This window comes from Bombina bombina, chromosome 1 (genome assembly GCF_027579735.1).
Source record: "Bombina bombina isolate aBomBom1 chromosome 1, aBomBom1.pri, whole genome shotgun sequence".
In the NCBI taxonomy this organism is placed as follows: domain Eukaryota; kingdom Metazoa; phylum Chordata; class Amphibia; order Anura; family Bombinatoridae; genus Bombina; species Bombina bombina.
In genome coordinates this window covers 164,210,180-164,354,358 of record NC_069499.1, presented here as the reverse complement: position 1 = coordinate 164,354,358, position 144,179 = coordinate 164,210,180, and the positions used below count along the sequence as shown (strand labels likewise).

At 39.9% G+C, this 144,179-nt stretch overlaps 1 protein-coding gene across 2 annotated transcripts; it reads right to left on the bottom strand.

Moving 5' to 3' along the window:
- Nucleotides 1–76,035: 76,035 nt before the first annotated feature.
- Nucleotides 76,036–104,187, bottom strand: MED6 (mediator complex subunit 6). Of its 2 annotated transcripts, XM_053697695.1 has the most exons (8): nt 104,130–104,187; nt 101,349–101,508; nt 97,459–97,550; nt 85,487–85,569; nt 83,941–84,049; nt 80,645–80,760; nt 80,481–80,508; nt 76,036–76,926 (listed from the first exon to the last, which is right to left on the bottom strand). In XM_053697695.1, the coding sequence occupies exons 1-8, from the start codon at nt 104,149–104,151 to the stop codon at nt 76,796–76,798; spliced, it is 741 nt and encodes a 246-aa protein (XP_053553670.1). In that variant the 5' UTR covers nt 104,152–104,187; the 3' UTR covers nt 76,036–76,795. The 2 variants fall into 2 exon arrangements, with proteins under 2 accessions (XP_053553670.1, XP_053553671.1); XM_053697696.1 differs by lacking the exon at nt 80,645–80,760.
- Nucleotides 104,188–144,179: the final 39,992 nt, after the last annotated feature.

Below are 144,179 nucleotides of genomic sequence, written 5' to 3'. Positions count from 1 at the left end.
GTGGATTCTGTGGCATTTGGGTGCTTCATTGACTTTCTATCACCTAGCCTTCTAGAACTGGTGAGTTTTATAGGTGTGACTACTTGGTAAGTGGGAGGTTCAGGCTGTTTCAGAGCATTCCATATTCATCTGGGCTATAAAGGGTTTAATAAAATATATAATTTTAAGTTATTCAATTCTAGCAATACTGTTTTGAAGGTTTTTTCATACTTGTAAATATAATGTTTAAAGTATAATTTATTTATTTTTTTATCTAATTTGCCTAATTATATGGTTATTCGAGTTCTGTTTTGGATTTTATACCATACCATTTGAAAAGGAAATAGGCCAGACTGCTATCTCTGTTCTTGAAAAATAATGTCAATGTAAACATTTCAAGACAACAGAATACCTAAGTAATAGTATTAAAGGGATACTAAACCCCATTTTTTTGTTTAATAATTCAGATGGAGCATGCAATTTTAAGCAACCTTCTAATTTACTCCTATTATCATTTTTTCTTCATTCTCATGCTATCCTTATTTAACAAAGCAGGAATATTAAGCTTATGAGCTGCCCCATTTTAGGTTCAGGATCCTGAATAGCACTTGCTTATTGGTGGCTGACATTTAGCCACTAATAAGTAAGCGTAACCCAGGTTCTGAACCAAATATGGGCCAGCTCCTAAGCTTTAGATTCCTGCTTCTTAAATAAAGATAGCAAGAGAATGAAGAAAAATTGATAATAGGAGTAAATTAGAAAGTTGCTTAAAATTGCATGCTCTATCTGAATCATTAAAGAAAAAAATTGGGGTTTAGTATCCCTTTAACTAATTTTATAAACACATTCATCAGCTTTTCATATATTTATATGGACAGTAAAGTCAGAGTTAAACTTTCATGATTTTACTTCTATTATCTAATTTGATTCATTCTCTTGGTATCCTTTGTTGAAAATTATACCTAGGTATGCTCAGCAGTGTTAATTTTGACGGCAAATTTCAATTTAGTCTTAGATTTAGTCTTTTGACTAAAATGCCATTTGAGTTTTAGTCGTATTTTAGTCATCTGAATTGTTTTAGTTTTAGTCTAGTTTTAGTCGACTGAATTTCCAGTAGATTTTAGTCGACTAAATCCCAGTAGATTTTAGTCAACTAAAATCTAAGGGGTTTAGTTAAAGTGTAATGCGTTATTTAAGCATTTCTCTATCATTTGCAAACTGATTACATACTCCAGGAGTAAACATAACACCTGTTAATATTTATGGTATTAAGGTTTAAACATGCAATATAGACACGGATTTAGCCGTTGTGATATGTAACATCTTTATTAAACTTACAATTAAATAAAACCAAGTTTCATAAACAAACAGAAGTGCAACTTTAAAATATAAAAAAAACAAAACTGTAAACTGTATTGGCTAAATTGAACATATTACCCAATATAAAACCTTTAACAGTTCTCTGTTAATAATTAAAACAAGTATCAAGTAACTCAACACAACAAAAAGTTTCTGCAGATAGCACAGGCACAGCATAACTTAAACCCATACTTGTGGGTTATGCTTATTTCTATAGGAAGAATCAATTGATTGTTCACAGATTCGAAAAAGTTTTGGCAATGATATTAGCACTGCTCTAGAACTTCCAAACTCATTATATACTCCTGGAGTAAAGGTTTATTAACCTGTTTTTATTTATGGTATTAAGGTTTGAACATGCAATACAAATTTAACAGATTTAACTGTTGTGGTATATAACATGTCTATTTATCTTAAAATTTAATAAAATTAAGTTTTGTAAATTTTACAAAAGAGCAGTAATTGCATATGGATTGATTATAACACATTGCATAAAATGTTTTTGTCAGCAAATTTTAATTTAGTTTTAGTCATAGTCTTTTGACTAAAATGTCATTTTGATTTAGTTTTAGTCATAGTCTTTTGACTAAAATGCCATTTTAGTTTTAGTCATATTTTAGTCATCAGAATTTCTTTAGTTTTATAGTCATTTTAGTCTAGTTTTAGTCGACGAAATTAACACTGATGCTCAGGACTAGCAGTGCACTATTGAGAACTAGCTGCTGATTCATGGCTGCACATATTTGCCTCTTGTCATTGGCTCAACCAATGTGTTCGGCGTGCTCCCAGTAATGCATTGCTGCTCCTTCAACAAAGTATACCAAAAGAATGAAGCAAATTTGATAATAGAAGTAAACTGGAAAGTTGTTTAAAAATGTATGTTCTATCTGAATCATAAAAGAAAATTGGGCTACATATACCATACAGTAAAGTTGTATTACATTCTTTTTTAAAGCACAGTTGGCACTGCTTCATGACGGAAGACAGTTGTATAAACAGCTAGCCCATATCATTACCTAAAGAATGTATATTGTTTTTACAGTAACTGATCTTTAAAAAAAAATAAAAAAAATCTGCCTGCATATGAACAATAAAGTCCCCTTTAGCTTGTTAGTGCACATCATGCATAGTCCTCAGTGCTACCATAAGAATGTTACCAATAAAAATGCTTCTGCCCACATACCCCTCAAGTAATGCCACAATAAAAGCGTAAGAACTAGATTACGAGTGGAGCATTACTCGACCTTGTATTTTTGCGCTCGTCGGTTACCGCACTTATTACAAATTCAAAGTAAAAAGTATTCACTAGCGCACTAACCCAGCGCGTGCAAAAATCCGAAGTCATAATATCGCAACGGCTTTAATGTATCCCCCCATAGACTTCAATGAAGCGCTATAAGCAAAAAAGAAAAAAACTAACGCCCAACAAATCGTGCAAACCCAATCAGGTTTTCTCAAGTCGCTAACCTGACATGAAATATTAATATTTCACATTCCAATGTTCATCACATAGAAGAATATGTTCTATTTATTCATAAATAAATATTTATATATCTATTTAAAAATACTTAGAACTTGTTCCCTTAGGTGAATGGAAAATATTTACAGTAAGTACTCAGTTAAACACTTTATTTAAAATGAATATTGCATAAATATGCTTTTTCATGTTTTCAGTTACATGACTGCAGATAGCTGCAATGCACTTATATATGTCTTTATATGTATACATATGTATTTATGTGTTTATATGTGTATATATGTCTGTAAATACATAAACACATACTGTATGTACACACATATAAATAAAATGTTTAATAAAATAAATATACCTATCTTTCAATCCATCTATCCCTATCCCTCTGTCCCTATCCCTCTATCTCTCTGTCCCTATTTCTCTGTCCCTATCCCTTTATCTCTGCCCCTCTCCCTCTGTCCCTCTATCCCTGTCCCTATCCTTCTGTCCCTATCTCTGTCCCTCTGTCCCTATCCCTCTGTCCCTACCCCTCTGTCCCTATCCCTCTGTCCCTACCCCTCTGTCCCTACCCCTCTGTCCCTACCCTCTGTCCCCATCCCTCTTCCTCTATCCCTCTGTCCCTATTCCTCTTTCCCTATCCCTCTACCCCTGTCCCTCTGTTCCTATCCCTATCCCTCTATCCCTGTCCCTCTGTCCCTATCCCTCTGTCCCTATCCCTATGTCAATATCCCTTACCTATTCCTCTGTCTCTGTCCCTCTATCCCTATCCCTCTGTCCCTGTCCCTCTACCCCTATCCTTCTATCCCTATCCTTCTGTCCCTGTCAACCGACATTTGAGCCCCAGCACTCAACAATAGGTTCCAAGTCACTCAGACACAACCCCACGCTGTGTACGCTACCATACAATCACATATGTTATGTGGATATAATACAACACTCTCGTAAGAAATATAAGCATGATAGAATAATAATAAAAGCGGACTTACACGAGATGCAGCTTCTGTCAGTTACGCCGCTCCCTTCTTCACCGCCGCTGTTCCCAGAGTGTTGCACGGGTACTTCCGGTTTAAAGTCCAGGTTAGCGTTTACCGAGTATTCAACAACTTGCTGTTAGAGAGCCCTTTGGACTGGTCATATAGATAACTTGTAGAAAAAAAGAAGAATGTCCAGACCGGCTCCTCCTTCACCAATATCGCTCTTTATTGAAAAAACCAAAGAGATAAAATACAGCACACAACATATCGACTATGTCGAAGCGCCTACAGGCAAAGATAAAAATACAGATAATGACAGGTACCCCCTCACATCTGACGCGTTTCGGTGGTTACCGTAGTCATAGATATTGTGTGTGGTGCCTGTCTAGCTTTTTATTTGCTACTCTTACTCTGATTGTCCAGTTACTACACACCCATGTAAATCCTATTGGCTATTTCCTACATTGCCATTGGCTCTTAGTGTGGGCTTTGTCCATCACATGTCCTCTCCACCGCCAGCTCATAGGCTTGTTTTCTATTTACTTTGCTATGTACCCGCCGGGTTTATTTATTGTTTTCCTTCAATTCACTTATACTGTTTTACTATAACCGACGTGTTCTATATCTTCCTGTTCTTATACGAACTCATGTAAGATGTTTCGCCTGCACAAAAGTTATTATTTGTTTATGCCAATATTTAGCTACTTCACCTGCAATCTGCTCATAAAGAAATTAACTCAGAGGTTAACTGAACCTTGACAGTGTGCTTAACAACATATTGCATTATATTATATTACATTTCTCAAAACTATACATATTCAAGGATTATTTCTTAGAATTGCCTCACCAATGTGTTCCCTATTTTTATTCACTATCACTACATTTAAAGTCTATTGATCACTATGACTGAAATAAAATTATTTAATTTATCTTTCATTAGAGATTTGACTACGGTTTACATAAGATAGCGATTTTCTATTTATATATTTATCACTCAGCCTGTGTTATTGCCAGAAGGTAATTTCATTATGCCAGTTATAATGTGGCATAAATGTAGGTGGAATTTGATCTTCAAGTTTAATAAGATTATAAAATTTATGTTCTCTATTACAATCTTGAATCTCCTCTCTTTCTCTATATTCTTTAAATATATAGGTCTACTAGTTAGCTGGAAGATATACTTGTATGACTAAATGTTCCCTTCTCAAATATGTGCATGTTATTCTATATACATCTAATTGATACTATACATATGTACTAGTATGAACTAATATGATGATATTGAAATAATAGTTATTTTAACCATTATCTTAAAGGATTTCTCTTTGTGGATTTGAGATATAACTAAACTAGTATGTCGCCTCTGTTATGAATCTCTATCCTATGGTTTTTTGTTTTTTTTTAAATATTTTTATTTATTTTTCCCAGTGGTTAATAAGATCCCATTTGGAGTTAAATCCTGCTGGTACTCTAGTACCTAGTTTAAATATCCAATACGCTTCTCTTTTTTAGAGAAGCTTCTCTCTGTTCCCTCCTCTTCTGTCCCTGTCCCTCTTGTCTCTATCCCTATGTCCCTCTCCCTTTCCTATCCCTTTGTCCCTATCGCTCTGTCCCTATCCCTGTCTCTATCCTTCTGTCTATTTTCCTCTGTCCCTATCCCTCTGTCCGTATCCCTCTATTCCTGTCCCTATTCCCATATGTCCCTATCCCTCCGTCCCTGTCCCTCTGTCCCTGTCCCTCGCTCCCTGATCCCCCTTCAAACAGCTCTCTAACCCCCCCTCTAACTATTGCCACCATCTTAGGTACTGGCAGCTGTCTGCCAGTACCTATAACCCCCTTTATTTTTCATAACAATTTTCTGTAGTGCAGTGGTCCCACCACCTCCCCCCTCCCGTGATCACCATTTAGTCATCCCCCGCACCCCCAAACTCCTTTTCTGTAGTGTAGCTGCCCCATCCCTCTCTGTTCATTGAATTTTTGTAGCATAGGGCCCTCCCACTCCTACCCCCTCCGCTGCTGAGCCACCCACCCGCCTCCTGCCCACACCTCCCGCCGGCACCAGCAGAAGATCGTTACACAGTGTCACCGCCATCTACCCTCATATGGAGGCAGAGCACTGATCACGCTCCGGCTCCATATGCGGCAGATGCCTGAAGCTTCAGGAGCTCCAGCTCTCGGCTATAACATAACAGCTGAGAGTGCTGGAGCTTCCTGAAGGTGTCTCACGCTGCAGGGAGTTGGCTGCGTGTGCAACCTACGACAGCGACGAACGCATTACAAACGCGATTATAGTATAGATATGTATATGTGTATGTATGTATCTCTTTTACAGCTTTTTTTTTTTCTAACACCTGACAGCTCTTATATCTTTGAGCTCTTATAACTTTTTATAGCAATTTTATTTTAAAATAATTTTTATTAGATGGTGTTATTATGAGTGTAATTGTACTTTTAAATGTAACTTTAATGTGTTTTGTGCAACTTTTTAGTTGAGCGTAACAGTTAACCAGAGCACTAACGTTAAATTTAATTGCGCTCGAGCGAACATGTTTACTTTAATAGGCGCGCTACTTCCAACGTGCAAAAACACCCGCAATTAACCCCTTTTTTGCTCACCCACAACAGTTAGCGCGCCACTAGTAATATAGCCCTAAGTTGGCTTGCACAAGAGCCAAGAATTAAATGGATCCCACAACACTTAAATCATCCATACTAAATTTTAGAGATATTTTCAGCAAGATGTTTTTTATTGATTGATAAACAAGTTTGAAACTATTTTGGTAACCATATGAATCCATCATTTTGCCGGGGAATCTAGATTTAGGAGCTCAGTCCAGCAGTTGCACTTTACTTCCTGCATGCGTTTGCATTATAATAGCAATATAACTGCTGTGATCAATGCAACAAAGAGTTTCCAGCCACTATGTTGAGGCAGGTATATTAATGAAAACAAATTTCTGAATCCGAAGTCAGAAGCAGAAATCTGGGGTATGTGAGTGCATGAATGTCATGGCTGACAGTCATAAGTAAGGGTTAGGGATTAGGTAAGGGTTAATAAGAGTTTGTACCCTAGTGGCCAGTAATCAAACAAGTTGTCAGATTTGTGTGTAAAAAAAGTAAAGCAGATGCTCATGTATTAAGAAAAAAAAAAAAGTTTAATTGTCGACCAATAGAGCAGTGGGGACCTGCTTATCAACCTGTGACTAATCAGTCCTTAAAGGGACATGAAACCCACATTTTTTCTTTCATGATTTAGTGAGAGCAAGCAATTTTAAACAACTTTCTAATTTACTTCTATTATCTAATTTGCTTTATTCTCTTGATATTCTTTGCTGAGTAGCATATCTAGATATGCTCAATAGCTGCCGATTGGTAGAAGCACATAGATGCCTCGTGTGATTGGCTAACCCATTTGCATTTCTATTTCTTCAACAAAGATTATCTAAAGAATGACGCAAATTAGATAATAGAAGTAACTTGGAAAGTTATTTAAAATTGTATTCTCTACCTGAATCATGAAAGACATTTTTGGGGTTTAGTGTCCCTTTAAGGGCCAATCATACACAGATATACTCTTCCTGGTAGCTTTAACCTGTATATTGTTTGCTTGAAAATAATTTGAACATATTTAAGTAGTGCTTTTTCATATGCATGATAGAACTTTTTAGAGTGTGGAATGGTATTAAAGAACAATGATAGAAAAACCTTCCTAAATGACTTATTTTACTTACATTTTCTTTAAGAAAATAGTTTCTATAGTAGTAGGTCAGATAGTGGTAAGATGCCAATGGTGTTCGGACAAAAGATCACAGGAGGGCAAGAAAGCAGATTTTTGTAGAAACTGTATCTGGCACAGGAACTGGTGTAGACCAGATTCACAGTGATACTGGAACTCATCTTTGAAGGGCAGCAGACCCACAACTGGCTAGAAGGCTTACCCACATCTGGGTTATGCAGAACCATCACTGGTGTACTGGACCAATACTGAAATAAGTGTAGGCAGGATCTTAAGATGGAAGCCTGTGGCAGGATCTCAGGCTGGTGGCCTGTGGCAGGATATCAGGCTGCAGGCCTGTGGTGCAATTTACGTATGGGAGTCTGTGGCAGGAAAATGGGCTGCAGGTCTGTGGCAAGAACACGGGCTAGAGGTCTGTGGCAAGAACACGGGCTAGAGGTCTGTGGCAGTAACACAGTCTAGAAGTCTGGCAGCAACATGGGCTGGAGGTCTGTGGCAGGAACAAAGGCTGAAGGTCTGTGGCAGGAACAAAGGCTGGAGGTCTGTGGCAGGAACAAAGGCTGGAGGTCTGTGGCAGGAACAAAGACTGGAGGTTTGTGGCAGAAACACAGGCTGAAGTTCTGTTGCAGAAACAAAGTTTGGAGGTTTTGTGGCAGGAAAAAAGGCTGGAGGTATGAGGCAGGAACACAGGCTGGAGTTCTGTTGCAGGAACAAAGTTTGGAGGTTTGTGGCAGGAACAAAGGCTGGAAGTCTGTGGCAGGAACAAAGGCTGGATTAACTAAAGAACTCTACATTTTTAAACACCCGCAAAGAGGTGTAATGTCCCGATTGGAGGATGCAAACACTGAAGCTCCCGAGCAGAACACGACTTCTCAGCGAATCAGAAGTGTCAGTCATAAAGTGGCGGACAGGGTCAGACAGGGAATAAAAAGCAGAAATAAAAAGAGAGAAGCGCTCAACCTGGGAATGAACAATAGCATAATAGCTTCTTCTATGGCTAGTTACCAGCCTCTTTTTGCTCAACATGTGCCTTTGACAGAGAAGAATTTTCCTGTAGCATATTAGTCCGATCCTAACTTAACAGTGCAGTCCAGAGCCGAAATACCAGGCAATTCCTCTCTGAACGAGAAAAATGGCAAAACCCCAGACAAACGTTTCAGCCTAGTGTAGGCCTCATCAGTGAATAAAAACCAGACCTGGAAAAATTGAAGACCAGACCTATATTCTGTTGAGTCCGTAGAATGCGGATTAGTCAATATTATTATTATCGGTTATTTGTAGAGCTCCAACAGATTCCACAGCACTATAAACATAGGCGGTATACAATGTAACATTTATAGGGATAAATGGGTAGAAGGCTCTGCCGAGAGTCCTCAAAATAGCAATATTTAATAAGTGTGGGTGCACTTAATGTGAAAGAGGTGAATTATGGTTAAACAAACATATAGCTACAGTGGTTTTAAAAAGTCTACACACCCCTGTTAAAATGTCAGGTTTCTGTGATGTAAAAAAATGAGACAAAGATAAATCATTTCAGAACTTTTTCCACCTTTATTGTGACCTATAAACTGTACAACTCAATTGAAAAACAAACTGAAATCTTTTAGGTAGAGGGAAGAAAAAAATATAAAAATAAAATAATATGTTTGCATATGTTTGCATAAGTTTGCACACCCTTAAACTAATACTTTGTTGCAGCACCTTTTGATTTTATTACAGCACTCAGTCTTTTTGGGTATGAGTCTATCAGCATGGCACATTTTGACTTGGCAAGATTTGCCCACTCTTCTTTGCAAAAACACTCAAAATCTGTCAGATTGCGAGGGCATCTCTTGTGCATAGCCCTCTTCAGATCACCCCACAGATTTTCAATCAGATTCAGGTCTGGGCTCTGGCTGGGACATTTCAAAACTTTAATCTTCTTCTGATGAAGCCATTCCTTTGTTGATTTGGATGTATGCTTTGGGTCGTTGTCATGCTGAAAGATGACGTTCCTCTTAATGTTCAGCTTTCTAGCAGAAGCCTGAAGGTTTTGTGCCAATATTGACTGGTATTTGGAACTGTTCATAATTCCCTCTAGCTTAACTAAGGCCCCAGTTCCACCTGAAAAAAAACAGCCCCAAAGCATGATGTTGCCACCACCATGCTTCACTGTGGGTATGGTGTTCATTTGGTGATGTGCAGTGTTGTTTTTGCGCCAAACATATCTTTTGGAATTATGGCCAAAAAGTTCAACTTTGGTTTCATCAGACCATAACACCTTTTCCCACATGCTTTTGGGAGACTTCAGATGTGTTTTTGCAAAATGTAGCCTAGCTTGGATGTTTTTCTTCATAACAAAAGGCTTTTGTCTTGCCACTCTACCCCATAGCCCAGACATATGAAGAATACGTGAGATTGTTGTCACATGTACCACACAGCCAGTACTTGCCAGATATTCCTGCAGCTCCTTTAATGTTGCTGTAGGCCTCTTGGTAGCCTCCCAGACCAGTTTTCTTCTCGTCTTTTCATCAATTTTGGAGGGACGTCCAGTTCTTGGTAATGTCTCTGTTGTGCCATATTTTCTCCACTTGATGATGACTGTCGTCACTGTGTTCCATGGTACCCTTCTCTTGACTGATACCTTTTAACAATGAGATCCCTCTGATGCTTTGGAAGCTCTCTGTGGACCATGGCTTTTGCTGTGGGATGCGACTAAGAAAATTTCAGGAAAGATCAACTAGAGCAGCTGAACTTTATTTGGGGTTAATCAGAGGCACTTTAAATGATGGCAGGTGTATGCTGACTCCTATTTAACATGATTTTGAATGTGATTGCTTAATTCTGAACTCAGCTACATCCCCAGTTGTGCACACTTATGCAACCACATTATTTTAGTTTTTTTTTGTTTTCTTCCCTCCACCTAAAAGATTTCAGTTTGTTTTTCAATTGAGTTGTACAGTTTATAGGTCACATTAAAGGTGGAAAAAGTTTTACATCACAGAAACCTGACATTTTAACAGGGGTGTGTAGACTTTTTATATCCACTGTAGGTTTTGTTAATGTTCAGAACTTTGAGAATTGTCTTCTGAAGGGGTTAAAAACATAATTTATGTAAGAACTTACCTGATAAATTCATTTCTTTCATATTAGCAAGAGTCCATGAGCTAGTGACGTATGGGATATACATTCCTACCAGGAGGGGCAAAGTTTCCCAAACCTCAAAATGCCTATAAATACACCCCTCACCACACCCACAAATCAGTTTAACGTATAGCCAAGAAGTGGGGTGATAAGAAAAAAGTGCGAAAGCATAAAAAATAAGGAATTGGAATAATTGTGCTTTATACAAAAAAATCATAACCACCACAAAAAAGGGTGGGCCTCATGGACTCTTGCTAATATGAAAGAAATGAATTTATCAGGTAAGTTCTTACATAAATGATGTTTTCTTTCATGTAATTAGCAAGAGTCCATGAGCTAGTGACGTATGGGATAATGATTACCCAAGATGTGGATCTTCCACGCAAGAGTCACTAGAGAGGGAGGGATAAAATAAAGACAGCCAATTCCGCTGAAAAAAAATCCACACCCAAAATAAAGTTTAAATCTTATAATGAAAAAAAATGAAATTATAAGCAGAAGAATCAAACTGAAACAGCTGCCTGAAGTACTTTTCTACCAAAAACTGCTTCAGAAGAAGAAAACGCATCAAAATGGTAGAATTTAGTAAAAGTATGCAAAGAAGACCAAGTGGCTGCTTTGCAAATCTGATCAACTGAAGCTTCATTCCTATACGCCCAGGAAGTAGAAACTGACCTAGTAGAATGAGCTGTAATCCTTTGAGGCGGAGTTTTACCCGACTCGACATAGGCATGATGAAACAAAGATTTTAACCAAGATGCCAAAGAAATGGCAGAAGCCTTCTGACCTTTCCTAGAACCGGAAAAGATAACAAATAGACTAGAAGTCTTTCGGAAATCCTTAGTAGCTTCAACATAATATTTCAAAGCTCTAACTACATCCAAAGAATGCAACGACTTTTCCTTAGAATTCTTAGGATTAGGACACAATGAAGGAACCACAATTTCTCTACTAATGTTGTTAGAATTCACAACCTTAGGTAAAAATTTAAAAGAAGTTCGCAACACCGCCTTATCCTGATGAAAAATCAGAAAAGGAGACTCACAAGAAAGAGCAGATAATTCAAAAACTCTTCTAGCAGAAGAGATGGCCAAAAGATACAAAACTTTCCAAGAAAGTAATTTAATGTCCAGCGAATGCATAGGTTCAAACGGAGGAGCTTGAAGAGCCCCCAGAACCAAATTCAAACTCCAAGGAGGAGAAATTGACTTAATAACAGGTTTTATACGAGCCAAAGCTTGTACAAAACAATGAATATCAGGAAGACTAGCAATCTTTCTGTGAAAAAGAACAGAAAGAGCAGAGATTTGACCTTTCAAGGAACTTGCAGACAAACCTTATCCAAACCATGCTGAAGAAACTGTAAAATTCTAGGAATTCTAAAAGAATGCCAAGAAAAAATGATGAGAAAAACACCAAGAAATGTAAATCTTCCAGACTCGATAATATATCTTCCTAGATACAGTTTTACGAGCCTGTAACATAGTATTAATCACAGAGTCAAAGAAACCTCTATGACTGAGAATCAAGCGTTCAATCTCCATACCTTCAAATTTAAGGATTTGAGAAACCTGATGGAAAAAAGGACCTTGCGATAGAAGGTCTGGTCTTAACGGAAGAGTCCACGGTTGGCAAGTGGCCATCCGGACAAGATCCGCATACCAAAACCTGAGAGGCCATGCTGGAACCACCAGCAGAATAAATGAACGCTCCTTTAGAATTGTTACGGTTACCCTTAGTCTCGCTGAGAGATGGACCGCTTAGTAGCCTGGATTCCTATTGCTGAAGAGGGGAGAAACTGCTTTCCATAGTATTCTATATGAGTCTCGCAAATGTAGAATAATCCCCCTTAGCTGTAGTACAGCTAGGATACCCTTCTGCCCACAAAAACGAGTCAACGCTGCGATTGAGGGACAACCAAGAACTGAGGACTGGGATGCCCAGCCTGCTTTTTATTTAGGTTACATGCACACAGGGCACTCCCAGGGGGGGAAGCATAAAATCCCCCATCACACATTTAGACAAAGCCCTTGGACAGGCCACCGCAGATAACAAGTACACACAAGAAAACAATTGAGTCCTTCTTATCACCTAGCAGTGAATGCTTATCACAAACTTAATTACAGTACACAATATGCTAGGAAACCTGCCTCAGAAAATAGTTTTCTCAAAACTGAACAGAGTTAACCCTTTATGAAATGATACTTGTTACAGTTTTCTTGGAGCCCTTCTTAGGCGCTGGCTTGGCTGGTTCAGGCATTGCTGCTGGGAAATAAGTTTCTTCACAACAAAATAACTAATGCTTCTGTAACAAGAATCTTGGAAAAATAACTAGAGGCGGAAAGATATAAGCAGGATGATACTTCCAAGGAAGTGACAATGCATCCACTGCTTCCGCCTGAGGATCCCTGGATCTGGACAGATACCTGGGAAGCTTCTTGTTTAGATGAGAAGCCATCAGATCTATTTCTGGAAGTCCCCATATTTGAACAATCTGAAGAAATACCTCTGGGTAAAGAAACCATTCGCCCGGATGTAGCGTTTGGCGACTGAGATAATCCGCTTCCCAATTGTCTATACCTGGGATATGAACCGCAGAAATTAGACAGGAGCTGGATTCCGCCCATACAAGTATTCGAGAGACTTCTTTCATAGTCAGAGGACTGTGAGTTCCTCCTTGATGATTGACATATGCCACGGTTGTGACATTGTCCGTCTGGAAACAAATGAACGACTCTCTCTTTAGAAGAGGCCACGACTGAAGAGCTCTGAAAATTGCACGGAGTTCCAAAATGTTGATTGGTAATCTCACCTCCTGAGATTCCCAAACCCCTTGTGCTGTCAGAAACCCCCATACAGCTCCCCAACCTGTCAGACTTGCATCTGTTGAGATCACAGTCTAGGTTGTAAGAACAAAAGAAGCCCCCTGAACTAAACGATGGTGGTCTGTCCACCACGTCAGAGAGTGTCGAACAATCGGTTTTAAAGATATTAATTGAGATATCTTTGTATAATCCCTGCACCACTGGTTCAGCATACAGAGCTGAAGAGGTCGCATGTGAAAACGAGCAAAGGGGATCGCGTCCAATGCAGCAGTCATAAGACCTAGAATTTCCATGCATAAGGCTACCGAAGGGAAAGATTGAGACTGAAGGTTTCGACAAGCTGAAACCAATTTCAGACGCCTCTTGTCCGTCAGAGACAGAATCAAGGCCACTGAATCTACCTGGAAACCTAAAAAGGTTACCCTTGTCTGAGGAATCAAACAAACTTTTTGGTAAATTGATCCTCCAACCATGTTCTTTAAGAAACAACACTTATAAAAGACTGGAAAGGTTCTTTCTAGTGAAAATGAGCAAAGGGAATTGAATCCAATGCTGTGGCCATAAGACCTAAAACTTCTATGCATATATAGCAACTGAAGGAAATAATAGAGACTAAAGGAACCGATAGACGGAACCCAATAAAATTATCCCTTGTCTGATAGAGACAAGGACAGTGACACAAACTATCTGGAAACCTAAAAAAGGTGACCCTTGTGTGAGGAATCAAGAGCTTTTGAAAAAAAGATCCTCTAACTATGTCCTGAAAAGCAAGTAAATCATATGAGATTCCGCATCCTCAGAAAATAATCTGAATGAAAACAGAAAAATGAAAATATGCATTTATTGTATCTAATGAAAACAAATAATGCTATCAATGACCATAAAAAGGCAAAATAGTTTGAATAAAACTCCAAAACCCGGTTCCTCAAAAGGAACTGGAAGAAATACCCCAGAAGATTCCAGGTCTGAGCAGCGCTTGAACCCCATGGGTGCCCAGCCATGCTTCAACAGTACCCAAAATATATAGGCCAGAAACACAGTTAAAGAAAGTGTTAGCCTTACTGGAATAAAATCAAAGAAATTTGGACAAAATAAATTTCAAAGAAGCCTTAACCTTCCCCTTACCAGCCAAGCTGGAATACGGCACGTACATCGCAATATTAGGGAGCTGATTTCGAACTCCAATTATAGACATGTTACTTGGGAAAGAACTCAGGAATTTGTTCCTTAATAAGAACAACCAAACCAGTATAAGCTTAAAGTTTTAGTCTTAGAACTCAATCTTGAAGCCCAGAGTAACAGTTAAGAATTGAATCCAATTATAAAACAAATAATTGATTATCTTAGAACAAAAGAAATATGGATTTTTTTATTTTTTTTTAAAAAAAATCACAAAATTCTTCTAGCTAAAAAAGCTAAAGACATAGATTAACCCTCATTTGCGAAAATATTCAATAAAATGAAGACACAAATGAAATTATTAGCATGATAGTCCAGTTTAAAGGACCAGCCAATACAGTGGACTTGCATAATCAATAAATGCAAAACAACAAGACAAATGCAACAGCACCTAGTCTAGTAAATGTTGTCCCTTTAACAATGCTAAAATAAATCATAATCTGATACTTGATCTTAAAGTAAACAGAGAAAATGAAGCAATTGCAATATCCAAATAAATCACAGGACCAAGAAAAGTACCTGAAACTAAATCATTTTCCATAAATAAGATACAACTATCTAAAGGAAAATAAATACTATTTTGCTATAGAAACAATAGCATAATTAGTAGAATTAGAGATAGCCCCAATAAATTGGAGAACCCTCCAAATTGAGTTTAACTGCTGGCAAAGAATATAGTTTAAAACCTTTGAAGAGGAAATAAAATAAAATTCTCAGCCTATTCCATTCCCTAGTATGGGGAATTGGAATGAAAAACCTCTGAAAACACAGAAGAAATAAATAGGCAGAAATAATGTCAGCTAGTCTTAAAGAACTAGTTACCTTAATATCCAAAATAATCAACACCTTTTCAACAAAGAACAAATGTACTTTAATAATAGAAAAATAATAAAAAAGTAGATTTGTTAGTGTCAATATCTGATGAAGAAGATTTCTGAAAGAGAAAAAAACATCATCAGAGAAGGATAAATCAGTATGTTGTTGGTCATTTGAAACTTCAATAATTAAAAAAGAAGTGAAAAAAGACCTAAAAATTTTATTAGAAGGCACGAAGTCAGACAAAGCCTTTAAAATAGAATCAGAAAAATATTTCTTATAAATCTTCTAAATATTTCTTGTAAGAAAGGAAATATATAAAGCATAAATACTAATGGATTCCGCATAGTATAACATAATAACTTATTACAAACCATAGCTAAAGATAAACATTTATAACATTTAAAATAAATGAACTTAGCTTTGGTAGAACTGAAACTCAGTTAAGCGTTTTTCCAGAAGTGGCTTCTGATTCAGAGTCAATCTGAGACATCTTGCAATATGTAATAGAAAAAACAACATATAAAGCAAAATTGATCAAATTCCTTAAATGACAGTTTCAGGAATGGGAAAAAAATGCCAATGAACAAGCTTCTAGCAACCAGAAGCAATAAATAATGAGACTTAAATATTGTGGAGACAACAATGACGCTCAAATTTTTTAGCGCCAAAAAAGCCGCCCACATTATTTGGCGCCTAAATGGTTTTGGCGCCAAAAAAGGCGCCACATCCGGTAACGCCGACATTTTTTGGCGCAAAAACGTCAAAAAAATGATGCAACTTCCGGCGACACGTATGACGCCGGAAATGACAAGAAAATTTTTGCGCCAAGAAAGTCCGCGCCAAGAATGACGCAATAAAATGAAGCATTTTCAGCCCCCACGAGCCTAACAGCCCACAGGAAAAAAAGTCAAACTTTAAGGTAAGAAAAAATTGAATTATTCATATGCATTATCCCAAATATGAAACTGACTGTCTGAAAATAAGGAACGTTGAACATCCTGAATCAAGGCAAATAAATGTTTAAACACATATATTTAGAACTTTATATAAAAGTACCCAACCATAGCTTAGAGTGTCACAGAAAATAAGACTTACTTACCCCAGGACACTCATCTACATGTAGTAGAAAGCCAAACCAGTACTGAAACGAGAATCAGTAGAGGTAATGGTATATATAAGAGTATATCGTCGATCTGAAAAGGGAGGTAAGAGATGAATCTCTACGACCGATAACAGAGAACCTATGAAGTAGACCCCGTAGAAGGAGATCATTGAATTCAAATAGGCAATACTCTCTTCACATCCCTCTGACATTCACTGCACACTGAGAGGAAAACCGGGCTCCAACCTGCTGCGGAGCGCATATCAACGTAGAATCTAGCACAAACTTACTTCACCACCTCCACAGGAGGCAAAGTTTGTAAAAACTGATTTGTGGGTGTGGTGAGGGGTGTATTTATAGGCATTTTGAGGTTTGGGAAACTTTGCCCCTCCTGGTAGGAATGTATATCCCATACGTCACTAGCTCATGGACTCTTGCTAATTACATGAAAGAAATGACTATTTTACTCTTCCCTGCATTAAAAAGCACTGTAAATACAGCACAATTTGTAGAGTTATAACATATTTTCACCACAAGCAGCTTATTTAGAGTAGGCTGCAACTAGCGCTCCTAACATTTATATCTTAAAATTATTTTGTTTAACGCCACAAATGCATTTGGTTTCAAACTGTTAAAATGAAAATTGTTTGGGGGGGGGTGGAGCGAGCTTCAGATGCGGCAGGACACGTCTCTATGAAGCTCCTCTCTTCAAATTAGCCTTTTAAGCTTTCTTTTTGAAATATATGTCATGGATATGATAATTTTTTATATATTCGGAAGCGTACAAAAACTATCTGTGCTCAACAAACTACAGGAGCGGATAAATTGACTTCAGCCTGACCCGGATCTGTTTTAAACTCTTGGAAGAGACCAGGCAAAGCTGATACTATTGCTAAGATGGTGGCCATATCTACATGGGATAAAACAGTGCTACATAAACTAGAACTATGTCTACTAAAAGTTGAACTGACCCTAATAGCTGAGATAACTTCTCTGTTTGTGGCGCCTGATCGAAGTGAGACTCCCCCAGTAATGCTAGACTCGGATCGCCGGACACCTAGCACTGTTGCGACAGCCCTTGAGAAGCAGCCAGCTGGTATGTCAGAATGAACCCACTTGTAGTAGAAGCCCCTGCCTATGCTGGAGTTCGCACACGCCAATGGGAACATCCCTCCTGGAGGGGTATACTCGGTTCATGGGAGACAAATAGAGAGAAGCTCATGATACTGTGGTACAGTTTCAACTCTCTCCAAGGGAAGTCACGGAGGAGAGACACAAATACCATAGGGCGAAGCTGACTCAACCTTCCAAGCCTGTGAGACCACAAAACCCATACAGCGTCAAGAGATGTTTGATACTTCCCCATGCTGACACCCTGTTGCCGAGAGGAGAGTGTGTGTATTTGGGAGAGCAGCGGAAGATGGGTGCTAACATAAGGAAGATTGCACATATATCGCAGGACTGTGTGCGGTTGGAGACTTTACTACCACTAAACCTACAGCTTTCTCATGATCAGGCGCTCCAGTGTTGGCTAGTCACGAACGATTATACATGGTGGATGCAGTGACATGTACTCTTGGTTCATTAGTATGGTTGAGTTAAATACACCACCCACCCAGTTTAGCATGCCAATACCTTTATAAATGTGCAATGCAGTACCTAATGCATATTTCCTTACTTATGTTGATTTGTTTTTACATGTATGCTTGTTTTCTCTGTGGTTTGTGTAGACGTGCTATTCGTGGTGCCTGTTGTCCACATGTTCTCCTTGGAAGTTTGAATGTATAAGTTTATGTTGACCTTTCATATATAGGCCTGCAGCAGGAGGTTTTATTCCCTTACATTATCTAATTTGCTCTCATCAGTTTTCAATATGATCACGCAGTTAGACCTTTATTCAGGCCAGTAAATCGCACTGGCCGCAATGACAATACCCAGATATAGTTCAAGTATAACTTGACACACTTCTGTCCTGCTATGGATCCCTATACACATTGCGATTGTATATACTTCATTAGGGTCAATAACACTACACAATTCCCTAATATTATACTGGAGATACTAACATAGAAGGGTAAGATTAGAAAGCATGGCTATAAACATGACCTTAAGTCTGATACAATTAAAAAGGCATCATACAGTATGTGTTAGTAGAGTCATCACAATACAGGTTATATACTAGTTAGGTCCTCCTAGCTCTTAATCAACACTGGACACATGGAGGCCCATATCAGTAGGCTGTCTGCGGCCGGGGCAGTCATATCTGTTAAATTATACAGTTGAAGTGGGGTTTTTCAGCCTCATATTAGTAGAGGATTATTAAGATCCTTTGGTTCTACTTTCTAGAAGCTTTCTCTGCATGCTAGGAGTGCCTTATGATGTATAACTATTATAGACTGAATACTGATGAGTGATTTGTGTCCTTTTTTATTCGCTGTCCCCATAATGTATAATATACTCCCCTTCAAGATATTGAACTACTGAAAAACCAGCAATAGACCTCTCAAATCTACTGTTAGTTAGATTAACTCTTATATATTTACACAGACTCCTCTGCTACATGAAAATAGTTAGGGATTTTTATACGCAATATATCACAAATTCTCGTTGGGGTCCATATTGTATATACCCTTATATGCCACTACATGGTTTGTGTCAAAACATTGCCTATCCAATCTAATTTACTAGTATACAGTACCCCTAGTGAAGCATTGTGTGAGTTCAGAGGATCCCAAATCTATATAACATACTAGTTATGAGCTAAATACTATAAGCAATAGATCTCCCCCCATCATACTTTACGAAAGTAAACTAAGGAAAATGTATCCTATCGACCTATCCCCCAATTATAATTATAGATTTCTTATGAAACTTCCTTAATATTCCCCTTCCCCCCTATATGTTCTCATATCATAGCTAAACTTTTCAGACGTTTCAGTCTCGTAGGCATATAGTTATGTATAGGAAAAACACACTGAGGTTCCCTAATTGACACCCATGAGTGGTCTCATATGGTACATAATTACCTTCCATTTAATTAATTAATTTATATTGCTAGGAGGTCCAAGAAATGATCTCAGATGATGTATGAAGGGTATATAGTTTTGACGGCAGGAGTTATGTAATGTATAATATTGACATTTATCATATTACCATGTATTGTTTCTTTAATTTGTTTTGTTCTTTTACACTGATTGAGTTCTGAGACAAATACTGGCCTAGATTTGGAGTTCGGCTGTAAAAGGGCTGCTAACGCTCCGCAGGCTTTTTTCTGGCCGCACCATAAATTTAACTCTGGTATCGAGAGTTTAATCAAATGCTGCGTTAGGCTCCAAAAAAGGAGCGTAGAGCATTTTTACCGCAAATGCAACTCTTGATACCAGAGTTGCTTACGGACGCGGCCGGCCTCAAAAACGTGCTCGTGCACGATTCCCCCATAGGAAACAATGGGGCTGTTTGAGCTGAAAAAAAACCTAACACCTGCAAAAAAGCAGCGTTCAGCTCCTAACGCAGCCCCATTGTTTCCTATGGGGAAACACTTCCTACGTCTGCACCTAACACTCTAACATGTACCCCGAGTCTAAACACCCCTAACCTTACACTTATTAACCCCTAATCTGCCGACCCCGCTATCGCTGACCCCTGCATATTTTTTTAAACCCCTAATCTGCCGCTCCGTAAACCGCCGCCACCTACGTTATCCCTATGTACCCCTAATCTGCTACCCCTAACACCGCCGACCCCTATATTATATTTATTAACCCCTAACCTGCCCCCCACAACGTCGCCGACACCTGCCTACACTTATTATCCCCTAATCTGCCGAGCGGACCTGAGCGCTACTATAATAAATGTATTAACCCCTAATCCGCCTCACTAACCCTATCATAAATAGTATTAACCCCTAATCTGCCCTCCCTAACATCGCCGACACCTAACTTCAATTATTAACCCCTAATCTGCCGACCGGAGCTCACCGCTATTCTAATAAATGTATTAACCCCTAAAGCTAAGTCTAACCCTAACACTAACACCCCCCTAAGTTAAATATAATTTAAATCTAACGAAATAAATTAACTCTTATTAAATAAATTATTCCTATTTAAAGCTAAATACTTACCTGTAAAATAAATCCTAATATAGCTACAATATAAATTATAATTATATTATAGCTATTTTAGGATTAATATTTATTTTACAGGCAACTTTGTAATTATTTTAACCAGGTACAATAGCTATTAAATAGTTAAGAACTATTTAATAGTTACCTAGTTAAAATAATAACAAATTTACCTGTAAAATAAATCCTAACCTAAGTTATAATTAAACCCAACACTACCCTATCAATAAAATAATTAAATAAACTACCTACAATTACCTACAATTAACCTAACACTACACTATCAATAAATTAATTGGGGTTGGGGTTGGAGGGTGACCGAGTGCTGTGGGCCACCAGGAGTCTTCCCTTCTGGATTTATTGGGTCAGAGGAGGAGGACTTCGGTTTTGTCTGTGTTCAGTTTGAGCCAGTTGTCATTCATCCAGGCGGTGACTCTGTCAGGCCTTCATGGACGTTCTTTTTGGCGGTGATGGGATCTCAGGTGAGTGAGATGATTACTGGGTGTCGTCAGCGTAGGAGACAATGTTGAGGTCATGGTGTCAGACGATGGCGGCAAGAAGGGCCATGTAGATGTTGAAGAGGGTGGGGCTCAGTGAAGAGCCTTGCGGTACACCGCAGTTGACTTGTGTGGGTTTGGAGGAGAAGGGCGGGAGTCTGACTTTCTGGGTCCTGCCCGTGAGGAAGGAGGTGATCCATTCCAGGGCTTTGCTGTGGATACCGGTGTCATCTAGGCAGTTGTGGAGGGTGTTGTGGTCGACAGTGTTGAAAGCTGCTGAGAGGTCTAGGAGGATGAGGGCGGCGGTTTCTCCTTGGTCGAGCATGGTGCGGATGTCATCTGTGGCGGCGAGGAGGGCGGTCTCGGTGCTGTGGTTGCTTCTGAAACCGGATTGGGAGTCAATAAGTTGCAAGTTGATGGACTTCTCTATGACTTTGGCTGGGAAGGGGAGTAGTGAGATGGGGCGGTAGTTATTCGGGTCCGTGGGGTCTGCAGAGGGTTTCATCAGCAGGGGTTTCAGTTCTGCATGCTTCCAGTTGCCGATTTTGATAGAGCAATTGATGGTGCGGCGGAGTTCAGGGGTGATGGTGTCACTTGCTTTGTTGAATATGTGCGCCGGAGTGGATGGATTTCAAGATTCTGAGGGTGTCCTCTGTGGTGAGGGGGCTCCAGATAGTCCATGTGTGGTGTGGGGGGGCAAATTTGGGAGGTGTGTCATTGGATGTAGGGGTATTGCAGAGGTCCTGGGAGGGTGGGATTTTGGTGGTGTTGCTGTTGGGTTTAGAGAATTCCTTGATGACTGACTCCTTGCTGTTGTGTGCGTTAAAGTTGATTCTGTCTTGGATGGCTATTTTTTTGGCGGTTTTTATGAGGTGGTGGTGGGTGGTGATTGCTTCCTTAAAGGCAGCTTTTTACAGAAGGGTCTTGCTGGATCTCCAGGTTCTTTTAAATCATCTGCAGTGGCGTTTGGAGTCCTGGAGGGCCGAGGTGAACCAGCTGGCCTTGACGTTTTTATGAGGGGGCGAGGGTGTTGGAGCAGTCTGTAATCCAGCGGTGGAGGTTGTGGGCGGCGGATTTGGCATCTGTGGAGGTAGGTGGGGAGGATTTGTTTAGGGTGCGGTGTAGTTGGTCTTGGGCGATGTTGTTCCAGTTTCTGCGGGGCAGGTGGTACTGTCGGAGGTGGGTGGTGGGTTTGTTGAAGGAGAAGTGTATGCAGTGGTGGTCAGTCCAGAGGAGTTTGGTGATGTGATTGACTGAGATGTGGTTGCCTGAGTAGAAGATCGGGTCGAGGGTGTGGCCGGCTGCGTGGGTTGGGTAGTTTACGAGTTGCTTCAGTCCGATGGTTCTGAGGTTTTCCAGGAGGGTAGAGGTGTTGTGATCGTTGGGGTTGTCAAGATGGACGTTTAGGTAACCGAGGAGGATGTAGTCCGTTGAGGCGAGGGCATGGGGTGCGATGTGGTCGTGATGGAGTCGCAGAAGGCGGGACGAGGATCGGGAGGTCTGTAGATGAGGGTGCCGCGGAGGGTGGTGTTGGAGTTCACCTGGATCTTGAAGTGTAGGTGTTCTAGGCCTGGTGAGTGGTCGTCTGAGCTAGTTGTAACTTGAAAGGTGTGTTTGTGGATGATGGCGATACCTCCTCCAGGTCAGTTGCTGTGTTTTTTGTGGTAGCCATCGGGTATTGCAGTGGCAATGTCCGGCGCTGATGCGGGGTTCAGCCAGGTCTTGGTGAGGAAGGCGACGTCTGGGGAGGTGGAGTCTAGCAGGTTCCAGATTTCAAGGGCGTGCTTGTGGATGGAGCGGGTGTTGAGGAGGATGCAGTTGAGGTAATTGCGGCTGTTTTTGGGTGGGTAAATTGGTTGGGTTGTGGTCCGAAGGGAGGGGAAGGAGCAGTTGCGGGAGGTGAAAGGTCCGAAGGTGTTGGTCGGGGATGCGTGGTGGCAGGCGGACGATCTGCCTGTGTTGAGCCCATGGAGGGTGCTGGCGTCGTAGTGGTGGCAGTTTCTGGAGCTAAGGTTCGTGGCGTTGGGTGTGGACGGAGCGTTGACGGGCTTGCCTTTGGCGCGCCTTCGGCACCATTAATTACAGCAGGAAAGGTGGGCGGGATGGTAAGCTGGATAGGGGGTAGGTGTTAAAAAAACCCAAAGCAAACACAAAACAGCAAAATACAGAACAAATACATAGGGAGAAGGGAGAGAGAACTTCAGTGGTGCTGGGAGCACCATTAATTACAGCAGGAAAGGTGGGCGGGATGGTTAGCTGGATAGGGGGTAGGTGTTAAAAAACCCCCAAAGAAAACACAATACAGCAAAATACAGCAAAAATACATAGGGAGAAGGGAGAGAGAACATTAGAATGCCCCTTTAAATGCAGAGATTTGCAGGCAAAGAAACAAGACATACATGTCAATATATTTACCACAAGATCATATTTAAATGTGCCTTTTGTCACAGCATAAATAATATAAAGTTGTTAGTTTAAAAATGAACAAAAAAAAGATGTTTAGAATCAGCATTAACAGCGCGGTGTAAAACGTGCTGAGAAGTTTGTCAGATTAAAGGGACAGTCGTCTACTCCAGATTTTTTATTGTTTAAAAAGATAGATAATCCCTTTATTACCCATTCCCCAGTTTTGCATAACCAACATAGTTATATTAATATACTTTTTACCTTTGTGATTACCTTGTATCTAAGCAGACTGCCCCCTTATATTAGTTATTTTGACAGACATGCATTTTAGCCAATCAGTGCTGACTCCTAAGTAACTCCACGTGCGTGAGCACAATGTAATCTATATGGCACACATGAACTAACACCCCCTAGCTGTGAAAAACTGTAAAAACACCCTGAGATAAGATGCGGCCTTCAAGGGCTTAGAAATTAGCATATGAGCCTACCTAGGTTTAGCATTCAACAAAGAATACCAAGAGAACAAAAGTAAATTGGAAAGTTGTTTAAAATAGCATGTCCTATCTGAATGATAAAAGTTTAATTTTGAATGAACTGTCCCTTTAATGAAAACATAATAGCTAAAATGAGGAGCAACAACATATGTAAATGCAGCATTCGTGCTATGAACTAGATCTGGAATTCAGCTATCAGCATCCAAATTTTAAAACTAGCACAACACTAAATGTTCTAACAAAGAAGAGTATTTTATAATTGCACTACTGTTTGCCTCTAACTGGTTTTACCCCACAAAGGTGTTAAACAAAAAGTTAAAGTCTGCTCATTAGTGACAATGTAGTCGTGCTCTTAAGCTTGACACAGATACAAAAAACCCTGCATACTGCTATGCATGTATGCTGTCCCCAATTGGCTCTCCAGCCGGTGTTCAGCTCAGGAATAGGAATGTATTGCTTCTCCAGAGCCAACTTTTACTATGTGTTTAATCCTTTTGTGGAGGCTTAACACAACTTTAGAAGCATGTAGTAGTGCAATAGCAAATACTCATTTTCCAGGGACTGCTCCTGCTTAGCCCAACCCAACACAGGACACGCCTGAATGGCTTGTTCCCGTAGAACTACGGTGGTCCACAGCCAACAAGTTCCCCTCACCTCCCTTTCCTGCAAAACCATCAGGAAAATGTTAGTAGGAATGGACACAGCCTAGGTTAGTGATGGCAAACACTTTTGGGCCCAAGTGCCCAAACTTCTAAAGCATGATAAATATAATTATTATTACCATTTATTTATATATTATGCAGGTTACATATTATACAGGTATAAACTTGCTTAGTATAATAAACAAAAGACATTAACAAACTGTAAGAGGTACAGAGCCCCATCTGTTAGTCACTGTTTACAAAAGATGATCAACAGGACAGTTGGATTTGTGAGCTTCCATTCTAAAGAAAATCAACTAACATCATTCTTCTTAAATGGAAAGAGTCCACAGCTGCATTCATTACTTTTGGGAATTAAGAACCTGGCCACCAGGAGGAGGCAAAGACACCCCAGCCAAAGGCTTAAATACTCCTCCCACTTCCCTCATCCCCCAGTCATTCTTTGCCTTTTGTCCCAGGAGGTTGTCAGGGAAGTGTCAGAATTTTTAATTTTTGTTTTTTGTCTCTAATGGAGGGTAGTACTCTTCGGCATGGGACAGGAGTTTTAAGTAGTCCTGTCAGTCTCCTAGTGAGGGCTATTTGTCACACTTGAAAGGCTGTGTTCCTGTTCCATGGCATATATTCTGGTAAGATTATTTCATTTTATTTTATCGTCAATGTACTGTAATGTGAATGTTTTTCCCGGGAGGCTACAACACCTCGCGGGTCTAACTAAATGACATATGGATCTCAGGGAGTCTCCATTAGTATCTTGGAATCGAGGGTTAATATCTCCTGAGGGGGGTTATTGAACAGGGGGGTTTATAATCATGTTTGTATGTGATTCAAACTGCTTATGTGTGATGTTTATGGGCTTGTGGTTGGAACTTTGAGGCCTTTGGAAGTGAAGCGGCCTTTTGGTTGGGCGAGCAATTTTTCGACTGTACGGTTCACCTTTTGTTCGGGTGTGGTTACGTTCTGTTCCCCATTCCTGATCGTGTGGCGAAGGGAATATTCTAGTCCGCAGGGGTCTGGTCATAGGAGGTGGTGAGTGCCCCAGCCATTGTGGGTGTCAGGTGCCGTTTTTTATTTTAATACTTTAGTCCATATTGATATTTCCTCTATCCAGTTATGGAGGATTCTGATGCTGAGACTGTGCTCATTTCAGATTCAGTTACAGAGGATTCTGATACCGAGACTATTTTGATTTCAGTTTCAAATTCTGTGTCCGGTGATGAATCTGGATTAGCCTCGTTGACACATGTCGACCAGTTTTGTTCCGTATGCCATATTAGAGTGCCCGGTTCCTCGGGCTCAGGGAATCAGGGGCCTGCTTAGCCATCCGCCTCGGGGGGCCCCCGTCCTCCAGGAGGCGATTTCCCTACCAATTCATACTTCTACACATGTGGGTCACCCAGTTTATGGTTCCTCCATGCGGGGTGGCATGTTCCCCCCAGAGGTTGCAGCACGTTTTCGCTTCCAGATAATGTTAGCGATGGTCCGTCTGCAGAGTCCAGACGTTTATTTGAGATTGTGCTCATGCCCTATTGTCCCGGGTCTTCCGCCTTGGCGTGGGCCTCTACAGTTCCCTGCGGGTGTAACTGTTCCGGAATGTTGTGCCTTTCGTTACAGTATTTCGCGCTTTAGCGTGTTGCTTATAGTGATGTCGCGAACAGTTCACAGGAGAACAGTTCCCGGCGATCATAGCTTGTTCGCGTTCGCCGCGGTGGACGAACATATGCGATGTTCGATCCGCCCCCTATTCGTCATCATTGAGTAAACTTTGACCCTGTATCTCACAGTCTGCAGACACATTTCAGCCAATCAGCAGCAGACACTCCCTCCCAGACCCTCCCAGCTCCTGGGCAGCAGCCATTTTAGATTAATTCTGATCCTGCATTCTTAGTGAGAGGAGGGATAGTGCTGCTGCTGCTGATTTTATAGGGAAATTGATAGCTAGGCTAGTGTATTCAGTGTCCACTACAGTCCTGAAGGACTCGTCTGATCTCTGCTGTAAGGACAGCACCCCAAAAAGCCCTTTTTAGGGCTACATCAGTGGGGTTTTTTTTGGTTTTTTTTCTTTGTAATCTAATAGCCGTTGCCTGCCTGGCACTGTCAGTCTGTGTGTCAGGCTCACAGCATATACTGTGCCTACTTGCTCAGTGCCACCAGTCATATCTGGTGTAACATTAGTGTAAATTTAAAACAAAAAAACTTTTACATCAGTCTGCTAGTGTAATCTAATTTCAGTTGCCAGGCCAGCCTGCCACTGCCAGCCAGCCTGTGTGTCAGGCTTACAGCATATACTGTGCCTACTTCCTCAGTGCCACCAGTCATATCTGGTGTAACATTAGTGTAAATAAAAAAAAAACAACTTTTACATCAGTCTGCTAGTGTAATCTAATTGTAGTTGCCTGCCTGCCAGCGTGTGTGCCAGGCCCACTTGCCAACTAGTGGCACCACTCATATTTGTTGTAACAGTAGTGTAAATATTTTTTAAAAAAAACTTTTTTCACTGTGAAACATCAGTCTGCTAGTGTAATCTAATTGCAATTGCCTGCCTGCCTGCCAGTGTGTGTGCCAGGCCCACTTGCCAAGTTAATGGCACCACTCATATTTGTTGTAACAGTAGTGCAAATATTTAAAAAAAAAAACTTTTTTGACTGTGAAACATCAGTCTGCTAGTGTAATCTAATTGCAGTTGCCTGCCTGCCAGCGTGTGTGCCAGGCCCACTTGCTAAGTGCCACCAATCATATTTGTTATAACAGTAGTGTAAATATTTAAAAAAAAAAACTTTTTTGACTGTGAAACATCAGTCTGCTAGTGTAATCTAATTGCAGTTGCCTGCCTGCCAGCGTGTGTGCCAGGCCCACTTGCTAAGTGCCACCAATCATATTTGTTATAACAGTAGTGTAAATATTTAAAAAAAAAACTTTTTTGACTGTGAAACATCAGTCTGCTAGTGTAATCTAATTGCAGTTGCCTGCCTGCCAGCGTGTGTGCCAGGCCCACTTGTCAAGTTAGTGGCACCACTCATATTTGTTGTAACAGTAGTGTAAATATTTAATAAAAAAACTTTTTTGACTGTGAAACATCAGTCTGCTATTATAATCTAATTGCAGTTGCCTGCCAGCGTGTGTGCCAGGCCCACTTGCCAAGTTAGTGGCACCACTCATATTTGTTGTAACAGTAGTGTAAATATTTAATAAAAAACTTTTTGACTGTGAAACATGTCTGCTATTATAATCTAATTGCAGTTGCCTGCCAGCCAGTGTGTGTGCCAGGCCCACTTGCCAAGTTAGTGGCATCACTCATATTTGTTGTAACAGTAGTGTAAATATTTTAAAAAAAAAACTTTTTTGACTGTGAAACATCAGTCTGCTAGTGTAATCTAATTGCAGTTGCCTGCCAGAGTGTGTGCCAGGCCCACTTGCCAACTAGTGCCACCATCATATTTGTTATAACAGTAGTGTAAATATTTAAAAAAAAACTTTTTTGACTGTGAAACATCAGTCTGCTAGTGTAATCTAATTGCAGTTGCCTGCCTGCCAGCGTGTGTGCCAGGCCCACTTGCCAACTAGTGCCATCAATCATATTTGTTATAACAGTAGTGTAAATATTTAAAAAAAAACTTTTTTGACTGTGAAACATCAGTCTGCTAGTGTAATCTAATTGCAGTTGCCTGCCTGCCTGCCTGCCAGCGTGTGTGCCAGGCCCACTTGCCAAGTTAGTGGCACCACTCATATTTGTTGTAACACTAGTGTAAATATTTAATAAAAAAAATGTTTTGACTGTGAAACATCAGTCTGCTAGTGTAATCTAATTGCAGTTGCCTGCCTGCCTGCGTGTGTGCCAGGCCCACTTGCCAAGTTAGTGGCACCACTCATATTTGTTGTAACAGAAGTGTAAATATTTAATAAAAAAACTTTTTTGACTGTGAAACATCAGTCTGCTAGTGTAATCTAATTGCAGTTGCCTGCCTGCCTGCCAGCGTGTGTGCCAGGCCCACTTGCCAACTAGTGCCACCAATCATATTTGTTATAACAGTAGTGTAAATATTTAATAAAAAACTTTTTTGACTGTGAAACATCAGTCTGCTAGTGTAATCTAATTGCAGTTGCCTGCCTGCCAGCGTGTGTGCCAGGCCCACTTGCCAAGTTAGTGGCACCACTCATATTTGTTGTAACAGTAGTGTAAATATTTTTTAAAAAAACTTTTTTGACTGTGAAACATCAGTCTGCTAGTGTAATCTAATTGCAGTTGCCTGCCTGCCAGCGTGTGTGCCAGCCCCACTTGCCAACTAGTGCCACCAATCATATTTGTTATAACAGTAGTGTAAATATTTTTTAAAAAAACTTTTTTGACTGTGAAACATCAGTCTGCTAGTGTAATCTAATTGCAGTTGCCTGCCTGCCAGCGTGTGTGCCAGGCCCACTTGCCAAGTTAGTGGCACCACTCATATTTGTTGTAACAGTAGTGTAAATATTTTAAAAAAAAACTTTTTTGACTGTGAAACATCAGTCTGCTAGTGTAATCTTATTGCAGTTGCCTGCCTGCCTGCCAGCATGTGTGCCAGGCCCACTTGCCAAGTTAGTGGCACCACTCATATTTGTTGTAACAGTAGTGTAAATATTTTTTTTAAAAAAATTTGACTGTGAAACATCAGTCTGCTAGTGTAATCTTATTGCAGTTGCCTGCCTGCCTGCCAGCATGTGTGCCAGGCCCACTTGCCAAGTTAGTGGCACCACTCATATTTGTTGTAACAGTATTGTAAATATTTTTTTAAAATTTTTTTGACTGTGAAACATCAGTCTGCTAGTGTAATCTTATTGCAGTTGCCTGCCTGCCTGCCAGCATGTGTGCCAGGCCCACTTGCCAAGTTAGTGGCACCACTCATATTTGTTGTAACAGTAGTGTAAATATTTTTTAAAAAATTTTTTTGACTGTGAAACATCAGTCTGCTAGTGTAATCTAATTGCAGTTGCCAGGCCAGCCTGCCACTGCCAGCCTGTGTGTCTGGCTCACAGCATATACTGTGCCTACTTCCTCAGTGCCACCACTCATATCTGGTGTAACATTAGTGTAAATTTAAAAAAAAAAAAACTTTTACATCAGTCTGCTAGTGTAATCTAATTTCAGTTGCCAGGCCAGCCTGCCACTGCCAGCCTGTGTGTCAGGCTCACAGCATATACTGTGCCTACTTCCTCAGTGCCACCACTCATATCTGGTGTAATATTAGTGTAAATATTTAAAAAAAAAAACTTTTACATCAGTCTGCTAGTGTAATCTAATTGCAGTTGCCTGCCTGCCAGCGTGTCTGCCAGGCCCACTTGCCAATTTAGTGGCACCACTCATATTTGTTGTAACAGTAGTGTAAATATTTTTAAAAAAACTTTTTTGACTGTGAAACATCAGTCTGCTAGTGTAATCTTATTGCAGTTGCCTGCCTACCAGCGTGTGTGCCAGGCCCACTTGCCAAGTTAGTGGCACCACTCATATTTGTTGTAACAGTAGTGTAAATATTTAATAAAAAAACTTTTTTGACTGTGAAACATCAGTCTGCTAGTGTAATCTAATTGCAGTTGCCTGCCTGCCTGCCAGCGTGTGTGCCAGGCCCACTTGCCAACTAGTGCCACCAATCATATTTGTTATAACAGTAGTGTAAATATTTAATAAAAAACTTTTTTGACTGTGAAACATCAGTCTGCTAGTGTAATCTAATTGCAGTTGCCTGCCTGCCAGCGTGTGTGCCAGGCCCACTTGCCAAGTTAGTGGCACCACTCATATTTGTTGTAACAGTAGTGTAAATATTTTTTAAAAAAACTTTTTTGACTGTGAAACATCAGTCTGCTAGTGTAATCTAATTGCAGTTGCCTGCCTGCCAGCGTGTGTGCCAGCCCCACTTGCCAACTAGTGCCACCAATCCTATTTGTTATAACAGTAGTGTAAATATTTTTTAAAAAAACTTTTTTGACTGTGAAACATCAGTCTGCTAGTGTAATCTAATTGCAGTTGCCTGCCTGCCAGCGTGTGTGCCAGGCCCACTTGCCAAGTTAGTGGCACCACTCATATTTGTTGTAACAGTAGTGTAAATATTTAAAAAAAAAACTTTTTTGACTGTGAAACATCAGTCTGCTAGTGTAATCTTATTGCAGTTGCCTGCCTGCCTGCCAGCATGTGTGCCAGGCCCACTTGCCAAGTTAGTGGCACCACTCATATTTGTTGTAACAGTAGTGTAAATATTTTTTTTAAAAAAATTTGACTGTGAAACATCAGTCTGCTAGTGTAATCTTATTGCAGTTGCCTGCCTGCCTGCCAGCATGTGTGCCAGGCCCACTTGCCAAGTTAGTGGCACCACTCATATTTGTTGTAACAGTATTGTAAATATTTTTTTAAAATTTTTTTGACTGTGAAACATCAGTCTGCTAGTGTAATCTTATTGCAGTTGCCTGCCTGCCTGCCAGCATGTGTGCCAGGCCCACTTGCCAAGTTAGTGGCACCACTCATATTTGTTGTAACAGTAGTGTAAATATTTTTTAAAAAAATTTTTTGACTGTGAAACATCAGTCTGCTAGTGTAATCTAATTGCAGTTGCCAGGCCAGCCTGCCACTGCCAGCCTGTGTGTCTGGCTCACAGCATATACTGTGCCTACTTCCTCAGTGCCACCACTCATATCTGGTGTAACATTAGTGTAAATTTAAAAAAAAAAAAACTTTTACATCAGTCTGCTAGTGTAATCTAATTTCAGTTGCCAGGCCAGCCTGCCACTGCCAGCCTGTGTGTCAGGCTCACAGCATATACTGTGCCTACTTCCTCAGTGCCACCACTCATATCTGGTGTAATATTAGTGTAAATATTTAAAAAAAAAAACTTTTACATCAGTCTGCTAGTGTAATCTAATTGCAGTTGCCTGCCTGCCAGCGTGTCTGCCAGGCCCACTTGCCAATTTAGTGGCACCACTCATATTTGTTGTAACAGTAGTGTAAATATTTTTAAAAAAACTTTTTTGACTGTGAAACATCAGTCTGCTAGTGTAATCTTATTGCAGTTGCCTGCCTACCAGCGTGTGTGCCAGGCCCACTTGCCAAGTTAGTGGCACCACTCATATTTGTTGTAACAGTAGTGTAAATATTTAAAAAAAAAACTTTTTTGACTGTGAAACATCAGTCTGCTTTTTTGTGTCAGGCTCACGGCGTATACTGTGCCCACTTGCCCAGTGCCACCACTCATATCTTGTTTAATAGTAGTGTAAGTGTAAATTTTAAAAAAATAAACTTTTTGGATTGTGAAACATCAGTCTGCTTTTTTGTGTCAGGCTCACAGCGTATACTGTGCTCACTTGCCCAGTGGCACCACTCATATTTTGTTTAATAGTAGTGTAAGTCTACATTTAAAAAAAAATGACAGGCAGAGGCAGGCCACCCCGCAGGTGCCGTTGTGGTCGTGGTGCTGTGATTCCCTTTGATCCTACAATAATGCACAGTGGTCAGAGGCCACGTACCATGAACGCGAAAAGTTCTGAGGAGGACCCAGTTGACTGGCTAACACAAGACACCCAATCCTCTACAGCTTCCGCTCGGAACCTTAACACAACATCCACCTCCAGCTTAGCTTAGGGCACCTCTCAAGTGACCAGTGCCACTCACCCGCCTGCCACCATCACCAACACTAGCACCACAGCCGCTTCACTTGATCTGTCAGAGGAGTTATTGACACATCAGTTGGAAGAAATGAGTAATGCGCAACCATCATTGACAGAGGATGTAGATAACAGTGATATGTCTCAGTCAGGCAGCATTACAGACATGGACGTACGGTGTGATGATGATGATGATGTTGTACCCGCTGCTGTTTCCTTTGTTGATTTGTCAGATACAAGTGAAGCGGTTGATGATGATGCGTCCGTGGATGTCACGTGGGTGCCCGCTAGAAGAGAAGAATGAGAGGGGGAAAGTTCAGATGGGGAGACAGAGAGGAGGAGGAGGAGGAGACGAGTTGGAAACAGGGGGAGGTCGTCGCAAGGAGATAGTGGCACAGTCAGACAGCATGCATCGGCACCCGGAGTCAGCCAGACAGCACGCCAATCAACGCATGCTGTTGCCACCACCAGAATGCCGTCATCGCAGAGCTCAGCAGTGTGGCATTTTTTGTGTGTGTCTGCCTCTGACAACAGCGATGCCATTTGCAACCTGTGCCAAAAGAAACTGAGTCGTGGGAAGTCCAACACCCACCTAGGTACAACTGCTTTGAGAAGGCACATGATCTCACATCACAAACGCCAATGGGATGAACACATGAGTAGAAGCAGTACACAAACTCAAAGCCGCCATCCTCCTCCTGGTCCAGCATCTTCAGCCACATCAACCACTGCTGTACTCTCAACCATCCGCCACTCAGTCTCTCTTCCGTAGCAGTTCCTGCTCATCTGCCCACAGTCAGGTGTCTGTCAAGGACATGTTTGAGCGTAAGAAGCCAATGTCCCAAAGTCACCCCCTTGCCCGGCGTCTGACAGCTGGCTTGTCTGAACTCTTAGCCCGCCAGCTTTTACCATACAAGCTGGTGGAGTCTGAGGCGCTCAAAAAATTTGTATCTATTGGGACACCGCAGTGGAAGGTACCTGGCCAAAATTTCTTTTCACAAAAGGCAATCCCCAACCTGTACTCGATTGTGCGAAAGGAAGTAATGGCATGTCTGGCACACAGTGTTGGGGCAAGGGTCCATCTGACCACTGATAGCTGGTCTGCAAAGCATGGTCAGGGCAGGTATATCACCTACACTGCGCATTGGGTAAACCTGCTGACGGCTGACAAGCATGGAATGCGTGGCTCTGCAGAGGAGTTGATGACACCGCCACGACTTGCAGACAGGCCTGCTGCTACCTCCTCTACTCCTCCTACTCCATCCTCTTCCATAACCTCTTCCTCGGCTGAGTCCTCTTCTGCTGCTGCGTCTTGCTCCACATCAACGGCACCCCCCCAGCTCCCCAGGTACTATTCAACATCCCGGATACGGCAGTGTCACGCCGTCTTGGGGTTGACTTGCCTGAAAGCAGAGAGTCACACCGCACCAGCACTCCTGTCCGCCCTGAACGCACAGGTGGATCAGTGGCTGACTCCGCACCAACTGGAGATTGGCAAAGTGGTTTCTGACAATGGAAGTAATTTGGTGGCGGCATTGAAATTGGGCAAGTTGACACATGTGCCGTGCATGGCACATGTGTGTAATCTGATTGTACAACGCTTTGTGCATAAGTACCCAGGCTTACAGGATGTCCTGAAGCAGGCCAGGAAGGTGTGTGGCCATTTCAGGCGTTCCTACACGGCCATGGCGCACTTGTCAGATATCCAGCGGCGAAACAACCTGCCAGTGAGGCGCTTGATTTGCGACAGCCCGACACGTTGGAATTCAACACTCCTAATGTTCGACCGCCTGCTCCAACAAGAAAAAGCTGTTAACGAGTATTTGTATGCCCGGGGTGCTAGGACAGCCTCTGGGGAGCTGGGGATTTTTTTGCCATGTTACTGGACGCTCATGCGCAATGCCTGTAGGCTCATGCGTCCTTTTGAGGAGGTGACAAACCTTGTCAGTCGCACCAAAGGCACCATCAGCGACATCATACCATTTGTTTTCTTCCTGGAGCGTGCCCTGCGAAGAGTGCTGGATCAGGCCGTAGATGAGCGTGAAGGGGAAGAGTTGTGGTCTCCATCACCACCAGAAACAGCCTTATCAGCATCGCTTGCTGGACCAGCGGCAACGCAGGAAGAGGATTGTGAGGAAGAGGAGTCAGAGGAGGAATGTGGCTTTGAGGAGGAGGAGGAAGACCAAGCACAACAGGCATCCCAGGGTGCTCGTTGTTGTCACCTATCTGGTACCCGTGGTGTTGTATGTGGCTGGGGGGAAGAAGATACCTTCAGTGAGATCAGTGAGGACGAGGAACGGGACATGACTAGCTCGGCATCCAACCTTGTGCAAATGGGGTCTTTCATGCTGTCGTGCCTGTTGAGGGACACTCGTATAAAAAAGCTGAAGGAGAACGAACTGTACTGGGTGTCTATGCTACTAGACCCCCGGTATAAGCATAAAGTGACTGAAATGTTACCGAATTCCCACAAGTCAGAAAGGATGGAGCAGTTCAAAAATAAATTAAAAAGTATGCTTTACACAGCGTATAAGGGTGATGTCACAGCACAACGGGAATCTAACAGGGGAAGAGATGAAAGTAATACTCCTCCTCCCACGACCACGCAGGCAAGGACAGGACGCTTTCCAGACGTGTTGTTGATGGTGGACATGCGGACCTTTTTAACTCCTATGCATCGCCACAGCCCTTCGGATCCAGCCTCAGAGAACGACTCAACCGACAGGTAGCAGACTACCTCACATTAACTGCGGATCTCAACACTCTGAGGAGCGATGAACCCCTTGACTACTGGGTGTGCAGGCTTGACCTGTGGCCTGAGCAATCCCAATTTGCAATCGAACTTCTGGCCTGTCCCGCTTCAAGTGTCCTGTCAGAAAGGACCTTCAGTGCAGCAGGAGGTATTGTCACTGAGAAGAGAAGTCGCCTAGGTCAAAAAAGTCTTGATTATCTCACCTTTATTAAAATGAATGAGGGATGGATCCCGAAGGGACTGACATTGATACATTCAAGTAAAAAAGGCCTGATGAGATGAGCTGCCTTGGGCTAAAAATGGTCCACACGCTGCTGTATTTTATCTTCGAATGCCGGATGACTTGCGTGACTTATCCGCCAACAACTAGGGTTGAAGCCGCAATGTTTTAGGGCACTTTCTAACTGTCAAACAAACATCAATTTTTCTGGCCGTTGCTACAGCAGCGGCTGCAACAATACCTAATTTTTCAGGCATGTGTACATGCCTACTTTTTCTGGCCTCTGGTGCTGCACTGTGGCTTCAAAACCCAAACCAAAAAAAAGGCACATAACAGGGATTAAACTGCTAAGAATAGTACTACTTAACACACCACTCATATCTGGTGGCACAGTAGATTGCACGCGCAGTGCCCCAAATTTGAAGTAGGAGGACCGACCAAGCATCTTTTTCCATCTCCCGGTTCCTAAAAATTATCTCTAGGTTCCTAAAAACGATGCCATACCTGTACTCGATTGTGCAAAAGGAAGTCATGGCATATGGGGTCTTTCATGCTGTCGTGCCTGTTGAGGGTCAGGGACCCTCGTATAAAAAGGCTGAAGGAGAACGACCTGTACTGGGTGTCCAAGCATCTTTTTCCATCTCCCGGTTCCTAACAATTATCTCCGGGTTCCTAAAATCGATGCCATACCTGTACTCGATTCTGCAAAAGGAAGTCATGGCATATGGGGTCTTTCATGCTGTCGTGCCTGTTGAGGGTCGGGGACCCTCGTATAAAAAGACTGAAGGAGAACGACCTGTACTGGGTGACCAAGCTTCTTTTTCCATCTCCCGGTTCCTAACAATTATCTCCGGGTTCCTAAAATTGATGCCATACCTGTACTCGATTCTGCAAAAGGAAGTTATGGCATATGGGGTCTTTCATGCTGTCGTGCCTGTTGAGGGTCGGGGACCCTCGTATAAAAAGGCTGAAGGAGAACGACCTGTACTAGGTGTCCAAGCATCTTTTTCCATCTCCCAGTTCCTAACAATTATCTCCGGGTTCCTAAAATCGATGCCATACCTGTACTCGATTCTGCAAAAGGAAGTCATGGCATATGGGGTCTTTCATGCTGTTGTGCCTGTTGAGGGTCGGGGACCCTCGTATAAAAAGGCTGAAGGAGAACGACCTGTACTGGGTGTCCAAGCATCTTTTTCGATCTCCCGGTTCCTAACAATTATCTCCGGGTTCCTAAAATCGATGCCATACCTGTACTCAATTCTGCAAAAGGAAGTCATGGCATATGGGGTCTTTCATGCTGTCGTGCCAGTTGAGGATCGGGGACCCTCGTATAAAAAGGCTGAAGGAGAACGACCTGTACTGGATGTCCAAGCATCTTTTTCCATCTCCCGGTTCCTAAAATCCATGCCATATACACGTCCACTGATAGGGGACACCGCAGTGGAAGGTACCCGGCCACAATTTCTTTGCACAAAAGGCAATCCCGGACCGCAACCTGTACTTGATTGTGCAAAAGGAAGTAACCTTACCATGGGTCCCAGACTGCACGTCTTTTAATTCTCTGTCTGAGAAATTATATATCTATCAAATCTATCTATTTATCTATCAAATCTATCTAACTATCAATCATATCTATCAAATGTATAATCCATCTATTGATCTATGTAATTTGTATCTATCAAATGTATATTGCATCTATTGATCTATGTAATTTGTATCTATCAAATGTATATTGCATCTATTGATCTATGTAATTTGTATCTATCAAATGTATATTGCATCTATTGATCTATGTAATTCGTATCTATCAAATGTATATTGCATCTATTGATCTATGTAATTCGTATCTATCAATGTATATTGCATCTATTGATCTATGTAATTCGTATCTATCAAATGTATATTGCATCTATTGATCTATGTAATTCGTATCTATCATATGTATATTGCATCTATTGATCTATGTAATTCGTATCTATCAAATGTATATTGCATCTATTGATCTATGTAATTCGTATCTATCAAATGTATATTGCATCTATTGATCTATGTAATTTGTATCTATCAAATGTATATTGCATCTATTGATCTATGTAATCTATGTATCTATCTATCTATCTATCAAATCTATCTATCTCGTGGCCGGACTGTTTTGTGACAGCCACTTGTGTTTCGGCCAAATTTGAAGTAGGAGGACCGACCAAGCATCTTTTTCCATCTCCCGGTTCCTAAAATCAATGCCATATACACCTCCCCCGATAGGTTGAGTAACAGGTATTAAACTGCTAAGAATAGTACTACTTAACACACCACTCATATCTCATGGCACAATAGATTGCATGCGAAGTGCCCCAAATTTGAAGCAGGAGGATTGATCAAGCATCTTTTTCCATCTCCTGGTTCCTAAAATCCATGCCATATACACGTCCCCTGGCGCCGCAACTGCCTCTGGGAACCTTACCATGGGTCCCAGACCGCACGTCTTGTAATTCTCTGTCTGGGAAATTATATATCTATCAAATCTATCTCTTTTTCTATCAAATCTATCTGTAATGTCTGAAAAAAAGACATATGTTAGAGTGGACCACAGCTACTGATAAAACAATATATATATATAAATGGTGTAGCTAAGTGTGTGGCAGGGTGTCACATTAATATTACCCTTTAGTAATATGTGATAACCTAGCACACACACAACTAGCAGTTAATATGTGAAGAAGGTAAGGAAAAATAAACAAAGCAACAGCAAGCACTATTGCTGAAGTATAAAGTTAAATTCGATTCAGCAGTGTAACTAGTTGCTTTAACCTCAGTTATGATATATTGTTAACGTTAAACCATAAAATTATATATGTTTGTGCACAAACCAAAGTGATAGTAAAGCTTAAGCAGTTTTGGGAAGCAATGGGTAATGGACACTAGTAAAGTAACATGAGCTCTTATAATTAGTGCACATAGAAGATTGCGGCAAAAGTACAGTGTGAGCAATATAAGCAAAGGAACCCCCTTAGTGTTGGTACCTGATAGAACTAAAGTTGGAGACTGAACTTCGGTATAACCGCAAGTAAGGTAAGTGCTGAGAGCGGTAAGATAGCAGCTGGATGTCGGCAGAAAGTGGCGTGTGACGTCACAGAGGCCGGAGTTCCGGTAGCGGAGCAGTTCACTTCACAGGGAAGCAGCTTGAATGAGACAGGGCTCAGGGAGCGGTTGCTGCACAGACTGCAGGTAGAGGGTGGAGCTCAGGACTGGTCCGGAATGAATCAATACCAAGCAATGAGTAAGTGAGGATTGTTGCTATTTATGGCAGTTGCTGAGGATTTAAAGGGCCAGTGAGATGTAACAATAGGTGAGAATGAGAAGCATGACACTATCTAACTGTCAATCGTATCTATCAAATGTATATTGCATCTATTGATCTATGTAATTCGTATCTATCAAATGTATATTGCATCTATTGATCTATGTAATTCGTATCTATCAAATGTATATTGCATCTATTGATCTATGTAATTCGTATCTATCAAATGTATATTGCATCTATTGATCTATGTAATCTATGTATCTATCTATCAAATCTATCTATCTATCTCGTGGCTGTGCAAATGGACTGTTTGCGGTTGTTTGCGGTGCGTTACACGGGGAGTTTGGTCTGTCACTGTGAAGCGGGCGTAACCCTTACACTACCTGATCGATACAACATCATACCTGATGTTTTAAAGCACGTTATTCCAAACAATTTAGGAATGTTAGGTGATTTATGCCCTTTATGGCTTAAAACCATTTTTGCCATGGATCCCCCTCCGGCATGCCACAGTCCAGGTGTTAGTCCCCTTGAAACAACTTTTCCATCACTATTGTGGCCAGAAAGAGTCCCTGTGGGTTTTAAAGTTCGCCTGCCTATTGAAGTCAATGGCGGTTCACCCGGTTCGCGAACAGTTGCGGAAGTTCGAGTCCACCGTTCGCGAACCGAAATTTTTAGGTTTGCGACATCACTAGTTGCTTAGACATCTTTTTCAGTTATTGAATGACCCTATCGTAAACAGATATGGGGAATTTGAGTCTAATTCGAATGGTGCACCTCATTAGACATGGGTTTTTTTCCTCCTGTTTGTCATTTGTTTGAAATCTTTCCCAGTTTTTTTGAACGATAGGGCTCCATTTGGCTGGTCCTGCAGGTAGGCCTGTGTCTTTTAAGTGTTAACCTTCGGGTTGCCTAATATTTTATTTTGTATCTGATGGGATGTCTTTTATTTGTGTCTGATCCCATCTGGGATCTATACTCTTTGTTACTTCTCCGGAAGTTGTTTAGACACGTTGGTCCTATGTTTAATATTGTCCGTTTTCTGTTTTTCCCCTATGTGGGAGAATTTATGCAGCTTGACTGGTTAGGACCCTGAGTACAGGTTGGTCCTGTCGGGTTCGTTCGGTTTTGTAGCTGTTCAGACACGTGGCGCTGTTGCTGCTGGACTGGTTCGGTTGTAGTGCTGAGTGCTCAAGTTATCATTGTTTTTTATGATCAACTAAGCATTCGAGAGGACCTGTGGGTTCGCGAGGCGGGAAAAGATTGTTTCAGTCCTTATAGCCTTCAGTCATAGATGACCGGGCAGGGGAGGGTTCCGCTGCGTCACTCTATCTGACATCTGATTTCATCAGGACCTAGAGTTTCCTCCTCCATGTGGGTGAGGGCTGGCATGCGTAGTGCCCCATTACCACTGGTTGAGTGGTTTGGCCTTCAGTTTTAGGCTTCTGGATGGTCCTATTGGGGCTTGATCGAACAGCTTGTAGGATATCTGTACAGCATGCAGAAGGTTTTCTATTTTGAAACCTGTTGCAATTTTGGCACCTTAAGGGCATGTCAGCTGTTTCTAGTGTATCTAGATACGACTCTTACTCTGGGCCGTGTAGGGTCTGTCTGAGTTATGAGACCTTTGGGTCTTCTTCCATTGTCTCTGGGTGGTTAGATCTCCTTTTGGGGATCTGTGTTCCGGACGTTGGTTGATCCCTGTAGGGACTTGCTTAGCTTGGGGTTCTCCGGAGCTGGGAAGGTTTAGCACCTTTCTCTCCCCTGTGTCCTCTGCCTGTGTGGAGGTAATGGGGAGACTAGCCCTGCTAGTAGGGTTTTGGGAATTCAAAGTATCCCTTCTGTTGTCCTGAGGCCTTGTAAAGTCCCTTCATTTGACTTCTAGCCTTGCTCCTTGGAGAGTTGGACTTTATCTAGGGGTAGTTCCTTCCTTTGGTTGGGGCTTTTGAGTTCTTTTCACTGTCTGGATTCTCTGGATATGCTCCATTCCCTTTGTCTGTTTTTTTGGCCATTCGGGGTTTTTAGTTCCAGGGTATAGTTGCCTGAACTATTAAGTACCCAGACCTATTTTTCTCCTGAGTCTTCCTCTTTCTGGGGTTTCACTCCTGTCCCAATTTTGGGTTGTTTTGGATCTCAGGGATGGTCGGTCAGGATGTTCCACGATGGTGGGAACTGAAGCTATGTCCTTGCTCCATCTAACAGACTGGGTCAGGGTTGGCCCGGTTTATTGGAGTATTTATTACTCCTTGTCACAGAGTAATCTATGTCATCTGGGGTTATCTGGGTGGCTTGGGCCTCAAGAATGTGGGTTTCTACCCGACTGCTGGCGCTGTATTCCAATTTCTGGTGCGCCTTAGGGTGCATTCCCCTGTTAGTTTGCCAGTGTATCCGTGGATTCTCTGCTCTGCAGGCAAATGGGTTGGCTGTGCCTCTGTTGGGCGAGCTACTTGTGAGGGGGTCCTCTCTAGGACATTTGCTGGATTTTTTCTTCCCGTTTAGCCGGTGGCTTCGGGCCTTGAAGATGGTTATTGCCCTTCCGGCCTCTCCCATTTTTCTTTAGGGGATATTCTCTTCTTAGGGAGACGGAGTCCTTACTTGAGGCTTCTCCTGGTCAGGAAGTGGAAGGTGGACTTGGTTCCACCTGGAACCTTGCTGGTTCCATGTCAGACTGTGGGGCCTGTTTGATAGAGTCTTAGGTCTATGGCCTTGTCTGGTTTCAGAGTAGGGTTGTACTTGTACTCTGAGGGGATGGCTCTGCCATCTTTATGCTCGTTCCTGTACCAGTTTCAGGATTTTTGTTCCCTTATATTGGTGGCCCAGCTAGGTCTGCAGGTCAGGATGCCCGAGTGGTTTATGGGTCACAGTATCCTTTGGGATGTGTGAGCTTGCTGAGTCTATTCTGATAGCTCAGTCTGCTGGGAGATGGTTTTTCCTTTCTACTTGCTCCTTTGACAGGAGAAGGTTTCCTCTTCCTTTGGGTTCTGAGGGTATTCTCTCCTTCTCAGGGCCCTCGATGGAGGATTTGTGTTCCCCTTTTTAGGGACCTGTGAGTAGGTCTGGCGGCTTAGGTTGCCTGGAGTGTGCCCTCTGTCGGGGGCTGTCTTGTGCGGTCTGTTTTTTGATGACTGCTTCTTCTTCTTCCTTGCAAGCTTGCTCTGTGTCGTCCTGTTTGGGACTCTGTGTTCTTGAACTTGGGGTTTTGCCTGTGTCTGTTACACGCTCTTTCACAGTCAAATACTTGTGTATTCTAGGGCAGGCACTGGGAGGTTTTTGCCTCTTTAGCTGTGTTCCTTGCTTGCAGGATGTGGGGGAGACGTCTTTTGGTGCCGTGCCCAGTTTTACCCTGGGTTTCGCCTGGTATAGGCATGGCCTCCTTCCCTGTTTGGGTCTCTGTGTGCTAGGCCCACTCTTGGAGGTGCTGTTTTTGTATTAAGGGGCCTTTTGGTTTCCTCTGTCCTCATTGCCTTGTTCCCTTTGGGGATTTTGGCTGCTTTACCCTTCATTTGGGAGGGGTGAGTGGAGGGGGTACCGTCTTTTGGGCGACTGTGTCTCTTGGAGGACTGTTGGCTCAGTCGAGTCCATTTTCAGGTCTCTAGTATGGCTCTGAACTGGCTGCAAGTCAGTGTCACTGGGGCTTTTCCTTTAAAAAAAAATTCTTGGCTTCAGACGAAGCGGAACTTTTTATTTGGGTAGAGGTTCAGGCTTGGTGCTCTCATCATGGGCTGCCTATTGTAACCTCCCGTCTTGGCATTCAGTGTCCTCTATAGCTTGGGTATTGTTTCCCAAAAGTAATGAATGCAGCTGTGGACTCTTTCCATTTAAGAAGAAAAACATAAATTATGCTTACCTAATAATTTCCTTTTCTTTTGATGGAAAGAGTTCACAGCTCCCCACCCATAAGAAGGGAGAGAGAACTTCAGTGGTGCTGGGAGCACCATTAATTACAGCAGGAAAGGTGGGCGGGATGGTTAGCTGGATAGGGGGTAGGTGTTAAAAAAACCCCAAAGAAAACACAATACAGAAAAATACAGCAAAAATACATAGGGAGAAGGGAGAGAGAACATTAGAATGCCCCTTTAAATGCAGAGATTTGCAGGCAAAGAAACAAGACATACATGTCAATATATTTACCACAAGATCATATTTAAATGTGCCTTTTGTCACAGCATAAATAATATAACGTTGTTAGTTTAAAAAATTAACAAAAAAAAGATGTTTAGAATCAGCATTAACAGCGCGGTGTAAAACGTGCTGAGAAGTTTGTCAGATTAAAGGGACAGTCGTCTACTCCAGATTTTTTATTGTTTAAAAAGATAGATAATCCCTTTATTACCCATTCCCCAGTTTTGCATAACCAACATAGTTATATTAATATACTTTTTACCTTTGTGATTACCTTGTATCTAAGCAGACTGCCCCCTTATATTAGTTATTTTGACAGACATGCATTTTAGCCAATCAGTGCTGACTCCTAAGTAACTCCACGTGCGTGAGCACAATGTAATCTATATGGCACACATGAACTAACACCCCCTAGCTGTGAAAAACTGTAAAAACACCCTGAGATAAGATGCGGCCTTCAAGGGCTTAGAAATTAGCATATGAGCCTACCTAGGTTTAGCATTCAACAAAGAATACCAAGAGAACAAAAGTAAATTGGAAAGTTGTTTAAAATAGCATGTCCTATCTGAATGATAAAAGTTTAATTTTGAATGAACTGTCCCTTTAATGAAAACATAATAGCTAAAATGAGGAGCAACAACATATGTAAATGCAGCATTCGTGCTATGAACTAGATCTGGAATTCAGCTATCAGCATCCAAATTTTAAAACTAGCACAACACTAAATGTTCTAACAAAGAAGAGTATTTTATAATTGCACTACTGTTTGCCTCTAACTGGTTTTACCCCACAAAGGTGTTAAACAAAAAGTTAAAGTCTGCTCATTAGTGACAATGTAGTCGTGCTCTTAAGCTTGACACAGATACAAAAAACCCTGCATACTGCTATGCATGTATGCTGTCCCCAATTGGCTCTCCAGCCGGTGTTCAGCTCAGGAATAGGAATGTATTGCTTCTCCAGAGCCAACTTTTACTATGTGTTTAATCCTTTTGTGGAGGCTTAACACAACTTTAGAAGCATGTAGTAGTGCAATAGCAAATACTCATTTTCCAGGGACTGCTCCTGCTTAGCCCAACCCAACACAGGACACGCCTGAATGGCTTGTTCCCGTAGAACTACGGTGGTCCACAGCCAACAAGTTCCCCTCACCTCCCTTTCCTGCAAAACCATCAGGAAAATGTTAGTAGGAATGGACACAGCCTAGGTTAGTGATGGCAAACACTTTTGGGCCCAAGTGCCCAAACTTCTAAAGCATGATAAATATAATTATTATTACCATTTATTTATATATTATGCAGGTTACATATTATACAGGTATAAACTTGCTTAGTATAATAAACAAAAGACATTAACAAACTGTAAGAGGTACAGAGCCCCATCTGTTAGTCACTGTTTACAAAAGATGATCAACAGGACAGTTGGATTTGTGAGCTTCCATTCTAAAGAAAATCAACTAACATCATTCTTCTTAAATGGAAAGAGTCCACAGCTGCATTCATTACTTTTGGGAATTAAGAACCTGGCCACCAGGAGGAGGCAAAGACACCCCAGCCAAAGGCTTAAATACTCCTCCCACTTCCCTCATCCCCCAGTCATTCTTTGCCTTTTGTCCCAGGAGGTTGTCAGGGAAGTGTCAGAATTTTTAATTTTTGTTTTTTGTCTCTAATGGAGGGTAGTACTCTTCGGCATGGGACAGGAGTTTTAAGTAGTCCTGTCAGTCTCCTAGTGAGGGCTTGGATGAAAGTTAGAGTCCGGAGATGCAGGGAGTGTCTCTCTGTGAAACCATCCCGACTCATATTAACAGCTCCTCAAGCAATCAGGGTTGTCGAACTTCGCTCCGTTGCCTGCTTTCTTCTCTCAAGTCCATGGCGGAGGCAATGCCACTATTTGTCACACTTGAAAGGCCGTGTTCCTGTTCCATGGCGTATATTCTGGTAAGATTATTTCATTTTACTTTATCGTCAATATACTGTAATGTGAATGTTTTTCCCAGGAGGCTACAACACCTTGCGGGTCTAACTAAATGACATATGGGTCTCAGTGAGTCTCCATTAGTATCTTGGAATCGAGGGTTAATATCTCCTGAGGGGGGTTATTGAACAGGGGAGTTTATAATCATGTTTGTTACGTGATTCAAACTGCTTATGTGTGATGTTTATGGGCTCGTGGTTGGAACTTTGAGGCCTTTGGAAGTGAAGCGGTCTTTTGGTTGGGCGCGCTATTTTTCGACTGTACAGTTCACCTTTTGTTCGGGTGTGGTTACGTTCTGTTCCCCATTCCTGATCGTGTGGCGAAGGGAATATTCTAGTCCGCAGGGGTCTGGTCATAGGAGGTGGTGAGTGCCCCAGCCATTGTAGGTGTCAGGTGCCGTTTTTTATTTTAATACTTTAGTCCATATTGATATTTCCTCTATCCAGTTATGGAGGATTCTGATGCTGAGACTATTTTGATTCCAGTTTCAGATTCTGTGTCCGGTGATGAATCTGGATTAGCCTCGTTGACACATGTCGACCAGTTTTGTTCCGTATGCCATATTAGAGTGCCCGGTTCCTCGGGCTTGGGGAATCAGGGGCCTGCTTAGCCATCCGCCTCGGGGGGCCCCGTCCTCCAGGAGGCGATTTCCCTACCAATTCATACTACACATGCGGGTCACCCAGTTTATGGTTCCTCCATGCGAGGTTGCAGCATGTTTTCGCTTCCAGATAATGTTAGCGATGGTCCGTCTGCAGAGTCCAGACGTTTATTTGAGATTGTGCTCGTGCCCTATTGTCCGGGTCTTCCGCCTTGGCGTGGGCCTCTACAGTTCCCCGTGGGTGTAACTGTTCCGGAATGTTGTGCCTTTCGTTACAGTATTTCGCGCCTTAGCGTGTTGCTTAGACATCTTTTTCAGTTATTGAATGACCCTATTGTAAACAGATATGGGGAATTTGAGTCTAATTTGAATGGTGCACCTCATTAGACATGGGGTTTTTTCCTCCTGTTTGTCATTTGTTTGAAATCTTTCCTAGTTTTTTTTGAATGATAGGGCTCCGTTTGGCTGGTCCTGCAGGTAGGCCTGTGTCTTTTGGGTGTTAACCTTCGGGTTGCCTTATATTTTATTTTGTATCTGATGGGATGTCTTTTATTTGTGTCTGTTTCCTTCGGGAACCATCTGTGATCTATACTCTTTGTTACTTCTCCGGAAGTTGTTTAGACACGTTGGTCCTATGTTTAATATTGTCCGTTTTCTGTTTTTCCCCTATGTGGGAGAATTTATGCAGCTTGACCAGTTAGGACCCTGAGTACAGGCTGGTCCTGTCGGGTTCGTTCGGTTTTTGTGGCTGTTCAGACACGTGGTGCTGTTTCTGCTGGACTGGTTTGGTTGTAGTGCTGAGTGCTCAAGTTATCATTGTTTTTTATGTTCAACTAAGCATTCGAGAGGACCTGTGGGTTTGCGAGGCGGGAAAAGATTGTTTCAGTCCTTATAGCCTTCGGTCATAGATGACCGGGCAGGGGAGGGTTCCGCTGCGTCACTCTGACATCTGATTTCATCAGGACCTAGAGTTTCCTCCTCCATGTGGGTGAGGGCTGGCATGCGTAGCGCCCCATTACCACTGGTTGAGTGGTTTGGCCTTCAGTTTTAGGCTTCTGGATGGTCCTATTGGGGCTTGATCGAACAGCTTGTAGGATATCTGTACAGCATGCGGAAGGTTTTCTATTTTGAAACCTGTTGCAATTTTGGCACCTTAAGGGCATGTCAGCTGTTTCTAGTGTATCTAGATACGACTCTTACTCTGGGCCGCGTAGGGTCTGTCTGAGTTATGAGACCTTTGGGTCTTCTTCCATTGTCTCCGGGTGGTTAGATCTCCTTTTGGGGATCTGTGTTCCGGACGTTGGTTGAACCCTGTAGGGACTTGCTTAGCTTGGGGTTCTCCGGAGCTGGGAAGGTTTAGCACCTTTCTCTCCCCTGTGTCCTCTGCCTGTGTGGAGGTGATGGGGATACTAGCCCTGCTAGTAGGGTTTTGGGAATTCAAAGTATCCCTTCTGTTGTCCTGAGGCCTTGTAAAGTCCCTTCATTTGACTTCTAGCCTTGCTCCTTGGAGAGTTGGACTTTATCTAGGGGTAGTTCCTTCCTTTGGTTGGGGCTTTTGAGTTCTTTTCACTGTCTGGATTCTCTGGATATGCTCCATTCCCTTTGTCTGTTTTTTTGGCCAGTCGGGGTGTTTAGTTCCAGGGTATAGTTGCCTGAACTATTAAGTACCCGGACCTGTTTTTCTCCTGAGTCTTCCTCTTTCTGGGGTTTCACTCCTGTCCCAGTTTTGGTTTGTTTTGGATCTCAGGGCTGGTCAGGATGTTCCACGATGGTGGGAACTGGAGCTATGTCCTTGCTCCATCTAACAGACTGGGTCAGGGTTGACCCGGTTTATTGGTGTATTTATTACTCCTTGCCACAGAGTAACCCATGTCATCTGGGGTTATCTGGGTGGCTTGCGCCTCAAGAATGTGGGTTTCTACCCGGCTGCTGGCGATGTATTCCAATTTCTGGTGCGCCTTAGGGTGCATTCCCTTGTTAGTTTGCCAGTGTATCCGTGGATTCTCTGCTCTGCAGGCAAATGGGTTGGCTGTGCCTCTGTTGGGCGAGCTACTTGTGAGGGGGTCCTCTCTAGGACATTTGCGGGATTTTTCTTCCCGTGTAGCCGGTGGCTTCAGGCCTTGAAGATGGTTATTGCCCTTCCGGCCTCTCCCATTTTTCTTTAGGGGATATTCTCTTCTTAGGGAGACGGAGTCCTTACTTGAGGCTTCTCCTGGTCGGGACTTGGTTCCACCTGGAACCTTGCTGGTTCCATGTCAGACTGTGGGGCCTGTTTGATAGAGCCTTAGGTCTATGGCCTTGTCTGGTTTCAGAGTAGGGTTGCACTGGCGGCTTAGGTTGCCTGGAGTGTGCCCTCTGTCGGGGGCTGTCTTGTGCTGTCTGTTTTTTGATGACTGCTTCTTCTTCTTCCTTGCAAGCTTGTTCTGTGTCGTCCTGTTTGGGACTCTGTGTTCTTGAACTTGGGGTTTTGCCTGGGTCTGTTACACGCTCTTTCACAGTCAAATACTTGCTGTGTTCCTTGCTTGCAGGATGTGGGGAAGATGTCTTTTGGTGCCGTGCCCAGTTTTATCCTGGTTTTATCCTGGGTTTCGTCTGGTATAGGCGTGGCCTCCTTCCCTGTTTGGGTCTCTGTGTGCTAGGCCCACTCTTGGAGGTGCTGTTTTTGTATTAAGGGGCCTTTTGGTTTCCTCTGTCCTCATTGCCTTGTTCCCTTTGGGGATTTTGGCTGCTTTACCCTTCATTTGGGAGGAGTGAGTGGAGGGGGACCGTCTTTTGGGCGACTGTGTCTCTTGGAGGACTGTTGGCTCAGTCGAGTCCATTTTCAGGTCTCTAGTATGGCTCTGAACTGGCTGCAAGTCAGTGTCACTGGGGCTTTTCCTTTAAAAAAAAATTCTCGGCTTCAGACGAAGCAGAATTTTTTATTTGGGTAGAGGTAGACCCCCTCATTTGGTGCTCTCATCATGGGACGCCTATTGTATCCTCCTGTCTTGGCATTCAGTGTCCTCTATAGCTTGGGTATTGTTTCCCAAAAGTAATGAATGCAGCTGTGGACTCTTTCCATTTAAGAAGAAAAACATAAATTATGCTAATAATTTCATTTTCTTTTGATGGAAAGAGTTCACACCCATAATTTTATGTGGGGCGTCCTTATATTCTTCTGGCACCTTTTCACCCTGATATTTCTTCTACTATTCCTTGTTTGTCGGCAGAATGACTGGGGGATGAGGGAAGTGGGAGGAGTATTTAAGCCTTTGGCTGGGGTGTCTTTGCTACCTCCTGGTGGTCCTAATTCCCAAAAGTAATGAATGCAGTTGTGGACTCTTTCCATTAGAAGAAAAGGAAATTATCAGGTAAGCATAATTTATGTTTTTTTCATTGGTTTCAGGTTTCTCTCTCTTTTAAAACTTAAAGTGTCCCTTGTTTCAGTGTTGTCAGAAGGTGAACCAATTTTTCACTGGTGTCAGTGTGTTTGGTATATTGGTGGATACTTACCATGCCCTAGTTCTGTCCTCTCTGCTACCTGCATCCCACTCTTAATCTTTATGAGGGAGAAGAAGGTCAAAATACCAAACTGTAGATGGCTTGCAGTAGAGTTATGAGGGTCACCTTGGTCTGTTCCCATGGCATTGGTCAGTAATTCCACTCCTCAGGGCACATTAACAGGCCATATTTTCATGATACCTGAACTAGGGCGCAAGTTAAATAATCAGGTTATTTACCTGTTCTTATCAGAAGTAATCATGAAAATCTGGCCTATTAGTGTGCCCTGAGGACTGGAATTGAGAAACCCTGACCTAGGTTGAAGAGTAGCAGCATTGTCTGCACAGTTCTCCAGTGACACTCAGTGACTGAATTTTAAACTGCAGTATTAAAGATTTATATTAGCAAAGATACGAGAGTTTTCAGGTCACCAAGCAGACATTCCTTGTTGCCATAGTGACCTTTCACTAGGGCTGGGCGATATGGGGGGGAAATCGCAATTTTATTAAAAATTACTATAACACCTTAATTTTTCAATAAAACGTTTATTTAACACTACAGAATCTTACTGTGCATGTTTCTCAATGTCCAATAGACTCTTGGAGCATACAAATACAAACCACAAAATAGTTCAAATAAAATTAGCTACCTATGCTGTGGTTACATAGTAGAAACGTTTATTTAACACTACAGAATGTTACTGTACATGTTTCTCAATGTCCAATACACTCTTAGAGCATAACAATTAACACTTATAATTAGAGGAAAAATATATATAAAAAAACAAAACTTGTGCACTGCACCACTGTGTACTACTACTGATGACTGATGATCTATCTTCTGGGAATCTACACTTGACTCAACTAAATTATATATTAAATAAATATAAATAATAAATATAGTATTACATTTATCATCTATCTAGTAAGTAACTCTATATATCATTCATCCTCTATAATCTATCTACTAGATAGAGCAGTACGCAGTAGATATTATTTATATATATTTTGGTAACATTATGTTGAATATATTATATTTTACAATTCACTTCACAATACATCCTACAAGCAACCCTTAATGAACATTTATAAATAAAATATATTGTATTATTGTGATATGTAATCAAACTCAATGTTAAGCGTCACAGAAGTTACAATATTCACTTTATTGCTCACAACTTTGAGCTGTCCTCCCACCACAACACTCCCAGATGACTCCCACACACTCTTCAATCTCTTCCAAAATGGTAGTTTCGCGGGCATTCTCAGGTCCGCCCACGGCCACACACTGGTCCGCCTCTCATCCTCCCTCTCCGCCTCCGTTTTCATAACGATCTGAAGATTTATTTATTTTTTTTAAATGCGTACTCTTGCGGTATTAAAACCACGGTGATTAATCGCGGTTTAAAAAAGCATCCGCGATTAATCGTGCAGCCGTACCTTACACCCTGTATTTGTCAAGCTCTGCAATATCGTATTTTACAGTTGGTGCTCAGAGTTATCTTTACCACCAGTTCAGGGTATTGGTTTTAACCTGGCTACATTCCTACAGAAAGTACTACACCTACCCAGGTTCTCTTCAATTAAAATAACCTAAACATTTTTGTTCAAAGGGGTTATATTGAAAGGTGTTTAAGCAAAGGATTCAATTCAAAATTACATTTTCTTTATTCAGATATAGAAATTGTAAACAACTTTACAATTTACTTCTATTATCAAATTAGCTTTGTTTTCTTGGTATCCTTTGTAAGAGAGTTAACATAGGTAGGGTCAGGAGAGCAATGCAAAACTGGGACCTAGCATAACACACTGGGGGAGTGAATGGAAAGAGGTATATGTGTGTGTGTGTGTATATATATATATATATATATATATATATATATATATATATATATATATATATATATATATATATGTGTGTGTGTGTGTGTGTATATTGTATATGATTATATACATTCTTAAATCTATATCTATTTCATAGACTTAGGACTCTGAGTGATCTTTTTCCACGCATATTCCCTATCTTTGCACCCATATATATATATAAAATGGTATCGGTGCAACCCTAATATATATATATATATATATATATATATATATATATATATATATATATATATATATATATATAAAACAAAGGAAAAAACATCAAGGCTGGATTGCGGTTTCCTGCCATGACAAACAGTCACTCTGAAGACCTCAATGAAGTATGCCTGAGCTCGGTGGGGAAATGGAGAGACAGTGTGGATCAACAGGGGTAAGTACTCACAGGATTCTTTACAGCAAATAAGTGAATGGAGGGTTTAACTTGTGATTCTCCGGTAACTTTACCATACGGCACGGCCACCGCTGCACCTCTGGAAGACCGGTGAATTCCTACGATATCCACTCCTTGCGTCCGCTCTCTGGCGTAGCTGCACTTCCTGTCACACCCTTTTGTCGATACCAGCCAATCCGTGCTCGTCTATGACGTAGCTCCACCGCTCGGCCAATCCTTCTAGGGCAACTTCAAAAATCCCAGTCCGGGGAACAAATGGAAAAATCCCTGATACTTATCAGGAATCAAAAGTTCGTTGTAAGACCTGGCTTTGTAAAGGGATAATGAAATAAGTACAGAAAGAGAAAAAGCCGGATGCGGTCTTAAATTAAAACGTCCAATTTATTGGTCAATGTTAAAAATAATTGACAGTACTCAAAACGAAAAAGTCTAACATGTTTCGGCACACGGCCTTACTCATAGACATGATTTTCTTTGTGAAAACCGCCAGTATTTAAAAGCAGTAGTGAGTATCTATTGGTTGTCATTAATTGCTAACAAGTAACAAGTGATAATATAATTAAACAATAAGAGAACCAAACTAACAATGCTGTTAAATAAACACATGATTGCTACAAAGGTATATAGAATTAACATAAATGGGTGGCATGTAAATCCCAGCCAATATTAATATTAAATAAATAAATCAATATACCATATGTGTAGCGGCTGGTTTAAATTCAATTAAATCAACAAATAAATAAGTAAATGAATCTATACAGACAGATTGCAATATTACACAGGTAAACCAAGTAAGGCTTGTTTTGGTTTGCTATAGCGATTTAGAGATTCACACACTTATGATCATATATGCAATGTCAATACATAAGCCTAGAATAATTTTAAATAACTGCTGTTATATATAACCAGTTAAAAACGGCCTCTGTTTCATACAATTCATATATCTAGTGATCTTAGACTTAAATGTATTTGTGTTTGTTATTAATAATAGTGATAATAATAATTGAGCACAAAAGAGCCTATGATGTTATGGGAATTGTACTATAAAAGCACAAGTTATCCTATTGGTGGTGAAGACAAATGCAGGAGAAGTTTAGTAATTTGAAACTTGGTATATATCATTAGTTTTAAACGATTTAATACTAAAGAGACCTTTCTTAGTTTGGAAAATATGTTGTGACAACACGGGTCCTCCTGTTAATGTAAACACCAACACACACAAGGAAAAAATACAAACAGAGTAATCAACCAGTGTGTCAATTATTGTTAATGGTTAAAGAAATTATTCTAGGTTTGGATTTGAGTTACTTAATTGTGTGCTCTGGGAGAAATTTTCTGGTTGGTTTAATGTAAGTAAAGGGGGTGGTATATTATGTTATGGGTGTAAGTAGACCCCTCATAAATAAGTAATAATTATTGTTTTTCTAAACAAATTATCAGATTGATACATGATCATATAAAATCTTAGTGAATTATTCCCAAAAGTTTATAATGTCATTAATGGAATTATATCCATCAGGGATACGCGACTTCAAAGTGAGATCCAAAATGCCTCTTTTTTCAAGAGGGCCTTATTACGATCACCACCCCTGTTTTGTGCTTGTATATGGTCAATAACCATCCATCTAAAGGTTGTATTACTGCTAGCATGTGTCTGAATGAAATGCTTGGCCATGTCAGATACAGGATCTGATCGTTTGATATTGGATAGATGTTGTCGGATGCGTTCTCTAACCTCCCTTGAAGTGCATCCCACATATTGTTTCGGGGTGCATGTGCACCAAATCATATATACTGCAAATTTTGTGCGACAATTGACGCAACTTTTTACTGTATATGACTTATTTGTGGTGGAGGAGGAAAAAACATTTCCCTTCTGGATAAAGCTGCAAGGGATACATGCATTGTACCCACACTTGTACATACCCCTAGATTGTAACCACAAGCTTGTAGTTGTTTTATCCTTAGGTAAAGCACTTGGGGAAATAATGTTTCCTATAGTGCATCCTTTCCTGTAGGAAAACCTACATCCTTTGTCGATGAAAGGAACCAATCCCTCATCTGCCTTGAGCATAGGTAGATGTTTGCGAATGATCTTGCAAATGTTATCGTAGTCAGATGAATATTGAGTAACAAAGGTAACCCGATCACTAGTGGGATTGGTCCTTTTAGGTTTATTTGCCAACAAAGTTTTCCTGTCATTTAGATATCCAATGAACTCTTCAATGAGTGTGGGCTGACCAATCCAAATCAACAGTAGATCGTCAATAAAACGATCCCGCCCTATACTCATCTATCCCCCATACCATGGGGATCCTTGCCGTTAAATTCTATTTGGAGAATAAAACGAATTATACCAAAGAATTTATCCAATTCATCTTAGATGTGTTGCAATTTTTATTGACACACAACTATTTCAAGTTTGATGACTCTTTTTATCTCCAGTTGCAAGGTACAGCAATGGGGGCGAAATTTGCGCCCTCATATGCTAATTTAGTAATGGGTTGGTTTGAACTTAGCATGATATATGGGGAACAGAATCCTTTTCTCCAGTATATCAAAAGCTACCATCGTTTTATTGACGATCTACTGTTGATTTGGATTGGTCAGCCCACACTCATTGAAGAGTTCATTGGATATCTAAATGAAAATGAATGGGGTCTGAAGTTCACTTTTGAAACAAACAAAACATCTATAAATTTTTTAGATGTCCAGCTAAGCAATCTGGCTGGTACTAACAACATAAAAACGCAAATTTTCAGAAAGCCTATATCAGGCAATACACTCCTACATGGCAGAAGCAACCATCCACTAAATGTTCCCTATGCCATAGCAAAGGGACAGTATATTAGAATAAAAAGGAACTGTTCTGAAAAACAAGATTGCGTTGTACAAAGTGAAGATCTTACTCACAGACTCAAAAGTAGGGGTTATCACAACACAGCCATTCAAAAGGCAAAAAATGAAGTGGATTGTTTGGACAGGAAAACTTTGTTGGCAAATAAACCTAAAAGGACCAATCCCACTAGTGATCGGGTTACCTTTGTTACTCAATATTCATCTGACTACGATAACATTTGCAAGATCATTCGCAAACATCTACCTATGCTCAAGGCAGATGAGGGATTGGTTCCTTTCATCGACAAAGGATGTAGGTTTTCCTACAGGAAAGGATGCACTATAGGAAACATTATTTCCCCAAGTGCTTTACCTAAGGATAAAACAACTACAAGCTCGTGGTTACAATCTAGGGGTATGTACAAGTGTGGGTACAATGCATGTATCCCTTGCAGCTTTATCCAGAAGGGAAATGTTTTTTCCTCCTCCACCACAAATAAGTCATATACAGTAAAAAGTTGCGTCAATTGTCGCACACAATTTGCAGTATATATGATTTGGTGCACATGCACCCCGAAACAATATGTGGGATGCACTTCAAGGGAGGTTAGAGAACGCATCCGACAACATCTATCCGATATCAAACGATCAGATCCTGTATCTGACATGGCCAAGCATTTCATTCAGACACATGCTAGCAGTAATACAACCTTTAGATGGATGGTTATTGACCATATACAAGCACAAAACAGGGGTGGTGATCGTAATAAGGCCCTCTTGAAAAAAGAGGCATTTTGGATCTCACTTTGAAGTCGCGTATCCCTGATGGATATAATTCCATTAATGACATTATAAACTTTTGGGAATAATTCACTAAGATTTTATATGATCATGTATCAATCTGATAATTTGTTTAGAAAAACAATAATTATTACTTATTTATGAGGGGTCTACTTACACCCATAACATAATATACCACCCCCTTTACTTACATTAAACCAACCAGAAAATTTCTCCCAGAGCACACAATTAAGTAACTCAAATCCAAACCTAGAATAATTTCTTTAACCATTAACAATAATTGACACACTGGTTGATTACTCTGTTTGTATTTTTTCCTTGTGTGTGTTGGTGTTTACATTAACAGGAGGACCCGTGTTGTCACAACATATTTTCCAAACTAAGAAAGGTCTCTTTAGTATTAAATCGTTTAAAACTAATGATATATACCAAGTTTCAAATTACTAAACTTCTCCTGCATTTGTCTTCACCACCAATAGGATAACTTGTGCTTTTATAGTACAATTCCCATAACATCATAGGCTCTTTTGTGCTCAATTATTATTATCACTATTATTAATAACAAACACAAATACATTTAAGTCTAAGATCACTAGATATATGAATTGTATGAAACAGAGGCCGTTTTTAACTGGTTATATATAACAGCAGTTATTTAAAATTATTCTAGGCTTATGTATTGACATTGCATATATGATCATAAGTGTGTGAATCTCTAAATCGCTATAGCAAACCAAAACAAGCCTTACTTGGTTTACCTGTGTAATATTGCAATCTGTCTGTATAGATTCATTTACTTATTTATTTGTTGATTTAATTGAATTTAAACCAGCCGCTACACATATGTTATATTCATTTATTTATTTAATATTAATATTGGCTGGGATTTACATGCCACCCATTTATGTTAATTCTATATACCTTTGTAGCAATCATGTGTTTATTTAACAGCATTGTTAGTTAGGTTCTCTTATTGTTTAAGTATATTATCACTTGTTACTTGTTAGCAATTAATGACAACCAATAGATACTCACTACTGCTTTTAAATACTGGCGGTTTTCACAAAGAAAATCATGTCTATGAGTAAGGCCATGTGCCGAAACATGTTAGACTTTTTCGTTTTGAGTACTGTCAATTATTTTTAACATTGACCAATAAATTGGACGTTTTAATTTAAGACCGCATCCGGCTTTTTCTCTTTCTGTACTTATTTCATTATCCCTTTACAAAGCCAGGTCTTACAACAAACTTTTGATTCCTGATAAGTATCAGGGATTTTTCCATTTGTTCCCCGGACTGGGATTTTTGAAGTTGCCCTAGAAGGATTGGCCGAGCGGTGGAGCTACGTCATAGACGAGCACGGATTGGCTGGTATCGACAAAAGGGTGTGACAGGAAGTGCAGCTACGCCATATATATATATATATATAGGTGCAAAGATAGGGAATATGCGTGGAAAAAAATCACTCAGAGGCCTAAGTCTATGAAATATATAGATATAAGATATGTATATAATTATATACAATATGCACTAAAAGTAGCAAATGTCAAATAATAATTAGAACAATGGATAGTAAAAAGTCTATAAACCATAAAAGTGCATTGCATAGATTCTCACTTAAAATATGTTACACTTCCAGAATTGAAGTGCAGAATAAATACAAATATAAAATCAAATGAATTAAATTGAGTAGATATTCTTATAAAAAAGCTCAAATACACAGGGATAGGCACAGACAAAGGCTGTGGCGGATATTTTCCAAAGTACAGACCTTAGTGAAGGACACCAAGGTACATTTGAAATTAAAAACATTATTTTATAGTGCTTGGTGTTATACTGATGCAGATACCACTGATCCTATAACCAGCCCCCCTCTGGCTATACCCATGTGCCAGTGTCACTACTGTGTCATTATATAGTGCTGATTGTTATTATACTGATGCAGATACCACTGATCCTATAACCAGCCCTCCTCTGGCTATACCCATGTGCCAGTGTCACTACTGTGTCATTATATAGCGCTGGGTGTTATTATACTGATGCAGATATCACTGATCCTATAACCAGCCCTCCTCTGGCTATACCCATGTGCCAGTGTCACTACTGTGTCATTATATAGCGCTGGGTGTTATTATAATGATGCAGATACCACTGATCCTATAACCAGCCCTCCTCTGGCTATACCCATGTGCCAGTGTCACTACTGTGTCATTATATAGCGCTGGGTGTTATTATACTGATGCAGATATCACTGATCCTATAACCAGCCCTCCTCTGGCTATACCCATGTGCTAGTGTCACTACTGTGTCATTATATAGCGCTGGGTGTTATTATACTGATGCAGATATCACTGATCCTATAACCAGCCCCCCTCTGGCTATACCCATGAGGCAGTGTCACTACTGTGTCATTATATAGTGCTGGGTGTTATTATACTGATGCAGATATCACTGATCCTATAACCAGCCCCCCTCTGGCTATACCCATGTGCCAGTGTCACTACTGTGTCATTATATAGCGCTGGGTGTTATTATACTGATGCAGATATCACTGATCCTATAACCAGCCCTCTTCTGGCTATACCCATGAGGCAGTGTCACTACTGTGTCATTATATAGTGCTGGGTGTGATTATACTGATGCAGATACCACTGATCCTATAACCAGCCCTCCTCTGGCTATACCCATGTGCCAATATCACTACTGTGTCATTATATAGTGCTGGGTGTTATTATACTGATGCAGATACCACTGATCCTATAACCAGCCCTCTTCTGGCTATACCCATGAGGCAGTGTCACTACTGTGTCATTATATAGTGCTTGGTATTATTATACTGATGCAGATATCACTGATCCTATAACCAGCCCCCCTCTGGCTATACCCATGAGGCAGTGTCACTACTGTGTCATTATATAGTGCTTGGTATTATTATACTGATGCAGATATCACTGATCCTATAACCAGCCCCCCTCTGGCTATACCCATGAGGCAGTGTCACTACTGTGTCATTATATAGTGCTTGGTGTTATACTGATGCAGATACCACTGATTCTATAACCAGCCCTCCTCTGGCTATACCCATGAGGCAGTGTCACTACTGTGTCATTATATAGAGCTGGGTGTTATTATACTGATACAGATACCACTGATCCTATAACCAGCCCTCCTCTAGCTATACCCATAAGGCAGTGTCACTACTGTGTCATTATATAGTGCTGGGTGTTATTATACTGATGCAGATACCACTGATCCTATAACCAGCCCTCTTCTGGCTATACCCATGAGGCAGTTTCACTACTGTGTCATTATATAGTGCTGGGTGTGATTATACTGATGCAGATACCACTGATCCTATAACCAGCCCTCTTCTGGCTATACCCATGAGCCAGTGTCACTACTGTGTCATTATATAGTGCTGGGTGTTATTATACTGATGCAGATACCACTGATCCTATAACCATCCCTCCTCTGTCTGTACCCATGAGCCAGTGTCACTACTGTGTCATTATATAGTGCTTGGTGTTATTATACTGATGCAGATACCACTGATTCTATAACCAGCCCTCCTCTAACTATACCCATGGGCCAGTGTCACTACTGTGTCATTATATAGTGCTGGGTGTTATTATACTGATGCAGATACCACTGATCCTATAACCAGCCCTCCTCTGGCTATACCCATGTGCCAGTGTCACTACTGTGTCATTAAATAGTGCTGGGTGTTATTATACTGATGCAGATACCACTTATTTTATAACCAGCCCTTGCCTGGCTATACCCATTTGCCAGTGTCACTACTGTGTTATTTTATAACGCTGGGTGTTATTATACTGATGCAGATACCACTGACCCTTTTAACCAGCCCTCCTCTGGCTATACGCATGTGCCAGTGTCACTACTGTGTCATTATATAGTGCTGGGTATTATTATATTGATGCAGATAACACTGACCCTATAACCAGCCCTTGTCTGGCTATACACATGTGCCAGTGTCACTACTGTGTCATTATATAACGCTGGGTGTTATTATACTGATGCAGATATCACTGACCCTATAACCAGCCCTCCTCTAGCTATACCCATGTGCCAGTGTCACTACTGTATCATTATATAGTGCTGGGTGTTATTATATTGATGCAGATAACACTGACCCTATAACCAGCCCTTGTCTGGCTATACCCATGAGCCAGTGTCACTACTGTGTCATTATATAGTGCTGGGTGTTATTATATTGATGCAGATAACACTGACCCTATAACCAGCCCTTGTCTGGCTATACCCATGAGCCAGTGTCACTACTGTGTCATTATATAGTGCTTGGTGTTATTATACTGATGCAGATACCACTGATTCTATAACCAGCCCTCCTCTAACTATACCCATGGGCCAGTGTCACTACTGTGTCATTATATAGTGCTGGGTGTTATTATACTGATGCAGATACCACTGATCCTATAACCAGCCCTCCTCTGGCTATACCCATGTGCCAGTGTCACTACTGTGTCATTAAATAGTGCTGGGTGTTATTATACTGATGCAGATACCACTTATTTTATAACCAGCCCTCCTCTGGCTATACCCATGAGGCAGTGTCACTACTGTGTTATTTTATAACGCTGGGTGTTATTATACTGATGCAGATACCACTGACCCTTTTAACCAGCCGTCCTCTGGCTATACGCATGTGCCAGTGTCACTACTGTGTCATTATATAGTGCTGGGTGTTATTATATTGATGCAGATAACACTGACCCTATAACCAGCCCTTGTCTGGCTATACACATGTGCCAGTGTCACTACTGTGTCATTATATAACGCTGGGTGTTATTATACTGATGCAGATACCACTGACCCTATAACCAGCCCTCCTCTAGCTATACCCATGTGCCAGTGTCACTACTGTGTCATTATATAGTGCTGGGTGTTATTATATTGATGCAGATAACACCAGGGATGTGCACTCATTGGAGGCAGGGGAGGCAGTGCCTACCCTGCCATATGTGGCCAAAGCTTAATTAAATTTTAATTAAAAAAAAAAAGTCCCCAAAAAAATATTTCCCCCCCATGTAATGCTATGGAGAGGCAGGTACAGGAACGCCTCTCTCTATTGCAGTAAATGGGTCAAAGGAAAAGCTGTGCTGCAGCGCCACCTGTGTTCTGTCAATATATTAGCAGCAGAAATTGGTACCAATAGGAGGCACCCCTCTTGATGCCTCCTAGCAAGTGAAGCATATATAGATTAATCAGAAGGAGGATGTAGTGAGCAGGGTCATGTGACACAACTGGAAGCTGAGGTAACCTAAGAACAGATGACACCAAGCAGAAGAGTAAAGTAGTATTCTACGTCTCTTGAGATTCACAAATTGTGTTCAGATACAGCTCATTAACGGGGGGGGGGGGGGGGGACAGTAAGTGAGCATAACCCAATACTGACAGGAAGTCAAAGGGTCAATTCAAATTTTAATCCACAATTTAAAACCCAGAGTTTGAAGTTAAGTGTGCAGTGTCCACATTATTTAAATTAAAGTTTTTTACATTGAATATTGCTAAGCCTCCCTTTTTCATGGTTATTTGATTTAATTAGGTACAAACTCCATATATGTTATGTCTGTTCAGTCAGAGGATGCAATATCTATTTTTATGTTTCTCTGTGTCTCCATTTATTTAAAGACTGCTGTTAACTTGTAATTCACAAATCAATTGAAAGCTGTTGCATTGTGTTTTTAATATGTGCTGCTTTTATACAAGTTTATATTAATAAAAAGGAGATAATGAGTCATTTAAAAAATATATGTAATTATTGCAGTTGTTAAATGTTTTTAGAAATAATGCTACTGTAAAGTAACTGGTTAAACACATAGTCAAAGGGAGACATTTAAAATTAAACTTTCATGATTGAGGTAGAGCATGCTATTTTAATAGACTTTTCTAGTTATTTATATTTTGAGAATTAGCATCAATTGTTACTGGCCCTATGTCAGCAAATCAAATTAGTTTTTGAAAGGAACATGAAAGTCATAATAACATTTCCATCATTCAGATAGAAATTGCACAGAAAAAATAAATAAATATACTTTCTATTTTACTTTTATTGTGTACTTCATTCTTTTGGTATCCTTTGGTGTACTTTGTTGAAGAGCATACCTAAGTGGGATGTGCACGTGCGTTTCTTGAACACCATATTGCAGCAGCTGTGTTGGCAGTATTGATAACTTGTCCTTTGTTTAAAATTTGTATGGTAAATTATTTCTATTTTTACAATACAGTAGTGAGTAGAGAAGAGATTGTGTATCATTCTAATTGCTTAGTAACTGGCACTGTATCACAGAATTGTGTGAGTGTGTATGTGAGCAGAGTGTGTGTGGGTGTCAGTGAGCAGAGTATTGTGCTTTATTCTCCAGGTAATCAATAAATTTCCGATGAGCTAGAGCTTTATTGCAGTGTTTCTCAACAATGGTCCTCAAGTACCCCCAACAGGCCAGGTTTTCATTATAGCTGAATCAGTACACAGGTGAAGTAATCAGCTGATCAGTAACTCAGTGGTTACTAACTTGCTCTCACCCATCACCTGATTATGTCACCTGTGTACTGGTTCAGCTATCATTTAAACCTGCCCTGTTGGGGGTACTTGCGGCCCTCTGTACATGTGTTTCTCCGGCGTATCATATCTAGTGCCTCACCAGCCTCTGACCTCACTGCACGTCACTGGATAACACTGACCCTATAACCAGCCCTTGTCTGGCTATACCCATGAGTCAGTGTCACTACTGTGTCATTATATAGTGCTGGGTGTTATTATATTGATGCAGATAACACTGACCCTATAACCAGCCCTTGTCTGGCTATACCCATGAGCCAGTGTCACTACTGTGTCATTATATAGTGCTGGGTGTTATTATACTGATGCAGATAACACTGACCCTATAACCAGCCCTTGTCTGGCTATACCCATGTGCCAATGTCACTACTGTGTCATTATATAGTGCTGGGTGTTATTATACTGATGTACTAGATACCACTGACCCTATAACCAGCCCTTGTCTGGCTATACCCATGAGCCAGTGTCACTACTGTGTCATTATATAGTGCTGGGTGTTATTATACTGATGCAGATAACACTGACCCTATAACCAGCCCTTGTCTGGCTATACACATGTGCCAGTGTCACTACTGTGTCTTTGTATAGAGCTGGGTGTTATTATACAGATGCAGATAAACATCCAGTATTTCACTCAGGCTTTATTCCATAACTTATAACCCAATATCACTAGCAGTCTCTTGACAAGTCACTAACTTTATTCACACTACATATTTTTTTTATTCCTATTATTTAATCAGAAAGAAAAGATATAATAAGGTTGTGGCGGACACTGCAAGGGCTAGTCACGGACACCAGTGTCTGTGTACGAACACCTTGCCTATCCCTGTCAATACATCAGTTATCCAAAAATTTAAATGAGAATGAAAGTCTTGCACAGATATTAGTTTGCAAGAACAAGTTCAAGCATAGTGGTGCAATAGTCCTTAAAGTGAATGTAAATTTTGATGTTTAAGTACCCGGTTTTTAAAACTTTGATTAAAAACAGGGGCACTTTAATTCATAAAAATGTACATTTCACTCCTGTTGTGACAAAAAAACTTACCTTTTAATCTTCACAGCAGCTGCTGCTTCCTCCGGTCTCACAAGCCATTTCTGCTGTCAGAAATGATTGATAGGTCATCCTCCAATCACAGATTCCCCCCCGGGGGATTCAGTGTCTGATTCACTGCTGTGATTGGAGGAAGCCAGATACCTCATTTTAGACCCAGGAAGAGGCTTTGAAACAGGTGGAGGAAGCTGGAGCTGCTGTGAAGATTAAAAAGTAAGTTTATTTTCACAACAGGAGTGAAATGAAAATATTGATGAATTAAAGTGCCCCTGTTTTTAATCAAAGTTTTAAAAACCGGGCACTTTAGCATCAAAATTTACATTCACTTTAAATTGGTTATTAGGAGCCAAAAATAAACAGTCCCCCGATTTCCAGGTGCAAGGAAACTTCTTTACAATATAAGACCAGTTGGTGTGCTCAAACCCGTGATAATAAGTAGAATTCCTATTTACTAGAAGTTACCCCAATCAAATGAGCATAAAACAAACAGTCAGTGAGCTGCCCAGCTGAGTAGTGATCCACTTTCAAAAACGCTATCAGGCTCGGATCCACTCCCCTCTCCACGTTACCAGGATCAGGAGACCAAGTCAGGGGAAAACAAAACACATATAGGATAGTGCAACAGCACAGTTATTTCATAACCCGGGAGTAAGCGTTACTAACATACCCCCAGCTATTAAGTCTATAATGTTATTTCACATAGGGACTAATAATTCTACAGTGATTTCAAAGGATGGGAAGTAAGAACGTAGTTAATACACGTATTTATACACTCTCCCAACTATGCAGATAATAAAGTCTTTGTTAATTCACACACCTCCATTTGTCACACACATGTGACCTACAGAAGACCAATAGGATTAGATTAAACCAAGAGGCAGGCCACAACCCCTCCGCTTTATTAGTAAGTGATCTGATCTTTCAGTATACATAAATCCTCTGATGAAGAAGGCATTAAAAGACTGTTAGACGCCTTCGAAACGCGTAAGGAGTAATCCGAAGTCATCCGGTGAGGTTGTATACGCTACTGGGGCTAATATTGATCCTTGTCACACTAATTGCACATCAGACTTTCGTTTATTGGAAGAACTGCTTCTATGTATTTATTGATGTTTTACTGATACCTCATTTTTGAATTGAGGTTCTAAAGTGTAAGCATGTTTTACTAATGTTATAATAAAAATTGGCTACTTTGGGGGGTGGAGCCTGCTCTCAAAGAGGCAAGACATGTCTCTGTGAAGCTCCGTGAGGCTGAGAAGATTTTTGCAAATTATCTATATCAAGTCTACAAAATATTCCACTAATTGGATATATCCGACCTTATATATTGCTTCAGTTTGCATATACTCTAAGAGCTGATGTTCTGACTTTGTTTTTGCCTATGTTCTCTGAGACGGCTGTGTTGTGGTCTTCTTGCAGGCCCGGAAGCCATCTTAAGTCGGGCCTCGTGGAGGTTTCAGAACACAGGTCCGGGGCTGCCGCATACTAACCCCCCCCCCACTGCCGGGGTTACGGTGTCCTAAAATTAGGACTATTCTCGATACCTGATCCACTCACAGGAGGGACTATCTAGCTAGCTCTAAATATTGAAGGAGTTATCACCATTCAACCGCAACCATACACCGAAAATGGAGGCCCTGAACAGATGGGAGTCACAGATGACCCAGCTCATAGAGGAACATTTCCGGACTCTGACAAAGGAGCTATGCGATCTCCTTGTAGCCGCCCCAGTAGCTAAGAGTCCCATACCAGTCTGCAAAGACCAGTTTAGCCAAACTATGGCTGTCAAGCCCGCACCGGGCAGAATAAGAACAGTACCTAGGCAAGCCCCCACCTTCCATTTGGGGAGGAAACTAAAAAGCAGCTGCTTAGGAACTCCCGCACCAGTGCAACACCTGCAGAGCGAGGGCCACATAATTCCAGTCCAGAGCCCCATCAAGGTCCGGAAAGTTCCCGGTATAGAGGCTGATACAGAAATCCTGCCCGACCAGAGCCTCGGAAGATCTAATAAGGCAGCATCCGATGGTAATGCAAAGAAACCTCCTGAGACGGCATATGATGGTCACGAAGGGGTAAACCTCTGGGAAGTCCCCTCTGCAGGACTGGAGAGAGCGACTAATTTTCATTTAGATGCGGGCAATTCCGGCAAAACACAAAAGTACAGGGAGGCCACTGCATTAGGGGATATTGAGAGCCTACTGAGCAAAATACGGTCCCCAGATCTGCATGCTCTAACCTTACCCGAGCTGACCAAAGCTGCAGAGACTGAAAGTTACCAGAGACATAACAAGTCAGGAATTGGTTGATCTCAGAACGGTCAGATGGAAATGAGCAGCCGAGTCTGTTTTAAAAATACTGATGAGTACCGGTTTATACGTTTATTGCTCTGATCTGCTTACATATAAAATCCCTTAAGATGTTATGCTAGGTAGACTTTTGCAGTACCTTACGTTTAGGAGACTTATACTGCCCTACCTTCCCCACCTCAGAGATACCACATCTTTGCTTGTAGTTTTTGTAAGGTAACAGTACTAATAGTTAAAGTGTTCCATGAGAGGGTAACAAATCTCTCATTTGCTTTCTGCTAAATAATATTGGGGGTTTCTATATTTACTTAATTGCATATCCTAAATGAGCTGTCTATGAAGATGGAATAGTCTAATGCATGTAGCTCTGGGAAGGGTGATATGATATGTTTTGTACATACGTTTTGATTCTGCTATGTTTATGCATATATTTTATTTCCTTCTTAATTGTAGTTCTTTTTATATATATTTCCCCTCTATGTGTGAGCTGTGAGATTAAACTTGCCTAAAATATTTGATATTTTGAAAATTGAGCTCTACTTTTAGTCTAAAATTCCCCCTATGAGCTTCTGATATGTTACTCCTTACCCATACAATTCTACTACACTGCATATAGTTTGTCTATATATCTTACTGTGTATATGCCTATACTGTGTACAGTTTTAAGGTCCATAAGATGGCACTTTCAGTTTGCCCCCCAGTTCTTATAACTAAGCAGTATTAGCAGACAAAGTTTTCAGAGAGTGCAGTAGGGCGCATGGACCCATGCCTGATCTGTGTTTTTTGTTACTTCTGTTTTATGTGACAATGTTTGCCGGTAAGCCTCTCTCCCATTTGTTCATTTGTTGTTTATTTGTTTTAGCTGTTTTCTCATCCTAACATAGTAGCAATGATGGACCCCTCATCAATATGACTTTTCTCATATTAAATATATATATAGGCCCAAAAGTAGCCATTTCAAAAACTAATTTTCCTCTAGAATACATAAGTGTTTTAAGGTACAAGAGTGACCTTATGTGCCATATGAGGAAACCCTCTAAAGTAGAGACTATAAAACTGAGGTTTCAGATTTTCCCCTACTATGTATTCCTTGGTTTATCATATTAACTTATACCTTTGAATGTTTATATGAAGGTCTTGTTATTCATGTTATGTGCATTTTGGGGTAACCCACTCATGCTGTATTATTCGCACAACCTCAATAAAAATAAATATTTAAAAAAAAAATAAAAAAAAATTGGCTACTTTACTTAAACGGTGTTGCACTATCCTATATGTGTTTTGTTTTCCCCTGACTTGGTCTCTGGATCCTGGTAACATGGAGAGGGGAGTGGATCTGAGCCTGATAAAGTTTTTGAAAGTGGATCAATACTCAGCTGGGCAGCTCACTGACTGTTTGTTTTATGTGGCACTTACCTCATATGGTTGGGGTAACTTCTAGTAAGTAGCAATTCTACTTATTATAACAGGTTTGAGCACACCAACTGGTCATATATTGGAAAGAAGTTTCCTTGCACCTGAGAATCGGGGGACTGTTTATTTTTGGCCCCTATTCACCAATTTAAGGACTATTGCACCACTATGCTTGAACTTGTTCTTGCAAACTAATATCTGTGCAAGACTTTCATTCTCATTTATATTTTTGGATAACTGATGTATTTGAGCTTTTTTATAAGAATATCTACTGAATTTAATTCATTTGATTTAATATTTGTATTTATTCTGCACTTCAATTCTGGAAGTGTAACATCTTTTAAGTGAGAATCTATGCACTGCACTTTTATGGTTTATAGAATTGTATGTTTTTTATACACACTGTTGAAACAGACTTTTTACTACCCATTGTTCTAATTATTTGCGATTTGCTACTTTTAGTGCATATTGTATATAATTATATACATTCTTATATCTATATCTGTTTCATAGTATTAGACCTCTGAGTGATCTTTTTCCGTGCCTATTTCCTATCTTTGCACCCAATTTTTCTATTTTCTTTTACAATAGGTGTGCACAGGCGGGGCCCCTGCAGGTCTGTTTGGTTTTTTGGCAGCGGTCTAGGTCTCTTTGAGGTTCTAATTATTAGGTTTCTGGGGTATTTAACTACCAAGCGCTGTATTGTTGTACTCTTTCTACACACACATACAGTATATATGTCTATAAAATATACTGTATATGTTTTTTCAACAAAAGTATACCAAGAAAATTATGCAGAATAGCAATGATACAATAATAAATTGCATGGTGTTTGAATCATAAAAATGTTACTGCCCATTCAAGCAAGAAATTCAAACATCCAGCATGTTGTAGAATAGTCCAAATTTGGGAGCTCTGGACTGCTGACTATCCTGCTACTTACAGCCATCTAAATCCAGCCCAGAAATGCCCAACTCAACCCAACCACACCCCAAACAGCCCAGTTACAGGCAGATCAACATGACTCCAAATCTGCCAAAAAAATTAATCTCGAATAGCCCAGCAGCTGAGGTGTCACAAGGTCACATGTATGCATAACCCCTATTTCTTATGGTCGTACCTGTGATGTTACACATAACAATCAGCTTGCTTTATGAAAAAGGCAAACCCCAACACATGAAGTTTACTCCATTAAAAATACATTCACTGCTTTAGACTGTAACCCTATCAACATATACATATATTAGAAGAAAAATCTATACTTTTTTTCATCTCAAGTGGACACTGAATTGAGCCAATCAGCAATAGCAATCACACAGGTGGGCCATGCAACTTGCGATGTTGATTTGCTCACTGCCGTGTCTACTCAGGACCAGCAGTTCTCTGCTGCTCCTGAGTGATACTTTAACTTTGTGTTTAACACTTTTGCAGAGGTTAAACAAGTAGACTTGCAGGTTTGGTAGTGCTAAAATTATGAACAATAAAATCAAAAATTAAAGCATGTAATTGTTGCACTATAATAGCCCTTCATGGGGCACGATTAACTGATGGACTGAAAAATCTGAGCCATATCCTTTAAGTATATTATTTATAGACTAAAAAGTACAGTCATAAGTTTTTTTTTATTTTTGTTGTATATATGGTTGTGTTTGGTATTTACACTAGTTGTAATTCACCAATATTGGGACAGCTGAATGTGGGATATCTATTATGAACAAGCAATATTAAAGAAGTTTACAATCTACTTCTATTGTCAAATGTGCTTTGTTCTCTTGGTATCATTTGTTAAAGGGTAAAACGTGACATTTTTTATCTAAAATTTGTTCATTAACTAAACAAACTGAACTAATTTGTTAATTTAGTTTACCATTTACAATCCCAATTCCAAAAAAGTTGGGACAGTACAGAAAATGCAAAAAAAATAAAACAAAACGTAATTTGAAAATTCAATTCACCCTGTACTATATTGAAAACACATTAACACATTATTTGATGTTTTACTTTGTGAATTTAATGTATTTTTGAAAATGTACATTAATTTCAAATCAGATGACACAACACACTCCACAAAAGTTGGGACGGGGCAATTAAGGACTAATAGCGATGTGACAAGTTGAAATAAGGTGGTGATGTGAAACAGGTGAGGCAATCATGTAATCATAGTATGTAAGGAGCCTCCAAAAAAGGTCTGGTCCTTCAAGAGCAAGGATGGGTCGAGGTTAGGGTTGCTACCTCGGCCATGTTTTCCTGGACACTTATGAGTTATGCATGATGCAGGGTAAGCAGGGCGGAACATGTATTGTGCCTCTGGACATCACATGAATAGTGCTGATGAACAGCACAACATATGTTCCTCCCTGCACACCCTACAGCATGTGTAACTTATAAATGTCCAGGAAAACATGGCCGAGGTGGCAATTCTAGTCGAGGCTCACCAATCTACCAACAGATGCGTCAACGAATAATCCAACACTTTGAGAACAACATTCGCCAAAGACAAAACGGTAGGATTTGGGGTATTTCAACGTTTACAGTGCACAATGTAATTAAAAGATTCAAGGAATCTGGTCAAATCACGGTGTGTAAAGGGCAAGGCCGAAAGTCTGTAAAGGATATCCTGACATGGGCTCGGGAATACTTTGGTAAACCTTTGTCAGTCAACACCTTTTGCCGCTGCATCTACAGATGCAAGTTAAGGCTTTACTATGCAAAGTAGAAGCCATTAATCAACACTGTCCAGAAGCCCCACTGACTTCCCTAGACTGGGTCTCATCTGAAATGGACAGTAGCACAGTGGAACCGTGTTTTGTGGTCCGACGAGTCAACCTTTCAAATACTTTTTTGAAAAAACAGCCGTTGTGTTCTCCGGGCCAAAGAGAAAAAGGACCATTCGAGCTGTTACCAACATCATGCCCAAAAGCCAGCATCTGTTATGGTAAAAGGGTGTGTCAGTGCCCATGGTATGGGTAACTTGCACATCTGTGAGGGCACCATTAATGCAAAAAACAGAATTTATGCTTACCTGATAAATTACTTTCTCTTGTGATGTATCGAGTCCACGGATTCATCCTTTATTGTGGGATATTCTCCTTCCCAACAGGAAGTGGCAAAGAGAGCACACAGCAGAGCTGTCCATATAGCTCCCCCTCTAGCTCCACCCCCCAGTCATTCGACCAAAGGTTAGGAAGAAAAAGGAGAAACCATAGGGTGCAGTGGTGACTGTAGTTTAAACAAAAAAGCTACCTGACCAAATAGCCAGGGTGGGCCGTGGACTCGATACATCACAAGAGAAAGTAATTTATCAGGTAAGCATAAATTCTGTTTTCTCTTGTAAGATGTATCGAGTCCACGGATTCATCCTTTACTTATGGGATACCAATACCAAAGCTTTAGGACACGGATGAAGGGAGGAAACAAGACAGGTACCTTAAATGGAAGGCACCACTGCTTGTAAAACCTTTCTCCCAAAAATAGCCTCTGAAGAAGCAAAAGTATCGAATTTGGAAAATTTGGAAAAAGTATGCAGCAAAGACCAAGTCGCTGCCTTACAAATCTGTTCAACAGAAGCCTCATTTTTAAAAGCCCACGTGGAAGCCACTGCTCTGGTAGAATGAGCAGTAATTGTTTCGGGAGGCTGCTGGCCAGCAGTCTCATAGGCCAAACGGATGATGCTTTTCAGCCAAAAGGAAAGAGAGATAGCAGTCGCCTTCTGACCTCTCCTCTTACCAGAATAGATAACAAACAAAGTTGTTTGTCTGAAATCCTTAGTTGCTTGTAAATAGAACTTTAAAGCACGAACCACATCAAGATTGTGTAACAGACGTTCCTTCTTCGAAGAAGGATTAGGACACAGAGAAGGAACAACAATTTCCTGGTTAATATTCTTATTAGACACAACCTTAGGAAGAAAACCGGGTTTGGTACGCAAAACTACCTTATCTGCATGGAAAACCAGGTAAGGTGAATCACACTGTAAAGCAGATAACTCAAACTCTTCGAGCAGAAGAGATAGCTACCAAAAACAAAACTTTCCAAGATAAAAGTTTAATATCTATGGAATGTAAAGGTTCAAACGGAACCCCTTGCAGAACTGAAAGAACTAAATTCAGACTCCATGGCGGAGCCACAGGTCTATAAACAGGCTTGATTCTGACTAAAGCCTGACTAAACGCTTGAACGTCTGGTACCTCTGCCAGACGTTTGTGTAAAAGAATAGACAAAGCAGATATCTGTCCTTTTAAGGAACTAGCTGATAATCCTTTCTCCAATCCTTCTTGGAGAAAGGACAATATCCTGGGAATCCTAATCTTACTCCATGAGTAACCCTTGGATTCGCACCAAAAAAAGAGATATTTTCACCAAATCTTATGGTAGATTTTCCTGGTGACAGGCTTTCTAGCCTGAATCAGGGTATCAATAACCGACTCAGAGAAACCACGCTTTGATAGAATTAGGCATTCAATCTCCAAGCAGTCAGACGCAGAGAAATTAGATTTGTATGCTTGAAAGGACCTTGTATTAGAAGGTCCTGCCTCATTGGTAGTGGCCATGGTGGAACAGATGACATGTCCACTAGGTCTGCATACCAGGTCCTGCGTGGCCACGCAGGCGCTATTAGAATCACCGAAGCCCTCTCCTGCTTGATTCTGGCAACCAGACGAGGGAGGAGAGGAAACGGTGGAAAAACATAGGCCAGATTGAAGGACCAAGGCGCTGCTAGAGCATCTATCAGCACCGCCTGGGGATCCCGGGACCTGGCCCCGTAAAGAGGAAGCTTGGTATTCTGACGGGACGCCATCAGATCCAATTCTGGAGTGCCCCATAGCTGAGTCAGCTGGGCAAATACCTCCGGGTGGAGTTCCCACTCCCCCGGGTGAAAAGTCTGACGACTTAAAAAATCTGCTTATCAGTTGTCTACTCCTGGGATGTGAATTGCTGAGAGATGGCAAGAGTGATCCTCCGTCCACCTGATTATTTTGGTTACTTCCATCATTGCTAGGGAACTTCTTGTTCCCTCATGATGATTAACGTAAGCTACAGTCGTGATGTTGTCCGACTGAAATCTGATGAATTTGGCCGCAGCTAGCTGAGGCCATGCCTGAAGCGCGTTGAATATCGCCCTCAGTTCCAGAATGTTTATCGGGAGAAGAGCTTCTTCCCAAGACCATAAGCCCTGAGCTTTCAGGGAGTCCCAGACTGCACCCCAGCCCAACAGACTGGCGTCGGTCGTTACAATGATTCACTCTGGTTTGCGGAAACACATTCCCTGAGACAACCACCAGAGAAGAGAATCTCTGGTCCCCTGGTCCAGCTGTATTTGAGGAGACAAATCTGCATAATCCCCATTCCACTGTTTGAGCATGCATAGTTGCAGTGGTCTGAGGTGTATCCGTGCAAAAGGGACTATGTCCATTGCCGCTACCATTAGTCCGATTGTCTCTATGCACTGAGCTACAGATGGCCGAGGAATGGAATGAAGGGCTCGGCAAGTGGTTAAGAGTTTTAACTTTCTGACCGTCAGAAATATTTTCATTTCTACCGAGTCTATTAAAGTTCCTAGGAAGGAAACTCTTGTGAGGGGGGAGAGAGAACTCTTTTTGATGTTCACCTTCCACCCGTGAGACCTCAGAAAGGCCAATACAATTTCCGTGTGAGACTTGGCTCTTTGGAAAGTCAACGCCTGAATTAAGATGTCGTCTAGATAAGGCGCCACTGCTATGCCCCGCGGTCTTAGAACTGCCAGCAGGGACCCTAGCACCTTTGTGAAAATTCTGGGAGCAGTGGCCAACCCGAAAGGAAGAGCCACAAACTGGTAATGCTTGTCCAGAAAGGCGAACCTGAGAAACTGGTGATGATCTTTATGGATAGGAATGTGCAGATACGCATCATTTAGATCCACGTTGGTCATATATTGACCCTCCTGGATCATTGGTAAGATTGTCCGAATGGTCTCCATCTTGAATGATGGGACTCTGAGGAATTTGTTTAGAATTTTGAGAACCAGGATTGGTCTGAAAGTTCCTTCTTTCTTGGGAACCACAAACAGGTTTGAGTAAAAACCCAGCCCTTGTTCCTCAATTGTAACAGGGTGGATCACTCCCATTGTATGTAGGTCTTCTACACAGCGTAAGAACGCCTCTTTCTTTGTCTGGTCTGTAGACAGACGAGAAATGTGGAACCTTCCCCTTGAAGGGGAGTCCTTGAATTCCAGAAGATATCCCTGGGATACAATCTCTGAGGCCCAGGGATCGTGTATGTCTCTTGCCCAGGCCTGAGCGAAGAGAGAGAGTCTGCCCCCTACTAGATCCGGTCCCAGATCTGGGGCTACCCCATCATGCTGTCTTGGAGGCAGCTGCAGGCTTCTTGGCCTGTTTACCTTTGTTCCAGCCCTGGTAAGGTTTCCAGGCTGACCTGGGTTGTGAAGCGTTACCCTCTTGCTTTGTAGAAGGGGAGGATGAAGCGAGACCGCTCCTGAAATTCCGAAAGGAACGAAAATTATTTTGTTTGTTCTTTGTCTTAAAGGACTTGTCCTGAAGGAGAGCATGGCCTTTTCCCCCAGCGATTTCTGAAATAATCTCTTTCAATTCAGGCCCGAAGAGGGTCTTTCCTTTGAAAGGGATGTTCAAGAGTTTGGATTTTGACGACACATCGGCCGACCAGGACTTTAGCCATAGCGCCTTACGCGCTAAAATGGCGAAACCTGAATTCTTTGCCGCTAACTTAGCTAGTTGGAAAGCGGCATCTGTGATAAAAGAATTAGCCAGCTTAAGAGCCTTAATTCTGTCCATAATGTCCTCATATGAGGTCTCCGTCTGGAGCGCATCTTCCAGCGCCTCGAACCAGAAAGCAGCTGCAGTAGTTACAGGAACAATGCACGCAATAGGTTGGAGAAGAAAACCTTGTTTAACAAAAATTTTCTTAAGTAAACCCTCTAATTTTTTATCGATAGGGTCTTTAAAAGCACAACTGTCTTCAATTGGTATGGTTGTGCGTTTAGCAAGTGAAGAAATAGCCCCCTCCACCTTAGGGACCATCTGCCACGAGTCCCGCATGGGGTCAGATATGGGGAACATCTTCTTAAAAACAAGAGGGGGAACAAAGGGAATACCTGGTCTATCCCACTCCCTAGTAACGATATCCGCAATCCTCTTAGGCACCGGGAACACATCAGTGTAAACGGGAACTTCTAGGTACTTGTCCATTTTACACAATTTCTCTGGAACCATCATAGGGTCGCAGTCATCCAGAGTAACTAATACCTCCTTGAGCAATAAGCGGAGGTGTTCTAGTTTAAATTTAAAAGCCAACGTATCTGAATCTGTCTGAGGAGGAACCTTTCCTGAATCGGAAATTTCTCCCTCCGACAGCACATCCCTCGCCCCCACTTCTGAGTGTTGTGAGGGTATATCTGATACGGCTACTAAAGCGTCAGAATGCTCAGTATCTGTTCTTAAAACAGAGCTATCACGCTTTGCAGGTAACTCGGGCAGTTTAGATAAAAACACTGAGAGGGTATTATTCATAACTGCCGCCAAGTCTTGCAAGGTAAAAGAGTTAGACGCACTAGAGGTGCTAGGCGTCGCTTGAGCGGACGTAACTGGTTGTGACACTTGGGGAGAGGTTGACGGGCTAACCTCGTTACCTTCTGTCTGAGAATCATCTTGGGCCACATTTTTAAGTGCAACAATATGTTCTTTAAAGTGTATAGACATATCAGTACAATTGGGACACATTCTGAGAGGGGGTTCCACCATGGCTTCTAAACACATTGAACAAGGATTTTCCTTGGTGTCAGACATGTTTAACAGACTAGTAGTAAAACAAACAGGCTTGGAAATCACTTTAATCAAGTAAAAACACACTTTGAAAAAAAACGTTACTGTGCCTTTAAGAGATAAAAAAGGCACACAATTTTACAAAACAGTGAAAAAATGCAGCAAACTTTTCGAAATTTTTACAGTATGTACCTAAAGCATTAGTAAGATTGCACCACTAGCAATAAAAACGATTAACCCCTTAATGCCAAAACCGGATCGACAGTAAGCCAAAAAACGGTTAAAAAACGTTCAGTACCTTGCCACAGCTCTGCTGTGGCCCTACCTGCCCTTAGGAACCAGATTTGTGGGGAAAAAGCTTCTTATAGGCTCTCAAACTGCAGCAGGACCCTCCATGTGAAACAGCCTGAACTTCTAGTCAAATATAACTGCGCATCTGAGGCGCAAAATTAGGCCCCTCCCACCTCACTCCGGTGCTTGTGAGGCCTAAAGAAACACTCCCAAGTGTTTTAATAATAGCCATGTGGGTAACAACCCCTGAAAGAAACCCAAAGGAACCTTCAAAGTGTCTCAAAAAAACGATATTTTCAATAAAAAACGTTTGCCATGAAAGTAGTGTCAACCAGCATAAACTAGCCCTGCTATGTAAGCTTGAAATTCCATACTTAGTCTCTGAATACAGCTTACCCTTCCCTCATGGGGATATTAACAGTCTTTTCTAGCATTATCACTGTCTTGTCTAGAAATAAATCACTGAACATACCTTATTGCAGCCTAACCTGCAAACCGTTCCCCCCAACTGAAGTTTTCTTGCACTCCTCAGTCCTTTGTGGGAACAGCAGTGGATTTTAGTTACAGCATGCTAAAATCATCTTCCTCCCTGCAGAAATCTTCATCTCCTTTCTGCTAGAGAGTAAATAGTACACACCGGTACCATTTAAAATAACAAACTTTTGCTTGTAGAAAATAAAAACTACATTTCTAACACCACATTCACTTTACCCTTCCGATTGCTTAGAGCTGGCAAAGAGAATGACTGGGGGGTGGAGCTAGAGGGGGAGCTATATGGACAGCTCTGCTGTGTGCTCTCTTTGCCACTTCCTGTTGGGAAGGAGAATATCCCACAAGTAATGGATGAATCCGTGGACTCGATACATCTTACAAGAGAAAAGATATGTATACATTTAGGAGCAACATTTTCTGCCATTCAGACATTGTCTTTTCCAGGGACATTCCTGCATTTTCCAGCAGGACAACGCTAAACCACATTCTGCCCGGATTACAAGCGCATGGTAGCGTAAGCAGAGAGTGCGGGTGCTAGCATGGCCTGCCTGCAGTCCTGAACTGTCTCCAATTGAGAATGTGTGGCGCATTATGAAGCACAAAATAAGGCAACGAAGGCCCCATACAGTTGTGCAGCTGAAGAAATGCATAATGGATGAATGGGGGAAATTCCACTTGCTAAACTTAACCAATTGGTGTCTTCAGTGCCCAAACTCTTGATAAGTCTTATTAAAAGAAAAGGTGATGTGACACATTGGTAAACAGTCGACTGTCCCAACTTTTTTAGGGTGTGTTGCAGTCATTAGATTTGAAATGAGGGTATATTTTCAAAAGTACATTAAATTCACAAAGTAAAACATCAAATGTGTTTTCAATATAATACAGGATGAATTGAATTTTCAAATCACTCTTTTTGTTTGTTTTTAGCATTTTCCATACTGTCCCAACTTTTTCGGAATTGGGGTTGTGGTAGATAGGCGAAACTAAAAGACCAAATTCATTTCAAATGTGTCCATTAATTCAAATGAATTTCAAACAAAAAATATCTCAAATTTGTTTTTTCTTTTTAAAAACGAATGAAATAAAAAAAAAAAAGCATTATAATGTACAGCAAAACTGCTGCTTATTGGTTCAGTTATCAACTGTATGTAAGTTAGTAAACTGACAAATATAACTAGTTACAAAATACACGGTGTTAGCCTTCAGAATAAAATATAAAACAGTAGGACTGTAACCCCTGAAAAAAAGACCAAAAAATACTCTCAACTGAGAGTAACTCGTTCAATTTTAGTTTGCACGTTTTTCACATTTCATAGAATAAAATGTTTTGTACTGTTAGCATTTGCACTAAATAAGACAAATCTCCACAAAAGGACATTAATGAAAGACTGTTTATTAATAAATAATATTTAAGGTATTTGCTGCAGGTTTTTAACTTAAATCCAGAACACATTAGTATTCTTCAAATTCCCTTCAGTGGAGCAAACGCTTGTTCTACTTTCTTGTTAAGGCTTGACCAAAGCAGGACAATCAGGGTCATGTGGTGCAAAAGGTACACATTACCCACAAAACCCTGCTGTAGATGTTCCACAAAGAGCACGAGTTTATCACTGATAACTTGTTATGCCCTTTATTTATTTATTTTCCTTTTTTTTTAAATCTAAGATTAAAAAAAAAAAATCAGGTACTGGTTCACAAAACAGTGGCGATGTAATTTAGCATAGTACACAAATCCAGCTTCCTCCAATCACGGCTTGGCCTCAGGCAATGTTTGCTCTGGGGGAGAAGCCGTGATTGGAGGAAGCCGGATTTGTCATTACTGACGTATGAAGAGGCTTGCGACGGGCGGGGGGAGCGCTGGAGCAGCTTTCAAGGTATTTTAACAAAACAAGTTAAATGTAAAGTTTGATGAATGAAAGTGTTCCTGTTTTTAATAGGATTTTTAAAGACCGGGCACACATTGGTCAAACTTGACATTCACTTTAAGTATTGTTATAAAAAAAGGATAATGTATAATAGTACTAAGTATCCCTTTCATGTATCAGTTTAGCAGGTCTTTGTATCCAGTTCATGTTTGAACAGTCAATTCACTGTAGACAATGTGCATATACAATGACAGCACAGCCCTCCCGGCTACTGCAGCCTCATTCTCTTCTCTGGAGGACCTTTGGGAGTTGTTCCCTGTTGTGAAACTTTGGGCGGCTCTTTTTCTTCCTGTTTTACAGTTTCTGTAGGCTGCTCGGGCTCTTTTTTTATCTGCTCCACTAAAGACAAAAGGAAACGTTTTAATTTCCAGGCTAATATTATTATTATCATTTATTTATTTAAGCACCAGCAGATTACGCAGCGCTATACATAGTATAAAAACATTACAGTAATACACAAACAAGTACAGTAGGGTTAAATAACAGTTGTAGGTGCAATAATTGAGTTATGCAAAAGGAGAGGAATGCCCTGCCCTTGAGCACAATCAGTAGTAGTTCACTTTAAACACAAAGTGGCCTACAGGTAGAAAGGCTTTCAAGCTTATAATCTAAAGGAGAGGGAATGGACACAGAAGGTAAGGGAGAAGGGAAATATGTCTGATATAAGGCAGAGTGAACTGAGAGCGAGTGATGACATGGGGGGGGGGGGAAGTGTGTGGTGACTGAGCAAGTGAGTTTTGGAAAAGTGTAAAAGAATGTGGTAAAATGTCAGTACAAAGGCTGTGAGTCTGAAGTGGTTTCTCTATCCTGGATTATTAGTGACAGCTGCACATGATTACTGTTAGAAGGTGTGTGTACATATTAAGGTAAACAATAGGGTGGGTGGTGGTGGGAAGGGATTGGAGGGCTAGTGCTTGCAAATCTGGAGTCTGATGTTAGGTGTAAGGCTGTGGAAAGAGAAAGGAGGGTAAACATGGGAGGAGGGGTTTGATACACAGCAGAGGGGGAGAAAAAGTTTGGAAACAAAGATTGGAGAGAGAAAAAAAAAAGATTAGAATATTACGAGATTTAAAAATAATTCCATGATAGCCCAACAGAAAAAAAAAATAATTGCACTCAGTATCTTGATTGGCGCGAGGCCAGTCAGGTGAATTCACTTGTAAAATGTCTTTGCAAATCTGGAGTCTGATGTTAGGTGTGAGGCTTGTAAGATGTCTTTGCAAATCTGGAAAATGATGTTAGGTGTGAGGCTTGAAAAATATCTAGATTTATCAAAACAGTATCAGAATGACACAGGCCAACAGTACGTTATATAAATATTGTAAACTATAGTTTCCAGGGGCATATTAAGGCATAGGCCATAAAGGCCCCTGACCGCTGTACTGAATATGTGACTGCCTATAAAAAAAAAATGATTTTGACAGTCAGGGCGGCTTACCACTGAGCATTCACGTGACCAGCTTTTTGCCAGCCGCCTTACTGTCTGTTTGGCCCATGGAGGGAGTCACGCAATTGCACAAGTGATCTACCAGACGGCACTGGGGGTTAGTGGCAACAGACAGACGGCGGGAGACTCACTGATCGGTGCTGTACTAGAGACAGAGTGGAGAAGAAGGCAAGGCGGTGACACGTAAGGGAGTGAGTCAGACTGTCAGTGGACTGGAGTCACGACAAATCAGTTATGGCATAGCCCCTCATGGACTAATTAGACTGTAGGTTTACTATTATACAGAAGTTGAGTTAATTTATTATCCTGGAGTCCCATTGCTAGCACAGGGCACTGAGATTACATTGCGTTTAACTATCCTGCAACTAGTTTGTACAGTGCAAGTGTTGGACTTGGGGTAACTGGGAGACCCATGGAAGGTGAAATTCCATGGCAAGTTGCAAGAATGGGAAATGTGCTGTGTCTAAAGGCCCAGGAGAGAATGCTCAGCAGCATTTTTTTACGTTATCAATAGGATATGTCAAAACTATATCTATTTTCCTTATTATAAATAGAAAAACAACAGATATAAGTTTGCTTTACCAATACACTTTGAATCTATACATATTTAAACATTGTTACATTTGACCACAATGATATAGAATTAAAAAGTGATAAGGAATGAGTGAAGCTTGTCTGTTTTTATTATTATTATCTGAGTTGAATCTAAAAGAAGCATTCCTACATTTTGTTAACTGAATAGTGTCTGTATTACATAAGGACCTTATAAGGCATATTAAACAATTGATTGACATAAAGAAATCCCTAGTTTCACTATGCACAGGGAAGGAACAGATAGAACTGCATTTCAGCTGGAAGTTAGGTGCATTGCATTTCTGCCGGAAGTTAGGTCCTTTGCATTTCTGCCAATATCCTTATCTTCAGGATTATGTCTTTCAAACAACAAAAAAATGGAAGAAAAAAAAAAAAAAAAAGTCTTTAGGTCTTCAAAAAAATGTGCCTAATGAAAAGGGTAGACCTTACCTGAACTGATTTGTTTGCAGGGCATGCTGTATGATGTAATTCCCAGTGCACCTTGTACAAGCTAAACAGTACAGGAACACATGCATAAGTTGCTTACAGAGCTGCAATAGGGTTCCCTAAATGTATGTTTCTGATTAATGCAGGTGTGCCCTATTCCCATTTTGTCAGCAGTACTTTGTATGTACCTGTGTGTATCTGTCTATGTTTGTATGTATGTGTGTACCTGTATGTGTACCCCTGTGTGTGTGAACCTGTCTGTATCTGTCTATGTTTGTGTGTTTGTATGTATCTGTGTACCTGTGTGTGTGTTTGCATATACCCGTCTGTGAGTGCACCTGTGTATGTATCTGTGTGTTTATGTATCGGTGTATGGATGTGTGTATGTATATCTGTTTGTTTGTGTGGCTTAGTGCAGTGTACCTTTTTTTTTTAAGTTCTACATAGGGTCCCCATGCTGTAATTTCACATAAAGCCATGCAATTACTAGGGATTTTGTATTTTACATGGTTACTTAGTACTGACTGTCACATATCTATCTATTTATCAATATATATCGATATATATATATATATATATATATATATATATATATATATATATATATATATATATAGCTTGTCATCTTATAAATGTATAGTTAGTCCAATAAAAAAGTACCATTGCTCAATGCAATACTCTTGTTATTTTGAGATATAGAGCTCCAGACACGTGCACGCTCCTTAGCATACACCCCTGCTTTTTGACAAAATAAACTAATAGAACAAAGAAAATTTGAAGATAGAAGTAAAATAGAAAGTCAGATAAAATGTACCTTGCCCAAGCAAAGCTATTTCTCTGGAACACTTTCTCTCCATTGATATTTCAGCAGCAGACATTTAAGGCAGACTTTGTTCTTTTTTTCAAGCACTGGGAGATAACTGTGTCTATGCTCTGTTGCAAATAATACTTATATGACTGGACCTACATACAGTGTTAGAGACAGTATCTTAGTGATCTCTGAATATGATTTTGTAGATTTTTTTTATCTAACAGGCCAGTAATGAGCAACTAGTATCTTTCATAGGGGCCGCACTGTACTTACCACCTGAACGTTGGCATTAAAGCAAGTGTTTAAATCCAGTCTGTGCTTGTGTGTAGGGAAGAACGGAGTGGATTGCATAGAACAAGGGAATTGGAGAGGGGCTTTGGGTATTTTGTGTGGTAAAAGAGAAGATATTGGAGTTATATGACCTATCACTGTCAGACTAAAATAGGACAGTTGCAAGCATTTTTAGTTAGCAGCTCTTGGAATGTAGAAATTATGTAATAACGCCAATCCATTCTGAAATACTAAAACCAGATTGTTAGACAGTATACACACAGATCTGTGGCACTGTAGATAAACAGAATTTGTTGCAATTGACCAAAGATAATAAACTCTTACCAGGTACTGGCTTTTCTCCAGACTTTTGCTGCAAGAATAAGAAATATACATTATAATAGATATTTAAAAGCACAAAACATTCCATATCGAGCAATAATAAACACTAATGGGACTTACAGGGAGGCACTCTATTGCCTTCTGCAGGTGGCTAATTGTATACCAACCTGGACAAATTTGGGAGGGAACTTTTGCCTAAGGTCCAAAAGCAGTGCATCGACCCTATGTCTCTGGAACATTGAGCTGGCTTCTTCTTTCTTCTTGGCCTTAGGTTTAGTCTTGTCTAGAAAGTCACAGTTAAACAGGAGCATTGTTAGTGTAAAGAGCCGGAGGTGAATAAGGATGGCAGAAGGCTAACAAGTTGTGATCTCTATTTACGTTGTGATATATATGTATGTACATAAATATGGACAGCACCAATCAGCTACAAAACCCGTCATAATGGTAACAGTACCACAAGGAGATATATCATAACACAGGTCTTAACAAATTATGGTAGCCGAGGAGCCATGGGTCCTACAATTCTAGTTAGCTTCTAATATATATATTTTTTATACATCTACATACATCATTTAATAACATGATTCCCTGGCTCTTACACAATGTATGACTAGTTCCTCTGTGTGGCTCATACATTTAATTAAATCTGTTAACACTGGCATATGATGGACTTCCTGCTATGAAGCAATACAACTTGGAAATGGCTCAGATATGCGGCATAAGGTTGAGAAGGTATAATTTAGCTCTGTTTTTTCTAAGATACAGTGACATCACTGCAGGACAACAAGAGGATATAGCCCCAAAACTCTTAAAGGAACATGAAACCCAAAAGTTTTCTTTCGGGGTCTAGATAGATCATACAACTTGAAGCAACTTTCCAATTTACTTCTATTACCTAGTTTGTTCACTTGGCATCCTTTGATGAAAAGCATACCAGGTAGGCTCAGGAACAGCAATGCACTACTGGGAGCTAAATGCTGATTGGTGTCTGAACACATATGCCTCTTGTCATTGGCTATACAGATGTTATCACCAAACTTCCAGTGGTGCATTGCTGCAACTTCAACTAAGGATATTAAAAGAATGACACAAATTTGATAGAAGTAAATTGGAAAATTGTTTAAAATTGTATGTTCTATCTGAATAATGAAATAATTGTTTTTGATTTCATGTCCCTTTAAGCAAACACGAGCAGAGTGCACGACCACCAAAAGAGACACTACCATACAAAGATACCAGTGGCCATTCCAAGATGGCCCCCAACACGATAAGCTGACCTTTAGTATGTGCAGCATTAGTGTGCAAGCACCCTGGTCATAATGACCCCACAATTAATTATATTTCTTTATAGTTCATTGAAAAGGTACAAAGCCACATTTGTATAATTTTGAATATACTTTTTTTTATAATCAAACAACCAGGAATCCAGTTCTACTAACAATTCTGGTATTCACCTAAACATCACAGCCAGCAAACTGTTGGAAGACAAAGACAAGTAAGGCGTATCGTCCTGGAAGAGAGTCTTTCACCTACATAAAGTATGGTAGTTTTATTTATAAGATGGGACTTATGGGGAGTACTCATGGATTTCAATGGGACAATTAACAAGTATTTGCTATGTGCATGTAAACATGAATGCAATTATTAAGAACATTACTCCAATCAAACTGATATCTTAATATGTGTCTGAGTGTTTATATGGTGTAGTTAATTCTCTTTTCTCCTTAAAGAAATGTGAAAATCAAAATGTTTCTATCATATGATAGAGGAGCAGTTAATGTTACAATTATTTTAACTGGTATCAAAACTAAAGGGAAATGTAAATCTCAAGGATCAGTTGCTCACTGGCCAATTAAGTCAAATTCCTCATCTTTATTGTTGAACAGTAGCAAGCAGACATGAGTTTCCAATTTAGTTCTATTATCAAAATCACTTTGTTCTATTGGTATGATTTGTTGAAAAGCAGGTATGAAGGCTCAGGAGCATGCACTAGGAGCACTATATGGCAGCTGCCATATTCTCCAGACACATACATGCTTCCTACCTAGGCATTCTCTTCAACAAAGAATAACATGAAGTAAATTGGAAACTTGCTTAAACGTATATGTTCAATCCGAATCATCAAAGGAAAATGATGTGCTTCATGTCCCTTTAAAACATCTTATAAACAGTTTTAGAGCTTTAAAAAGCTGAAAATAAAATATCACCTGAACATCTATATGTAAAAAAGGAAGATATTTTACCTCAAAATGTCTTCAGCTTAAAAGAGTAATTGTTTTATGAACAGTTATACTGTTCAGCTTCAAGTTGAGAAAAAAAAACAGCCAATCAGCATCAGCAGTGCTGAGGCAATGCATTGCTTTGCTATGATCTCATGAGATTTTATAGTAAACTTGCTTAATCGGAATAAGAAAATAACATGACTGCCTGCACATGCCAGATGCACTCTCTCTTGCAAGTCCTAGGACTAGTATCCTGATTGGCTGAGTAAAGTCCCTTTACAATGTGATGTGAATACCTAGGACATTTTGTGGTAGATATCTTCCTTTTTTTACATATATATGTCTAGGTGATATTTTCTAGTCAACTTTTTTACAGCTATATTGCAGCACTTTCAAGTGCTTCAAGATTTGGGTATCATGTCCCTTTAAGTATTTTCTTTTAATAATGCATAATTACTGCTTTGGGGGAAAAAAGAAAATGCATACAAAAAATGTTTTAAGAAAATTTAAAGCTAATTTTGCTATAACAAGTTGCATTGTTTAAAAGTTCAGGATAGCTCAATGATCTAAATATGTATAGCTTTGAGGAGAGAAGGGAACAAGGTGATATGATAGCAACATTCAAATACGCTAAAGGGCTTAGTAAAGCTGAGGCAGTATTTTAGATAAAATGGAAAATTCAAGAACAAGGGGTCATGATCTCAAGCTGAAGGGTAGTAGATGCAGGAGCAATTTGAGGAAGCACTTCTTTACAGAAAGAGTGATTGATTTATGGAATAAACTTCCTCAAGAGGTAGTAATGACAAACACTGCAGGGAACTTTAAAAATGCCTGGGACAAGCATAAGGCTATCCTACGAACTAGATAAGTTTATACTGTTAGGTAATATCCAGCAGACTTGCTGGCCCTATGGCTCTTATCTGCCGTCAATATCTATGTTTCTATGACATACCCTCAAAGCCTCTTCAGTGCCGTTTAGCTTATTTTGGCAATCAGGTATAAACTAAAACAAATACAATGTATCATGTTGCAGGTTCATTCTTCTGAATCCTACGAGTTGCACTCCGGGTTCTCTAGCAGAAGTGGACAGGAAATGCAACTCACAATAAATAATGAAATTACATCACCTAATTAAACAATTTATGGGGAATTGCATGTGAATGGAATGTCGTTTACTTCAGATACATTATTGGAGTGATATGATAGTCTGAGAACACACAACAACAGAATCACATATTTACCTCGCTCTTCCTGGTCTTTGAAATGCCACCAATACCCTTTAGATGGGTGATAACGGCAGTAGGACATTGCTTCTTCAAAAGCAGACTGGATCCCATGCACTGCAGTTAGCTAGTGTAAGGAATGAGAAGTTATATTCATTTGCTATATATTATATAATGAACACACCCATTTGCAAACACTCCAACTATTAGTTTGTGTTTGCCATGATAATTAAGGGGACATGAAACCCAATTTTTTTCTTTCATGATTTAGAAAGAGCATGCAATTTTAAACAACTTTCTAATTTACTTCTAGTAGCTATTGTGCTTCATTCTCATGATATCCTTTGCTGAAAAGCCTATCTAGACAGTCTTAGTAGCTGCTGATTGGTGGCTGCACATAAGATACCTTGTGTGATTGGCTCACCCATGTGCATTGCTATTTCTTAAGCAAAGAATATCTAAAGAATAAAGTAATTTAGATAACAGAACTAAATTGGAAAGTTGTTTAAAATTGTATTCTCTACCTGAATCATGAAAGAAAAAAATTGGGTTTAGTGTCCCTTTAAGTTAAAGGGAGAGAAAAGTCAAAATTCAGTTTTCACTGTTAAGACAGTGCAAGACATTGAAAAAAGTTTCAATTTACTTGCAATATTAAATTTGCTTTGTTTTCTTAATATCCTTTGCTGAAGAGTAAACCTAGGTAGGCTCATGAGGGTTTAGGAACGTGCATGTGTCTTTGCAAAAATGTTTATAGCAATATTATACAACTTGCAAACACAGCTACCATTGAGTGCTAAAGACTCATGCATGCTCCTGAAACTACACAGGTTCAACTCTAGAACAATGGATAACAAGAGAAAAACATAACATTTGATAACAGAAATATATTTGATTATTTGTTTTAATTGCATGCTCTACCTGAATCAAGAAAGTTTATTTTTAACTTTACTGTCCCTTTAAAGAAAAAAATGAAATATTAAGAAATAAGCAGAGAGTGCTATAAATAAAAAGCAGAAAGAAAAAGGCTGCTCCTGATTTAACAGCCTTACACTTATGTCTAGAAGATAAAAGACAACCCTTTTAAATGACAAGTATTTTTGTTTGCACTGTATCCTAGTTTGCCAATAAAACCAAATAAGATGGGCTTACATATTTTATCAGGCAGGTGTAAAGGATACACTATGCAGTGTTTCCCAACCGCGGTCCTCAAGTACCCCCAACAGTCCTGGTTTTCATTATAGCTGAACTAGAACACAGGTGAAATAATCAGCTGATGGATGAGAGCAGGTTGGTTACTGATCAGCTGATTACTTCACCTGTGCACTGGTTCAGCTATAATGAAAACCAGGCCTGTTGGGGGTACTTGAGGACTGCGGTTGGGAAACACTGCACTATGGAACCAGGTAGAATGAAAACACACTGTGCTTTAAGGTTTAACATTTTAAGTGTACTTATCTGAATGTCCTCTATGTAATAGTATGACCCTCATTTTAAATGTGTACCGCTAAATATTTCTATAATTAGTATAAGCACGCTCAAATCAGAAAACTAGAATTCTTCTTACTGCTCTAGAGTTGAGGACAGATCCGAGGTCAGGTGCCTGATAGATCACTCCTGCGATTATGTAGTAATCGGCAAGGGGAATAACTGCAAATGAAGTTGAATCTGATATCAGTTTTTAGATATAAAACATACAATAGCAATATCAGTAGACTATATCCACTATATTCTGTCTTGTGGGAAATAGATATTTGTGTTAATAAACAATATGCAAAAAAATATTTAGTTTTCATTAATCTCATATTAACCTGTGCAATTCTCATTTCAAGCATTGGCTTGATACATTTGCTGAACAGGATGCGGCATGAAAAGTAACTTTTTATATAATCATTTAGTTTTATTTCTGCCCTTAAAGTGATTGTAAAGTTAACTATTTGTTCAGGGCATTGAGTAGGGTTTTAAAAATGAGGCAGAGTTTAAATCATTATTTTTTTATATTTATTTACTCACATTTTAACCTTTTTAAACCTCTGACGATAAGCGCAGCTCTCCAGCGCGCCATATTGAGTAGAGTTTTAAAACCGTGACGTTTGTGCAAAGGGGCTGAACGCCCCGGAGAGGGGGGGGGGGGGGAAAGGATTAGTAGTATAGTCATCTGTCAATTAATGTGACAATATGGCCGGCGGGTGGGAGAGCTGCGCTTATCGTCGGAGGTTTAAAAGGTTAAAATGTGAGTAAATAAATATAAAAAAAATTATGACTTAAATCTGCCTCAGTTTTAAAACTCTTCTCAATGCCCTGAATAAACAGGGTTAACTTTACATTCACTTTAAAGGAACATGAAACCCAACATTTTTATTTCATGATTCATATAGAGAATACAATTTTAAACAACTTTCCAGTTTACTCCCTTTATTTAATTTTGCTTCCTTCTCTTGTTATCCTTTGCTGCGCCTGAACTTTCCTAGATAAACCTTTCAGCAAAGAACCTAGGTTCTAGCTGCTGATTAGTGGCTGTATATATATATATATATATATATATATATATATATATATATATATACACACACACACACAGATTGCCATTGGCTCACCCATGTGTTCAGTAGTGCATTGCTGGTCATTAGAAAAATTGATAATAGGAGTAAATTAGAAAGTTGCTTAAAATTGCCTGCTCTATCTGAATCACGAAAGAAAAAATGTGGGTTTAATATCCCTTTAACTGAACACTGCACAAATCATCAAGATGTTATAGTTACACTTTCTAATCATGCCGTTTGTATCCCTTTAATATTAGTGTGATAAATTAGGGAAGCTAAAATAGTCCATTTAGCACAACATATTCTGGGACTCCTTAACTCCATAATAACTTTTAAAGCAGCTCTGCAATATATTTAAATGATAAACATTGCACTCACCTGTCAATCAAGCACAGGCATGGAGCGTATGCACCAGCAAGCAGCAACATTTGCAAAGAAACTACAGAGTTGCTTTGAGAAGCAATATACAAGCGGAGCTGATCAGTCACCAAAATGGTCAGTTTAGTGGAGCTCCACTGATAAATTGACCTCTGTGATGAGAATACCACCCTAAGCAGCTTCAGGCATGCAGGCTTGACCACTGATCCCGATGCCCCAAATCAGTGGGGAGGATTGGACACCGTGACAGCCACGCACCTGCCTAGAACTGAAGTCGCGCACTCAGGAGCTACAGCAGTGCCAGGAAAGGTAGGCTGTGAGGCAAAGCAATATACTCAGCGTGCCACTGTCTCCATTCTTATGGCGATTAGATGAACCTTTACTACTCAATCCAATAGTCAAAGATAGAATTACTCTCGCCATCAAAGAGTATTTTCAGCTCAATCAAAGCACGTCGACCCACCCATCTATTGTATGGGATGCCCACGAGGCAGTGATACACAGGGAGTTCCTCAAATAAAAAGCAATTTTGGGGAAAAATGCATTTCCTAAATAGTCAGGGTTATTAACTAATGTGATTGCCGCAGAGAAGCAACACTATCCCCATTTAATACTCATGTCACTACATGAGCAAAGTTGGCTAAATAGGACCTAAATGCTTTTCTGCAAAAGGAAGCTCATAAGAAAACATTCTACATTAAAGTGAATGTAAATTTTGATGCTAAAGTGCCCGGTTTTTAAAAATTCGATTAAAAACAGGGGCACTTTAATTCATCAAAATTTACATTTCACTTGTGTTGTAAAAATACTTACCTTTTAATCTTTACAGCCGCTCCAGCTTCCCCCGGTCGTCGCAAGCCATTTCTGACGTCAGAAATGATGGATAGGTCATCCTCCAATCACGGCTTCCCCCCCGGGGGAATCAGTGTCCGATTCAACGCCGTGATTGGAGGAAGTCGGATTCCTCATTTTAGACCCAAGAAGAGGCTTTACGACAGGTGGAGGAAGCTGGATCGGCTGTCAAGATTAAAAGGTAAGGTTTTTTCATGAGCGAAATGTAAATTTTGATGAATTAAACTTTAAAGTGCCCCTGTTTTTAATAAAATTTTTAAAAACCGGGCACTTTAGAATCAAAATTTACATTCACTTTAAGAAGTTATATGTTAATGAGAGCAATAGAGCACGGACTCTCCTAGCAAAAGCACTAAAAAACAAAAATGTAATTCTTATGTACACAAGTTCAGGTGAGGGAGGTCCAAACATATAGGACAGAGTTTTTGATTTTACCATGACACACATTACAACTTACACCTAGCGGACTCTCCCCAAATTCTACAAGAAATTGACATGTATGTTGAAGAGGTTGAATAACCACAGTTATCCGCAGATGCAATCGAAAGTCTGGAAGAAACAATTTCACTGCAAGAGGTTTTGGCTGCGATTGACGACTACTTGCAAGAGCCCTGAACCTGATGACTTCTCTAATGCCTATTATAAATACTTCAAACATTAGCTTGCACCTAATCTATTAAAAGTTTTCAAAACAATTGATGCACAAGGTCAATTCACAAAACAAATGCTAGAGGCACATAGCATGTTAATTCCGAAGCCTGGTAAATCCCTTTTAGACACAGTAATTACCACCCCATTTCGTTGTTGAATTCAGACACTAAAATACACGCCAATATACTCGCCTAACACCTAAACAACGTTCTTCAGCAGATCATTCATATGGATCAGACAGGTTTTGTTCTGCACAGGGAGGTCAGGGACAACACAATCAAGGTTTTACATCTCATCAACTTGACTAGAGCGTGTGGAGTTGAGACAATCCTGGTCTCCACTGGAAGGGAAAAAGCCTTTGATCTGCTTAATTGGCATTTCTTTCATACCGATCTTAAAGGCTTTGGTCTCAATATGAGAAACAGGATATTTAGTTTCTACTCCCTACCATCAGCTAAATTTAAAGTAATCATCATGCTTTCATCTACATTTCACATTCAGAATTGCGCCAGGCAGTGTTGCCCACTTTCCCACATCCAATTTATGTTAGCGATGGAGACCTTAGCAGCCAATATCTGTAGTAACCCCTCTATACAGGGTGTTTTTACAAGCCCCAATGAGTACAAGATCAGTCTCTAGGCAGATTATGCTCTTATGACTTTTACTTCATATGCCACCTTTTTGCCCCATTCTGGTTAACAACCAAAAAACTGGAGTAATATGCCTGCAGTCAGGTTTTGGGCTCTAGAGAAGGAGTGCTCATATAAACTACAAACCACCTTTATAAAGCACCTAGGCATCAAGAAATCGTCCAACCCTAATAAACTGTTTAACCTGAATTAAGTTGGTATCTCACCCCAGCGAGACAGCATAAGATTTAATCAAGAGTGTCCCCAAGATGCTGGGAGGGTTGCGGTTTACATTGGAACCATGAGACATATATCGTGGTCATGCACCCTTTTGCGACCCTTCTGTGATGAGATAAACTTGGCAGACAAGCACTTTCTAGGTGAAGGATTTACCCCTGACACCTAGAATGTCTCTGTTAAACTTCAGGTCTAAGTGCCTGTGTAAGCTAAGATCTTACCCTAGCTGGCCTTAATAGTTCTCGCTCTTTGATAGCGAGAATTGGAAGTCCACACAGGTCCTTTCCCTATCTTCCTGGAGAACTAGAACCAATTAAAATACTTTCACTTGAGGAATTTAGTTTCTTTAGGAGAAACAAAATGAACATGTTCTACAATGTTAAATTCTACTGGGAATCTTTGCAACAACACTTAGAGGATAGGGGAGGTTGAGCACTTCTGGGTTCGAGATCACTTAACAGAGCCCAGTTAGACATAACATATTGAGCCCTTGCTATACATTTGGTGTGCAGCCCCCTTGCCCCCCCTCTTTTATTGTTACTTTTCTTTCTTTCATTTACTCTCTTCTCTTTCTGTTTATACTCTGTCTTAGTGCTCTCACTAACATTTTAGCGAAATTAAAGAGCACATTTATGGTCCACCTACACAATGTTTTTGGTTTCAATTCCTACACTAAGCAAGCTGGTTTAAGTTTCAGGCACTTTGATATTCTTAACAGTAGATTTTAGTATTGTAATATTCTCTGGCATAGCAATCATTTTACACCATTGATTGAATTCCATGCTTATTTGTGTCAATGTGTGCATTTGTTAAAATGTAATAATTTCTAAAAATAAATAAAAAAATACTGTAGCCAAAATGGTTCGAGGACTGGAAGGACAACAAAGTGAAAGAAAATTCCCCAGATGAGGCATTGAATTAGAAGATGAATTCCCCACATTTCATGGTGTAAATAAAAAGTGTGCACCTTCTGTGAGAAAACTACATATTGCTACCCAATGCGGCTCCAATTGTTTTGCAGCACAAAAAAAACCTTCTCTGAAATCACAGTTTATCTTGTGGATAATTTGAGTTGCAGACATTATTTAACAAATTTAAAAGAACGTGAAACCCCAAAGGTTTCCTTCATGATTTAGGTAGAACATACAATTTTAAACAGTTTTCCAGTTTACTTCTATTATCAAATTTACTTCATTCGTTTGGTATCATTTGTTGAAGGAGCAGCAATGCACTACTGGTTTCTAACTGAACATATAGGTGAGCCAATGACAATCGGTGTATATATATATATATATATATATATATATATATATATATATATATATATATATGCATCAACCAATCAGCAGCTAGAACCTAGGTTCTTTGCTGCTCCTGAGCTTTCCTAAATAAATCTTTCAGCAAAGGATAACAAAAGAGGAAAAGCAAATTATATAATAGAAGTAAACTGGAAAGTTGTTTAAAACTGTATGCTCTGTCCAAATCATGAATGTCTATTTATGACTTTACCATCCCTTTAACATTGTTATGCAATCTTTTATTTATTATACTGTTTAATTGTACTATAATTATTTTTATTGTATTTTTTAAAAGTATACCAATTTCTAAAGAGAATTTCCGTTTTTCAAGTTTTAATCAGTAGTATTTTTGCTTTTTTTTTTTTTACTTACTGGCTCATTCATCTTGTTTCTCATTGAAAATATGTTATAACTAAAGTTTGTACTAAAATGTCCCTTTAATAAAAACATTTTTTTGCAAGGATACAGTCATTAAAGGGGCAGTAAACACCCTGTAAATATAAAAAATTACTGTTGTGTTGCTATATAACATCATATCAACCAAGTCGTTTTTACGACAATTATTCTTTAAAGGGACAGTCTACTCCAGAATGTTTATTGATTAAAAAGATAAATAATCTCTTTATTACCCATTCCCGAGTTTTGCATAACCAACACTGCTATATTAATACACTTTTTACCTATATGATTACCTCGTATCTAAGCCTCTGCACACTGCCCCCTTATCTCAGTTCTTTTGAAAGACTTGCATTTTGCATAAATAAAAAGAGAGAAGTGCTCAACCTGGGAATGAACAATAACATAATAGCTTGTTTTATGGCTAGTTACCACCAAAGAAGCAGCCACTTGTTGCTCAACATGTGCCTTTCACAGAGAAGAACTTCCCTAATGTATATCATTCTGATCCTGATTAAAAAGTGCAGTCCAGTGCCGAAATACCAGGCAATCCCTCTCTGAATGAGAGAAACGGCAAAACCCCAGACGTACGTTTCGGCCTAGTGTGGGCCTTGTCAGTGAGGTGCAGCCATATCCCTCTAGGCTCACGTCTGGTTTCCCGCATCACCCTTAGGGACACTGAGCAACGGGCCCACGTCTAGATTCCCGCATCACCCTTAGGGAGACTTCCCTAAGAGTCATAATTTGCATGAATAAAAAGAGAGAAGCGCTCAACCTGGGAACAAACAATAGCATAATAGCTTGTTCTATGGCCAATTACCACCCTAGGAGCAGCCTCTTTTTGCTCAACATTTGCCATTCACAGAGAAAAAAATTCCTTTATTATCAGTCTGATCCTGACTAAACAGTACAGTCAAGCTCCAAAATACCAGGCAATCCCTCTCTGAACAAGAGAAACAGCAAAAATCCAGACATACGTTTCAGCCTAGTGTGGGCCTCGTCAGTGAGGTGCAGCCATATTCCTCTAGGCACACCACTGTGCAACGGTTTCCTGCATCACCCTTAGGGAGACTTCTTAAGGGTTATAATTTGCATAAATAAAAAGAGAGAAGCCCTAAGGGTGATGGGGGAAACTAGACGTGGACTCCTTGACCAGTGTGCTTAGAGGAATATGACTACACCTCACTGACGAGGCACACAGAAAGCCGAAACGATCGTCTTAGGTTGTCATGTTCCTTGTTCGAAGGAGAATTGCCTGGTATTTCGGCGCTGGACTGACCTTACTCAGCAGGATCACATGTACTTCAGGAAAGTTTTCCTCTGTGAAAAGCACAACAGGGTTAAAAGAGGCTGCTCCTAGGTGGTAACTCGCCATAGAACAAGCTACTGAGCTGTTGTTCGTTCCTGGTAGAGCGCTTCTCTCTTTGTATAGACTTGCATATTAGCTAATCAGTGGTGAATCATAAATAACTCCATAGGAGTGAGCACATTATCTATGTGTCACACATGAACTTGTGCTGTCTAGCTGTGAAAAACTAAAAAATGCACTGAGATAAGAAGCGGCCTTCAAGGATTTAGAAATTAGCAGATAAGCCTACTTAGGTTTAGCTTTCAACAAAGAATACCAAGAGAACAAAGCAAATTTGATGACAAAAGTAAATTGGAAAGGGGAGATTGGATGACTCACTGTGATCTGACCCAATATTATTAGAAAAACTAACCAAACAATTAAAGATACCTACTTCACCATTGTCACGGATATCGGGCTGCAGGGGTTAAAATCCTACCCCCCCCCTACCACCCTGTTTCTCAGCGGTTTTGGGCTCTTCAGAGCAACCGCAATTTCCCAGAGCTTCGGTTTCCCTTGTTTTCCATATGTCAACCCAATCTTGAAAAAGCTGGTCTCTGACCGACCTATCCCTCTCCGGCCGGCCAGGCTCCTAGAACTACCAACCGGACGCCGCATCCAGCACCCTCTGGGCACCTTTGCCTCAGGCCACTTCAGAAGCCCCTTGTCCCAGAGCTCCGCTCTCTTGGGGATTGGAACCCCTTGGGGAGGGCAGGAGATGGGCCAGTTGCCAGAGGTAAGCTTCAGCAAGAACCGGGGTTTCAGAGCCCTATCCAGCAGACCGCCCTTCAGCTCAGATACCCCGGTCTGCTTTAACCCAGGTCGCTCCAGCGGTCCTTTGCCCCAGAGTTCCGATCTTTTGGGAAATAGTTCCCCATGAGAAGGGCAAGAGACAGGGCGATTGCCGGAAGGGAGCTTCCTTGGGAACTGGGGTCCCTGACCCCCCCCCTCCAACCCCCCTTTCCCAGTGGCTTTCCTGGTGTACGTTTGGTCGCCCATAACTTTCAAGTCGCACCATATATCAAAGAGCTTTTTGGAATGTAACAGCTCGAGACACAGGGCTTTCCAACGACACCTTGGAAGTGCCGCCGCTCCCCCAGAATCACTCCGACACCTCTATCTCTACACTGGGGGTCATTGGACATTATGGAGGTGCCAGCCTGTCTGGGGGGGCGGGAATAGCGGGAGATGTGAGGGACTGATAAGGCTCTTATCAAAATCAGTTTGTGTATAAATGTCATGTGTTTTTACCAATAGTGTACTTCTTGTTTTCACCTAAATGCTAGTCAGTCTAGTTATTTGGGTGGGTTCTGCTAGAATCACTTTCTACGCTACATAGTGGCAGGTTCCAGATATCGGGAGGATCCACTGGCGGAGCTACCCAGTCGGGGTAGCCGGAATCCGTCGCAACCATAAATAACATACCTGAGACTAAACCAACCACGATCTGGGAAACACATAAAGCTTTTATCCGTAGAGAATTTATTAAAATGAAAGCCTACAAACGCAAACAAACTATAACAACCTACACTAAACAGAAGCGGATTATCTGTTAAAATTACACCCATCTGATCAATCTCTTCTAAATAATTTAAAAGACAAATGTGACAAATTAACTGAACCCCTCCAAATCGAATCTCAAAAACATCAATTATTTTTCAAACAAAGATACTATGGAGAGGGAAATAAAGAAAGTTAAATGCTAGCTATGGCCTTAGAAAACAAGTTAAAATCTTACATTCATTCTCTTAACTCAAATCAAAGGACCAAAGTAAAAGATACAAAAACTATCGGTAAAATCTTCCAATCATTCTACCACAAACCGTATAATCTCTTCCCCAAGAGATCAATAGACCTACATTAGGCGCCCTGTGAGGTCTAACTAAATAATATACCTTTACCTAAACTAAAGCCAAAAGGCGTTAAAATATTAGAATCTCTAATTACAAGTAAAGAAATCCTAGAAGCCATTAAAGACATGAAACCAGACAAAGCTCCGGGCCCAGACGTTTTTTTAAACCAATATTATAAAACCTTTTCTGCACAACTTACCCCTCATCTCTTAACCATGTTCAACTACATATGACACAAACCTATTTCCTGATACCATGTTTCAAGCACATATTTCAGTGCTTCCAAAGCCTGGTAAACCCCCAGAGGTACCGGCAAATTTCAGGCCCATCTCCTTACTAAATGTCGATTTGAAACTGTATGCAAAGACATTAGCTAATAGAATAAATCAATAATTGCCAAACCTGGTTCATTGCGACCAGGTTGGGTTTGTACCAAATAGAGAAGCTAAAGACAACATTGGCAAAGTACTAAATCTTTTATAATACATAAAAAATTCCAAAATCCCCTCAATCTATCTCTCAACCGATGCAGAAAAAGCATTCGATATAGTAGATTGGACCTTTCTACTTACCACCCTCCTAAAATTTGGTTTTCCCACGAAATTTAGTCACCAAATTTTAGCAATTTACTCCAACCCATCCGCTCAAGTTAAAGTTAATGGTGCCCTCTCAGAAACTTTTGAAATCTGTAACGGCACCCGTCAGGGATGCCCACTTTTCCAACTTCTATTTTGTATTATCTCTAGAACCTTTAGCAATAAACATACGCCAGAATCTGCAAATACAAGGAATCAGTATACAAGATCAGGTTTATAAAATTGGCGATGTTCGCAGATGACATTTTAATGACTTTGACTCTCTCCCCGCCGTTCAATCTGAACTAGAATCATATGGTGCAGTATCCAATTTTTTAATTAATAATTTAAAGACCGAGCTAAACCCTATTAATTTAAGTACTGAGGCACTTACTATACTCAAACAAAACTTCCCCTTTAAGATCGAGAAAAAAGCACTGAAAGGAGTTTTTATAACCTCTAATATAGAAGACTTATGTAAATTGAACTATGGCCACTTGCAGGAAGAGTTTTGTTCTCTAACCTCTTCATGGCTCCCAAAGTATATTTCTTGGCTAGGAAGAATAGCAGCCGTTAAAATGATATTGTTACCAAAAGCCCTATATATAATGCAAGCACTCCCGATTTCAGGAGCCGGAGCAGAAATGTGCAAACTACAATCCATTATGGATACATATATATGGCACCGCAGACCTCCTAGACTAGCTAAAAACACCCTATACACTCACAGAGAAGAAGGGGACTAGGAGTCCCTAATCTTCAATTATTACTAAATGGAGTCATTGAATGATGTAGACAAGGAAAGTTTTCCCATAAAAGAAGCATTCATCTAGAAACCCAGTTATTGAACACACCTCATATTGGGAGGATATGCTGGGCTCCCCAAAAGCCCCCTTTGACCTCAATTTCGTCATATCCAATTATAAAAGAAACATGGTCAGATTGGGTAACCATACGCAACAAATACCATTTAATCTTGACCCCTCACTCCCAGTTGACAACCCTACTCCTCAACAAAGACATCCCAACCGAGACCCATGAGAAAAAATTACTTACCTCTATCACTCCATCTTTGCTGGACTTCCTTCCCATAAATGAGCTTGAAGACACAATATTATGACCCACAAATCAAAAAAGGATTTACTAAGACCACTCACCACATTCGAAACCCTATGCGCTACACAGCACCACCCCAAAAAAGTAATATCAATGACGTATAGGTGCCTTCTTACCAGTCAATATCTCTCAAACAATGGTCCTACTGGTTAAAAACAACTGCTAAATCAGCACACTCTGCAGCAGCTCTTGAGACCAATACAAAAATTCTCACCAGATGGTATTTAACCCCGAACAAACTAAAATACATGTTTCGCAAAGCAAAAGATAGATGTTGGAGGGGTTGTGGCCAGGAAGGCACTATGCATCATATATGGTGGAGTTGTGACATCTTACGCCCATTCTGGGAACAAGTTCATAACCAGGCTTGTAAAGTAAAGTAATTGATATACAAATTGCTCTTACTCCAGAAAAGATTATTTTTAACGCCCTATTTGATATATACCTTGTAAAATCAGAAGATGCCTACAGCAGATCATGACAAATGCAGCTAAACGTCTAGTTCCTACATTCTGGAAATCTTCCCAAATCCCATTCCTAGCAAACTGGGTTGAACTACTAAAAAACACAATAATGCTAGAAAGACTTCACTATTTTAGAACAGGGCAAATGAGCTTTTACCACGACATGCCGTTTCTTTGGGAACAATATTCTTATGCTAAATAAAATAAGTAGAAACTGGAATGGATGTATTTAAATCGCTAGTGAGCTATTTGTGCTCTTCTTATTTATATGGAATGCATTCGATTTATAATGCATTGAATGTATAATCTAATGTATCTATATGTTTTACTACCGAAACTAATCCTTGGACAGTTCTTTATAATGTTATTTCCCCTTTTACCCCCTACCCTCAACCATACCTTGTTTTCCCTAAATCCCCTCCATACTGCTCAGACATTGAATGATTTTAAAGGTAGCGTCAAGAAACAAATATATGGACTTTCATATACAATGGACCTGTTAGACCTGGCCTTATAACAATTCATGTCAATGTCATATATTACACAGTAGAATTACCTAATTATTCTGTTTCAACCTGAGTGTTCTGACCTGCTTTAAACGCCTTCCTTTTGAAAACTCAATAAATAAAAAAAGTAAATTAGAAAGTTGTTTAAAATTGCATGCCCTGATTCATGAAAGTTTAATTTTGACTAGACTGTCCCTTTAATAGCCAAACTCCACCCACAATTTGCCTTATTTAGAGGAGCCATTCTGGGCTTTAGTCCACAGACAACAAGGCTAGCCACCGTCATAATGTTAGTATAAAATGCATTGTTTAAATTACATGAAAAGGCAAAAACAATAATAAAAGTATACTTCAAAGTTGTTTCATTGCATAAAAATAAACATTTTACTAAAAAAATATGTTTGTTTAGTTTTGAAGGACACTAATAACCGACTACACCTCCTGGAATAGCGAAAACTAGAGATGGTTAAATTGGTCTCTCAATTACTTTCAACGCCAACTTAAAACACAGTAATCTACTTTGTGGGAAAAGATAGTAATGTTCTTGCCAATATGATCTACCACCTTGCTATAGTTCAAGCCCCGCCTCACAAGTAATCAATCACACAATGCTACAAACAAGTAAATGGGTTATGATGAACATTTTGAACTTTCAAGTAACACCACAAGGAAAAGACACTGGTTTTATCTCACCTTGTGTAGGAGACTGTCTTTGTTGTTTCCGGATGATGAATAAGATGGGTTCTTGGGCATGAAGCAAAATATATTCAACACCAACCATCTGACTGAAAGATACACACAGAGTATTATGGGAAATCAATAATTATTAAACATGAATATTTTTATTTGAGCCCTTTAAACTCTGCTAGATTAAAAGGGACCGTGTACAGTAAAATGTCACCTTTAACACCAAATATGTGTTAGCTTGGGACAAAGAGTTGAAAGGCAGTATATCTTAACAAAGATGGAAAGATATATACATGAAAGCACCAAATTCAATCACTGCATTAGAAACAAATATTAAGATACTGACCAGATTGTATTTGACCCTCTACATTATTAAATATATATTTATTGGAGCTTCAATTTGGTGTTGGAGAGGTTGTTAGGAAAAAGGGGGGTTGTGGGAGGATCCAAGAATTCTGGGAAATGATTTTGGTAAACATAAATAACATACTGTCTAGTCAACTGCAGGTCTAGAACCACAAATCTTTCTATTTAATTTGCTAGAGGAGTTTAGTTGTAGAATTAAACCTGGGCTCTGTCATATCCTCATGAGTGCACACAAACAATGACTTGCACTGAATTGGAAAACTAATAACATTCCGCTACTGAGATTTGCAAAAAAGAGAGTGCATACATCTTTACTTCTAGAGAGATTTACTATTTTAAGTCTGGAAATTTAAAGGTTTAGCAAGCAATGATGTTTTATTAGAAATGTACTGCAAAGGATATAGTTACACAGAGGGTGTGGGTTTATAATGAGAGGATATGAAATTCTCAGACCTCTGAATATAAGATGGTAGATCTTTTAATATTCATTCTTGGGTATTGTCATATTTTAAATGGTTATTTACACAGAACAAGTGTATTTTACTTTGGTATTGTTCTGAGCATGTTGAATTTTGTTCTCATTTACAGTTACTAAAAACTGTAATGTTCCAAGTGCACTGGCACCATGTTTTCAACATCTTTGAGTTGAATGTCTTCGGATGTAGATGGACTTTGCATAAGCACTAGAATGACTTAGACTGTTGGGTGTTCTCATTTTTGTGTAAATCTGATGTATACAACAGATGCCGAGTGTACTAGTTGTCAAGATTCAATAAAAAAAAAAAGTCAGAATGTATTCCTAATAATACATTTACCAGCTGGCGCCTATTAAATTGTTTACAAATAGTTCATATACAGTTGTGCTCATAAGTTTACATACCCTGGCAGAATTTATGATTTCTTGGCCATTTTTCAGAGAATATAAATGATAACACAAAAACTTTTCTTTCACTCATGGTTAGTGTTTGTCTTAAGCCATTTATTATCAATCAACTGTGTTTACGCTTTTTAAATCATAATGACAACAGAAACTACCCAAATGACCCTGATCAAAAGTTTACATACCCTGGTGATTTTGGCCTGATAACATGCACACAAGTTGACACAAAGGGGTTTGAATGGCTAATAAAAGGTAACCATCCTCACCTGTGATCTGTTTGCTTGTAATTTGTGTGTGTGTATAACAGGTCAATGAGTTTCTGGACTCCTGACAGACCCTTGCATCTTTCATCCAATGCTGCACTGATGATTCTGGATTCTGAGTCATGGGGAAAGCAAAAGAATTGTCAAAGGATCTGCGGAAAAGGTAGTTGAACTGTATAAAATAGGAAAGGGATATAAAAAGATATCCAAGGAATTGAGAATGCCAATCAGCAGTGTTCAAACTCTTATCAAGAAGTGGAAAATGAGGGGTTCTGTTGAAACCAAACCACGGTCAGGTAGACCAACTAAAATTTCAGCCACAACTGCCAGGAAAATTGTTCGGGATGCAAAGAAAAACCCACAAATAACTTCAGATAAAATACAGGACTCTCTGAAAAAATGTGGTGTGGCTGTTTCAAGATGCAAAATAAGGAGACACTTGAAGAAAGATGGGCTGTATGGTCGAGTCACCACTACGCAAATGCCACAAAGTATCCCCCTTACAATACGCCAAACAGAACAGAGACAAGCCTCAAACCTTCTGGCACAAAGTCATTTGGAGTGATGAGACCAAAATTGAGCTTTTTGGCCACGACCATAAACCTTACATTTGGAGAGGAGTCAACAAGGCCTATGATGAAAGGTACACCATTCCTACTGTGAAAAACGGAAGGGTAAATCGCTGATGTTTTGGGGATGTGTGAGCTACAAAGGCACAGGAAATTTGGTCAGAATTGATGGCAAGATGAATGTTATCAAAAAATACTAGAGGAAAATTTGCATTCATCAGCCTGGAAGCTGCACATGGGACGTACTTGGACATTCCAACATGACAATGATCCTAAACACAAGGCCAAGACGACCTGTCATTGGCTACAGCAGAATAAAGTGAAGGTTCTGGAGTGGCCATCTCAGTCTCCTGACCTCAATATCATTAAGCCACTCTGGGGGGGGATCTCAAATGTGCAGTTCATGCTAGACAGCCCAAGAATTTACAGGAACTGGAGGCTTTTTGCCAGGAAGAATGGGCAGCTTTGCCATCTGAGAAGATAAAGAGCCTCATCCACAAATACCACAAAAGACTTCAATTTGTCATTGATTTTAAAGGGAGCAATACAAGGTATTAAGAACTGGGGTATGTAAACTTTTGATCAGGGTCATTAGGGTAGTTTCTGTTGTCATTATGATTTAAAAAGAGTAAACACAGTTGATTGATACTAAATGGCTTCAGCCAAACACCAACCATGAGTGAAAGAAAAGTTTTTGTGTTATCATTCATATTCTCTGAAAAATGGCCAAGAAATTAAATTCTGCCAGAGTATGTAAACTTATGAGCACAACTGTACCTTTATTGCTGCTATTGCCTGTTAAATAAAATTGTAAATACTGCAGTATTGTATATAGAAAAGTTATTCAACCTCAGCAGAGATCAACCTAATAGTGCAGTTGGGAGACTCCGTCCCAATTGAAAGGGTGCTGCATCTTTAAATACAAAACTCTTATCTGCTGCTTGCCTCAGGACATGGCACCTTTAAAGGGACAGTTTACTCAAAATTTTTCTCCCCTTTAATTTGTTCCCAATGATCCACTTTACCTGCTGGAGTGTATTAAATTGTTTACAAGTAGCTCCTTTACCCTTATATTGGCATTTAAAATTGTTAATTTAGCATGTGGTATCCCCACCTATTCTGAAAGTTTGTGGCCGCACGTACCAGCTATAGATAAGCTTTGTAAACACAGCCAGCAGAAGAAATTACACTCCCAGTGTGATAAAGCAGAGATAAGGTAATAACATTTTGATTTTCCATTGTTCTCTCAAAGTATTGGTGATTGTTTTAAGGACAGATATAAGATAAAGACGCAGGTATATGTGCACAATGTGATACAGTAATGAGATCTGATTATATCTACAAGCTCAACCTATTTTATTAGGCTGTGGCTTCAAAACACAAAATCAGAGCTTTAATATACACAAATAAACCTTAAAAAGCTCATTTTCATACATTTTTTACTCTGCAGTTGGTATAAAAAGCAATTGTAAACACATTAAGGGAAAAACTATTTTACAGTATACTGTCCCTTTAAGTGTCTGCCCTTTGTAAGTTTCACCTGGTGCTCCATCACGTTTTATCCTATAACCAGAAATGGGAAAGCCCTTGTGAGGCACAGGAAGTTTGCTCAGTAGAAATAGGGCTAAAAACATACTTACCTCGAACATACTGGAAAACCATGTAAAATAATATCATTAACATACTTCTTTAATTGCTCAGAAAAAAAATCTGTCTAGCTCATATTTTCTTCAGAATATTTGTAAACGTAAATGACTATATTTAAATAATATAAATAAACTAAAGTTTAAGTGACACATTCATTACATTAAAACTCACTTCAAATGGTCTAGAGTTAACCTCTGCATTTTCACCACCTCATTATTACACGTTCTGTCGTAGAAAGGGTTGCTTCTTTCAGAGAAATAGTCCAGGACAGTGCTATTATTTAGTATTGGAATCCAAGCACTGTCAACCCAGGAGATGCCCAATAAATTATCTGCAGGTTCGAAAACAAAACCAGCATTATTCATACAAAGAAAACATTCAATAATGATTCTGCTTACAGAGGAGAAGCGGCATTATAATCTGGATTATTACATTATGGCTGTGGATATGCCTCTGGTAACGATTATTTGAAAACATGAAAACTAAAGAAACTTAAAGGAAATATAAAAACCTTGACATTTTAAAGGAATAGTCTAGTCAAAATTAAACTTTCATGATTCAGATAGAGCGGTCAATTTTAAGCAACTTTCTAATTTACTCCTATTATCAATTTGTCTTTATTCTCTTGGTATCTTTATTTGAAAAGATCAAGAATGTAAGCAGAGAAGCCAGTCCATTTTTGGTTCAGAACCTGGGCAGCACTTTCGGATTGGTGTCCAAATGTAGCCACCAATCAGCAAGCACTAGCCAGGTGCTGAACCAAAAATGGACCGGCCCTTAAGCTTACATTCAAATAAAGATACCAAGAGAACAAAGAAATATTGATAATAGGAGTAAATTAGAAAGTTGCTTAAAATTGCATGCTCTATCTGAATCATGAAAGTTTAATTTTGACTAGACTATTCCTTTAATATAAAATGTTATACATACAGGGAGCTATTGAAAAGTAACAGTTTAATATATCATTCTAACCCCCTCCACTGTTTTGTTGCTAATTCTTGTTTACATAGCTTTTCTGTAGATAACACAAAACATTTCATCTTTTCAGTGTAGGTGATGGTTTTAAGAGGAAAAACAGATATGTTAAATGCCATAATAAATGTAAAGGAGTCATTTGTAAACAATGAATACACTTCAGAAGGTAAAATGGATCATTAGAAACATAATAAAGGGGAGAACATTTTACAATGTAATGCCCTTTTAATAGATAACAGACTGCAAAACAATGCACTGTATACACAGTGCAATCTGGTCACCATAAAGTAATATACACAGTATAAATAAAAGTAGGTTCTCGAGTTAACTAGCCCTTACTTAATTTATAATAATAAGCTCCCTATTGTCTTCTAGTTCTGCTTCAACAATGACATCTCTAACATATAAACAATTTGAAAAGTTGAACAAAATCCCTTCCAGTTCTGTGCTATGCTCTGTATGGTAGCTCAGCAGAAACTATTTACATCAATGTTTCTCAAACGAGGTCCTCAAGTACCCCCAACAGGCCAGGTTTTCATTATAGCTGAACCAGTGCACAGGTGAAGTAATCAGCTGATCAGTAAACCCCATGGTTACTAACCTGCTCTCACCCATAAGAAGATTATTTCACCTGTGCACTGGTTCAGCTTTAAAGGGACACAGAACCCAATTTTTTTCTTTCATGGTTCAGATAGAGCATGAAATTTTAAACAACTTTCTAATTTACTCCTATTATCAATTTTCTTTGTTTTCTTGCTATCTTTATTTTAAAAGCAGGAATGTAAATCTTAGCAGCCAGCCCATTTTAGGTTCAGCACCGTGGATAGCGCTTGCTTATTGGCGGCTAACATCTATCCACCAATAACAAGCATAACTCAACCAAAAATGGCCCGGCTCCTATGCATCATATTACGGCTTTTAAATTAAAATAGCCAGAGAACAAAAAAAATTGATAATAGGAGTAAATTAGAAAGTTGCTTAAAATTGCATGCTCTATCTGAATCATATAAGAAAAAATGTGGGTTCAATGTCCCTTTAATGAAAACCAGGCCTGTTGGGGGTACTTGAGGACCACGGTTGAGAAACAGTGATTTACATAGTAAATACCCTTTATTGTCATCCCAAACAGAACTATTCCTGGGTATGAAGGAACTCTAATTCTTAGCATTGTCTCATAGCCTGAAATGTTTTAACTTACTAAATGGATATCTTCTATTTGTGTGTTTATTTTTTTATTTTATTTTTTAAACGTCTCAAAAAAATTCCATTTAAAAAAAACAACTTTATAATCCAGCTAAATTATGGAGAAGATATATAATTATTCAAGATGCATTATACATAATAGCAGAAGAACATGGAAACAGCTATGCTTTATTCTTTTATCTCAGGACTCCCAATTTTTTTATGTCAAAGTAATACAAGTTTAGATGTGATTTTCAGTCTTTTCCTCTCTTACAGGTGTTTTCGTTGCTACACTACGATTACCAGGGTTAGGCATATTGTTAATTTGTTAAGTGACTCCACTATATTAGAGAATATCAGCATAGTTTAACATACCTGTTTTCTTGATTGATAAAACAATGTACTTATAATTATTTTATATTTATAGATGTGCGGGGTTGAACAATGGAAATGAACACGTAACGTTACAACAGATACGATTACAGGAATCTACTGCACCAGTCACTGTCATACACTAAAACACGAACAAGTATTCAGCATGTGCAAAGTGGATGGATAATTTACAGTAAGGGCTTCTAAAAATCGATTTACGACAGTTAATGATTTAGTAATTTACCAATTAAATGTATACATATAACAATGTATCATATAGTAAGTACGTGCATGAACCGTAAATGTATTCATCAGGAATTGATAAAGTCAATGTGCGTTTGTAATTATGAACTTGTTATATATAAACATATCACGGTTACTATCTGAAACACAGCAAAAAAACTATCAGAAACGAAAACATACCTCTAATATCCACCGTAGCCATGTTGGAACGCACAAAACTCACTTCCGGCCCTGGCAAGTGACGTCACCAAGTAAAACTAGAAATAGCATAGTAAAAACTGACAGTTCGCGCGTCCCCTGTAGGAAGGATTACAGTGCTACACGTAAGAGTGTTTGAAAATAATTACAAAAATAATACCAGTTTTGATGTTACTAAATTTGCTTTTCCTCTGTTTATCGACATTATTATAATAGTGCACTATAACTTTCCAATCCTGAAAATGAAAGAGTTCCTGGCAGGCTACACAGACCTAACTTTGTCACATATCTCTCCCTAATTTGCAATTTGTTATAATTTTGCTCAAACCAAACAATGGAGATTTTGTAAACACAATGACAGTGGCAAGGTTGCTCTTCTCCAGATTTAAGGCCGCATTGGCTCCTCCAATAAGGAAAATGATGGATGGTGTTTGACCATTTGAAATAATGTTCTGCATGGAAAAAAATGTAATTACAAGATATTTTTTTCAGTCCCTTTAATTCATGTAGTGTAACATACTGTTTTGGTTCACTTAATGGCTGATCATTCAAGGTTTAAACTCAAATAGTGTAAATCTCCAACCTTCATAGATGTATCTAGTTCCTTGAAACACATTTAATTTTTTTTTTTACAAGTTGAAAGTAAAATGTTTGCGCGCAAGCGAAACCCAATGTGCGCCAACTTAGGACTTTGGATATTGTGACCTTGCTAATTTCTTCTCCCCATAGACTTTAATTAAGCGCACTGTTAAAAAAACCTGAACACTTGCTCATAAACTAACATGACACACCCTACAGCGTTACCCCCAAAGGTAGTTATGAAAATTTTACATTCTAATGTTCTTCACATAGATAAAAATGTTTTATTCTTAAATATATATTTCTATATATATCTGATAATTTTCTTGTAAAATATATATCTAATCTATATGAAGACATACAGGTATAGATATATACACATATATAGTGTATAGGAATGTATATTTAAAATATACTAAGAAAGGGGGCGGAGCCTAGCCACACTGGTAGATTACTGCACACTAATGGAGTTCCATAGTCCTCAATGTTCTAACACAAAGTATTGTGCAACCACTCGCAAACAACAGGAACTTATCAAGGTGCCTTAACCTGCTAAAGGTGACTGGAGGTAAAACAACCAGAGAAACAGCTGTCAGAGGCTGCGGCCTAAGGCACCCGCAATTCTTTTGGAGGTTCTTATAGCCCTCCGGTAACATCACTGCATTGGAGCCGTGTAATCTGCAGAACTGGAAAGCCCTATGGCTCGTATCTTTATATACTGCCGGGCTTGATGCAGAGCTAATCGATCTAGACTGGCAGCTGCGTGGCGAGTCCTTGCCTTACACAGAGCCGATACTGATTGTAGCGTAACGGCTTAAATACACGCCACGCTCAAGCTTAGAGAGTGATTTCTACCGCATTGGGGCTAAATAGAAATAACCCATAGCCAGCAAACACTTCAGCCATATTTGCCTTAAAACAGCCACAAGGCCCAACAACGATTAGGCAAATAGAACATCCCCCACAAGGCCTTATCCAGACTCATAAGCCACAATGGTTGATACAATACCCTGCCGCTCCATACCACATTAAAAATACCTGGGCAGAAGCATTAACTGGGGACAAGCACCATACTAGGGTATAGACAGAGACCAAATAGAAACACTTGTCACTGAATACCCTAAATAGTAACAACTTCAAAATATAGGCCTAAGGTTCAACATAAAGGCATTAACTCTGTAAGCAGCAAAAAATCACATAACAGTTTAATAAGACAGAGCACAGCAGGCCTGACAAGAACTTTAAAACACAATTATAACCCCTTTCATCTCTGCTGATACACAAGGGACAGAGCCAGATTGATAACAAAACAACATCCTCGTCATATAACAAGGGATTAATTCACTCCTCTGGGACACAGCATAAGCCGGCAAAGCCTATATAGTCTGGCATTGGATAGTAATTCCACAAGTTGTGTAAAACAATCTCCAGCAATAGCATAAAACAATATGATGCCAAATAAAAGAGCGCCAATACCTTCTAAAAAAGCTCAGACATCCAATATGGAGAACTACCTCATTGCAGCAGACCCCACTCCTGCACCCACTAGAAAACCTCAGGATACTCATAAGCAAACAGTTGCAGCTCAGATCCACTGCACAGACCTCGCTCAACATGTTTACCCTCTTGAAAAAGTCTGCACGATTGCAGACGAAACGCGTAGAGGTTCATCAAGGTTTGTTTGGACTGTCCGGGTATCCGTAGCTCTGGAGGCGGAGTTCCCAATATTTACAGCTTACATTCGGTTGACATCAGGAAGGAACGCTGGGTTTTTACCACGCCGTGAAGCCGGAACCGGATAATAAGAACAAAATTGTGGGAATACAAGAGAGATTCCCACCAAGAATGTGAAATTAGCACTCACTGTCCTGACTCCAAGGAGACGGAACAAATTAGCACATTAAAACTTAACTTTTAATAAGTAATGAATAAAAATGGGGGAGGGAGATTTGGAAAATAAAAACCTAGGATACAGTGGTCGTGCGTATATGTACCTTAATATGATATCAGTTAAATAGGCCTCTGTGATATGATAGCCGAAATAGTAATTAAGGTAATAGTATGCACCTGTATATATGACTGATACAGTATATAATGGGTATATATGGGTAATGGGAAGTGTAAATAATTGCCCTTGATATGGTATATTAATTGAAATATGTAACCTAAAATTATGTACCAGGAGATAATATGGCAATGAATGAGAATTGCTAGTAGTGCAAGTGTATATCACCAGTTATATCAATATAATTGTAAGTAACTTTGTACTGTTATAACGCCACTCTTGTGGTTGGTAAATGGGTATTTCCTAACGATATACTATTACACCTATAAAATTGTTATAATACAGTATAGTGATAAATGGAGTGCTTAAACACCAGTTTCCTTGCTAATGTGTCATCAGTTAGTATCCAATTGGGTATTTTGGATCCATAGTGCTTATGTCCTGAGTGGCACCATCGTTACCAATATCTGAATATTAAGTTAAAGATTAATGCTGTATAATACAGTAATAATTGATTTTATTGGTATAGGTACCAACAAATAGTTAAATATGGATCCTATAGATCATAACTCTGGATATAGTATACGGTAAAATTATCTGGTATATACTATTGCTGATGTTGTAAGTTCTTATTGTGAATATACTACAAGCATTCCATTATCTTATAGCAGAGGGTGTATCACAATTGTGTATTATGCGAATAGGGGCTTCAGGTTAAATATTAGTTAAGGTTTGTTATAGTCAACTCTGAGAATGTTTAGAGGCTTGTATAGATTAGTGATATATCAATTACATAGGTTGTGAGCATTGGTTATAGAATGCAGAACGTATCGTATACTATTGGGTTCAGATTCCCCTAATAGTGATCTGCTTGTGAACAACCAATGCTACTATGATTAGTCCGGCCATATATATGAGTAGAGATTATCTCCAATTCTTTCAGGCATTGATTTATATATCAATAATACCACACATCCAACTGTGAGCTTACGTTTGTAACACTCTATACTGCAGGGGAAACTATGTTGCCAAATGGCTGCAGCAGTAAGTTAAATGGTTTGTTCACAAAAATAGTAGCGTTATGTACACTTGCAAGTTATTATTATATATGACGAGCAGAGATCTCTAATCATTAGCTAGTGATATATCATCAGTATATTTCGGTTCATATAGTAATATAATACATAATGTGCTTTGTTAAATTTGTTATGTAGACTATAGCAAAACTGATTGCCTCTGTTGAAACGAACGATGTAATGATAAAGGGAGTCAGATGTGTGTAAAGTGCTTCAACATATATATACTCGCTGATATAACATCTGTTAGTATCCATTGTTAGTACTTGCTCGTGGGCAACCAATATTCCTGTGATTTATCTTGCCCTGTATGTGAGCAAAGATTTTCCCACTGGCTACAACAACAAAAAATATATCAGTGGTGTCGCAGATCTAATTGTAAGCTTGTGTTGTGTAACATTCAATCATACAAGGGCAGCTATGTTGCCAAGTCGCTACAGCGGCAAACTGAAAAGTTGGCTCACAGAAGTGGTAGCGTTATGCAAAGTTTGTAACACTCTATACTGCAGGGGAAACTATGTTGCCAAATGGCTGCAGCAGTAAATAAATAGTTTGTTCACAAAAGTAGTAGCGTTGTGTACACTTGCAAGTTGTTGTTATTATTATATATGAAGAGCAGAGATCTCTAATCATTAGCTAGTGATATATCATCAGTAGATTTCGGTTCATATAGTAATATAATACATAATGTGCTTTGTTAAATTTATTGTTGTGTAGACTATAGCAAAACGATGTAATAATAAAGGGAGTCAGATGTGTATAAAGTGCTTCAACATATATATATATATATATATATATATACTCGCTGATATAACATCAGTTAGTATCCATTGTTAGTACTTGCTCGTGGGCAACCAATTTGTGATTTATCTGGCCCTATATGTGAGCAGAGATTTTCCCCACTGGCTACAACAACAGAAAATATATCAATGGTATCGCACATCTAATTGTAAGCTTGTGTTGTGTAACATTCGATCATACAAGGGCAGCTATGTTGCCAAGTCGCTACAATGGCAAACTAAATAGTTGACTCACAGTAGTGGTAGCGTTATGCAAAGTTGCTTAGTTGTTGTTATATATTAATTACAATAGTAGCTGTTCGATATTCAGAGAAGTACCAATCACCTTTTAATATTATGAGTAATAATACCATTCAAGGGTAATATCAACGTGTTGTGAATTTACCCTTGAGTATAAAAAATTATATACCCAAATATAACGAACTATTAAGTTATCAACATGTGAGACCCCGTATCCTAAACTAAAAAAGAGCTCCCATCAGCTCTATCTAAGCACCTAACGCGTTTCACCCGTAAAGGGCTTTATCAAAAGCGGCGGGCCTTCCGTCTCTGGGAAATATATACCCGGTGTGCAACGGATGTTCCGCCCACTCAAGATTCTGATTGGTTGACAGAACTGTCAATCATTATTCGCAATTGCGATACGATCGGTGATGGATTTTTAAGGAGGATTAGACTAATATATCAGATAATGCTATATTTAAGATGGTATAAGTTTGATGATAGGGCTAATAGAAGATAATGGAATATTAGGGGGTAAAAAGTGAGAGGTATGAATCTATAGATCCTACAAATATTGTGAATAATATTTCTCTTTGAATGGAATGTATCCCCGTCTAACATGGTTTACATATCTATTCATATGTGCAACAGTGATATTAACGATAGCTATATCATAAACATTAATTCAGATAAGAAGCCATTTGTATCGTTTCTTATTTAAAATAATTCCTACTTAGAACTATTGGATGAATGGCAGTAGTTTTTACTGATCTGGTCTTGTACATAATATAAATGTACTACCTATTTGAAAATGTAAATAGCCGGCATATGTAGTTATTATTACTTTTGGTGATTACTTATTTTGAAATGTTCCATTTAATGTATTATAGAAATGAAGAGAGTAGTATTATTTCTATCTCTTGTTAAGATTCCATGAATCTTCAATTAGATTATAATAAACATGTGCTTAACATTCCTGAGAAAGACTGAAATAAATGTATTGATATACATGTGAAATTATATTTGTTCAGCAAAGTGATATATTCAACGTGTTAATGTATTTTATATAATAAAATTAAATTGTGTTGAAAAATATTGTGTGTTTCTTAATTGTCCTTGTGAATATGTAGTGGTTTTGTGTGTGTTTAGAGTGTGAGGTGATGATGGTTAGATGACAAGCACAATGTGTGTGTGAATTTGAAGGTCTGAAGACCCTTGTTACTAAATGAAGGAAAATAAATTGTGTGGTAAAATAAAGTGTTTGAATAAACCAAGTCAGATTTGTAAATCCTAGTGAGAAAACGTGATGTATTAACAACCATGGAGTGACTAAATTAATGTGGAACAAATTTATATAATTAGTGAATAAAATATTGTGCATTGCATAAACGTGATGAAAGGTGATGGTGAATGGTAGGGTATTGGACGTAATAGCATCTGTGAAATAGGCAATCTGCAGAGTTGTCCCTGTTGTGCTTGTTGACCTTGTAATTAGATTGCCTGTTCTCCAGGTGCTTTCTCTTCATTTGATTATTTCTTTATGGTAATGGACCCAATGGAAGAAATTCTAAATACTATAATAACTAGATATAAAAAAGTTTTTTAATACTATATCTGACAAAAAATGGGGGGTATTTATAAAAATACATAATAATTATTTTGTTCGTTAAGACCTGATGGATACACTGTATTGAGTAGATAAGGAACCGGATAATAAGACTGCATTACCGAGTATCGAGCACCTTAAAAAGGAATGCTGTTCCTTGTTTTTATCGTATGAAGTTAACTTTGTTTTTTACTGCTTTTAGTTTATTAAACATTGTAAGTGCAACTTTATAAGCGTGCGCTTCTGTGATCTGTTGATTACCAGACTTAAGTCTGTTTCTTTGCACTTTTTTTCTTTTAGAATTCAAGCTTCTGCCCTACTCCATTTGGTGTGAAGGATACATTAGGCAAAATCAGCACACTTCGTGTACTCATCCTGAATTTGGACTTTGCATTTTGGTAACGTTTAAACTGTGCTTAGATTGTATATACTATTGTTTATTTTACACTGTTTAGTGTGTGTATACACATTTTAAACAAGGTATTGTTATAACGGACAAATTTATATTTTAAGTTCAAGGTAATGAACTATTATATAACCCTTAAAATTTCACCTAGTAAGGGCTGTTAGCGCCAATTAATTCTGTGTGAGTATATTATGTAAGCTATGCTTGATGTCAAAGATATGTTTGGAGAGCTCAAGAAAGATATAATAGCTGTGAATCAAAGAGTTGCACAGATTGAGGAGAAACAAGAAAGCTTATACTCTGATATGCAACACCAGTCAAGTTTTCTGCAGTCCCAAGAAGTGGTAGTGCACAACCTAATGGAACGTATTGAAGACTTGGAAAAAAGGAGCAGGAGGAAAAATCTGCTACTTCGAGGTATACCTGAGTCAGTTAGCCCTTCCTCTCTCCACAAGTACATTCAAGACTTCATTAAATACCTTAAAGACCAACCACATGCAGCAGAAGTCCAGATAGAACAGCCCTGCGCCCTAAACCACCCAACGGGGCGCCGCCTAGGGATGTCATCGTTAAACTACTCTCTTATAAGGATAAAGAAGATGTCCTCAAGCACGCCAGAGCCAAGCGTCACTTGGAATATGACGGAGCTGAATTGTAAGTCTTCTCTGACCTTTGCCCTGCCACCCTCCAAAAAAGGAGAGATCTTCGCTTTGTTACCAGAGTCCTCAAAGAACACAATATCCCATACAGATGAGGATTCCCCACAAGTGTTATTGCCACCAAAGACAACTCCACTGCCACATTCAGAGGGATCGCAGATCTTCCCGCATTTAACCAAGCTCTTGGCCTCGCCATTAGACCACCACCATCTACAGTGAATATGGATGCTAATGCACCCGGAGAGGCCCCAGTCATAAATGAGAACTAATCTGGATGACTTTCATGCTGGTCTGGCCTTCACCCTTTACTGCCTGATTAGGCTACTCCAAGTCTAGTAGCACTCCTGGACTTTATATACCCTTAAAGCAGAGGACGTTCTGTGCTGAGAGCAACAACACAGATAAGTTTAAGTTTACAGTCACATTGTGTGTTTATTCATCTCACTGCGTATTTTTCTGTTATTGTGTTAATGTATTACTGACTGCAAGGTCAAAATAACTGCAACCAATGGTTGGATAAGGACACTTACAATACAGGTAGGGTTTATGACAGACGCACACATATAATGTAGAACTGACTACACCCACCTAGAAGGAAGTATATCTATAGCTCGAGAGAACCCTCTCATTCAACATGTGTCATACTCCATAATCTAGCTTACACCTTCCAAGCTCACATGAGTCATTAAGTTAACATCACAGAAGCACTTATAGACAATACGAGCAATTCTGCACTAGTGACCTACGCAACATACATTATGCAGTGTCAGGGTTTTTTCCCTGCTTTGTTTGCCATGTGCGGCTGGCAGCCATTTTGCTAACCTTTTCTTGCTGAATCTGGTGCAGCGTGTGATGCTGCTCATTTCCTGCACGCCCTCTTATGGCCAGACTGTTGTACATCATCCGTGTGAGACAGGTTTCAGTCTCAGAATTGTGACGTCATCACTTATTATTTAAAGGGCCTCTGTTCAGTATGCTTTGCCCTTGCGTTGTCTCAGACCTGTTTGTGAGTTCCTGTTCCTGTGTATTACCTGGCTGACATCCCTCCTGGTTCCTGACTCGGCTCGTCTGACTACTCGCTTTGGCTCCTGACCCGGCTCGTCTGACTACCAGCTCTGGCTTTGACTCCTGGCTTGTTATTTGAATTGTGGACTTTTTATTATTTTTTGTTATTAATAAAGGTGTGATTATTTTTGCACTTCTCGTCTCAGTCTGATTCCTTGCACCCTGGCATGTAGATACTACCGACAAGAGAAAATGTGCCTACTAAGTCATTCAGCTCTGTTGCACTCAGTCCTGTAACGAAGATCAAACACAGACACACAAAAGAACAGGAGAGATTATCCGACGAATTGTAAAGACACATCCCTAAACTTAAGGTTGCACCTACTTACAAATAGAGATTCATATGTTTATTTTAGAATATGTTAGAACATAGGCAAAACTACCCGTGAAATTGTAATTGGTAAACTTATAGAATACTGTTGAGTATACTCTGATCTGATTGTAATTGATATAATCAATTCCACTTGTTATTACCTTCCTGCTCATACTAACCCCCACCTAAACTATTCCAATTACAGGTGAGAACTTTCACTAGTATCCCTAACCCTCTCACCGCATCCTAATACCCTAATTTCTCACAACCTCATATACTTCAGCAGTATCCTCACTCACTCTTCATAATATAACCCATACCCCCCACCACTTAATACGCCCTTTCCCATAAACTTGATCCCACCCTTCTCCTCTTACCCCCTCCTTTTTTTTCCTCAAATGGCACCTGCACACAGCCGAAGGAAGAACTTGGCGGTGGAGCTGGTCTCTATTAATGTCAAGGGATTCAATTACACCGGGAAACACTCTATAGCAATAAGAGATCTGCATAGAATGGGCGGGGACATTATTTATATACAGGAGACTCATTTTTTCGAGAGCCCACAAACCTAAATGATTCAATCGTCACTACCCTGTAGCCTATTTTGTGTCTGGGCCCACAAAAAAAAATTAGTGTGGGCATTCTTTCAGCGCTAAACTACATTTCCAGCTTACACAATTGATAAGAGATCCTGACGGTAGATACCTGCTCCTGGCCGGCTCACTCTTTGGTAGACCAATAGCTTTTTGTTAATGTCTCAGCTCCCTTTCCTTAAAAAAAATAAAACACCAAGTTTTTGAGCATCAGACAGGTATCCTGTTCCTTGGGGGTGACTTTAATGTATCCCTAAACCCCGACTTAGATACATCGGATGGCATCTCCAGCACTCCCCTCAAAATACTCAAACATATGGTGCATTCCTTAAAAGAGGTTGCACTTCATGACATTTAGCGCACACTGCACCCAACCACTAGGGATTTTACCTATTACTCGCACCCACATAGAAAATATACACAAATTGACTACATCATCACAGATCCTACCGGTCTAATGATCACCTCAAACAGCAGCATCAAGCCCATGACCTGGTCTGACCATGCACAAGTCAGCTGCTCAATATTGTGGCCGAACACACCAAGCAGGCACATAAAGAACACCCAGAAGATGAGACACTTCAAGCCTCCCTGGGCCAAGCAAAAACACATCTCCTACAATTCCTACAAATAGAACATCAGAAGAAAGTTCTGATGCTAAGACAACAGTACTTTAAACGTAGCGATAAAGCAGGAAAGCTACTCGCTCTCGCCATCCCCCCAAAAAACTCATATCATATGTTCAGGAGATATCTGATAGTAATGGGGTCCGTAGAGCAGATGGTGCGTCAGTCGCTAACACATTTGGTAAATTTTACAAGTCTCTGTACAATCTGCGCAAACAAAAGGGGGAGGGGGGCACCGGCCTCACAGGCTAGCACGGAACATGCCATAATGAAATACCTATTGAAAGTTACCTTGCCCAAATTACCAATGGAAGACAGACTACCTAGAAACCCCATTTACCATAGAAGAAATAGTAGAAGCTATCAAAGACTTACAGTACCTACGGGCAAGAGCCGAGGCCCGGACGGTTTCGTTGCAAAGTTCTACAAAACCTTTATAGACATATTAGTGCCACAGCTGTTAAATATTTTTAATCAACTTTCAGATACCCTACTACTACCGAGCACAATGTTAGAAGCACACATAACGGTAATCCTTAAACCAGATGAGCCCATAAATAGACCCAAAAACTACCTACTAATATCCCTTTTAAACTTAGATGTTAAAAGTTTGGCAAAAGTACTAGCAGATCGCTTAAATAAATTCATCCCTCAACTAATCTCAGCGGACCAAGTGGGCTTTGTCCCAGCTCGTGAAGCACGCGATAATACCTTGAAAGTCCTGCAATTAATCACGTATGCTAACAATAATTCTATACCACTCGCGCTGGTCTCAACAGATGCTGTGTTAACTGGTCTTTCATGCGTCTTACTCTGTTCAAATTCGGGTTCGGCCCTAAGTTTATTATTTGTATCTTCTCTCTTTACTCCACACCAAATGCAAGAGTGAGAGTAAATGGCTTGCTTTCTGAAACTTTTAAAATGAATAACGGTACAAGGCAAGGGTGCCCACTTTCCCCACTGCTTTTTGCCCTGACGGTAGAAGTCTTAGCATGTAGGATTCGTGCTCATCCAGGAATAAAAGTTATTGTGATAGGTCACTCTGAACATAAATTAGCGATGTATGCAGATGACATACTACTCACCATCTAAGACACTCTACCTTCGCTACAGACAGCATTGAGGGAATTCGAGGAATATGGGAAAGTTTCAGACTTCTTACTAAATCTCTCAAAAACTGAAATTTTAAATATCACAGAATTCACAGATATCTTCGATAGTCTGAGACTACAATGCCCCATTAAAATAGCCCCACATTCTATAAAATATTTAGGAATTGCCCTCACACGCAAGGTGAAGGAGGTAGAGGAACAAAATTATAAACATATAAGAGATGAAATATTGAGGGACTTCTCAAATTGGAAAAACAAAAACATATCCTGGATGGGGCGCATTACCGTAATCAAAATGAATATCCTACCTAGGGTACTATACATACTTCAAACCATCCCATCATCTACAGCATCACATATAATATACCAAATTCAAGCAGCCATAGAATCTTATGGATATAATGGGCTTAAACCTAGAATTAGCCGGAAAACAATATACCCACAAAGAGACGGGGAGTGGAGTTACCCCACCTTGACGAATATTGCAGGGCTATATGCCTGCAGAGACTGGTTGAATGGTGCCACTGCTTATCCAACAAAGCGGATAGAGCTCGATAATCAAATACTGCAAAGAGGAAATGTTCGGTCCCTGGCGTGGGTGACACCAGAAAACTGATTAAAAAGTACCCATTAATTAATAAAGTTTTCTCGGCCTGGGACAAGCTAATGTGACTTCCGGTGTGTCGGGACAACGCCCACACCGGAAGTCACATTAGCACTTAGGGGTATAAATAGGTGAGCGGTGTGTGGGCTAGTTAGGAGTTTTTGAAACACAGGAAATTTATTCACCCATTGAAAAAGATACCAGAAGGTATCGAAACGATTGGGATGTTGTCTTATTGATTGTCTAACAAGGATGGATTAAAGCCTTTTTCTTTTACAAAGACTGGAGAGTGAAGCGTTTTTCTTACACTTGTGTGGTTGATTGTTACTAATATATATATATATATATATATATATATATATATATATATATATATATATATATATATATATATATATATATATATATATAGTGTAGATACCTCATCACCCTCCCATATCCCTGATCTCTCCCCCCAGACAGGTCTCTAACTCCTCCCCACTGCTATCGCCATGTTTTTTACTGTCAGTTAGTCTGCCAGTAACAAATTACTTTTATTTCATTTTATGATTTAATTCTTTTTTTTTTTTTCTGTAGCGTAGGGCCCTCCTCATCACCCCCCTCCATCATCGCTTTTTTCTTTCATAAAGTGGTGTGAGTCCACAAGCCAATACTACTGGGATTCCACTCCTTGACACAATGGGGAGGCAAAGATTCCCAAAGCTCTAAGAGCAATTAATCCCTCCCACCTGTCTGGTATTCTAGTCTAATAGAGGAGGTGGGTTAAATATTGAGGTGCTCCAGTTTCTTTGTTGAAAGGGGTTCTCAGACTGATTTGTGGCCCATTTTTCTCTCAGAGAGCTGCTACAGAAAGACAAAAGAGAATGGAGTATGGGATAGTGTCAGAATCACTCCAGGTTCCCTAGCCTCCTCCTGTTGGGTCGTCAATATACTCTTTACATAGATCATCTGCTCTCACGTACACAATACACTCTACCGGAAGCAATCTTTTCTTTTGCCACTATTCATGGTAGATTGGGTGCATCTGAGATAAGTACAGCCATTTCTTGCACTTGCATAGGCCACAGGCTTTTAGTAGGTACACCAATAATATGTTAAATTATTAATAGTCCAGTTTTTAAGTATAAGATACCTCCCTCCTAAGATGGTTAAATTAATAAAGTCGATATTATGGCAATTATTTTCCCTATCATAAAGAAGGAAAATATGCTTTTTCTCATATTCATTCATTCTTAAGACCTTACTTAACCAAAATTTAATACGCTGCCAACATTTTTTAATTTTTAGACAGCTCCAAAACCTATAATTCAGGTCAGCTTCATAGAAATTACAGCGTGGGCATTGCTTTGGGTATTGGGGTACCACTTATTTAAAATGGCTGATGTAATATAGATCCGATTTAATTGTGTGATTCCCGCGGAGCGGTTCCATCTTCAAGACATCCGACACGGAGCATCCTCTTCATCCCACGGACTAACGACGAATGAAGGTACCTTTAAGTGACGTCATCCAAGATGGCGTCCCTTAGATTAGAATTGGCTGATAGAATTCTATCAGCCAATCGGAATTAAGGTAGAAAAAATCCTATGCAATCAGCCAATAGGAATGAACTTCAATCCTATTGGCTGATGCCAGCTGTTCCAATCAGCCAATAGAATGCAAGCTCAATCCTACTGGCTGATTGCATCAGCCAATAGGATTTTTTCTACCTTAATTCCGATTGGCTGATAGAATTCTATCAACCAATTGGAATTTAAGGGACGCCATCTTGGATGACGTCACTTAAAGTTACCTTCATTCGTCGTTAGTCCGTCGGATGAAGAGGATGCTCCGCGTTGGATGTCTTGAAGATGGAGCCGCTCCGCGTCGGATGGATGAAGATAGAAGATGCCGTCTGGATGAAGACTTCTGCCCGTCTGGAGGACCACTTCACCCGGCTTGGATGAAGACTTCTCCCGGCTTCATTGAGGACTTCGGCCCGGTTGGATGAAGACTTCTGCCGCTTCCTTGAGGATGGATGTCGGATCTTCAGAACAGTAAGTCGATCTTCAGGGGGTTAGTGTTAGGTTTTTTTAAGGGTGTATTGGTTGGGTTTTATTTTTAGGTTAGGGACTTTGGGCCGCAAAAGAGCTAACTGCCCTTTAAAGGGCAATGCACATCCAAATGCCTTTTTCAGGGCAATGGGGAGCTTAGTTTTTTTTAGATAGTATTTTATTTGGGGGGTTGGTTGTGTGAGTGGTGGGTTTTACTGTTGGGGGGGTTGTTTGTATTTTTTTTTTTACAGGTAAAAGAGCTGATTACTTTGGGGCAATGCCCCGCAAAAGGCCCTTTTAAGGGCTACTGGTAGTTTAGTTTGGGCTAGGGTTTTTTTATTTTGGGGGGGGCTTTTTTATTTTGATAGGGCTATTAGATAAGGTGTAATTAGTTTAAATATCTTGTAATTTGTTTATTATTTTCTGTCATTTAGTGTTTTTTTTTTTTTTTTTTTTTACTTTAGCTAATTTAATTTAGGTAATTGTATTTAATTTAGTTAATTTATTTAATTGTAGTGTTAGGTGTTATTGTAACTTAAGTTAGGTTTTATTTTACAGGTACTTTTGTATTTATTTTAGCTAGGTAGTTATTAAATAGTTAATAACTATTTAATAACTATTCTACCTAGTTAAAATAAATACAAACTTGCCTGTAAAATAAAAATAAACCCTAAGCTAGCTACAATGTAACTATTAGTTATATTGTAGCTAGCTTAGGGTTTATTTTATAGGTAAGTATTTAGTTTTAAATAGGAATTATTTAGGTAATGATAGGAATTTTTAGTTAGATTTATTTAAATTATATTTAAGTTAGGGGGTGTTAGGGTTAGACTTAGGTTTAGGGGTTAATACATTTAGTATAGTGGCGGCGACGTTGGAGCGGCAGATTAGGGGTTAATAAATGTAGGTAGGTGGCGGCGATGTTAGGGACGGCAGATTAGAGGTTAATAATTAACTAATGTTTGTGAGGCGGGAGTGCGACGGTTTAGGGGTTAATATGTTTATGATAGTGGCGGCGACGTTGGGGAGGCAGATTAGGGGTTAATAAGTGTAGGTAGGTTGCGGCGATATTGTGGGCGGGAGATTAGGGGTTAATAAATATAATGTATGTGTCGGCGATGTTGGGGGGCAGCAGATTAGGGGTTAATAAGTATAATGTAGGTGGCGACGGTGTCCGGCGCGGCAGATTAGGGGTTATTAAATATAATGTAGGTGTCGGCGATGTTGGGGGCGGCAGATTAGGGGTTAATAAGTGTAATATTAGGGGTGTTTAGACTCGTGGTTCATGTTAGGGTGTTAGGTGTAGATATAAATTTTATTTCCCCATAGGAAACAATGGGGCTGTGTTACTGAGTTTTATTCTGCTTTTTGGCAGGTGTTAGACTCTTTCTCAGTCGGCTCTCCCCGTTGATTCCTATGGGGAAATCGTGCACGAGCACGTACAACCAGCTCACCGCTGACTTAAGCAGCGCTGGTATTGGAATGCGGTAAGGAGCACAATTTTGTGCGGTGAGAGAAAACTGCTCGTTAGCACCACACAGCTCAAAACGAAAAACTCGTAATCTAGCCGAAAGAAAGGGGAGCACTAGTCCCCCAAACTGTCTTAGTTGAATTAATCTAAAAAGACTATTCAAATAATTCATATCTTTTTTTGTTATTGGAATCATCTGCATTAAATATAGAAGTTTTGGTAATATGATAATTTTAATTAAATTAACTTTTGCAGTTATTGATGAAGGTAGGCGTGACCAATTAATCAAATTCTGTTTAATTTTAGTAATCAAATGACATTAATTTAATTTATACCAAAGTGTAGGGTTGATGCAAATATTGATCCCTAAGTATGTAATATGATCTAGAACTATTTTGAAGGGGGACTTAGATTTATTATGTGGAGAACTACTAATCCATAGTATTTCTGATTTAGAAGCCAGCAAAAGAACCAAACTCCTGAACTAGCTTCAAGACAGTTGGAATTTCTATTTGCGTATTATTAAGAAATAGTAGTAGATCGTCTGCATATAATAGCAATTTGAGTTTTTTTACCTCCAAAAGGGATCCTTTGGAAATTCCCTCCTAAGGAAAATTACTGGAGGTTCAATAGCTATATTGAACAATAATGGAGAAATCAGACACCCTTGGCGTGTACCCTTAGCCAGGGGCATAACTTCAGAGGGTGCAGGTTCACCACTGCGACTGGGTCCATCGTTTCAGGGGGGCCTGCAGTCACTGCTCCCTCAAAGCTGTGCTCTTGCTAGCACAGTTCCCTCCAGACGCATAAGTATTTTAAAAGAGCACAGGATCTGGATGGCATTGTTTTTTGTTTTTTTATTTAATATATTTCTTTCAATCCTATTGTGCCCTTACATGGTCATTACGTGACCACAATGCACCTTATATAGTCAGTGCTTGTGTAAGTCTGCACCTGACTGCACGTGCGTGCCATTTCAACTCGTGTCTGTGAGGAGTAAGGGCATTAAGCGTGCATCGGTGAGCTTTGTCTCGAGGACTCGACACAACTTACTGTCTAGTGGAGTGTGCAGTGTGCCTGTGAGGACGTCTGTAAAGGAAGTCTACACTGGTGATGGGTATGATCTGACAGACACAGAAGTCGGATCCAGCATCAGGGGGTGCCGTCACATATATATATATATATAGTACACGTTGAAGCATAAAATGTGATTTACACCAAATTCTCCTGCTCTGGACAGCTCTTTTAGTTTGTGAAAGACTTTAACATTCTGAAAGCATGTTGCTTTTAGTACAGTATAAGAGGTTATAACTCTATTAAATATAAATTGACAGGTGAAATATCACATTGGTGTACATGTAAGAAAAATACAAAGATCTGTCATGAAGAAGTAGTAAAACTAATCAAGGAATGTGCTGTGCGGATACGTTTTTCAATAGAGATACAAGGAAGAGTTTTCTAGAATAGTGTTAAGTCTATGAGACAAGGACCTCTTTATATACATTATAAATTGGGTAATGGTAATTACCGCTCAGGGATTTTTTTGTTAAGCCAAATAAAAGATGACTCTTATGGAGATTAAAGGTAACTTGTAAGGGCATTTTAAAGCTAAATAATAGATATCCAATTTTATAGAGGCTTTTAAGTATATGTATGGTGAGCATAGTTAGTGAGTAGTGAATTGGGTAAGGGAGTACAGCGGGCGAGAGCTGCTCAAAGGGGGGCGGGAAGTGTTTTAGAGGTATTAAATACAGCTTAAAATCGAATGTTGATGGAGAAGGTGGATAAATGTTGGCAGAGGATATATATCACCTGAAGAGGAGAGTAGAATATAGGGGGGTGAAGGAGGCAGTTAGATTATATTTTGGGAAGGGAAGTAGCTACGGGTGTATGTGGTTTTTCAGCTAGACAATGGTCATGTATATGAAGAACTCTAGAGGGGCAGACTGATATATAAGTGAGTCCAGATAAAATATGTGTGATGTCAAAGAAAAGACTTTGAAGTTGGCAGGCATGAGATAGGTTGCTGATAGAGAGGACTGTGGAATATGGTGTGACATGAGGATACATCAGTAAATCACCAATACTACCTGGATGTGCTTCAATAGTTATAAAGAACCTTAAGACATATAGTTGGAATGAGTAGGTCCCAGAATTATAGTGGTATTAATGCAACTAATGAGCTTGTAATATTTTTACACACATACAAACCACATAAAAGGTATCAACAGAATTCTTACAAATAATCACACTCATGGAAAGGAATATATAAACCACATTTCCGCATGATCTAGGGTGGATTAGGGGGACTTAGCTAGGGCTAAGGGGAGAAAAAGAATATATGTTGCTAAAGCAGTGAGTAACACATATGCTAAGGGCAGTTAATAATAATCAATACAAATAACAGCTATGAATTAACAGTCTTTGTGAGAATCTCTATAGAGGCAGTCTAGAATATAAATGCCTGCTGGGTATATTTCCTACATCCACAAAATGTAACTGAGTATCTGTTAGTACAGGAAACACTATTACTCTATCTGAGCGCCTTAATGTTGTTAAAGGGAATGGTAGTCATAGGAAGGCAATAAATAGCTCAGCACATGGGGAGCTTCGCTAGAGCTATATGTGAGCTGTATTTTCCTTTAGACTCAAGTAAATAAAATAGGTCAACCTGAGAGTTAAGCCACCAATAAAACAAACATTGCAGAAATAGCGTATAGGATCAGTGCTGAGGTCAGAGACTTAAGTTCAGCCCATGAAACAATCTGATGTACTACATACCTTACAACGTTCGTAAATGCTAATTGACCTTGAAATACAAATTGCTAAAAAAAACGGTAAAAAAAAAAAATTGAACATGTTAATGAGCATATGCTGGAACTTAGCACTATATATAATATGGAGGAAGTTTGCTGGATCGTGTAAGGATCCTCTCTAGCCTACTCCTGAATTACAGACAGTCTGCATGCCACAATATTTATCCGAGGTGTCGCATGTGACAAGATCGAAGTCTTGAGGCTATATCACATATAAGACATTCAGTTCAGAGGAAAACGGCATTTTAATCACCCTGCTCTCCACATTTCTCTCAAGCCATAGAACAGCAAGCTCCGTGACTCTTCCATGGGAGTCGGCCGCACCGCCCCGGAACGGGCCCATGGGAAGATGTAGCGTGTCACTAAAGCGTGTGTTGAGAGGTATTGGGTACTGCAGGTTCTTCCAGTTACCGGAACGGAGGTGCCTCGACCTAATGTCGGCGTTCATCTGACTCTTCGGCGGTATGCTGTCTGCGTCTGGTGGTGAGCTGTCAGTGCAGAGCCGATTTTTAAGGTGTGTCAGCTCCTGAGCTTGTAAAATGGCTATTTTCATCTCGTAGAGACGTATCTCTGATAATGTTTGTAAGGTTGATAAACCTCCTTGTAGCTTTGTGCTCCAGCTCCTTCAACAGAATGAGTATGTTTGAGGGAGACTTCTCCATCATGGGTAGTTATAAAAGTAGATTGGATCTTGCGAGGGTATGTATGTGGAGATGATATCAGTCGACTCCAAATCTTCTCCTTAGCTAATATTCAAGGTTAAATTGCAGGATGGACAATTAACTTAGAGATAATCCGTAGATTGTTGCAATTAGCGTTGGAGCCACTGAGTTTAGCATCCAATCATGGCTATGACTTGGGCACTCCCCCCAGTTTTCCTCATTTTTAATTTGGGCTAAAACTTACATGTCAGCACTCTGCTATGCCCAGCATTAAAGTTTTTTTTTTTTTTTTTTCTTTTATCGTTAGATGCTTCTATTTTATAAAACTATGACCTTTACTGTATTTCTGTGTGTTTAACCCATAAGTTGAACTTGCACATATATTAAATGTATGTGTATGTAAATATGTGTGTGTACATATGTGTGTGTATGTAAATATGTGTGTGTATGTGTGTGTGTATGTAAATGTGTATGTAAATATGTATGTGTATGTAAATATGTGTGTGTATGTAAATATGTGTGTATGCAGTGTATGTAAATGTGTGTATATAGTGTATGTAAATGTGCGTATGTAGTGTATGTAAATATGTGTGTAGTAAGTATGTGTATGTAAATGTACTGTATGTGTATGTAAATGTGTGTGTATGTAAATGTGTGTGTAGTAAGTATATGTGTGTGTATGTAAATGTGTGTAAATGTGTGTATGTAAATGTATGTGTGTGTATGTAAATATTTGTATGTAAACGTGTGTGTGTGTATGTAAATGTATGTGTGTGTATGTAAATATGTGTATGTAAATGTATGTGTGTGTATGTAAATATGTGTATGTAAATGTGTGTGTGTATGTAAATGTGTGTGTGTGTGTTTGTATGTAAATGTGTGTGTATGTAAATATGTGTGTGAGGGGGTCCCTTCATTGATTCTTCCACCGGGGCCCTGAGGTTTCTAGTTACGCCTCTGCCCTTAGCCAGAAGCAAAACTGTTGGTGTCAGGGTGCCAGGAATCAGACTGAGACGAGAAGTGCAAAAATAATCACACCTTTATTAATAGCAAAAAATAATAAAAAGTCCACAAGTCAAATAACAAGCCAGGAATCAAAACCAGAGCTGGTAGTCAGACGAGCCAAGTCAGGAGCCAAAGCGAGTAGTCAGACGAGCCGGAATCAGGAACAAGGAGAACAGCAGAGTCAGGAACAAGCCAGGGATCAGGAACCAGGAGGGACGTCAGACAGCCAGGTAATACACAGGAGCTCTCACAAACAGGTCTGAGACAACGCATAGCATACTGAACAGAGGCCCTTTAAATAATAAGTGATGATTCTGAGACTGCATCCTGTCTCACACGGATGATATACACCAGCCTGGCCATAAAAGGAAGTGCAGGAAATGAGCAGCATCACACAGTATGCACCAGAGTCAGCAAGAGCGGTGAGTAAAATGGCTGCCAGCAGCACATGGTAAACAAAGCAGGGAAAAAACCCTGACAGTACCCTCCCCTCAACGATCCCTCCCCCGCGGGAGGACAAAAGGCTTATTGGGGAAACGGGCATAGAAGGCACGGAGGAGGGCGGAAGCATGAACATCAGAGGAGGGAACCCATGAACGCTCCTCCGGACTGTAGCCCCTCCAGTAAACCAAATACTGTACATGGCCCCTGGACATACGAGAGTCAATAATGCTGCTGACCTCATACTCCTCATGGTTGTCAACAAAGATAGGATGGGGACGAGGCAACACAGTGGTAAACCGATTACAAACCAATGGTTTCAAGAGGGAGACATGAAAAACATTGCAGATGCGCATAGCAGGAGGAAAGTCAAGAGCTTAGGCCCCAGGATTGACCCGTCGGAGTATTTGAAAAGGACCAACATAACGGGGAGCCAGTTTATTGGAAGGCACATGAAGGTTCAAGTTGCGGAAGGACAGCCAAACTCTCTCACCAACCTGGTAGGAAGGCGCGGGCAGACGCCTATGATCAGCCTGGAACTTTTGGCGCTGCATAGAATGATGAAGGCAATCCTGAATCTGCACCCACGTGGAATGGAGTTCCCGGAGATGCTCCTCCAAAGCCGGAATACCCTGAGACATGAATGAATCGGGCAACAAGGATGGTTGAAACCCATAATTTGCCATGAACGGGGATAACTTGGGGGAAGCATTAATAGCACTATTAGGAGCAAACTCTGCCCAAGGTAACAGTTCAGACCAATTATTGTGGTGATCTGAGACATAGCAATGGAGGAACTGTTCCAGAGCTTGATTAGACCGTTCCGCAGCCCCATTGGATTGAGGGTCATATGCCAAGGAGAAGGAAAGCTGGATCCCCATTTGAGCACAAAAGTAATGCCAAAATCTGGAGGCAAACTGGCTACCCTGGTCCGACACTATCTCCTTGGGTAACCCATGTAAACTGAAGACCTCCCGGGCAAAAATTGAAGCAAGCTCCTGAGCGGTAGGCAACATATTCAAGGGAATGCAATGTGACATTTTAGAATAAGGATAACAGTATTGCCACTGGAAACAGGGAGCTCGACAATGAATTCCATAGAAAGATGTGTCCAAAGACGCTAACCATTAGCAATAGGTTGAAGAAGACCCACAGGAAGACGTCGAGGAGTCTTATTCTGTGCACACACTGAGCAGGAGGCAACATACGCAGCAACATCAGAACGAAGAGCTGGCCACCAGAACTGTCCAGTGACAGACCAAATCATTTGGCTCTTGCCTGGGTGACCTGCGACTTTAGGATAGTGGTGCAAAAGTTTAGTTAGAAGATTCTCAGAAACAAAACACTTACCATTAGGTTTCTCAGGAGGTGCATTGGTTTGTGCAGCCAGGATCTCCTCCCCCAAGGGAGAAGTCAAATTAGTACATATGAAAGCCAAAATATGGTCAGGAGGTATAACTGGAGTAGGAACAGACTCCTCCTTGGACAGAGGCGAAAATTGTCGAGAAAGGGCATCAGCCCTAACATTCTTACTACCAGGCAGGTAGGAGACTACATAATTAAACCGAGACAAAAATAGCCCCCAACTGGCCTGTCGGGGCGAAAAACGTTTTGCTTCAGATAGATAAGTTAAATTCTTGTGGTCAGTAAGAATGAGCACTGGCATGCTAGTACCCTCGAGAAGATGCCAACATTCCTTGAGTGCCAAAATTATGGCCAGTAATTCCCTGTCGCCAATTTCATAATTGCACTCAGCTGGAGACAATTTCTTAGAGAAGAAACCACACGGATGCAAGGAACCGTCAGGCGTAGGACATTGAGACAAGAGGGCACCTACTCCAGTCTCAGACTCATCGACCTCAAGAACGAAAGGCAGGACAGGGTTAAGTCTTAAGACTATCAAAGGCCTTAATGGCAGTAGGTGACCAATGGAGTGGATCATTCTCTTTTACGGGTCATGTCTGTGATAGGTTTGACCAAGGAAGAAAAGTTTTTAATAAACTTTTTATAGTAATTGGCGATCCCCATAAAATGTTCAATAGACCGAAGACCAACTGGGCGATGCCACTGCAGATAACTTGTCAGGATCCATGGAGAACCCTGCAACGGAGATAACATAACCTAGGAAGGTTACTTGAGTCTGATGGAACTCACATTTCTCGAGTTTACAAAACAGGCCGTTCTCACGTAGTCTCTGAAGAACCCGTGTAACATCAGAACGATGAGCCTCAAGTGTGGGTGAGTGTATGAGGATGTCGTCTTAAGTACACCACAACACACTGTTGCAACATATCTTGTAGGACATCATTAATACATTCCTGGAAAACAGCAGGAGCATTACATAGACCAAAGGGCATTACAAGATACTCATAATGCCCGCTCCTGGTGTTAAATGCTGTTTTCCATTCGTGGCCCTCCTTAATCCTAACGAGATTGTACGCTCCTCTCAAATCAAGTTTTAGTAAAGACCGTAGCTCCCTTGAGGCGGTCAAAGAGTTCCGTAATGAGCGGAATAGGGTAAGCATTCTTAATGGTAAGACGATAAAGACCCCTATAATCGATACATGGTCTTAACTCGCCACCCTTTTTCTTCACAAAGAAGAAGCCAGCCCCTTCAGGAGAGCAGGATTTGCGGATGATCCCCCGCGACAGATTATCGGCAACATACTCCTCCATAGCATAATTCTCCACAACAGACAGAGGGTAAACCCGGCCCAGAGGAGTAATGGCTCTGGGTTGCAGGTCTATGGCACAATCGTAAGACCGGTGAGGAGGCAACGTACCGGCACGCACCTTGTGAAAAACGTCTAGGAACTCTCGGTACTCATCTGGCAATTGAGATACTGAAGACGTGCACAAGACTTTAACTGGTTTCCGAAGACAAGTGGAAATTTATTGCGGAGACCACGACAAAATTTCGGACCTGCGCCAGTCAAGACTGGGATTGTGCTTTTTTAGCAAGGGATAACCCAGAATAACCGGAAAATGCGGAGAGTTTGTCACCTGGAACTGGAGGGTTTCAAAATGGAGAGCCCCAACAGCCATGGATAACGGAGCAGTTTCGTGAAATGGCATCAATAGCAAGCGGAATGGACAGAGGCAAAACAGGAATGGAGTGCTTTGATACAAAAGCACTGTCAATGAAATAGCCCACAGCACCGGAGTCAACAAGAGCCTGGGTGACTATGGAGAAGTCCACCCAGGAAAGGACAACCATGACCAAAGTTTTCTCCTTTAGCAGTTCCGGGGACGAGGATAAACCACCCAAGGTCTGCCCCCGACAGGACCTTAGGTGTGAGCGTTTCCCGGCCGTGTAGCAGAAGACTTCAAAAGGTGGCCCTGTAACCCACAATAGAGGCAGAGCCCCTCCCTCCTCCTAAAGGCCCTCTCTGCCACGGAGAGACGTGTGAATCCCAACTGCATCGGCTCAGCAGTACCTGGTGACTCGGGGCCAGGAGGCATGAGAGGAGAGGGGGGCATGGGTGGGAACGAACACGTAGGAGACAACGGAACAGGAGGCTTCCGCAAGCGCCTCTTGAATGAGGGCCTCTCACTTAGTCTGATGTCAATTAGAATAAAAAAAGACACCAATGCCTCGAGTTCTTGTGGTAAATCTCTGGCAGCAACTTCGTCTTTAATCGCATCAGAGAACCCATGAAAGAAGGCGGCAACAAGGGCTTCATTGTTCCAACCTACCTCTGCGGCAAGCGTACGGAACTCAATGGCATACTGAGCAACAGATCTTGTACCTTGCTGAATGGACATGAGTTGTTTAACAGCAGAGGAGGAGTGAGCCGAAACATCAAATACCCTTCAAAAGGAGGCCACAAATTCAAGGTAATTTGAAATCACAGGTTTATTAGTCTCCCACAAGGGATTAGCCCAGGCAAGAGCTGTGTCAGAGAGTAACGAGATGAGAAATCCCGCCTTAGCTCTGTCAGAGGGAAACGCCTGAGGTAACATCTCAAAGTAAATGCCCACCTGGTTCAAAAAACCTCTGCACAGATTAGGATCGCCTCCATATCGCTGAGGTAGAGGTGCAGAACCGGACATGCTCCTGGTAGGACACAGAAACAGGAGCAGCCATAACTTGCGGGACACTTTGGTCCAAATGTGCAGTGCGAGTCAGCAGGGTTTGTAGGGCTAGTGCAAATTGATCCAAGCGGTGATCCTGTTCATCCATCCTGGAAATTATGGCAGGTAAAGGTGGATTATTAGCGCCATCATGATTCATGGCCCTTGCGTAATGTCAGAGTGCAAGATATCAAACTGAGACGAGAAGTGCAAAAATAATCACACCTTTTATTAATAGCAAAAAATAATAAAAAGTCCACAAGTCAAATAACAAGCCAGGAATCAAAACCAGAGCTGGTAATCAGACGAGCCGAGTCAGGAGCCAAAGCGAATAGTCAGATGAGCCGGAATCGGGAACAAGGAGAACAGCAGAGTCAGGAACATGCCAGGGATCAGGAACCAGGAGGGACGTCAGACAGCCAGGTAATACACAGGAGCTCTCACAAACAGGTTATGAGACAACGCAAGGGCAAAGCATACTGGACAGAGGCCCTTTAAATAATAAGTGATGACATCACAATTCTAAGACTGCATCCTGTCTCACACGGATGATGTACACCAGTCTGGCTATAAAAGGAAGTGCAGGAAATGAGCAGCATCACACAGTATGCACCAGAGTCAGCAAGAGAGGTGAGTAAAATGTCTGCCAGCAGCACATGGCAAACAAAGCAGGGAAAAAACCCTGACACTTGGTAAGGCTTTCGAGAACTATAGATGTCGTCAAAAATGTATAGTCAATATTTAATAGGGATATTGGGCGATAAGAATCCAGGGATTCTGGATCTTTGCCCTTTTTCGGTATCGGAGTAATTGTGGAGGCCGAAAAATAAGGAGAAGGGCTTTTCCCAAATGTAACGTAATCGTTAAATAGTCTCAAAAGAGTTGGTGTGATTTCGTTTGTAAAACTCTCCATGCAACAAATCTGGGCCAGCAGCTTTATTCAATTTTAGTCTATATATTGCATGATGAATTTCTATTTCTAAAATAGGTATGTTTAATACTTCTAAACACTCATGGGTCAGAGTAGAGGATTATAATCCTTTGAAAAAAATAAAAAAATTCCATATTAATTGCGTCAGAATTAGTTATTCTATTTCTTTCCTTATTGATTGCCTTAATACAATTATGTTTCTCTTGGCTTTTTACACATTTGGCAAAATACTTCCCAATCTTGTCGCCATATCTATAACATTTTGCTCTAGATCTAAGTTCATGAATTGCATTTTTCTGTGAATTGGTAATCTCCCACTCATTTTTAGCATTGATATAACTATTCCAGAAGAATTCTTCTTTTTCCAAGTCGGTTTGTATAATGACATTTCTGCTAACTATTTTGGAACCTGCATGCTTTGGACATTAAGCTTCTGAATTTTTGACTTCTAAGGTAAAGCAATATCTTCTGCCGGAAGACTTTCTGAAATTTTTCCTCTTTCTTGCAAATTTTCTTGTCTTATTTTCATCAAGATAAGAAAAAATTATGATTTTTTTTTTTTTTTTACCTAAAATGACTTTTCAGATAACATTAATCAACATATTTTAGTCCATCTCCTTGTCCTAATCCAAATAATTAGATTGCCTCTTACTTAATTTAGATATTGTAAGAACATTAGAACTCTACTTCTAAATTACAAAGGTTTTTAGACAATCCTTAATTTGTTTGTTTCTTGGTCCATCCATGTAAAGGTCAGGGGGCTACATCAGTTTCTTTTTTGCTAAATCTAATGATTACCAAGGCTTACTTGGAGGCAGGATAGTTGTTTTTTTTAAATGCATTATTGCTTATTTTTCTAGATCAGCTTCCTCTTCTTGGATTTTCAAGAATGAGGCTTCTATTGAACACATTTGCAAGGCAGCAACATACATTCTCCAAATACTATCACTTTGATATATTTGGTAGGATATTCCTTCAGACAGCCGTGCCTGTTAATTAGGTTTGTGTCTTAAAAAACAACAACTTTTCTCCCGCCCAATTACTTGTGGACTCCACAGCTTGGGTATTAGTTCTCAGAAGTAATGGCTTGTGGACTCTCACCACCTCATGAAAAAAAAACGTTTATGCTTACCTGATAAATTCATTTCTTTCATGCTGTTGAGAGTCCATGAGACCTCCCCATTTTCATTTTTTACATAAATATTTTTTTCTGCTAGTAGTTATATTTCGCACCTCATTTTCCCTACTTTGTCCTTTTTTTACCTTTCTACTTCTCATTTCTTGGCTATATGTAAGACTAGAATACCAGAGAGGTAGGTGGGATAAAGTGCTCTTAGAGCTTTGAGAATGTTTGCCTCCTCCTAGAGGCCAGGAATTGAATCCCAGGAGTAAATTAATTTATCAGGTAAGCATTAATTTTTGCTGGTTAAGCTTTGATCTGGAAGTGACATGTGCAGAGCTACTCCCACATGAGGATGCCAGTCCTCAGCAGCAGCCAAATCTGGAGTATATGCGACCGAAGGCGCCAAGATTGGGCAGTGATAACGATGTCCGCATGCCCATCCGAATAAGCTGAATTCTCTGAGCGGCGGTGTTAAGACGACGGGCTGTGACAGGGATAACGCCGAGTGTGCCACGGATTGGGGCTGCCGATGCGTGGCGGCTGTGATACTAAGAGTGAGGAGATGACAGCTGGTGATGTCACATACTAATAATGAGTGAGCAGTGAAGGTCAGCAGCTGCGGTGGAGTGAGACACCTAGGAGGGTCCATGCAGGATTGAAGTCCTGAACACACACATTGAGACCATCAGCTCTGTGTGTTCTGTGGTGGGTAGAAGTCTGTTGTGCCTATCTACCTGGATCTTGCCAATATTGACTGGCTTTAAAGGAGCATTGAAGGTATTAATCTATTCAAGCTGAAAGTCCTTTATTTCGGCATAAGTGTCTATTTGCCAAGACACAGTGGTACAGCTACATAAAATTCCACCAGAACATAGCAGTTTGGGTAAGTCTGGAACATTGACTTGAAGCCCTTGACAGTTGGAACTATGAGTATACCTGAGACTTTTTTTCTGCCTCTTATATGTTGTGGAATAACCTGTATATTATGCCATCTGGTTAAAATCCACACAGTAAGAAACTGTGGGCTGAGCTGACAATGTGTGCCCCCAGGAAGCAAGGGGGGTTAAAGCATAAGCACTGACAAATTCCAGTGAAGATACCTGCTAATATTTATTTGGATGGGGATATATACTCTGTATATTTTATATATTGGAGTCTTGCATTGTCCTTGATTCTATTATTTCTACCATCTGACTTATAAGTAACAGAAACAGAGATTGTCCACATTTAATGCCTTGGATAACCACTATTATAATCCTTAAAGCAAAACAATTAAAGTGATGGAACTCCTCCCTCCCTGTCCTGTTTACCTGCTATACTGATATTGCGGCTACCCTTCTTGGCTGAACATTGGTGAAAAGCCCTGTGATATGGTCATACTTCTTTTAATATTAACTGTCTAATTGTTTTACCCTGACTTGTGAAAGAAGATACTGGGAGTTTATATGCCTTTGAGTGAAAAGTATCTGGCTAAAGCATCTGTTAGCCCAAAAATACTTGAGGACTTCCTACTTTATATAAAAAAGTCATAATTCAAGTACTTACATGATGTAAATCTCCCAACCCTTTCAGTAGAAGAAGCATTATCCTTAGAATCACCAATAAGTGTGAAGGAAGTTATGGCAGCAATTTCAGACATGAAGCCTAATAAAGCACCAGGTCCAGATGGCTTTACCAATCTCTATTATAAAACCTTTAAGTCCCAACTGAGCCCCCACCTGGCCTCATTATTTAACTTTATCTCAGGCAGTCATGTTTTTCCTGATACTATGCTACAGGCGTATATAACGGTCCTCCCGAAACCGGGAAAGTCTTCTACTACCACAGCAAATTATAGACCTATTTCTCTGCTTAATGTAGATATCAAACTTTATGCTAAGATTTTAGCTACTAGGATGAATAAATTATTACCATCCCCTACTTGATGGAGACCAAGTGGATTTTGTACAAAATAGGGAGGCTAGGGACAACATAGGTAAACTTATTACCCTTCTAGATCATATTAAATACACTAAAACACCGGCTGTATTCCTTTCAACGGATGCAGAGAAAGCATTTGACAGACTGGACTAGACTTTCCTGCACTCCACATTAATTAAATTTGGCTTCCCATCTAAATTCATATGTAAAATGTTAGCCTTGTACTGTAACCCCTCAGCACAAATTCAGGTCAATGGTCTTCTGTTGGAGGCTTTCGAGATTCGTAATGGGACGAGGCAGGGCTGCCCATTCTCGCCCTATTGTTTGTATTGTCTCTGGAACCCCTGGCAGCTAAACTGCGCAGCAACCTAATATAGTGGGGATAGATATTGTAGACCAATCATACAAATTGGCCATGTTTGTGGACGATGTCCTGATGACCTTGTCCTCTCCTATTGAGTCTCTGGAACATGTCCAGAGGGAACTCCAAGAATATGGTAAAGTGTCCAATTTTTTTGATTAACCCGTCCAAGTCAGAATTATATCCTATCAATATTCCAATAGAAATTCTAAATATAATTAAGACAAACAGCCCTTTTAAAATGAACCTTAAGGCGTTAAAGTATTTAGGTATTCAACTAACCTCTGATGAGGAGGAACTGCGTAAGCTTAATTATGGGAAACTCTAAGCCAAGTTTTAACTTTTAACCTCTAGATGGATGCCCAAACAAAACATTTCCTGGCTGGGTAGAATAGCGGCTACAAAAATGACCCCCCTGCCTAAGGCATTATATATTATGCAAGCCTTGCCCATTACCGGTGTATCTAGGGACATTCAAAAACTGCAGAAGATATTAAACTCTTATATTTGGCAGGGGAAGCCACCTAGACTTTCACAGAACACAATTTACACCCCCTGAGAGAGGGGAGGATTGGGGGTTCCTAATCCGAGCTGGTATAAATCGGCAATATCTTTGGGTAGAGTGGTGGATTGGTGTAGGCAGGGTAAACAATCGTACAAAAAAGTAGTTCATTTGGAATCACAACTGTTGAATGTTTCGCATATGGGTGGTTTGTGCTGGGCCCCATCAACAGTTATATTAAATGCTGGTAAGCCATACTCTATTTTTAGTGAAATATGGTCCAATTGGATATCCCTTAGAAATAAATTCCCTAATCTATCCTCTACATATTCACCACTGACAACACTGCTTCGTAATAAGGAACATGAGGAGAGTAGGTCTGGGAGTATACACTTACTTCGGGTCCCATGTGATTTCAACGACTTGATCCCAATCTGCAATCTAACAGATAAGGGTAAACTACTTAGTAGATAAGAGTTGCAGGAACTAGGATATGAATATTTTTCCACCTGGTTCACATTTCATCAGACGCGACACTATATACTAACTCACAAAAATAGGGGAGACTTCTTACGTCCCCTAACCGCTTTTGAAGTATTGTTTCTCGGCCAAAAGCCTACAAAAAAGGTATAATGTCCTCCATATACCAATACCTCATGGAATCATATCTTCCGCCTAGGCCTGTTTATGTTCAGAATTGGGAGACAGAGATGAGCAGATAACACCTAAACAATGGAAATTGTGGGCTTACTCCACAGCAAAATCTGCGCACTCGTCTTCCTTTTTGGAAACAAATATGAAAATTCTCACGAGGTGGTACCTAACACCTAACAAATTAAAGCATATGTTTAAGAACGCTATATGCAATGTTACATATATGGTGGGATTGTGTACACTTATCCCCATTTTGGAGGGATATTTATACAGCGATTGGTGAGGTCATAGGCTTCTCTCTGAGGTTTTCTCCAGAACTCTCTCTTTTTAATGATCTCTCTACTATATCCTGTAACACAACCCAAATTATGATCAATGCAGACAAAAAAATAATCCATATATTCTGGAAAACTCCACAAAATCCCACACTTGAAAGGTGGAAACAACAACATTTCTCCACAGGGAGGCTAAATATATGCCATGACATTATTTTCTTATAGGAACAATATAAATTTGCAAAAGTATGAGAGTCGGAGTGGACCCTTGCCTCCCATGAGTCAATCTGTTGGATGGTGTAGTGTATCAAGAGAACTTCAGTATACATTATAATATTGATAGATAAGGCATAGGCTGTAAACATATCCCTGGGCAACGTTTTTTGGTTAATTTTTGCTTTGTTTTTTACTTATGTTTTTGTTGATTGTGATTTTATATTCATTCAACTTAACTGCTGGATTATCTATCATCTGTTCTCATGTTATTTACTATGAATAGGAGGTCATGCCAAGCTAGTTGGAATGTCAGATAGCAAATAACTTCTTTCATCTATTCCAACATCAAGGTCAGACTATGTGTTTTTTATGGAGGAGACGTTTGTTCTGTAGACGCAGTGGGGACTGCCTATACTATAGTCAAAAGGATTTACAGAGAGAACTATTTCTAAGGCCTAACTGTGTCTGCGAAAGAATTGTATTGCATTTCCATGAAAACTATGCTCTATGTATGACTAATGCCTGACCATCTATGCAATGTTATTATTTTTGTATCTCAAATAAAGAATTAAAATATAAAAGTCATAATTGATCAGAAAGATTAGATGAACTCTGAATGTTCACGATTAGTCTGTAGAATAAGTCAAATAGCAAATGTAATAGTAGACTATGACTTAATTCCTGTATTTAGGGGTATGTAATCCTGTATTATTAATCAAGTCCTAATTATCATTTAGATTATTCCCGGTTTGGGTGGCCCATTTGTCCTATTAAGATATAGAAATTAATGGCAATAGGGTATATGTAATTTAAGATCAGTTCTTTTTGTCCCTTAAAGGGTCAGTCTATTCAAAATTAAACTTTCATGATTCAGATAGGGAATGCAATTTTAAACAACTTTTCAATTCACTTTTATCATTAAATTTGCTTTGTTCTTTTGGCATTCTTTGTTGAAAGCAAAACCTAAGTAGGCTCATATGCTAATTTCTAAGCCCTTGAAGGCTGCCCCTTATTTCAATGCATTTGGCAGTTTTTCACAGGTAGAGGGCGTTAGTTCATGTGTGCCATACAGATAACCTTGTGACCACGCACGTGGAGTTACAAATGAGAGGGCAGTCATTGGCTAAATGCAAGTCTGTCGAAAGAACTGAAATAAGGGGTTAGTCTGCAAATGCTTAGATATAAAGGTAATCACAGAGGTAAAAAGTTTATTAATATAACCGTGTTAGTTATGCAAAACTGGGGAATGGGTAATAAAGGGATTATCTATATTTTTAAACAATAACAATTCTGGAGTAGACTGTCCCTTTAAGGGCGAATTCTCCTGTTTTCAAGCACAGAATTTGTTTTTGCTCTTTGTTTTGTCTTTGTCTCCCTTCACAAACTAATATTCTCTGACGGGTTAAACACAAAAAGTATATAATTTTAGTCACTTTATAGTTCACATAACTTCACTACATACATGGAGAAATTTATCACCTCTGCAAAGGTAAAATCACCCATAATGCCGCCCAAGAATATATAATATATAATATAAGAATTCTAGGTCTACCTGAAATACCTGAATACTATGATTTAATCAAATTTGTGACTGAAAAACTTCCATCACTTTTAGAGATGCCCAGTGCAGACTCTAAAATTTTGATAGAAAGAGCGCATAGAATAGAGCAAGTAAGGACTAGACCAGATGCTATTATAATTAAGACCTGTTATTGTCAAATTCTTTAAAGGGACAGTATACACCAATTTTCATAGAACTGCTTGTAATAGATACCACTATAAAGAAGAATATGTACAGATACTGATATAAAAATCCAGTATAAAATCTTTTTAAAATGTACTTAGAAGCTCCCGATTTTAGCACTGTTGATGAGTTTAGGCTGGGACACCCACTGAAATGGACTGGAAAGCAAAAAGAGCAGACCCTTCCCCTCCCCTGCATATGAAAAGACCATTTACTCAAACATGAGCAACCTGGAGTCTGTAGACATCAGTATATATCTAAAACTTTGGGGCTTGGTTAGGAGTGAAAAATCAGCACAATGTTATTTAAAAAAATAATCAAAACCCTATAATTTTTTACAAAAAAAACTCTGCATGGGCTAAATAAATGGATCATCTGCAAAACATTTATGCAAAGAAAAAAATCTAGTGTACAATGTACCTTTAATTTCCAGGATAAAATAGATATCTTACATTATTAGAGAGAAAAAAGACAGTTAAGATAGGAGATGATCAATTTATTAATTTTCCAGGTCTTTTCCCTAGAAACTACTAATTGAATAAAAGAGATGGCCCCATATGCTCTAGTCTAATTAAGAAAGGTTTTAATGCATATCTAGTATATCCCGTGAAGATCCAGGAGGAGGATGGGTGGCAAATATTAAATAATGTTATAGAAGCCTATGGGTTCCTAGGAAAACTTTAAATGGTGAAACAAGTTGGGAATATCCAGAGAAAAATCTTTTTTGGTTCATATTTATATGCTCAAAATATAACTCTTAAACAATGTTCAGAGTGTTCATATGTAGCTGTAATCGAATATCTAAAGAGAAGAATAATATCTTAGTTTTTATCCTGCTGTCACCCTTTCCCTCCCTCCCTTTTTTTTTTTTTCTTTCTCAGTTTTTGTTTTTATTTAGATAGGAATGGCATTGTGTAACATAATATCATGGAATGTGAGAGGTATTACCTTCCTAATAAAGAGAAAAATTATAATTACGCAGTTAAGAAACCTAAAAGCACATGTGGCCTTTCTGCAGGAGACTTATTTACAGCAGAAAGAACTGGATATTCTGAAGTTCGGCTGGGTCGGAGAGGTAATAGCAACCCCTTGCTCTAAAAGGAAAAAAGGGATAGCAATTTTATTATGTAAAAAACTAAAAATATAAGATCTTAAGTCAAGAATTAGACCCAGAAGAGAGCGATATTCTATTGCAGATAGATAGATAGGGCAAGAATGATATATTTTGTAATGTATTTGGTTCAAATAATGGGAATAGAAAGTTCTGGGATAAATTACAGAGAATATTGCTAGAATTTACTGGTAGTAAATTGATAGTAGCGGGGGACTTTAATCTAATCTCTGAGTCTCCTTTAGATTGATTCCAACAATTAAAAATGCGGGTTAAAGCCCCAAAACGAGGGGGGCGTGTCTGAACAGCGAACATTCTTCTGAGCTCTGATCGAATTTCCACTAATCCACCGATTAAAGGGAAAATTATTACAGCAAAGTCCTCTTATATACTTCTTGTGGTGCTCCACTATATAACAGTGAACCAAGCTACCTGATTTATGCTAATCTAAATGCATTTTGATAGTTTTTCACCACTAGAGGACATTAGTTCACGTGTTTCATATAGATAATATTGAGCTCATGCACGTGAATTTACCATGGAGTCAGCTCTGATTGGCTAAAATGCAAGTCTGTCAAAAGAACTGAAATAAAGGGGCAGTCTGCTGAGGCTTAGATACAAGGTAATTACAGAGGTAAAACATGTATTATTATAACTGTTGGTTATGCCAAATTGGGGAATTGGTAATTAAGGGATTATCTCTTTTAAAACAACAATTCTGGTGTTGACTGCCCCTTTAAAAAGTATTTAACAATTTTTATATACAGGGAGTAGATATGTCCAAAAATGTTACTGTTCTCTTATCACTCTAATCTTGAAAAAGGGTAAAAATCCAGAATATATGGACTCATACAGGCCGATATCTCTATTAAATACAGAATACAAACTTTTAGCTAGTATGGTAGCAACCAGATTGAAAGTAACCTTAACTAACTTAATCCATTCTGATCAGACATGGTTCATGAACAGGCGGACCTCATTTACTAATAAAAGAAAGGTGTTGCTAGCTCTAGACTATTACCGTGGGGGGAATCTGAAAGACAGAAAAATATAGATATAGACAGAGCAATTATAACTAGAAAAAGCATTTGACTTAGAACATTGGAACTATTTGTTTGAGATCCTGAGTAGGTATGGATTAGATCTTTCTGTTCATATATTAATTCTCTATATAGGCAGTCCCTGGGTTACAGACATCCGACTTAAGTACAACTCGTACTTATAAACAGATGCCCAGATTACGAGTTTTGCATTATGAGTGGCTCGGTACTAACTTGCAAGTTATTTCCACCGCTCACTTTTAATAGCGCTGCTATTACAGGTTTTCCAAAAACCTGCGTTTGCGGGCAATATGGCAGCGTTGAGCTCCATACCGCACACAAATACCAGCGCTGCTTTGAGCTGCTTTTACGTGCTCGTGCACGATTTCCCCATAGACATCAATGGGGAGAGCCGGCTAAAAAAAAGCCTACCACCTGCCATAACTGAGCGTAAAGCTCCATAACGCAGCCCCATTGATTCCTATGAAGAAAGAAAATTTATGTTTGAACCGAACACCCTAACATAAACCCTGAGTCTAAACACCTCTAATCTGCTGCCCCCGACATCGCCGACACCTATATTACACTTATTAACCCCTAATCTGCTGCCCCTGACTTTGCCGACACCTACATTACACTTATTAACCCCTAATCTGCCGCCCCCAACATCGCTGCCACTATACTAAAGTTATTAACCCCTAAACCTCTGGCCTCCCACATCACTAACACTAAATAAATATATTAACCCCTAAACCTAAGTCTAACCCTAACACCCCTAACTTTAATATAATTAAAATAAATCTAAATACAGATTACTATTATAACCTAAATAATACCTATTTAAGACTAAATACTTACCTGTAAAATAAACCCTAAGCTAGCTACAATATAACTAATAGTTACATTGTAGCTATCTTAGGTTTTATTTTTATTTTACAGCTAAGTTTGTATTTATTTTAACTAGGTAGACTAGTTAGTAAATAGTTAACTATTTACTAGCTATCTAGTTAAAATAAATACAAAGTTACCTGTAAAATAAAACCTAACCTGTCTTACACTAAAACCTAACATTACACTAAAATTAAATAAATTAAATTAACAACATACATTTATCTAAATTACAAAAAATAATAAACACTAAATTACACAAAATAAAAAAGAAATTATCAAATATTTAAACTAATTACACCTAATCTAATAGCCCTATCAAAATAAAAAAGCCCCCCCAAAAATAAAAAAAACCTCTAGCCTACACTAAACTGCCAATGGCCCTTAAAAGAGCCTTTTGCGGGGCATTGCCCCAAAGAAATCAGCTCTTTTACCTGTAAAAAAAAAATACAAACAACCCCGCAACAGTAGAACCCACCACCCACACAACCAACCCCCCCCCAAAAAAAAAACTACCTAAAAAAACTAAGCTCCCCATTGCCCTGAAAAGGGCATTTGGATGGGCATTGCCTTTAAAAGGACATTTAGCTCTTTTACGTTGCCCAAAGTCCCTAATCTAAAAATAAAACCCACCCAATATACCCTTAAAAAAACCTAACACTAACCCCCGAAGATCCACTTACAGTTTTTGAAGACCGGACATCCATCCTCATGCAGGAGAGAAGTCTTCATCCAAGCGGCAAGAAGTCCTCAACGAAGCCAGGAGGAGTTTTCATCCAAACGGCAAGAAGTGGTCCTCCAGACGGGCAGAAGTCTTCATCCAGACGGCATCTTCTATCTTCATCCTTCCGACGCGGAGCGGCTCCATCTTCAAGACATCCGGTGCGGAGCATTCTCTTCTTTCGATGGCCCTTGAAGAATGAAGTTTCCTTTAAATGACGTCATCCAAGATGGCGTCTCCGATTGGCTGATAGAATTCTATCAGCCAGTCGGAATTAAAGGGTAAAAAATACTATTGGCTGATGCAATCAGCCAATAGGATTGAGCTTTAATTTACTTTTAAATAGGAATAATTTAGGTATTAAATTGTAATTTTTATTTGGGATTATTTTAATTATGTTAAAGTTAGTGGGTGTTAGGGTTATGTTAGGGTTAGACTTAGGGTTAGGTTTATGGGTTAATAACTTTAGTATAGTGGCGGCGACATTGGGGCAGCAGATTAGGGGTTAATAAGTGTAGTTAGCTGGTGGCGATTTTGGGGGCAACAGATTAGGGGTTAATAACAGTAATATAGGTTGCGGCAATGTTAGGGACAGCAGATTAGGGGTTAATAAGTGTATGTAGGTGGCGACAACATTGGGGGCAGCAGATTAGGGGTTAATAATATTTAACTAGTGTTTACGATGCGGGAGTGCAGCGGTTTAAGGGTTAATATGTTTATTATAGTGGCGGCGATGTCCGGAGTGGCAGATTAGGGGTTAATAATTTTATGTTAGTGTTTGCGATGCGGGAGGGCCTCGGTTTAGGGGTTAATAAGTAGTTTATGGGTGTTAGTGTACTTTGTAACACTTTAGTTAAGAGTTTTATGGTACAGCTTTGTAACATAAAACCCATAACTAATGACTTTCAGTTGACGGTACAGATCTTGTAGTTATAGGCTGTACCACTCACTTTTTGGCCAGACAGGCAAACTTCGTGGTAGTTACGTTGCGTGACAGCCATCAAAGTGTGCGGTACACCTATAACTACAAGACTCGTAATAGCAGCAGTAGTGAAAAAGCAGCATTATGAGGCTTTTTCACGCATAATGCAAAACTCGTAATCTAGCCAAGAGAAAATAGAGCTTTATTGCCAATCCGTCTTTCCAGGTTAACCCAAAATACTCAAAATCCAATTGTCACAAGGACAGAATTTGATGTCAAATTTTCTGAACAGGGGCACAGATAGCAAAACAAACTTTTCCCTATGCTATCCAAAACTAAAAAAATGTTTGGCTAGAGTTTTACCTAAAAAAAGTGCCTGTTCCAACTTACATAGAAATTCAACTTAAGAACAAACCTACAGAACCTATCTTTTTCGTAACCTGGGGACTGCCTGTATAATAATCTTATAACCTTACTTATAATTAATGGGGAAATAACTACCAATGTTCCTCTTTATAAAGGGACAAGACAAGGTTACCAGCTTTCCCCATTACTATTTAACTAAATAAAAGAACCTTTAGTTATTACTGTACGAAATAATGTGCCTGGAAGGAATTGAATTAGGTTCCAAGGAGATTCAAATTGCATTATATGCGAAGGATTTATTGATTTTTATTACTAATTTAAAAGAAAATGTCCCTAAACTTTTAGAGATATTTAAAACCTTTAGTTAATTTTCAGGATATAGAATTAATGTGTAAAAATCAGAATTTTATGGATCACTAGAACTAATGGACCAGCTTTATGTATTCCTTTCAAAGAAGTTAATAACTGTATGAGATATTTGGGAATTAATATTAGTCTATATACAGAAAATGGTATGATATCTATACTATAATTGCGTTTGTAATGTCTGTCGCTGTCGGCAGTTGCACACGCATCCTCAATGGAATGTTGGCAGCGCGAGGACAAAAGATGGATTCTTTCACCACCCTGCCATTTTCACAATCACTGCATCCCGGTGGATGCAGCGAAGGAAAACGGAGCATTACAAAAGCAGCACCTAATCGCCCACATTAAAGTATTTAAAAAAAAAAGTAACCGCCCGCATCAAGTATTTAAAAAAAAAAAACACACCACCCGCACGAAATATAACAAAAAAATCCTACACTTTGTATTAACCCCTAAACCGCAAAACCCCCACATCGCAATAAACCTATTAACCTCTAAACCGTAAAATCCCTACATCGCAATAAACCTATTTACCCTATTAACCCCTAAACTGCAAAACCCCTACATTGCAATAAACCTATTTAACCTATTAACCCCTAAACTGCAAAACCCCTACATCGCAATAAACCTATTAACCCCTAAACCGTAAAATCCCTACATCGCAATAAACCTATTTACCATATTAACCCCTAAACTGCAAAACCCCTCCATTGCAATAAACCTATTTAAATTATTAACCCCTAAACCGCAAAACCCCTACATTGCAATAAACCTATTTAACCTATTAACCCCTAAACCGCAAAACCCCTACATCTCAATAAACCTATTTACCCTATTAACCCCTAAACCACAAACCCCCTACATCGCAATAAACCTATTTAACTTATTAACCCTTTAAACTGTCAAAACCCACAACACAAATAACTATTTAAATTATAATAATTATAAACTAAGTACAGTACACTAAACTAACACCCCCTAACCTAACAACCCCTAACCTAACACCCCATTAAATAAACCCAAATTACCTAAACTAATATATTCTAAAGTTACAAAAAAATAAAAAAAAATAAGTTTACAAAAAATAAAAAAGGCTAACATTACAGAAAATAAAAAATCAAAGTACCCAATTTAACAAAATTAAACCTAATCCCTATGAACATAAAAAAGACCCGCCAAAATAAAAACACCCCCTACTCTAAGAATAAACTAGCAGTAGCCCTTAAAAGGGCTTTTTGCAGGGCATTGCCCCAAGATAATCAGCTCTTTTTTAAAAAAAATACACAAAGCCCCCCCTAACAGTAAACCCGCCCCACCCACCAAACCCCCCCAAATAAAATAACCTAACACTAAAAAAACAAAACTACCTATTGCCCTGAAAAGGGCATTTGTTTGGGCATTGCCCTTAAAAGGGCATTTAGCTCTTTTTCTGCCCATCGCTAATCTAAAAAAACAAATCCTAAATCTAACCCCCAGATTGGTACTCACGGTTCCTTAAGTCCAGCGGAGAAGGTTCTGTTCCGGACGGTGACGTTTTCTTCCAAGGGCAACCTCTTCTTCTTCCAGGAACATCCTGCGCAGAGCGGAGCTGAAGACCGGCAACTCTGGAACTGAAGACCGGCGACCGCGGATCCATGGAGCGTGGAGGATCCTCTTCGTACGATCTCCCCCGTACACTGAATAGTGAATTCAAGGTACGCGATTAAAGATGGCATCCCTTGAATTCCTATTGGCTGATTTGATTTTTCAAATTCAAATCAGCCAATAGGATGAAAGCTACTCAAATCCTATTGGCTGTTTAAATTAGCCAATAGGATGAGAGCAAGTGAAATTGTATTGGCAATTCAAATCAGTCAATAAAATCAGCTTTGTGTATTTTCTTGAAAAAGACCTGATTATCTTGGCAATGCCCTGCAAAAAAAGCCCTTTTCTTCTATAAAGGTAAGACGAGTCCACGGATTCATCCTTTACTTGTGGGATATTATCCTCCTGCTAACAGGAAGTGGCAAAGAGCACCACAGCAGAGCTGTCTATATAGCTCCTCCCTTAGCTCCACCCCCCAGTCATTCTCTTTGCCTACTCTAAGTACTAGGAAGGGTAAAGTGAAAGAGGTGATAAAATATTAGTTTTTAATTTCTTCAAGCAAGAGTTTGTTATTTTAAATGGTACCGGTGTGTACTATTTACTCTCAGGCAGCAGATGGATGAAGACTGCTGCCTGGAGGATGATGATCTTAGCATTTGGAACTAAGATCCATTGCTGTTCCCACAGAGGCTGAGGAGTACAGGAAACTTCAGTGTGAGGAACGGTTTCATGCTATGCAGCAGTGAGGTATGTTCAGTCATATTTTTCTGGAGAGACTGTGTATTTCAGAAAGGCTGACATTATACCCAGGAGGGTAAGGGTAAGCAGTAATCCAAGAGCTAAAAGAAGGGCATTACTTAGCTTGCATATGGGGCCAATTACAAGTATGGTTGACACTGAATTGTAAATGTTTGTGGGCAAACTTTTTTTATGACTGGGAGTGCTTTAACGTTTTTGTGGGCAATAACGTTTTGGGCAACTTTATTGAGGGCACACATGGCTTAACTTTTGGGTCTCAGAACTGGCTAGTTATAACCGCTCTGGTGTGGTTTTTTGAGGCTGTGGAGACATTGAGTGAGATGGGCGGGGCCTATTTTCGTGCCTCAGATGCGCAGTTAGTTATTCACAGCAAGCAGCAAG

Excerpts from the sequence above, each read along its gene's own strand:
- MED6 (XM_053697695.1), bottom strand. The coding sequence starts at position 104,151 with ATGGCTACGGTGGATATTAGAG. Across the intron at positions 101,509-104,129 it reads GGCTACGGTGGATATTAGAG|ATAATTTATTGGGCATCTCC; the intron begins GTATGTTTTCGT and ends TCGAACCTGCAG. Across the intron at positions 80,509-80,644 it reads TCCCTCCCAAATTTGTCCAG|CAAAAGTCTGGAGAAAAGCC; the intron begins GTTGGTATACAA and ends TTATTCTTGCAG.